Source organism: Phyllostomus discolor, chromosome 14 (genome assembly GCF_004126475.2).
Source record: "Phyllostomus discolor isolate MPI-MPIP mPhyDis1 chromosome 14, mPhyDis1.pri.v3, whole genome shotgun sequence".
Classification (NCBI taxonomy): domain Eukaryota; kingdom Metazoa; phylum Chordata; class Mammalia; order Chiroptera; family Phyllostomidae; genus Phyllostomus; species Phyllostomus discolor.
Window position 1 is genome coordinate 3,210,326 of NC_040916.2, and position 143,451 is coordinate 3,353,776.

Sequence of the window (143,451 nt, forward strand, 5' to 3'; positions counted from 1 at the left end):
ATAACACTTTCTACTGTGGTTATTTATGCTATGAATATATCTTATTCCTCTACTAAATCATAAGCTTTATTATCTCTGTACACCTCACGTGAGCCCAGTACATGTTGAAACAGTAGACAAGGAATGTATCCTGAGCCTGTCTGGTGTGGCTCAGCAGATTGAGTGGTGACCTGTGAACTAAGGGCTGTCGGTTCAATTCCCAGTCAGGGCACATGCCTGTATGGTAGGCCAGGTCCCCAGTGGGGGGTGTGCAAGAGGCCACCACACATTGATGTTTCTCTCCCTCTCTTCTCCCGCCCTTCCCCTCTCTTTAAAAATAAATAAATAAATAAAGTCTTTCAAAAAAGAAATGTATAATGAATTGAATAGTAGGTATTCGGTAAGGAATAAAATTCACTGAAATGAGTGCACCTAAATGGTAGCACTAGCTCAAAGGATTCCTATATTCCTATCTATATCACATTTCTATATTATTTGGTACAAATTACAAAAAAAAACCCACTTTAATCATGCATAATGAGTTACGTAACTAACACATTGTAGGAACAGCAAGGGTACAGTAGGATATGGGATATAGTTGACTAAAATGTTGCTGGCACTCCTTCTTTGCCTCATTCTTCTCAGCCTCTCTCCACGTGTAAGCTTTACTCTTTTTCACTGGCAGGTTTCTTCCATATGGCAGGAAACGTGACCCTTGATATTTCCAGAGCCTTACTCCTCACAGTGTCCACTGTCCACTGCTGGAAGGACACTCTTTGGTCTTAAGTTTAAAAATCCCAGGAAAGTGTGTAATTGACTCAGTTTAGATAGATAGGGGTGGGACCTCTAATAAAATGACAGCCCCATCTTAACAGTGAGGAGAAAAACCACCTTAAAGAAGCACTGGGTCTGAGCGCAGGGAGATAGTTGTTGCTCTAGACAAACTATAGGTATGCACAATGGGAAGAGATGCAGTTTGCATTCAGGGGAGGTGGGGAAAAATGGCAAGGATGTGTTGGGCATCTCAAGCCAGCGCTCTCAAGAGGTTGGAGGAATGTATCCTGTTAAACATCTAAGGGAGAGACAAGGCTGACTACATTTTCCTCAAGTGAGAGACAGGGTAAGGACAGGGTCCACAGCGATGAAAGCCATGTAAAGAGTCACCTGCTCTGGAGAGGCTATGACACCCAGCTAAGAGCCAGGCTAAAACTAAAGAAGAAGGGAAACTGAAGTCAAGGAGATGGCAAGGATAAGAAAGAAAGGAGGCTATTAAGGGGCTAGGGCAGCCAGCAATGCACAATAGCCCAACCAGGAACTTTGGATGGTGGAGTCAGTCCCCTCTCTCTTGCCATGGTGTGGCGAAGGGACACAAATTCACTTTCCCGCATTCAGCATTTACTTTTATAGACAGATTTATTTTTACCCATTGAAACCTCAAGCCTGCTGCTGGAAGAAGCAAGGCACCAAGGCTTCAGAGTTTTCAGAAAACACAGGCTTCAGCTATAAAGATGAGGCTGCGGCTGTCCCTGGAGTCACTTTGACCCACCTCTCACATCCTTCTCTCCTGTCTACATAGAGGCTGGGGGTTGGAATGAGGTGGGGAGTGCCTCTTCTCTCATCCCACAATCCCCCAAAGGGGGATTGCCCTGGGCTCTTTGAGAAGGTAGGACCTACCTGCCAGCCACCAGAGAATTCATTCTCCTAGCCTGCCCTGCATCCCAGACACAATCAGAGGTGGGGCAGACATCAGAGCTTCTTTTGGCAGCATCTCCTCTTCAGAGCCTGCCTCCCTGGAACCCAAGGAATTTGAGGAAAGAATCTTGCCTTTAAAATACTAACCAGACATCATTTTCAGCTCCACATACCAGGCAGCCAAAGCAGACTTCTCCTTTAATGGGGCCACACAGCTGGCCTAACCTGTTACTCCCCCAAGACAAGTTTACTAAACAGTTGGGAACTGCCTCCCCACACAGCCGCTGTAAACAAGCTCAAAATATAATTTAATATCACTAAAGCACCATGTCAGAGACTGGCTTTCTCATGATGCAACTGATACTCATTGGACGCTAAAATGTCAAATTGTTGCAATCCAGCAGGGAGCCTGACCTGCCATTAAATCTGAACCTTGTCTATTTGATTTCTTTCCACTCATTCCCTATCTTTTGCAGCAATTGATCTGAGCTCCTGAAGCTGACATTTTGGTAGGAACTTCCAAACTCTGACCTGCCATCAGTTCTACTTCTGAAACACCCTGGAGAGTGGGGTGGAAGGGGTCAGAGATGTTTGGAGAGGGGCAGGGAGAGAATGAGAAGAAATACTGCCCGTCATATTCTCCTAGTACAAGGAAGGTGAGACCTTCAACCCCTAGAAGACTGCCTGGAAAATTATCCATAGGTGGCTTCCATCGAGGGTGGCCCCTGAACTGCCCTCTCCACCCCTGCAACCTTCCATCAGCTGGGCTGGGCTGGAGGAGAGGCACAAGGACAGGCAGGGGCTTCTTTTGGACTTGGTTCCCAAGACAGATGGCAGCAGGAAATCATTAGCACCACAGTGGGGAACTCCAAGTTCTGAGCCCAGCACATCAATCTTAAAAAGTTTCTTTAAGTGATTCCCTGAGACCCCCATCCAACCCAACTTTCAGGCCTCCTGAGCTTGTTTGCAGCAGCTTTGTCATAAAATAGCCTGTCTTAGTTCATGCTGCACACTTTCCTAAAATCTCTCAAAGGTGCCCTGACCAGTGCAGCTCTGTTGGTTGGGCGTCATTCCACAAACCGAAAGGTCACCAATTCAAGTTCCCATAAGGGCACATACCTTGGTTTTGGGTTCCATCCCCAGTTGGGGTGTGTGTGACAAGCAACCAATCAATGTTTCTCTCTCATATAGGTGTTTCTCTCCCTCTCTTTCTCTCTCCTTTCCCCTCCCTCTAAAAATAAATAAATAAAATCTTTAAAAAAAAAAGATTATAAAATCTCTCAAAGGCTCATAAACCTCAAACAAGCAGCATCTGGTCTTGGTGTGACCTGTGCCTCTTGCTAAGTGGCCCCAGGCCCAGCACTAGTGGCAACTGGCCTTGGTTTGCAGATTGGCCTCTCCAGGTCACCTCCAAGCCCAGCACAATTAGCAGCTACTTGCAAATTGCTTTGTAGCTCATACCAGGTGGTACTGGGCAGGGCACAGGCAGCAGCTGACCTTGGCCTGTACCTGCTGGGAGTCCCCAGAGCCAGCACTCCCTGTGGATAGCTTCAGGTCATGAAATAGCACCATCCAAGCACTTCCAGGAAAGACACACTTAAAGGGTAGATTTATCAGGCACCAGAAGCCTCTGAAGTCAGTCCTGCTTCGTGGAATCTGCCCCTGCACAGCAGGACCTTCGCTGTAGTTTTGCCTCCAATCAGCCTGGAAACAAATCCCTCTCACTGATGTGCCAGCAGCAATCCAGGCTGAACTACAAGAGGAGGGTAAACACAGCCCAAACGAGAGGGTGCACCTGGAGTGCCTAGCTTGGGTTACCAGGCCTTACAGGGCACATACTACAGAAGGCCATTCTACTAAGATCAGGAGACATAGCAACTCCACCTAATACATAGAAACAAGCACATGGAAGCAACCAAAATGAAATGAAAAAACATGTCCCAAACAAAAGAACAATAAAAACTCCAGAAAAAGAACTAAACAAGATGGACACAAGCAATCTATTAGATGCAGCATTCAAAATATTGGTTATAAGGATGCTCAATGAACTTAGGGAAAGAGTGGATGAACTTAGTGAGAATGTCAACATAAAGATAGGAAACACAAAAATGAAGACAGAAAACATAAAGAAGAACCAGTCAGAAGTGAAGAATATAATAACCGAAGCAGAGTAGATGAAGTAGAGGATCAAATCAGTGATATAGACAATAAGGAAGTAGAAAACATCCAATGAAAACAGCAAAAGGAAAAAAGGAATCCCCCAAAACAAGACTAGTTTAAGGAGCCTCTGGGACAATTTCAAGCATCCCAACATTCATATCATGGGGGTGCCAGAAGGAGAAGAGAGAGGACAAGGAACTGAAAACCTATTTTAAAAAATAATAATGGAAAACTTCCATAATGTGGTATAAGTCCAGGAAGTGCAGAGGGTCCCACACAAGATGAACTCAAAGAAGCTCACACCAAGAAACATCATAATTAAAAATGCCAAAGGTTAAAGACAAAGAACTTTAAAGGCAGCAAGAAAAAAAAGCAGTTAGTGCAGATTGGTGAAACTGCTGTAGAGAGCAACATGGAGTTACCTCAAAAAATTAAATATGTAACTGCCTTATGACCCAGCAGTGTTACTTCTGGGAATTTATCTGAAGAAACCTGAAACACTAATTCAAAAGAATATATGCACCTCTGTGTGCATTGCAGAGTATTTACAACAGCCAAGATTTGGAAGCAGCCCAGGCGTCCATCAGTAGAGGAGTGGATAAAAAAGCTGAGGTACTGCTGGCCAAAATGGCAACATAGGTAAACATGGCTCACCTCCTTGCACAACCACATCAAATTGCAACTAATATATAGAATAATTACCACCCAGAGCTGTCAGAAATTGAGTTGATGAAAGTCCAACAACTACAGAATTAAAGAAACCACATCCATCCAGATTGGTAGGAGGGACAGAAATGCAGAACAGTTGATCCCACATCCACATGTGGTAGATAAAAATTCAGGAGGGATATCTTGAGAGTAAGGACTCACAGCTCCACACCAGGCATCCATCCCAGGGTTACAGTGCCAGGAAGATAAGTCCCCATAACTCCTGGCTACAAAAACCAGCAGTGGTTGAGTTGGTTGGAGACACTTCTAGAGTCCTAAGCAGTTCCTCTTAAAGAACCCACCCACACATGAACTCACCTAATCAGACTCCCTCCCTCCGAGCTCCAGCACCAGGGTAGCAGCTTGAAAGGCACCAATGGCATACAGCGAGGAACTGAAGTGTCTTGCATCAAAGTGAGCAGAGGTTATTGTTTCTTTTCTAAAGCCTCCCACTACAGAACTACAAAGCTGGCAAGCTGGTGCCATACCTGAGACCCATCAACCTAGCTGATACTGTTTGATGCACCATGGAGATCCGCAGAGACTCTGCCTCACCCACCTTACTGGCCCACCCAAACTGCTTTTCCATATGAATGGCTGGTCTTGGCTGAAGCTGCACAACTTGCTGAATCCTCTCAAACAAATAACAGCTGACCTCAGTGAGCCCCAGGCCCAACACTAGCAGCAACCAGCTTAGATTCACAGCTTGGCTTTGCCTGGGAATCTTCAAGCCAAGGCAGAGTAGCAGCCATCTCAGATTGGTTTGTAGCTCAAGCAGGGTGGCCCCAGACAAAACACAGGTGGAAGCTGACCTAGGCCTGTACCACCCAGGAAACTGCAGGGCCAGTGTGCCCAGTGGACAGCAACAGACCACACTGCAGCACTACCACCCTGTCCCTGCACAGCTGATCCTCCACAGAGGGCAGAGGTTGGTGGTCAGTGGTCATAGCCAATCCTTGCAGATGGCAGGCCTGAGTAAACCCCTCCCAAGATCTGCTAACAGCAACCAAGGCTCGACTACAAGATGAGGGTATTCTCAACCCACATGAAAGGCATACCTCAAGTACCCAGCTTGGGTGAAAGGGGAGGCTATGCCACTGGACTCTGTAGGACACCTACTAATTAGGCCACACTACCAAGCCACAAAGTCAAAGCAGCTCTACCTAATACATAGAAACAAACACAGTGAGGCTGCCAAAACAAGGATACAAAGAAACGTGGCCCAAATGAAATAGATTAAAACTCCAGAAAAAGAGCCAACAAAATGGAGATAAGTAATCTATCAGATGCAGAGTTCAAAACAGTGGTTATAAGGATGCTCATGGAATTTAGTGAGGACCTCAGCAGCATAATAAATCAGAGACAGAAACAAAGGATACACTAATTGAAATAAAGAACAATTTACAGGGAAACAACTGTAGAATTGATGAAGCTGAAAATCAAATCAATGATTTGGAACATAAGGAAGCAAAAAACAACCAATCAGAACAACAAAAAGAAAAAAGAATCCAAAAAAAAATAAGGATAATATCTCTCTCTCCACACCATGCCCCTTTCCTTTCTGGGAGAGTGAATAAAAGCTTTATTCTCTTAAAAAAAAATAAGGATAGTGTAAGCAGCCTCTGGGACAACTTGAAGTGCTACAACATTTGCATGATAGGGGTGCCAGAAGGAGAATAGAAAGAGCAAGAAATTGAAAATCTATTTGAAAAAATAGTGAAAGAAAATTTCCCTATTTTGGTGAGGAAAATAAACACACAAGTCCAGGAAGCACAGACAATCCCCAAACAAGATGTCTGCAAAGAGGCCCACTCCAAGACACATCATAATTAAAATGGCAAAGGTTAAAGATAGAGAGAGAATCTTACCCTGCCAATGGGGCTCAGAGGATTGCGCACTGGCCTACAAAACAGAGGGTGGCAGGTTTGATCCCCAGTCAGGGCACAAGCCTGGGTTGCAGGCCAGTTCCCCAGTAGAGGCCTCATAAGTGCAACCACACACTGATGTTTTTCTCCCTCTCTTTCTCCCTCCCTTTCCCTTTCCCTCCCTTCCCCTCTGTCTAAAAATAAATAAATAGAATCTTTTGAAAACAGAATTACACTCAAGAATTTATTTAAAAAATAGAGAGAGAATCTTAAAAATAGCAAGAGAAAAGCAGTTAGTTACCTACAGGGAAGTTTCTTTTTAAAAATATTTTATTTATTTGTTTATTTATTTATTTATTTATTTATTTTTAGACAGAGGGGAAGGAAGAGAGTAAGAGAGGTAGAGAAACATCAATGTGTGGTTGCCTCTTGTGTGCTCCCTACTGAGGACCTGGTCTGCAACCCAGGCATGTGCCTTGACTGGGAATCAAACCTGCCACCCTCTGGTTTGCAGGCCAGTGCTCAAACCACTGAGCCACACCAGCCAGGGCAGGGAAGTTTCCATAAGACTGTCAGCTGATTTCTCAAAAGAAACCTTGCAGACCAGAAGGGAGTGGCAAGAAATATTCAAAGTAATGAAAAGCAAGGACCCACAACTAAAATTACTCTACCTAGCAAAGCTATCATTTAGAATGGAAGGGCAGATAAAGAGCTTCCAAGAAAAGAGAAAAATAAAGGAGTTCATCATCACCAAACCATTATTATATGAAATGTTAAAGGGACTTATTTAAGAAAAAGATAAAAGCTATGAACAATAAAATGGCAATAAATATATATCTATCAACAATTGAATCTAAAAAACTAAGTAAACAAGAAGAACACAGACTGAATCATGGATATGGAAGGCATATTGATGATTGCCAGATAGGAGGGGGTAGGGGGAGAATGAGTGAGGAGGTGAGAGGATTAAGAAGCACAAATAGGTAGTCACAGAATAGCCATGGGGATGTAAAGTACAGTATAAGAAATGGAGTAGCCAAAGAACTTATAAGCATGACCCATGGACATGAACAATGATGTGGCGATTGCCTGGGGGAGTTGGGAGGGAGCTGGGTGGAGGGGGGCAAAGAAGGTAAAATTGGGACAACTGTAATAGCATAATTGATAAAATATAATAGCCACAGCAATTTTGAGAAAGAAAAACAAAGTAGGAGGGATCACCATACCTCACATCAAACTATATTACAAGGCCACAGTAATCAAAACAGCCTGGTACTGGCATAAGAACAGACACATAAATCAATGGTACAGAATAGAAAGCCCAAGTCTCTATTATCAATTCATATTTGACAAAGGAGGCAGAAGCATAAAATGAAGTAAAAATAGCCTCTTCAACAAATGGTGTTGGGACATCTGGACAGCTACATGGAAAAAAATGAAACTTGGCCACCAATTTACACCATACACAAAACTAAGCTCCAGATGGATAAAAGACTTAAATGTAAGTCATGATACAATAAAAGTCCTAGAGGAGAACATAGGCATAGAACAAATATCTGATATCTGAAAATATCAGATATTTCACGCAGCAATATTTTCACCAATATGTCCCCTAGAGCAAGGGACATGAAGGAAAGAATAAACAAATGGGACTTCATCAAAATAAAAAGCTTTCACATGGCTAAAAAAAATTTAACAAAATAAAAAGGGAAACAACTGTACAGGAAAATATATTTGCCAATGATATCTCCAAAAAAGGTTTAACCTCCAAAATATATAAAGAACTCACGCACAACTCCACACCAGGAAGACAAACTGTGGGAGAGCTTCACCCACTGAGCCCCCCTTTCTGCCTCCCCCCCATCTGACACAGATGAGAATAAGTCTACCAAGACATGATCTGCTTGGGGAGGAAAAGTGGCCAGTCTCTCAAAGGAGAAGGGCCTTGAGTCTGTTCCTCAATGGGCTTATATTGGGTTTAATTTGCATAGGAATACAGGGCATATACATAAAGCTCATCAATCATTGTCAGACAGTAATGATCACACAACAGATAACATTCAAAGAACTATGAGGGCTTATTCTGAATCAGGTCAGGTGGCCAAAGGTCCAGGAAAATTTGGGAAACAAATTCATTTTACACTTGGACCCTTATCATTTAATTGAGGACATTCTTAGCAAAACAGGTTTCACAGGATTTTATGCATTCTATTCTTAGGCCTGATCACCCCGGGAAAATGCCCATTCCAGCACAGGGCCGCTCCTGCCTCCAGCATTGTTTTAGGCTTAAGTCAGGTGGGGGATTCTGAGAGCCAGGAGATTAGGAGACTTCTTACAGATAGAATGAAGACTCAGGCTATGTCAAAGCCAAGGGGAGAGGGTCCATCACCCCTTTTTGTATAGCCCCCTAAGTCCTCCCCTGATGGCCCCTTTACAACCAGGCCTGTCTTAGGTCATCCCTCCCTTGAGGAATCTTACCCATCATTGGCTAACCAGTCATCTGCCCCAGGCCATGCAAGGTGAAGTAAAGAGGGCAGAGTTGGAGCACCTGCCAGGAAGATAAGCTTTGTCTCCTTAGTGGCTTATGGTCCCAAGGTCTTTTTACTCAGCCTTAGCCATGGGGGGGTTACAGCTTCTGAAACCAGGCAGGGCGGTTCCCAATAACAAACAATTCAATTTAAAAATGCGCAAAGGACCTGAACAGGCACTTCTCCAAGGAGGACATACAGAAGCCCCAGAGACATATGAAAGGAATGCTCAGTATCACTGGCCATCAGCAAAAAGCAAATTAAAACCACAATGAGATACCACTTCACACCAGTCAGAATGGCCGTCATAAACAAATCAACAAACAAGTGCTGGCAAGGTTGTGGATAAAAGGGAACCCTAGTACACTGATGGTGGGAATGCAGACTGGTGCAGCCACTGTGGAAACAGTGTGGAATTTCCTCAGAAAACTAAAAATGGAACTGCCTTTTGACCCAGCAATTCCACTGCTGGGATTATGCACTAAGAATCCTGAAATACTAATTTAAAGAACCTATGCACCCCAATGTTCATGGCAGCACAATTTACAGTAGCCAAGTACTGGAAGCAACCTAGGTGCCCATGAATAAATGAGTGGATTAAAAAAACTGTGGTACATTTACACAATGGAATACTACTCTGCGGAAAGAAAGAAGGAGCTCCTACGTTTTGCGACAGCTTGGATGGAACTTGAGAGCATTATGCTAAGTCAAGTAAGCTAGGTGGTGAAAGACAAATGCCATATGATCTCACATATAAGTGGAACCTAATTAACAAAACAAATAAGCAGGCAAAATATAGGCAGAGACATTGAAATTAAGAACAAACTGACAGTAACCAAAGTGGGAGGGAGGGAAATAATGGGAGAAAGAAGGGAAAGTGCCATCAAAGATGATATGTAAAGAACCCATGGACAAAGACAAGGGGGGGTAGGATTGAGGGTGGGAGGTGGGGTAGTAGGGCAGGGGAAAGTGGTGGTGGGAAAATGGAGACAACTGTATTTGAATATTAATTTTAAATGATTTAAAAAATCATATAACCATTAAAAAACATATTTTATACTTTCACCAGTCTTTATTAAAGAAATATATTTTCCTTTGCATTAATTCTTAGATGAGCTAAAAGCATTAGACCTTACTGTATGAAAGCTACTATATTAAAGTCCTGTGAATTTTTTGTTTATAGTAGAAAAATAGATATTGTTTGTCTGTGAGAAGAAAAAAGTATTTGTAAATTATCTATATAATAGTTCTTATGCCTAGAACATAAAATAATTAATTAATTAATTAAAAACTGTAAAACATTTATTTACACAATGGAGAACTACTTGGTCATGAAAAAGGAGGAAATCTTACCCTCTGTGACAGCATAATGGACCTGGAGAGTATTATGCTAAGTGAAATAAGCCAGTCAGGGAAAAATAAGTACCATATGATTTCACTCATATGTAGACTCTAATTAACAAAATGAACTAGTATGCAAAATAAAAACAGATTCAGATAGAGAGCAGGCTAACAGCTGTCTGGGGTGGGGGTAAGAGGGACTGGTAGGGGAAGGAATTTAGCAAAACAGAGAAAAAACTCATGGACACTGACAACAGTGTGGTGATTGCCAGGGGACGGAGAGTGGGGAGGTGGAGAAAGTTGCAGAAGCATAGAGGGGGATAAATGGTGGTGGACAGAGACTTGACTTGGGGTGGTGAATGTACTATACAGTGTATAGGTAATATGTTGTACAATTGTGCACCTGAAATCTACATGACTTTGTTAAACAGTGTCACCCCAATACATTCATTAAAAAGGAAAAATAAACAGTTAGTTACCTACAAGGAGGCTCCCACAAGACTGTCAGCTGATTTCTCAACTGAAGGAACTGCCACAAAATATTCAAAGTGATGAAAAGCATGGACCTACAACCAAGATGATTCTATTCAGCAAAACTATCATTTAGAATCAAAGGACATATAAAGAGCTTTCCAGACAAGAATATGCTAAGGAGTTCATCACCACCAAACCACTATTACAAAAAATGTTAAGGACTTCTTTAAGATGAAGAAAAGATTAAAAATATGAATAAAATGACAATAAGTATATATCTATCAACAATTATTATAAATGTAAATAGTTTAAATGATCCATTCAAAAGACATATGGTGGCTGAATGGAAAACAAAACATAACCCTACATGTGTTGTCTACAAGAGACTTACTTCAGATAGAAAGATACACATAGACTGAAAGGTATAGAAAAGATATTTCATGAAAATGGAAACACACACACAAAAGCTGGAGTAGCAACTCTTATACCGTACATAAAAGGATTCTTAAATAATGACTATAACGAGAGACAAAGAGGGACCTAGCAATTCCATTTCTGGGTCTTTATCTGAAGAAACCCAAAACACTAAATTGAAAAGATGTATATTGCATTGGCCAGAAAGTCTGTTTAGTGTTTTCTGTAAAATAAAAGACACATTTTTCATTTTCACCAATAACTTTATTGATTTGGATATTTTGAGTAAGCCAACTATCTCTCATGTGGTATAACATTGATTGTCCTCAATTAATGTCTCAATTTGATCGCTATCAACTTCAGCTGGACTACTAGACAATGGAGCATTGTCCAGCAAGAAATCTCCAGCATAAAACTTCACAAATTACTTTGACATGTTTGATTAGTCATAGCACCTTCTTTATACACTGCATAAATCATTTTTTGAGTTTCAGTCACACTTTTACCCTCCTTGAAATAATAAAGCATAATATGCTAAAAATGTTCAGTATCTTCTTCCATCTTCAATATTAAAATGGCTGCACAAAAATTCACCAATTTGATAAGTTTTTTAAAAATGCATGCTGATATGAGAGCTGCTACAATACAATCTAACAAAATTGCTTCAAATGAAGTTAAAGACAACTAAGCATTACTAGAGCCACCTTACAGAAAAAAAAACAAACAAACTTTTTGGCCAACCCAGTACATTCATAAGTTCATTGCAGCATTATCTACAATAACCAAGATATGGAAGTTACCTAGGTGTCCATCAAGAGATGAATGAGTAAAGAAGTGATGAATATATACACTGAATAATGACAGCCTTAAAAAAAATGAAATCTTGCCATCTGCAACAACATGGATGGACTTAGAGGGTATTGTGCTGAGTGAAATAAGTCAGATAGAGAAAACCAAATGGCATATGAATTCACTTACAGGTGGAATCTAAAAAAACAGAATAAACAAATAAGTAGACCAGAAGCAGACTCCTAGATACAGAGAACACTTTCCGGGGTCCCAGATGGCAGAGGGTTTGGGGGGATGAATAAAAAGATGAAGGGATTGTGAAGTACAAATTGGTATTTACAGAATAGTAATGGTACAGCATAGGAAATAGAGTACAGCTCAGGAAATACAGTCAATAATGTCGTAATAACTATGTATGGTGTCATATGGGTACTAGATTTATTGGGGTGATCACTTTGTAAATTATATAAATGTATAATCACTGGGTTATACACCTGAAACTAAATAATATTGTATCTCAGCTGTAATTTAAAAATAAGAATTTTTTAAAGTATTTAAGTCCAGTCAGAAAAATCTACCCTACTTCAGGAAACAATATTTTTCAAAAAGTTCATTCACTTTTTAAAAAAAGTCTTATTTATTTATTTTTAAAAAGAGAGGCAGGGAGGGAGAAAGAGAAGGAGAGAAACATCAGTTGGTTGCCTCTTGCACAGGGGGTCCCCCCGAAGAGGGACCTGGCTCACAACCCATACCATGACCTGCCCTGACCTGAATTTAGGTGGCAACCTTTTGGCTTGTGGGATGGCACCCAACCCACTGAGCCACACCAGTCAGGGCAAAAGTTCCTTTACTTTTCATTTTCCCTAGCTCAGAAATAGGATGTGGCCGTATTGTTGAGAAATGGCAGGATTGGAAAGTAAAGAGAGGAAAGAAAAGACCCAAATGTTAGGAAATTGGGAAGGATGCTAATAGGTAGAGGGAAACCAGTGCCCAGGGCCTAATTCACAACTTTGTTTCTCAATGTGCATGTGGTTCTTTGACTTGGGACGGGAATGACAAGCCCCAAAGGAAGGCCCTAGTGGTGTGAAAAGTTGGGTTAGGGTGGGAGGATCAATGAGGAGTCTTCTCAAACCCCTGAAGTTGTGGTGAGTCACCTTCTTCACAGCAGTTTGCAGCTTTAACCTGCCTTCCATAAACATACGTATATGAGTGAGTATGTATGCTGAGGTAGGTGTGGGAACAGCTCATTCAATGAAGACATGGCGTGTGAACCAGTTATGGTGCATGCTTACATTTAAAAGCCATAAGATTCTAGGTGAAGTCTGTGGGTGGCATTGTTGTGCAAAGCCAGTAGGTGTGTGGCTGTGGGGGTGTGATTAACATTTTGTAGGCTGTGTATAAGTGTGCATGATGTCTAACTCTACAAATTAAAATGGAAATGTGTGCTGGAGTATGATAAATACAGAAAAATACAGGAAGCCTTGGAGTCCATCTGACTTGGTCTTGCATCCTAGATCATCCAGTGTGTAACCTTAGGCCAGTCACTGATTCTCAATTTTCTCAGCTCTGAAATAAAGATAATAATACAAAGATTTTTGTGCCATAGCCCACACATAGTAGGTCTGAAAAATAGGCAGCTGTTATCACACGCTGTGGATGTGCCTCTTGCAGGTAGAGGCAAGAGGGAGCAAAATGTGACCCAGAATTGTGTGTATGAAATCTGGACAAGGACCAGAAATCTGTACTACGACGTGTGTACAAGTGACGCGTGTTCACGTGTGTGCATCCCAAACGATTCCTTCTCCACTGAGTCCTCTATTCAGAGGGTGAAAATAATTGGTACAAGTTTCCACAGACACCTCGGTTTCTGGTTCCTGTGTCTGAGTGAGTAAGAGGTTGAGAGGCCCTTAAGAGCTGCAGGAAGCCAACCGCCTGCAGAAGCTTCCTTTTTTCCCTCCACCCATCAACGGTTGAAGGCTGCTACCCACATCCACTCCCCACCTCCACCCCCCACCTTACTTTCCTTTCAACAAGTGAGAGGGCGAAGGCGAAGAGGAAACCCGAGAGGAGAAATGATTCCTCCCCTTTCTTTCCCCCATTCCCCCTTAAGAGGATCAGGACGCAGCCGCAGCTCACATTGGGCCACCTTAAAGGAGGAGTGCCGCTCTGGCCTCGCGCCAAGTCCCACCCCCTTCCAGCTCTCGCTCCACCCCGCACTGCTGGGGAGAGCTGGCGAGCTGGAGTCTGTCCGAGTTGGCTGTAGCTGTTGCCATGACAAGCATTTTCTTAAGAGAGCTCTGCTGTTGAGACCATCCAAAACTGGGGATTGAGGGGGGAGGCACGAACTTCCTGGGGAACCATCCTTCCGAGGAAAGCGAGACCAGAGACACCCGCCCAGACCCCCTGCATTATTTTCATCCCGGAACCTGAGAGGTCCTTCCCATTGGGAGGGCCGGGGGAGGAGACCCGGCCCACTCCCCGGTCGTAGCAGGGGGAAAAAAAAAAGGCAAGAAAGCAAAGCCAGCATCTCTCGCGTGCTGCTACTTTGGGGAGACCAGTGGGTGGTCACCCCCACCCTACCCTGTCCATGGAAACCCGGAGGGAGATTCCTGCTTGGAGAAGCCTGGATCTTTGCTAGAAAGAGAGGTAGGCTTGCAAAGAGAATGAACTGATGCGCGATTTGCAAACTTTGTTTTTTCTTTCCTCTCAATGGGTTCTGAAAGTCCATGAATTTTCTCTTCCTGGCGTATTTCTTGCTGTTGGATTGGGCGAGGGGTTTGCACAGATTTGTCAAATACTGTATTTCTTTCTTAGACTCAGTTCTGAGAAATCATATAATCAAACAAGTGACTTGTTTTTCTTTTCCTAGTTTGTCATTCCTGGGCCGTGGGGGTAGGGAAATGGGGGGACTGTCTTTGGACACTCAAATTGAGCTTTTGGAACAAGCATTTCATTGCCCCCATCCGCTCCTGCCCTCCCTCTTGGCTTGGGAATGAGACGATGAATGGAAAACTTGCAAAAATATTTTCCGCGTCTGTTCCCTTTCTCGAAAGCCCCAAAGAGAGATGGGGGGAAAAAAAAGAAAGAAAAAGAAAGAACCGAATAAGAAACCTTAAAGAAGGAGGGTCTGTTGTGGGGACTGGGAGATGGGCTCACTGTGGGGTGGGAGGGTGGAAGTAGAAGTTGAGAGTGAAGAAGGGGAGTGCACAACTTAAATTTCTTTGGCTTTGTAGAGAAACCTCAGCAGTTTCTCTCTGCCACTTGCAAAACATCCTCAGATTTTCACGTCTATAATTAGCCGTGGAAAAAGCTGAGAGTTCCTTGTGCCGCTGTTGTTTGAGCGTGTGCGAAGTGTCCAGAACCAACTGTGTGAGTGTCTGTGGTAGCACCACCCCATGTAGCTCTGGTCCCAAAGGAAAGAAGGGGTGAAGGTGGAAAGTTTGCAATTTGAAGGCTGGTGACAGTGGGGCTTGTGAGTGCTTTAGCCCTTGGGGTTGGTCGCAGGCAACCGTGGGAGGAGTGTCTCTGAGTGTCTCGGGGCTGAAGAGGGAGAAATTAAGGCTGGATTGTTCCTCCCGCACCCGCCGCCCCCCTCCACACACGTTCACTCCCATTCTTGGCTCGCTTTTGAGGTAGAGGAGGCCGGCTGGCATCCTCCCCAAGCGAGTCCGGGCTCACTCCTCCATCTCAGTGACGGACTCGCGGCTCTTAGCTGGGTGTGGAGGACGCCGGAGGGGCCAGCCGCATCCTGGGAGCTAGTGGGCACTCTGGTGGCCGGAGGCAACTCTCCAGGGCATTCCTGCCGGACTTAACAATAACTTGCAGACGCGTGGTCGGCGCCGGCTGGCTTAGGGAGGAGGGATGTCAGAAGAAGAAATTCGCGGGCCCTCCTCTAAAGCCGCAGGGGGGAGGGGAAGTGAAATCCCATTCTACAGCGCCACCTCCTCCTCTGGGTGGAGATCCTCGGCTCTTAAGATCCTTCCCTCCCTCGTTGAGCCCCTCCCAGAGCTGCCCCTTATGCTCTTCCTGGGTGGAGGTGCTCCTCCAGCCCCCTCAGCCCCAGGCCCTCTTTACGTGGAAGAAGGGAAGAGAGCAGGGTCTTCTTTGGCTAGGCCAGGCCGTGCAGAGGGACCCAGCGGTCAGGAGGGACTGACTGGATGCGGGGAGGTATATGTGTAGGCGGAGGTCTGGAAGAGGTGGTGGCTCTGATGGCTAGTGAGCTATAGGATCCCACGTTCGCTCGGGGTGGTGGCATGGGGAGCTAGCTCTGGGAGGGGGTCCTGGACCTTGAAGCCGACACGTTTGTAGGGGTCAGGCCAGGGGGAGAGGAAGCACCTGCCCCCTGCCCCAGCTGGTTTGGTTGGAGGAGTGGTAAAGCGAGGGCTTAGAAACTGGAAAGAAGGAAGCAAATGACTTGGAAGAGGGCTTAATTGGGGGCCTCGGTCTTCATTTTGAGGTGTTGAATGGTTGACCTGATTGCACCCCTAAGCTCTTCCCTCCTTCCCTCTCTCCCTGTATTCTGATCTAGAAGGGAATGAGGACCTTTCTAGGTGGGCGGGGGACCCAAGATAAGATCGAGTCCTTGTTCTCCAGGAGGGGGGTGGGGATCCATTTCTTTACTCCAGCTCTGGAGCCCCATCCTTCCTGCCACCATCTTGCCGAGGTACACCACTTCTCGTCCGCAACGTGTCCCCCCCCCCCCCCCCGCAACACACACGCACCCTTCCTTCTAGGCGCATTATCCCACCCTTCCTGCAGCCCACCTTCCTATTTTCAGTGCTCTGACTAGAAATAGAGTCTGGTAGGTTTGGGGAGGGTTTTCTATTTATCGTGCACTGAGGCGCCAGCTCCGCGGCCTCCAGCCATCCCTCGGTCTGGGGACTGCGAAGCTGGACCCGGTGGCTGCGAACCCGCGGCCCCTCCCGCGTGCGCTCTGCGCCAGCGCCGCCGACGCTCCCCGCGCGCCTCTGCTGCTCTGAGCTGACTAAGGAGCCTCAGTTTCTCCCCTTCCAGTGTCCACCTCCCAGGCTAAATTCAAGGTCAAGTCGAAGGAGCACAGCTCGTTTAGTCTCCAGGACTCCCCGCACCTATCACAGTGCCCAAGACGTAAAAAGCGCTTGGTCAGTGTTTGCTGGAAGAAGGAAGTGGCATTCGGGGGGAGCCTGGGATTCACGTCATCCAGGCTAATGCTTCCACAGTAATAGTGGGAGGGAGTGGCTGAGTCAGACTTGTCAGATCTCTATGGTACCAAAAGAAAGTCAAAACGGGAGGGTCCAGTGAGGGGCAGAAGTAAAACAGTTAAGAGTTTGCCCTAGTTGTGAGTGCTGGAAGGAGATGGGAGTGTGAAGTCCCTGAGCAAGGGTATTGGGGAGCCTTCGTTTTCCGCACCCTCACAGCCTGAAGGATCTTGAGAGGAAGAGAGGACTGGCCAACCCAGCACTGACCCAGCTGCCACCTGTCAGCAATTGAAATATTCCATAGGGAACTGCCTTGTATTCAAGAATTTAGCTTCTCTCAATCACGCCCATGGGCCTTTTTCTCTTTTATTCTATGCTCCTGGTCTTGGGCCCAGCACCCAAAGACATGGATGGATAAGCTGTGTTCATCTAGGGCATTCTAGTCCACCAAGCTTTGGAGGAAGGAAAGGAAGGTGTTCATTCTTGGTCTCCAGAACGTTCATTAAAAAGGATGTTTGGCTAAGGATGACCCAGGTGTTTGATTTGACCTTGAAGAGGAATGAATGCCTTACCCTGCACCTCACTGCCTTCCCTGGAGGAACTCTTCAGTTCCCTGCTCCTCAGACATGCATTGATCCCTGTCGTTCCCACTTGGTATTTGGTGGGCAGGGGTGAGGAGAAGAGAGGGTTGAGAAAGGCAGGGCCTCTGGGTCATGAGGAAGCAGAACACCTGGTCCTCCTCAAACTGGGACAGCATCCTTTCCCCACTCGTTTCTCCTTTCTGTAGAACCCGTCATAGCAATAAAGCAGGCACTGGGACTGGCGTCCAAGAGACTTGTGTGGAATGTTTTGTACTCTGCTTCCTCTCCCAGCATCTCTCTTTGTCTCCTTTTTCCTCTTTTCCTTGTATGAGCCATTTTTGTTCCACTGACTTAATTTCCTCTGCACATGTTAAAACAGAAATCACAGGGACTTTGGACTTCTGCCTCCACTCTACACCCGTCCCATGTGTTCAGCCCACATGAAGGTGGGTTGAGAAGGGAAGCCAGGCAGGATCTAGTTAGAACCAGAGCCCTGGTCGGGAGAGGAGCTGTTGGGGGGATAGTGAAGAGGCCAAAGGAGAGAAAAGAGGTAAGAAGATCGGTGCCATGTGGCAAGATTCCCCTGCCCTCTTTTGCCTTTCCTCACTCTAGTTCCTGTCTGGCTAAAGTCTTCAGCCTCATCACTTCTCTGTGCTCTGGTTTTGCAAGTGAAGTAAAGAAATTCAGGGAGATGAACTGGAATGGAATCAAGAGACCTTCACTCTTGCCTTCTTGCCAGATCTCTAGGGCAGAGGGCTTGGGATAATGTCTTATTGGTGAGGAGGCAAAGACTCTCAGGTTGGCTCAGAGAAACTCTCAGAGCACCTCACAGCAAGATCCACCTAGATTGTGAAATCAATGCCAGGAGTGCAAACCAGTACAGTCCCTAAGGAGAGGAGATTCTAGCAAAACAGCATATGCATTCACCAAGCAGTGGTGTGGCTCAACTTCTAAGAAATTATCCAGAAAAATGCACAATTGCAAACACAAAAAGACATATGCACGAGGTGATTGATTCCCTGAGGCATATTTATAACAGGAAAGGGGATAATTGGACACTACCCAATGCCCATTCTTAATCGACTGGTTGAGTGAACATCCATACATCCGTACAGCCATATAATGAGTGCTATGAGGCCCAAAATAATGAATAGGAGCCCTATGAACTTATGACATCATTTCTAGGATATGTTATTAAATGGAAAATGCAAGATTCAAAAGACTGCATGTAACATACTACCTTTGGGTGGAGAAAGCAGGAGAAATAATACTGTTTACAGACATGTGCATGTGTGTGTGCACTGCACACACAGGTGGGATAAACCAAAAATTAATTAAAATGGTTACCTATAGAGGGTGGGCAGGAACAGGGTAGAGGAGGTAGGAATGGGAGTAAAACTTTACTGATTATATCTTTTCAGGCAGTTTTGATTTTTGAAGCAGGTAAATATTTTACATAATCACTAGTGAAATTAGATGCAAAAGAAAGAGAAAAAAAAAGCAAACCCTAAAGTGAACCATAGCAGAGGCAATGAACCTAACTGTATCAATTTGATTATTCTACAAGAAAAGAATTAATTCAAGTAATTTTTGAGTTTAATGTCCTGACTCTGTATTCTTAGTGGAATATATTGGGTTGGCTAAAATGTCCATTTAGTTTTCTCTGTAAAATACACATTTTTCATTTTTACCAATAACTTTATTGATTTGTGTATTTTGAGTATGTCAGCTCTCTGCCACTATTGGCTTCCAATGAGTGGAGGCCAGGGGTGCTGCTAAATATCTTCCAGTGCATAAGACAGCTTCACAGCAAAGAATTATTTGGCCAAAATGTCGATAGGATCAAGAAACTTCACAAACCACTTTTGACATGTTCGATCAGTCACGGCACCTTCTCCATACACTGAACAAATCTGTTTTTGTGTTTCAGTCACATTTTTACCTTTCCAGAAATAATTGTAATATGCCAAAAACACGTATATTCTTCCATCTTCAATATTAAAATGGCTGCACAAAAATTCACCAATTTTGATAAGACTTTTTTTAATGCACATTGATATGACCACTGTCACAATACAATTAACAAAATTATTTCAAATGAAGTTAAGGACAACTAAGCACTACTAGAGCCATTGTAAGGAAAAAACTAAATGAACTTTTCGGCCAACCCAATATATTCAAAGAATTACAAGAACTGAAAAAAAATCTTGAACTTTCCTTGTAGGTCTGTTACTGGTCATGGTATTGGTGTCATAAATTGTAAACTTTTATTTCTTATAGGGATAGATCAAATGAGTAACTATGTTGATATTACTGGAAATCTGGGTTTCACTATGGAAGAAGAGAGACAAAAATATGAAATGGGGAAAGGTAAAGAAGAACCCTGCATTTCTTTATGTTTCTCCTAAAACACTGTTCACTGGAAGGGTCTGGAGGCAGTGCTACATAGTAGCATTGAACACACCTCATGCCCAAGTTTTCATTTCCAAGCACCCATTTCCCACTACAAGAAAGGAGTGCTCTTTGGATAAATGGCTGATTCCTTGTCTAGGACTGGGAAACTACAAATGAGTCATGTTATGCCAGAAAGCTAGAGCATGCTTGTGACAAAAGGACATAGGCATTGGCTTAAAGGGGCTGTCTCTTACTGCGTAAATTTGGGACACATTCAGCATCTAAAAGAACAGTAACAGATTGTAAGACACTGAATAAAAGATTTCATGAGTCCATTCTGACAGTTAAAATAGATCAGAGAGGAAAAACTCTTAAAAATAAGTGTGAGCTAATGAAATGTAGAAGTAATGACAGAATTTTAAATTTACCTGTTTGCAACCCCCAATATAATAGCTGATTCAGGTTACGCTTACTAATGGTTGCTAAGACCATTGGGTGAAAGGTTGGTCTCTGTATCAGCTCGTGGATTACTTACTCCTTACAAAAGGAAAAACCTGTCCTTATACCATGAAAAGTCAGCACTGTCCACCTTCACCAAGTAACCAGACATCATTGTAACAGGGTGCAGCCAAGAGGGGGGCCCCAAATAAAGATTTGGAATGGGGTCCAGAACTCAAGGTGTCCAGGAAATATTAGAAAAAATATATAGGATGTCCTCCCCCCTCCCCCCCTACAGGTATGAGTTGGGGGAAGGGACACACGGAGCAGGAACATGCAGAGCTATTATGTTACAACAACAGCTTTGCAGCTAACCTCTGGCATGGTCATTTAGCATATCTATAACCTTTAATTGGTTTCATAGATATGTTAAGTAGCTGTGAGCATGCTTTGAGCCAGGGAGATGAAAGTGACTTCCACCCAAGATGTAACTGGGGAGCAGCTCCCCCTGGTTACAGCACCTGCACCTGCTCAAGAGCTTGGAGAAGACTGGCTCCATGACATGAGGCCACACCTGCCCAGACTTATGATGGCAGCCCAGTAAACCTGGAATAATACAGGAATGCTGGCAGTTGTAACTGGTTGTAGGAGGAGTCGAAAATGGGGGTGTGGAGGAAGGCTGGCGTGGGGATTTAAATCCAGACTCAGCAGTCATGTGAGGGGAGAACCACGAGGCTTTGGCGAGAGTGAGGACCACATGGCTTTTGGGGTGCTCCCTTTTGCCACATGGCTTAGGAAGCAGGAGAAACTTTGCCTGGAAGAAAAGGGGTGAAAGGACTCTTGCTGGTGGGCCATGAGAAGGTGCCACATGGCTTTGGATTAACTGGAGATTCTGGCGGAGACACAGCTGATGGTGCTGGGAGCCCAAATCACAGACTTCTACTTTTTTTCCTGAGATACGGTACCCTAGACTAGGGCAGAGGGAGAAGGAAGGACTCTATGTGCATCTGTGGGTATTCTAAAAGACTTTAATATTTTAATGAAGACATTGGGTCACTACTTTAAGTCTGTATAGCTTTAAATAAACATTTCCTTTTCTTTTTACAAGTCTCTGGTATTAAGAGACGTCTTTCCTCTGGCGCTGGGCATAGCGAATGTAGTGGGGGGTCCTTTCAGTAATAATATATAGTACCCCTCCTTGACCCTTTTCTGTAACAGCATTAGTGAGACCACCTGGTGTTAGTTCCTCTTGATTTGCTCTAAGAATTTCAGCCACATCACCCATGTTCTTGTCAAAAAAAATTTATCCTGAATTTCATTATAAGAAGACAAAAGACAAATCTAGAATGTGAGCCATTCTACATGACACCTGACTGAGACTTCAGAAAAGTGGACGTCATAAAAACATATTAAAATTGTGTTCTGAGGAGAAGGGTGAGGAGGCAAAAACCAGTCTAGATTTATGAAACTTCCCCTGCCTGGTGTTGCTCAGTGGATTGAGCACTGGCCTACAAACCAAAGGGTCACTGGTTCTGTTCCCAGTCAGGCACATGCCTGGATTGCAGGCCAGGTGTCCAGTAAGCGGTGCACGAGAGCCAACCACACATTGATGTGTCTCTCCCTCCCTTCCCCTCTGTCTACAAATAAATAAATAAAATCTTTAAAATAAAAAAATAATAAACTAAAGAGACAAATACATTGTCTCTTTGTATAATGCATTGTATTATAGTCAAATACAATGCATAAACCTTAATTGAATCCTGGGTCACACACACATAAAGACATCCTGGGGGACAACTGGGAAATTTTTCACGTAGATAATAGGTGATATGTAATTATTGTTAAATTTTTAAGGTATGATAGTGGTGATGATGATGGTTTTGTAGGAGAATGTCTTTATTCTTGGAGATTATGCAGAAGTATTAGGGACAAAGTGTCTGCAAGTGATTTTCAAATGGTTCAGCAAAAGAAGTGTGTGTGTGTGTGTGTGTGTGTGTGTGTACACATCAAGAGAGGGCATACAAAAGGTTAACAATTGGTGAATCTGTGTGAAGGATCCGAGTTGCTTATTGTACTGTTTTTTCAGTGTTTCAGGTTTGAAACTTTTCCTAATACTAAGTTGGAAGAGAAGTCAATAGAGGGAGGATTCCCAGTTTCCTGGACTCCTCCTACTCACCTTCCAAACTCCTGGCCAACTAAGCTCCTGAGTCACCACCGAGCGCACACAAGGGATCTGACAGTGTACTTCCCTCAGGGAGCCTTCCTTCTCACCCTCAGATGGGAAGCAGTGGGGCACACTGGGTGGGCCACACTGGGTGGGCCAGCTGCGACCCTGGGCAGCTGGTGGGAGCAGGCATTCCCCTGGTGAGGAAGCCTAGGGATAGAGGGCTTCCAGGATCACTCACCTACCTTTTGAGTAGGTATCTCACAAGGAATCCACCAGTATCCTGGAGACATCTTTTTTGAATCCTATAATTGGGTGATTCTGAGAGAACCTGGCTCTGCTTGCCCTGAGCTTTCAAGCCTGGGCTAAGCCAGGCCTAAAGCTGCCTAGAAAAGGCAACCCCTCACCCCAACTTCACCCGCTTCCCAGCAGGGACAGCATACCAGCTATACTGTCAGTGACCCAGATCACCATGAGTCGCCCACTGCCACCCCCAGCCTAGGTCTGGAGAGAGATCAGGTTTCCAGTACTGATCCTTGATCCTCCTCTCTCTCTCTCTCTCTCTCTCTCTCTCTCTCTCTCTCTCCCTCTCCCCCCCCTCTCTCCCTCTCCCCTCTCCCTCCTCCCCCCACCACCCCTCCCCCGGAAACCCTGGAGCCAGGCCTAGCGTGACTCAGGCTCTTTTCTTGTAGGAGAGGGCTATTGATCCTTCAGTCAATTCTCCTTCTGTCTTGCTAGGGAGCCTGAAAACATGGGAGTCAGGAAGTTGGGAGGGGGCAGACAGGGAGGAGTTTGTTCTCCTGTTGCTGCCAGGCCTGCCGGAAGAGCATGGGACTGGGAGTCAGAAAACTGGTGATCTGGGCTGTTACATGACCTTGACAAGCCAGTGATGTCCATGGGCCTTCATCTCCCCCCTGTACAATGAAGAGGAGATTAGACAAACAGGCATTTCTGATTCGAGACTCTCCTTTTCTACAAAGAGGCTAAACTCTCAATGCTCAAACCAAACCCGTTTTATCACAGACTCTACCACAATCTAACAGCCTGTAGCGAAGTTCCATCTTTCTAGCCAGGATGACCAAGGAGACCTGAAAGTTTCTGCCTTATTGGTAGCTGCCTTTGAGTTTTGCGGGTAGGACATGTTATAAGATTCCCCATCTCACCTTGCTGGAATTTCAGTTAAGAATTACCTACTTGCCCTGGCCAATGTGGCTCAGTTGGTTGGTGCGTCCTCCCATACACCAAAAGGTTGTGGGTTTGATTCCCAGTTGGGGCACATATGGGAAGGTAACCAATAGATGTTTTCTCTCGCTCTCTCCTTGCCCCTTCCTTTCTCTAAAAGCAATAAACATATTATTTTTAAAGTGCCTACTCAACACCTTCCAAGACCACAGCTCTGTAATGTTCTAAGCCAGAAGCTAAGAAAGATTGGATAGAAATACAGAAATCCAAGCCTTCAGGGTGTTTACTATCTTCTATGGAACATGATCCCCAGATAGTTACTAGGTCCAACCATACGAAATTGCCAATATGCAACTACTTTTGACCTACATTATGATTAGACACTAGAAATCACGGACCACAGTCAATACTATGGGATGGAGAGATGAGGTTCTCATCTGAAATGTGGGTTGGGTTTGGAGACGTTTGGGTAAGCTGCCAGCTGCTAGGCCAGGCTGCCTTCCCTCTCAATCCAGACTTTTGGCTCTGGAGGTAGACATTGGCTGAGCCTTTGTCCAGACTCTGGTTGAGATTCTAGCATTAGCCTTTCTGGTGACTGGCCAAGGCTGCTGCCCCTGGGTAGAGAGGAGAGTGCTGTCCATTTGTAGTCCACTGTTCCTATGCCCTGAATGTCCTGTTTCATATCTTGGGAAGTGAGGATGGAGGAATGTAAGAAAGGAGGAAATAGAAAATATTCATCCTCTTCCCCCTGTCTAGTGGCAGACAAGAACAGGGATACATCCTTGAAGCCTCATCTGGCACAGGGACACATGATGCTGGGAGCTGAAGGAGTGTTAGTGGGAATGTGGAGACCAGAATTTGGCAGGGCTTACCTGGAAATTATCCTTGGAGGAGATGCTTGCCAAACAGGATATGAATGAGGAGAGAGGACAGATTTGATGGAGGATGGAAGAGAGGACGGGGGAGAGGAGGTGGGTTGGGAGGAAGGGCTGTGCTACTGCATCTGGTTGAGGACACTGAGCATCATGGAGAGTCAGATACTCTGGCAGGTGAGGGAGGCTGTCATCCCCCAACCCCCACCTCCACCCTCACCCCAACCCCCCACTGGACCTCTTCCAGTCTTTATCTGAGCAGGATGGCATCTGGTCTCAGCAGCAGCCTGCTTCCTGCCTGTTCTCCTGGTGGTGGTCAACTGTTAGGATGATTTCTCAATGTTTCTTCCCTGCTGTCTGTACTATACCTTTCTTTGTGGGAAGTACTCGCAGGACATTGTTAGGATGCTAGAATAGGTGCAGCTGGCATCCAAACTTCCAGGGGATTTCTGACCTTGGTACCGAGAAGGTCAGTCCCCAGACTTTGGGGTGGGTAAGGGGAGGGGGCAGCTCATTTTATTGAGCCAGAGCATTTGAGATGGATAGAGTTGGAGAAATGGCCCAATTTTCCTCTTTTGCAAGTGAGAGAACTGAAACCTAGAAAGTTGCACAAGGATACCAGACTAGTTTATTAAGCCCAAGACAGAGCGCTAGAGCCCCAATCTCCCCACTCCATGTCTGTGAGTGGGTCCCTGACCCCATCAGTGTATCACTATGACCCAGATCAAGGACAGAGCTCCTCAGCCCCCAGTTTCTCAACCTGTATAATGGGGAAAACCATTCCAGCCCCTGCAAGGATGTGTGGCATGCTGAGGTCATGTGCTAGAAGCACTTCAGAAGAAAGATGCTAGAAACCATAAAAGCTCTGCACCAGGATTGTTGCTGCTATTATTACCAGTTAATGTCATTAGCACTAGAGAAAATGCAAAGGAGAAACACTCTTGGCACCACCCTCATTACTGTGAAGCTCCTAATGGAACTGCATTTCTTCTCTTGGTCCTTCTGCAGCCCCTCCCAGACAGGGGCCCTGAGCTGGGACAACCAGAGTAATTGAGAGGGAGCAGAAGTCCTGGAAAGGGATGGCAGAGCATTCCTCCTGCCTGGGCATACCTGCCCCTGCCCTTTTCTCCAGGTGTGGCCATTCTGAAAGGTCAGAGGAAGTGTGGAAGGGAAGCATTCTGACCAACTTCTTCCTCAGCAGCTGACTGAACCTGAGTGACTATGGAGCTCTGATTTGGGGGCTAAGAGTCAGGGGAGTGGGGTCACTGTAATGCGACAACACAGGCTGATTTTATTGCCAAGCCAATCTGTCATTCATTCACTCTTTCATTTGCTCATTCAACAAACAGTGAAGTGGGCACAAACTGAATGCCAGGTATTATGTTAGGATTTGGGGAGAAGCAGGGTCCAGGAGGTAGGGAGTGGCTAAGAACCGCCTACTTAACAGCTCAAGGAGGTGTATCCTGAGCCTAGGGGTGCACAGCAAACCCTGATTGCATCAGTGTTCTAGAGAGCTTGCATTTGTGTCCCTGGAGGCCACTTTAACCCCTGACTTCAGGAATATAAAGCCCTGACTCCGGGCATAATTGGGCTGGGAGGGACCTTGCAGACCATTACAGGGTGCCAGTGGGTTACCAAAGAACTGCGGCCTGATGGTGAGGGACTTGCCCTTGTCCTTTGCCAGAGCAAGCCTTCTCTTGGGCCAGAGCTTGGTGCTGAAGCTGAGTGTTCATCCAGCCTGCTATATCCTGTCCTTGGGGTGGCATCCCAGTGTTAACCTGACTTTGCCACCCCCCTGCTTGTGTTCTAGGGCCCCTGAGTCTGTTGAATGCCCAGAAGGCATCTGAATAGAAACCTTGGGGTGAACAGATAAATTTATGGAGACACCGTCCAGTTTCTCTTTTAATCCTTACTTCTCATTTTAGCCCCTTCACCCTACTTTCCAGAGGCCATGTAGTATTACAGGATAAAAGGGTGAATTTAGTTTTGGTTGGTACATATTACACATACTTTTATTGAGCCTCAATTTTCCCATCTATAAAATCTATGTAATAGCACCTATCATTATCTACCCTGTAGAGTGTCATGATGGACAAATTAGACATGGGAGGTGACAGCATTGAATGAACACTAAAATGTTAGATCTATGTGCTAGCCTTCTCATTTCAGTCCCTTCTCTTCACTGCCCAGCCTCAGGGCCTCACTCTCTACTCCAGATCCTACTCTTACTATGTCTTCCCTCCTCACCTAGACCAAGACCTAAAATAATGCTTGTTGTATCTTATATAATAATAACTATAAGTGATAGTCTAAGCTAACTAACATTCATTAATTATGTTCTAGGTAGTAAACTTGGATTTCTCATTTAATATTCTCAGCAAGTAATAAAGCCTATATTAGTATTGTCTTCATTTTGCAAATTCATAAAGGTATTCATAAAACGTAGGGCTGAGGCCCTACCCTCCTCCAGCCTATATGTGGATTTCCTCTTTGCATTGCTAAGTGACTGACTGGTTAACAAGAACAGGGAGAGATTCAAGCATTTATTGAATGTCGACTAAATGCCAGCTGCTTTCAAATTATGTCACAACAACCACCTTCTGAAATAGGTACAGGATTTGCCTTAGAGATAATCTGGTTGTAAGAACAGAAACCCACTCAAAGAAGCAAAAGTAAAAGGGGCTTTACTGGAAGGCTACAGAGAAATATCGTGGAACTTAGTGGTGGGAAGCACAGCCCCTGTGTGGACTGTGCCTTCTCTCTGGAGCCACAGCACTGTCTTCATTGCTTCCTTGTCCACACGTGCACTGCCTGTGGTGGGTAACCAAGCAGCAGGTTCAGTCTCCAAGTCTATATGACCTTCCCATTTACCTCTCCAGAGTAAATTAACTCAGTCTCTCAGCCCAAATGCCAGGAAATGCTGATTCCAGCTAGGTCCAGTGTGCACCCCTGCTAATTGTCTATGGCCTGCTGGAGGGGGTGGGGACTAATCAAACACAACCACCTCAGCCTATCCCTTCCTTGACCTTAGATGGATTCCAATCCAAGTATGCTCCTTATCCCACCTGACTGTCATTAGGACAGCACAGAGATGATGCGCTGGTGGCAGCCCAGAAATAAGAGGCCATGTGAATTGTCCCGGAATATGTGGGTTTGGGTGGATCTGGAAAAATAGATTACCATTTGGAACCCTGCTGCATGCCAAGCATTTTATATACATTATCTTTAATGCTTACAATATCCTGCAATATGTTATTGTCTCTGTTTTGTAGATAAGAAAGCTAACACTCAGGGAGTTAAGTAGCTTGCCCAGAGGTCATCTGGCTGCTTAGAGTTGGTGATTTGACCCAGGCCTTCTCTGACACTAAGATCAATGCCCTTTCTTTAAATAAAAATAAAAGGTATTTTGCTTTGATTCTGCTGGAATATATGTTCCATGAAGGCAAGGATCTTAGTCTTTTTGTTCACCGATATAGTCCAGGCACCTGTAACAGTACCTGACACCTGACACATAGTAAGTACTCAATGAAACATTTCTGAGTGGGTTTTGCTTTGGTATCTTCTGCATTCCTGTGCTTCCCATGGTAAAAGGAAAAAAAGTAATAGTCCAGGTCTTGGGAAAAGAGCCGTTGAAATATGCTAGGATAACCCTCTGGGTGTGTCTCCTATCCTACTCAACTCACACAGTCAACATTGATGGGGGACATGAGTAACAGTCCCTCAATATAGATGAGTCTAAAGGAAGTATGGCCCTAGATCCCTGTCTGCATATCAGACATTCAGCCCTGTGAGGTGAGCCAGTGAAAGGGGAGATCCCTAACACTGAATCATCCACTTACTAAGATGGAAATAGGATGCCAAGGTCCTCCGTTGCTGGAAAAAAGAACACTAATTGCCACTGGATTTTCAGCCCCAGGGTCAGTTTATCAAGTCCTGAATTTCTTCTGGTGCCTTTTCCTATAGCAATTCCCTGTGTCCTCAGTCACCCAGGCAGCCTTCCCAATCCCAGCAGCATGGTACTATATAAGAGCATACACTTGGGAGAATCAGTAGAATTGGGTTCAAGTATGCCTGGCCAGCTCTGTGACCCTTGACAAATCATTTACCTTGTAGACTCAATTTTCTCTGGAAAATGAGGATAATACATGGATATCAAGGGTGATACATGTTCCAAGGGCATGGCCCATAGTAGGTGTTCGTTGAATTTTAATTTTTCCTCTTCTATCCCTTCACTTCTCTTTTCCTTCTCCATGGACCTTGGCATGATCCTGCCCACTTACTCGGTGCTAACCTTTGGCTCACTGCATTTATAAAAGAGTTATATTCCATTATTCTCCTGTAACAGAAAGGCCCAGAAGCCCCAGCCTGCAGCAACTTTCCACCAAAGGGCCTGCAGAGGCCAGCTGGGGGCTTCATCATTTCCACATGTTGGGTTATCCTCCCAGTTCCAGTTCTGGAATTGTGCTTAATATTTGTGCAACAGGAATTCTGGCAAAATAAGGCAGAGTGGCAGGTGCAGAGCTACAGTCACCTCACCTTGTCTGCTCTTGCCCTGCATTCCTTCCACAGGCGTAGATGTTGTAAGAGCCACTGCTGGGAAGTTTCTCATTGATGGAGGAAACCAGAGTGGGTGATTGTGCTCTACTTGCTTATAGAAGCTGTGGCCCGAGGATGTGATCGCAATTTGGTCCGCCAGAGAAGCCACCAGCTGCAAGTGTAATTGAACAGGCCACTTGATAAACAGGACAGTCCTAGCCTAGAACCTCCTCTCTCCCCAGCACACACCCACACAGAAATTTTAGGGACAGCTTGGCTGATGGAATGCATGCACCGGAACTTGCCTTTCCTGAGATAGAAGGGGCTTGGCATTGAGTGGCTGGGTTGGGTCCCTGTTCTTTCTCCTACTTCTGACCCAGCACCTAAGTGCTCAAGGCTCTCTTGGCATGGGGGAAATTCTCCAGCCCCCTCTGAGTTTCTCAGGGATGGCATCCAGTGATGAAAGGTGCTTTCAGAGGAAGTGAGGATATGACCATTAGCTGAGAGCTCATGTGAGCAGCATGATTGCCTAAGGCAGCATGGTTGATAAGGATGCGTCAGCTAGTGAATTGTGACTCTAGCATTAGCTGAGCCTATTCGCAGCATGTGAGCTACTGGAAAGAAGTGGTCAGTCTTTGTCATCTCTGCATACCCAGTGTTTAGCACAGTCTTTGGTTCTTAGAGTGGTCATCCATAAATGTTGGATGGATAGAGGAATAACTGAATAAACAGAGAAATTTTTCTTTAGAGTCAAGAGCACAGCAAAGTTTACCTTCTTTCCCAGGGTCACCATCCCTGTTTGTCACTCCATCACCTCATGCCTGAATACTTTCAAAGGCACCCTAATGACAAGCAGAGAGGAATGAGCTTTAGATTAGAAGGCAGTAGACCTGGAATTTGAACCATTTATCACTTTTGGGAAATCACTGAACCTTCCTGAGCTTCAATTTGTTCGTATTCAAAGTGAATACTTTGGCCTAAATGTAATTCAAGGACATTTCAACTCTCAACTTCTCTGCCTCCTCCTACCCAAACAACCCTGCAGATTAATTATTGTTGGTTTCCAAAATTTAAAAGTAAGATTTCACATAGAAATCCGAATTTCTTGCTTCTTCTCCAAAACCAGAAGCCCTGACAATAGTAGCCTGCCCTGTTTTCCATGGCAGTGGTTAGCAGGAACCGAGTAACTGCTGCTCCACGCAAATAAGTGTGTACTTTTAGTTTGCCACAGTTTCCTCTTCTCCCTGTCACATAATGCTCAGCCTGCTTTGCTTGTTTTTGTGCCTGCTTGGTCTCAGTAGGCATTTGAATTTGCAAACCAAGAATGGAAGAGATAAAACTTACAAGGATGAAGGCAAGGGCACTTCAGACGAGGTGACAGCCCTGGGAAGTAGCTCTCTTCTCTACTGGGCTTAGGTGGCAGAGGCTTGGGGATCTTCCTGGGAAGCTGGTAACTGGGTTGTAAAAAGACACAGTGGCCAGTGCCCCAAGAGACTTTGCTTAGGGGCTTGGCTTCCCAAAACTGTTGAGCCCCTTGACTGAGGCAGCTGTGTCCCCTTCACCTATCTCCTCCTCCTTGGACCATTCTGGTAGCTTGGGAGACACCCTGGGCCCTCCTCTGTATAACTTTATGGCCACCGCTGGGAGGTGGGGAGGAGGGCTAGGGCTCCATTGTAGAACTTTGGCAATGGTGGCTATTCTCCTTTCACTTCTTTCTTTTGTCCAACCTCCACTAGTGTCCTTGGCACAAAACAGGTCAGGCTGTTCGAAGGGCAAATTGCTTCAGCACAGGGTGAGTTGACCCAAGATCCCAGCTCTATTCAGATGGGTGAGATGCACATTCTCCTGCTAACTTACTTGGCTCATCTCATGGCACCTGTTGATATAAACAGCTATACTTTGAAGCTCCCCAGGGCTGGCCATCCCAAAACCTCTTGTCTCACTGGGAACTAACTGTGCCCAGTTTGAGTCAGGGCTGTTTCCCACTCAGCTCCTCAGTCATCCTCTCTGAGCCCTGGTGCAATTCTGCCTCTCTGTTGCCCTCACTAGGTGAAACATCCCCTGCTTACCCCTTCACAGAATATTTTCCTGTACTTTCTGGTTTGTATACTTTCTTAAGCTTGTTTTTTATAGTTTTATCAATTACTCTGAGGTCTGATATAGTCCTGTGTTTTTTTCTTTTAAAAGCTTCTATATTTTCTTTCATCAGCCTTTCATTACTCACAGATGCCTCTCCTCACTTGACACCCTTCCCTTGTAATAGTTCCCTTTTCATATAGACATTGACATCTGAACTCCAGTTTACATTGTGTTGATTCAGTTTTTTAATCTTTTTTAATTTTAAAAAAATTTGTTCAATTACAGTTTACATTCAATATTATTTTGTATTAGTTTCAGGTGTACAACACAGTGGTTTGACATCATGTACTTTACAAAGCATTCCCCCTGATATTTTCATGACCTACCTGGAACCATACATAGTTATTACACTATTATTGACGATATTTACTATGCTCTACTTTACATCCCCATGACTATTTTGTAACTGCCCATCTCAAGCCCTTCACCTTTTTCACCCAGTCCTCCAATACCCTTCCCCCCTGCCAGTCATCAGTCTGTTCCCTGTATCAATGAGTCTGTTTCTGTTTTATTTGTTCATTTATTTTGTTCTTTAGATTCCACATATAAGTGAAATTATATGGTATTTGTCTTTCTCTGACTTATGTCACTTAGCATAATATCCTCTAGGTCCATCTATGTTGTCACAATTCATTATGATGATTCTTGTCCTGGTCACTTTCAGACATGACATGGCTTTTGGTGTTTTCCCAGTGTTCCGTAATCCAAATGGTGGATTTTGAGCAAAACAGGTCTTCAGTTTTTTTAAGGATATTTACTTTCTTTTTTTCCAGAATATAAAGCAATAATAAAGATACTTAACATTTATTGAGCACTTATTATATATCAGGCACCATGCCAAATGCTGAAATTCCCTGACCTCATTTCCTCCTCAGGGCAACTCTATAAAGAAAGTGCCATTCCTCATCTTTTCCAGAGAAGAAACTGAGGTTCAGAGAGATAACATATTTTATCCAAGGTTCCACAGCTACTAAGTGGGGTGTGTGGAATTCAAACCAAGTCTTTCAAATTCCAGAGTCTGAACTCTGTATTGCTGTCATACAAAATCATTCTAGAAAGTTTGGAAAATTCAGAAAAGCATAAAGGAAAAAATAAGATTTCTACAATTCCAGGATAACTGTCAACATTTTGGTGTATTCTGTTATTCTTTTATATGTGTGGGTGAGTATATACATTTTTTTAACAAAATTGGGAACACATTGAATGTTGAATTTTTTATTCAAATTTTTTCCTACCCAATACTATATCATGAGTATTTTCTTACAAGTCAGCCCAAACATGGTCATGGAATCTAATAATGGCAGGCACCCAGGGGTGAAAGGTCTCTGTGATTTTAGAAGGGAAATAATGATACTGATGCCTGCAGCCTTTGCCTTGAAAGGAGACAGTCTGGAGCTCGCCTGGGTGGAGCACCAGCATCTGCATGTGGAGTGAGGAGATCAGAGAAGGGAAAGTGCTTGGAGCTCTTGAATTGCCTTTGAGAAGTTCCTTCCCTTCCTTTGTGTGCCTGGATCCCACATGTAGGTGCAGGCCAACTTGTGTTTGAAGTGAGAGTTAAAAATGCAAAGCAGCTTTTACACAGGCTCATTTAAGGACCAGGCTCTCTGGAAGAAGTGAACACTCCAAATTCATCCTCCTATAAACCTATGAGTAGAATTACTCATGAAGGTCAGAGAGACTGGCTCCTCTTGCTGCGTCTGTACTCTTACACTGGCTTCTGGTTGGAGAGAAGAAACAGGAAGCTTTCCTGCCTTTGTTCTCTGAAATGTGTATGTGTGAAAGAGGCTCAATATATGTTATCTGTGTATATTTTGTAAGAGAAGATACTTTTTAAAAATCATCTAAGAATAAAGCAGGGAGGGGAAGAGAGAAGGAATTAGAAAGACCAGCAAGCAGGCTGTCACCACTCATTAGATAATCAGCAAATGTAGGACTCAGGGCAAAGACAGAGTCTAGTGTATATGACAGGGACAGAGAGTCCCTGTGCTTGTGGTAGATGACTGACACCCTTAGGATGTTTTGGAATGATACCCTGAGGTGCCAGCCTCTTAGAGGTTGTACCAATCAGTTCTTATCAATTGAGAGTGAGTCCTGGTGGCCTCCATGGCCAATACAGGTTTGTCCAAAGAATGTTGGTACATCTTCAATGCAGGCTCAACGGCTGGGACACAAAGTCTTGGGTTTATTCATGAGCTGGACCACCTCTCTGTGTGACATGGGGAAGACTGCCACCACTCTGTCCCCGTAGCCTGTCCCCTGACCCACAGAAAGGTTTCACCCCTGCACTTTCATCCTTCGTAGGGAGGTTTCACCCCTCTACCTTCCTCTTTCCTAAGCTATCTTAGGGAGATAGTTGAGAAAAATGCTTTGGGTTCTTTTATGAATATAGAGGATTCTTCATTATTACACTGGTTACTGTAGAAGCTCCTGAGACAATACAAAGAAGAGAACAGTGTTGTTGCACATGTCATTGAATGTTCAACTTCAGCATTGTCAGTTTTTAAAATGCCAGATAATATAATCTTGACTACCTTTGTGGGTATTTACAAGAATCACATGGGGTAATGGATATGAAAGTGCTTTGTATACCCTAGGGTACCTACAAATATATAGATTATGATATGTGAAGATTCTTGAATGGGGAAAGCCCCTGTTGACTCTGCTGACTCCTCTGAGGTTTGGAAAGCTATTTCTCCAGCTCATGTAAAATTTTAGCCCTCTTTGTTGTGTGGGATGGGTTCCTTCCATACTGTAAATGGGAGGGTAAGTTCCAGGAAGTACGAATGACTTTCTCAAAGTGGGTAAAGGATTTGGGAGTCTCAAGGCATTGGTAGGAGCCCATTAATTGAGTTCTTCACCATGCTACTAGCTAACACTGTGACCTTGTGCACGCCCCTTAGCCTCTGAGCCTCATATTCCTCATTTGTTTCGAGCCACAAAGGATTGATTATTCTCAGGGGAGCATATGGAATCTAAATGGAAGTATTTTGAGAAATTAAAACATATATGAAAGGACATTATTAGAACTCAGAGGTGTTCCTAAGGATGTTGAGATGAGCCAATTTTTGATGACAACTGGAAGCCCTAGAATCTCATTTTTTCAGAATTGGGAGGAGCCATATTTAACACCTTCAATTTACAGACCAAAAGAAAAAATGAGGCCAAGGAAACTGTATCATTTCTCACATGCTACCCTGACTAGGTCACATCTTCTACTCTAGGGGTCAAGTTCCCCAAGGTGCAAGTGAGGTACCCTCCAGTTGACTTACTCATCCCAGTGCTGCTGAGTGAGGACTAATGAGATCATTCAGTCTGTGCATGTTGTAACATACTGTAATAAATAATCTCAGATCCACCAGGTGTAAACAGTGTCTTTCATGGTAACATCCCAGAATCACCCCAATTTTCGTCCGTCTCCAATCATCCACATTTATGAAGTATGCTTGCCCAGCAAAGTGTGAGGCAACTCCTTGTTCCCAGTGGCAGCTTAGGGACTGAGCACTCCGAAGGAAACTGTGGAGATGTGGCGTAGCCTCTGAAACCCCAGGATTTTTTTGCTCTTGGAGTGTTTAGGGAGGCCAGGTGAAGGACGAGTGTGAGAACTGGGCGGGCTCCCTGCTACCCCCCACCCCCTGAGGCTAAAAAGTGATGGTTTCTCCCCGGGGTGTGGCACGGAGAAGGACTAGGGTCCTGGGGGAGGGAGAGGCTGCTGGGCTGGCTGAGTCACTGACTCCTGGTGAGCCAACACTGAGTGGCCGGTTGGAGCCACCACCTTTTTTGGCTTCAGTGTGGAGCCAGCCTTCGGAAGGACTGAAGATTTGTTGCCCCAGCTTCTCCGGGGCTGTGGGCTAAGGGTTGGGTGTAGGGACTAATTGAGGGCAAGAGGCTACCTCTCCTGGCCCCCCTCCTTGTGAGCCCAGAGCTCCCTGTGTCAGTGGGCTGGTGTGGGCTTTAGAACTCAGGAAGTATCGCTGGAAAGAGGTTTGGGTTCTCCACAAGGTGTTGTACTTGGTCTGGATCCTAGAGGAGAGGGGCACTCACGCCTGTGCCCCCCCCCCCCCCCCCCCCCCCCCGTTGCTAATGCTCAGAGTCTCCCTTAATAGTGAAATGCGATGCCACTCTTCTGCCTCCTTCCACCCCCAAAGCTTTCTCTTCCCACCTTCTTTGTGTGCCCCTCCCGGCTTATGGCTCGCAGGTTCCTAGAGGAATTATGCACACTGGCCCACCCGCCCCGCTTCCTTTTACTCCCACTACTTCCACCTCACCCTCGAAAATGAGAATTTCTAAATAGCCCTGGCTGGTAGTTGAGTTGGTTATAGAGTGTCTGTTGTCTCCGTATATGCCAAGGTTGCCATGTTCGATCCTGGATCAGGACACGTACAAAAATCAACAGATGAATGAATAAATAGAACAACAAATTGATGTGGAACAACAAATTGATGTGGAACAACAAATTGATGTTTCTCTTCCTTCCTCTCTAAAAATTTAAAAAATTAATTCTAGCCCTGGCCGCCCATGTGGTTCAGTTAGTTGGAGCATGGTCCCTTAGAAGGGAAGGTCGCTGGTTCCGTTCCCAGACACAGCACATACCCAGGTTGCTGTTCCATTCCCGTGGGTGTGGGCAGAAGGCAACCAGTCGGTGTTTCTCTCTCTCTCTCTCTCTCTCCCTTTCTCTCTCTCTCTCTCTCTCTCAAAAGCAATGAAGAAAAAAAAAGCCTCAGGTGAGGATAATAATAATTTCTAAATAGAAGACATATTCTTATTAGACTGATGTGGTCAATACAGTTTATTGACTATGTTGTTAAGTGACAATTTTGGACCCTGAAGTTGCTAGCTTGGCAGATCTGTGGCTCTCTTTGATCATGTAGGTTAAAAAGTGTTGCAGCAGAAATAGTGGAAACCTTTCTTTCTGTTCCCGCCTCTCTCATCTCTAGCTTTATCTCTTTCTTCCCTTTTCTTTATTTCTCAAGTGCACAATTTATATATTTAATAACCCAATGAAGACAGCTGAACCCACTACCCAAGCCAAAAACGAGATCGCTACTATAACTTATATCCACCTATGTGCCCTGTCTATCCTGTCTTCCACCCCATCACCTATCCCAACCATTATCCTGAATTTTGTGATTATCATTCTTTTGATAAACATATATCTAAACAAATATTTTATTTAGTTTTGCTTTATATTCTGTATTAAAAATATATACTAAAGTTTTCTGGGACTTGCTTATTTTCACGCAATATTATAATACTAGGATTTATTCCTCTTGAGTGTAGCTGTAGTTCATTCATTTTCACTGCTATATAATATTTCATTGGTGAAGCTAGCACCATTTTTCACCATTTTGAAGAGCATTCCTGTTCATGTCTCCTGATGCACATGTGCAAATGTTTCCTGGGTATAGGGCTCAGAAGGGAATTAGTAGGTCTTAGTATATGAATATTCAAATTTATACAATAATGACCAATTCTTTCCCAACACATTTGTAGTAGCTTTCCCCTACAAGTGAAGTATAAGAGATACTGCTGATCCATGTCCTCTCAAGTACTAGGTATTGACAGACTTCTTCATTTTTACCACTTAAATGGTGTAGTATCTCTTAGTGATCTTGATTTGCATTTCTCTGGTTACCAATGAAGTCGAGCAGCAAAAATAACATTCCACAGATCAGACACACAAAAATAGCACATATTAGAGTGGTTGTGCCATGGCTGGTGTGGCTCAGTGGATTGAGTGCCTGCCAGTGCAAACCAAGGGGTTGACGATTCCATTCCCAGTCAGGGCACATGCCTGGGTTGCATACCAGGTCCCCAGTAGGGGGTGTGTGAAAGGCAACCACACATGGATGTTTCTCTCCCTTTCTCCCTCCTTTCACCTCTCTCTAAAAATAAATAAAATCTTTTTAAAAATAAGGTGGTTGTGTATGGAAAAATCTTAAATATATTCAATATGTTAAAAGAAATAAGGGTATTAAAAGAATTATGAAGGGAAACAAACCTCAGTTGATGAGATTACTTTCTCTTTGGATATCTCTCAGATGTCTCAGATATCCAAATGTCTCAGATATCCAAAGAGAATGTCTAGAAATGAAAAAAAAATTACAGAGAATGTCTAGAAATGAAAAAAAACCACAGGAGGAAATTGAAATTTCAATAAAAAGGTTAAAATTGTATAATTACAGATGAAAAATTAGCAAATTGAAAGCTATTTCTGGAGAAATTATATAGAACATGGAAGAGATGAAGACAGAAAATATGGAAGAGGAATAGAAAATAGAGGAGTTGGCAAATGTGTTGCCAGAAAAGGCCAGATAGTAAATATTTTAAGTTTCTGGCCCCTTTAGTCTCTGTCATTACCACTCAACTCTCCTGTTGTAGTGGGAAAGCAGCCATAGCAACATGTAAATAAATGGGTGTGGCTGGGTGCTAATAAAACTGTATTTAGAAAACCAGACAGCATGCTGTCCAGACTTGGCCCATGTGCTATACAGTTTGCCCACTTTGGGAACAGAGTAAAAAAAATCCTAATATATTTAGGATCTTTTTTAATTAATGTTATAGAAGAAGATAATACAGGGAATAGGAATATGACAATATTGAAGAAGCAATGGTCAAGAATTGATTAAGTACAATTATTATATTTATGAGACCTAATGAATCCCACTCGGGAGAAATAAACTTCACCTCTAGACATATCATAATGAAACTACAGAACACCAAGGACAAATAATTTCAAAGTAAACCCAACAAGTAAATAGCATTCAAGAGAATTACAATTAGTTTGACAACTGATTTCTCAACCTCAACGATAAAAGCCAGAAGATTGTGGACTGAGACGATCATCAAAGGGCCGAGACAATAACTGCTAACACTGAATTCTACTGTCAGTGAAAATCTTTCAAGAATGAGGGAAAAATTAAGGCCCTTTGCAAACCAACAAAGAGGTTTCCACTAAAACAGCTTCTAAAAAAAGTAGTTCAAGAAGAAACATTACCTAAAGGAAAGGCCTAAGATTCAAGAAGGAATGATAAGCAAAGGAAATTTGTAAACACGATGCTAAATCTAACTAATAATAGCAAAGAAAATGGTAACAATGTCTAATATAGGGGTAAAATAAATCTATAATTAAAACCCATAGAAACAATAGCATATAAATGAGAAAGTGAATAATTGGAGTTTAAGTGTTCTATGGTCCTAGTATTGTTTGGGAAGAAGTTAAAGATACTGATTATCAGAAATTTTGATGTTAAATATACATGTTAAGTTTCTAGGCTAATACTAAAAAACTAGGAAGAATATGGAAAGAGAAGCAAAGGAATATGAATGAAGACAATAGGAAATGTAGCAGTTAAAAGAATTAAGGCTGTGATATAGAAGAAAATAATAAATATTACCATTTACTGAGTAGCTACCATGTTATTTTGAATCATTAATGTTCATAATTTCATGTAACGTAGGTAAGGGTGTCAGGACGCAGTAGGCATAAAATTAGAGTTTCATTATTCCTGGACTGTTGCGCATAGAAGAAGGTCTGGAACTGGAGTTCTTAGAAACAGCATGGTGAAAAGAAAAGCATCAGACAGCAAAAGTATGAAACTCACCTCTCTACTTAGAAACTTTGTGTGGTATTGAGTACAATTTGCCCCTCAGTTTTCTCATCTGTAAAAGTAAGTCGGAGTGCTCAATATTTAATAATGTTCATTAAATGCCAGATGCTCGCTAAATGGTAGATGTTATTGGTAGAGAACTTTTTCAAAGTCATAGAGCTTAGATTCCAATTCAGGTGATTGAAATTGAACCAAAGTTACTTGCTCTTCTATGTCATGGTATATTTGTCCTCTGTTCTCTAAGGCAGAAGTGTCATGTAATAGCTGAAAATGTAAGTTCTAGAATCAGGCAGACCTGCGTTCATGGCTCAGCTTGACTACCAGCTAACCCTACGACTTTGGGCCTCAGTTTCTTCAATTGTTGAAAGGGGACAAAAGTAGCTGTCACAAAAGGTAGTTGTAAGATTGCAAGAATGCATGCCAATCACTTTGGTGGTGGAAATCACAAATTAGGTCCCAGCTTAATACAGCCATGCCTCAGGGACATTGTGGGTCCAGTTCCAGACCACCATGAAAAAAAGCGAGTCAATCTTTTTGCTGGTGGAGGGTCTTGCCTTCAACTTGTAAAAAATGTAGCATCAGTGAGGCACAATAAAATGAGGTATGCCTATATAAGAAAGAATAAGAGCTAATGAGTAGGCTCTTAGGCAACCGTTAGAAGAAATGGTTTGTATCATTGGAAAAGAGATTAGTCTAGATGACCTTCATTCTCTTCTAACCTTGAGATGACCTTTTCTTCCTTAAATAAGAGCAAGGGAAATTTAGCTATAATTCCTCACTCACATTCTGACTGATGAGCAGGTCACCAGTGGCTCCAGACCCTACAGGTGAAATGGGCTGGTTGACAGCATTAAATAATAAGCACAATAATAATATTTGAATGTTTTACAATGTGGCAGTACTGTGTGCATTTACATGGATTAATTATTTCAGAATCTCCTGAAATATTTTAAATGGGGATGCTATGGTTATTCCCTGTTATCATTGCCAAAACTAAAGAGCAGAGACATTGACCAACTTTCCCAAGGTCAAACAGGTAGTGATAGTGGATCTGGGACTTGGGTCCATCTACCCACAGGGCCTGTGCTCTGCACTTTAAGAGGTAAGCTGGTCCCTGAGAAAAAGCTTCTTGTTTCTGGAAAGCACCTTCAAGCCAATCTTATGGAACAAGTGTGACCTTTGTCAAACTCAGGTTTGGATTCTGGTTCTACTTTTTACTGTGTGGCTCAAGAAGAGGTATTTAATCAGTTTTCTTGTCTACAAAATGGGGACAGTATTATCCATTTCCCATTATATGGATATACTGCATTTTTTGGACTATAAGATACATTTCCCCCGCCCCCAATTTGGGCAGAAAAGGGGTGTGTCTTATATTCTGAATGTAGCTTACCTGGCTGGAGGTGGGCAGTGGTTTATATGCTATTTATGTTATTAAATATTTTACCACATTTTTTTGCTTCAAAAATTTTTTTCTCTATTTTCCTCCTCTAAAACCTGGGTGCATCTTATGGTCCAGTGCATCTTATGGTTCGAAAAATTCGGTACCACATTTTGTTTATCAATTTCCCAAGTTTGTTGGGAGAACCAAATGAAATAATATGAGGTATTCAAAGAGACTGGAGACACTGTATTTCCATTGTGAATCAGGAGGACCTCAGCTGCACCAGCTCTAAGCAGATGCCTCTGTGCTCTGAGCTGCTGATGGGTGACCTTCAGAGAGTGAGTAACAGAAAGCTGACTTTTCCCCTGCTCCTTAAAAAGAGGATTGGTCCATTACCCTCCATGCCCTTCCAACTCCTGTCACAGAGCATGGTTGTTAGGAGCCCCACCTGTTTCCCCTCTCCTTGGCTTTTCCAAGTCCTGGGCATGTCAGAGATCACTGTGCCTCCACCTCCAATACCAACATGGTCCTGAGCTCCTGGTGACAGTGGTGGCTATGCCCACAGTTCTGAATTTAGTCTGCTGTTCCCTTCACCTTTTTATCTGTACCAGCACAATTCTATTCACTTTCCTGTTTTCTTCTGTTTAAAAATATTTTTATGGTGGTAAATGGCATTAATTACATTCACATCATTGTGCTACCATCACTACTGTCCATTTACAAAATTTTTTCATCTTCCCAAATAGAAACTCTGTACCCATTAAACAATAACCCCACCCAAGCCCCTTTCCCCCCAGTCCCTGACAACCTCCACTCTATTTCCAGTCCTTATGAATGGGTGCCTAGAATAGGCACTTCATATAAATAGAATCATACAATATTGATCCTTTTGTTTCTGACTTGCTTTATTTAGTATAATGTTTTATTTTTTAATTAAATTTTTCTTTCTTAATTTTTATTGAATTTATTGGGATGACATTGGTTAATAATTGCATAATGTTTTTAAGTTTCACCCAAGTTGTAGCATGTATCAGAATCTCATTCCTTTTTAAGGCTGAATATTATTTTATTGTATGGATGTGCCACATTTTGTCTATCAACTCATCTGTTGATGGATGCTCTCTTTTCTTTAATGAAACTTTGAGCTATCAATATTTATAGTGATATGGAGAGAACAGCCTACTTTTTAAAAAGATTTTATTTATTTATCTTTAGAGAGGGGAGAAAGTGGGAGAGAAACATCTATATGAGAGAAACATTGATCGGGTGCCTCTCGCATGCCCCCCACCAGGGACCTAGCCAGCCACCCAGGCATGTGCCCTGACAGAAAATCAAACCTGAGACCTTTTGGTTTTCCGGACAACGCCCAACCAACTGAGCCACACCTGTCAGGGACAGCCTACTCTTTCCTTGAAGCAGGAAATAGGAGAGTCACCTTTCTAGGTGGTGGGGACTTGCTCTCATTGTGTGGTTTACAAAGTCTGCTCTGAAGCCTCTTCTAGGATGTCACCATTCCAAAGGTCTCTCTTTCAGTAGGTGACACCACCTGGACCTGGAAGTGCTAGTTGGAAAGGAGAGAAGGGATTGTTTGGGCCTCCAATCTCTCCTTTGCCTGCCTTCCTGAGGACAGAGCCTACTATTGACTGCCAGGAGTGCTCTGTTTTCAGTACTGTAGGCAAAAGGTCTAGAGACTAGAGCAGCTTTTGTTTTACCTATTTATAGTTCTGAGTGTTTTCTTGTTTTGTTTTATGTATTCCCTCTTGTCAACTCTGTCATTTCTGGTCTGCTTGGCTTCGACACCCTTCAGTATTTCTGTATCTACTCCACTATAATCACAGGGCTTCCTAATTCAGGCATGTCCTGTGTACTTTATTTAGACTCTGTGTCTGGGAGTTCCCGGAGGGGAAGGGCCCCCTTCCTTCCTTCCTTTCTCTGAATCTTCCTACATCCTTTTTTGTTCTCCTTTCTCTGTTTGTTTTGTACCCCTCAAAGCCAGGAATTGCATAGCCTCTATCTCGGCTACAGTCTGTACCCTCAAGGAGTCCAGGGCCTGTAAGGATGACACACACTGCATTATACACACCCTCAGAGTGTGTCACCGTTGCCTCTGAGAGGAAGTAGGAAAACCCATGTCAATAGTCTGAGCTCATCAGGACAGGAATCCTTCAGCTCCAAAGTCCTGGGTTGGGCCTAAAATTCTCTGACTATTTTATGCAGGCTGCTCTCTTGCTCTCTTATTCCTGTTTCTCTTGACTTTCTTTGTAGGACCTTGGAGCATGTAGTATATCTTAGCTTTTTTTAGGCTCTTTATGCAGTTGCATGGCCTTAACTGAGTCATGTCACCTTAAGACCATGTGTTATAAAATCTGCGGGTGGAATAATGTCATCAGTTCTGTCTGTCTTAAAATTCTGTCCCAAAGATAACACACCAGAGTGCTTTGAAACTGTGACGCATTGCCCGGATGTGAGTTCTTACCACAACCTTCTTCTTCTTTTTTTTTTTTTAATTTTATTTACTTATTTATTTAGAGAGAGGAGAAGATAGGAAGAAAGAATGGGAGAGAAAGAGAGAAACATCAATCAGTTGTCTCTTGCTCATGACCCAACTGGGGGCCAGGCCCACAACCCAGGCATGTGCCTTGGCTAGGAATCAGACCAGTAAACTTTTGCTTTGCAGAATGACACCCAACCATCTGAGCCACGCCGGCCAGGGCCACGACTTTCTTTGATGCTCATGAACTTTTCTGCTTTTCTTTCTTTCCAATTCCACTTAAGAGGGAACCTCAGGACAGGTTCCCCAGATATAGATGCAAAAGGTAGAGATGCTGGAGAAGTCCGTGAATGGTAGTACCAACGTCTACCTGGTACATAGAGCCCAGGATGCAGACGCAGGCCCAGAAAGCATAGGAACAAGGGGGCCAGAGGCACTGGGAGCACTGACAAAGGGTAGCCTCCCTTTGTTTCCATTGTTCAATTGCTTTTTAATGCAGTTAATCTTCATCTAAGGTCCCTGGGCCTTTATACCCAAAAGACATAATAATCCTTTCAACTTCTGTGTGAGGTAGGTTACTCTCCTTATCTCTATTTTTCTTTTTTCTTTTTTTTTAAGATTTTATTTATTTATTTTAGAGAGATGGGGAAGGGAGAGAGAAAGAGAAAGAGTGAAACATCAATGTATGTTTGCCTCTAGCACACCCCATACCGGGGATATGGCCTGTAGCCCAGGCATGTGCCCTGACTGGGAATCAAACCAGCGATACTTTGGTTCTCAGGCCTGCGCTCAATCCACTAAGCTACACCAGCCAGGCTTGTGTCTATTTTTCAGATAATGGAATTAAGGTCCAGGAAGAATAGATTTAGAGGGTGTTGTGCTGAGGGGAAGGCGAGTGTAGTGCTACTTGGGAAAAGCTGTGGTAGAAGAGCCTGTAAGCTGTGAGGAGCAAGAGCTTGGCCAACACTGGGCAATCTGACCCCCAGACAGAGCTCCAAGCTGCCTGGGCCCACAAGTCTGGCATCTTCAGCCTTTCTGGTGCATCCCCTAGCCAAACTGGATTCATTTTTGGTTTTCTTCTTAGAGATTTCTCAGGGTCTGTGACCACCCAAGGCAGTGTGCCACATTGACAGTTAATTGCACCTGCTAACCCATAAGGCAGCATATAAAGACAGTAGAAAGATGTCCCCTTCAGATGAATACAGCCTAATGGTTCACAGCCTATCCATCAACACTTAGGGTGTTTCATCTTCCAGCAACCTCCTCACTTAGTGCCCATGTTCAGGACACACTCTACACGTGTGTAGAGCAGCTCTGGGAAGCCCTAAGAAAGTTCTCCTTGACTCAGGGTATGGGCCTGAGCCCATTCTGGGGAGGCTCAGGCTATGAGTGAGTTCTCTCGCAGCAGCTTGATGGCTACAACTGGCCCTGGTGGTGTAGTATCAGATGCACACAGGTGATCGTGTTCTTCATTTGATACCTAATACAGATTACTTTGCATCATCGACATCTGCCTATATCCAGCTTTCCAGTCTATATTCTACATCTTTTTGTCCCAGTGCCCAGCATAGTGTTTGACTCATAGATGCTTCACTGTAGAATATAATACAATGTAAAATTTTATTAGACTTTCCCCAAAGTTCCCTGAATGGCTATGATTCTGGGATGCAGTTGGCAGGAGAAGTGGGGTATCTGATTCCTGAAAAAGCCAGGAACTTACTAGCTAGTGTGATTACTAGTGATGAACTGGTGATTAGGTCTGGCCTGCCTTTTAGCTTGTGGTCATTTGACCCCTGGTCCCCTCTGCTTTGAAAAAGATAGCAGGGCATACATGGTACTGACCCTACAATGGTGCCACAGTCGCTGCTTCTGGGAGCCAAGTTGGCACCAGCTCTGGAGGAGGAGGAGGCATTGTACAATGCAGAAGGCTGCCCAGGAGTATGAAAGGGAACTCCTTAGCCAGGTGGCTCTGCTCAGCTAACAGCTCCTGCTGGGAGAACATGGTAGCATTTTGGCTCCTGACACTGTTCCGCCCATCTGGCTCCTTTAGAACTAGAATTGAAGACTCCTGACCAGAGGACCTGGGAAGGTGGTACGCTGCTGCCAGTTTAGGGAGTGGACAGTGGTGTGGGTCTCAGTTCTGGGCAACAGCACCTATACACATCACTTCTGAGGATAGTTATCTCACCAGTTTTCTTGCAGGCAGAATTCAAAGCCTTTGGAGGACCTTGCCTTTCTCAAAGCAGCTCATTTAGCCTCCGGTTTCCCTGCCTCCTACGTTAGCTCAGTTGAGCTATCTGATATAGGGAAGTGCTCATTTTCCTATTTACTTCCTAGGTTTATCTCACCCCGTACTAGTGCCGTTTCATTCTATAAATGGGATCTTCCACCCTGGCCTCTCCAGGAAGAATGGGAACTGTCAGGAGTGCCCATTTTCTTTCCTCTGTAACCTTCTGTGACCCTCTCATTTTACCATATTCCCCTCCTGTCTTGGCTCTTGAAACTATTCCCATAGGAAGAAGAAGGTAGTTCATCCTCCCACCCCTTTTCAGGGCCAAACCTCTATTTGTTATCTTGGAAACCATGGCAACACAGCCTAAGAGGCCACTTCTACCATCTTGGAAGTTAATGTTGCAAAGCCTTGTGCTCCTCGCTACGAGCTCTCTAGAACTTTTTTCCAAAGGGGCACAGGAGCCTCTGATTTTTCAGATCTGCTATAAGCAGGATGTTTTAAACTAACCAACCCCTAGATAATTCTTTTACGAGTGGGTTAGGAATGGGAGCAATGTTCTCTGTAGGACCTGAAGTATGAATATAGTAACATTAGCTGGAAGTCTGGAAGAGTATTCTGGAATGTGGTCTACACTTGTGTGTGTGTGTGTGTGTGTGCTTTTCATCTTTCCCCTTCTCACACTCAATTACTCAGAAGACTGGTGTTGGAGGTGGTTATCTTACAGCTTACACCAACTTTTTTCTGCTTTTTCTTCCCCTTGACATGTTTGTCCTTCTTGCTTGGGTGCTACCTTTTAAAGCCGCAAGCTGGGAATCCAGGCAGATGGGATGATTAACTGCAGGAGCCCAGTAGACAAATTCCACAGCCTTAGACGGCAAAGTTTCCATAGCCTCACTGCTGTGGGACTTCCCCCACAAAGGAGTTCTCTTTCTTGAGCTGGCTGTTGGAGGAGGGAGAGGGGAGAGCAGGCTGGTGTGTCCTTGGCTACTCTGGATTTGACTGCTTGCAGATGGGAGAGTTCAGTGTCTGAAACCCTGAAGGGAGGGCACTGCCCCCGTCCCCCCTCTCAGAAAAGGTGTGTTCTCTGGGTGATGGAGATCTTACTGATTTCCACCAGCTGGCCAGGGTGTGTGAGACTGGAGAAGCTGGGAAGAGTGCTCCTGCAGACTTTTGTATATAAAAGCAAATGTGAGACAAATAGTGTGAGATGCCTACTAAGGTCTTGCTCTGCTGGGTTAGGGTGCCTTTTGCTGCTATTCCTCCTTGTCCCTTCTTTGAGTCCTTAAATTTTTGCATAGCAGTGGGGAGACCTGAAAGAAGGCAGCTGTGTCACCAGGGTGTTCAAGTTAGCCTCCCTATGCCTTCTTCCTACCCAAGCTTTACCGGCTCATAGTAGAATTGAGGTGTGACAGTAGTACCATCTTGTAGCTTGTAGTTAGGAAGGGTTAGCTTATCATGCTCAGTTCTTGAATTTCCAATTTGTATGGGAGCATTTAAAGGAGCCAGAGTACTTATCAAATATCCCAGCCCCTTCCTATTCATCGGACCACTTCCCTATTTATGATGGATTGGAAACTTTGTTGAGCATACTAAATCCTGACTTTAGTTTTTAATTCATAGGAATATTGTCATATCCTTCCTTTTCCTCCATCTCTGTTAGGGCCCCTCATTTCTGAGTCCATTAGCAATTTGCCTCTGCTTCCAGCATAGTTAGATGCTACATATTTGACTTAGCCAGGCAAGCTTCAGGTAGATTTGGGAAAGTTCAGATTGCCTCATAGAGTTTGTCTTGTGTGCCTTTGGCCCATTATCCAAGACCCCTAACCATGGCAGCCCCACAAGTGCCTGATGGCACTTACTTCTTAACATATTTATATTCCTTCCACTATTTGAGCCAGTGTGGACTAGACAGGGCTGACTGGTTTCAGAAATTACCCAGGTAAGGAGAATGGAATTCCATTCAAGTATACTATCTCTGGAGAGGTGTAAAAGAGAGAATAAGAGAGATTTGGAGATTGAGGTAGGTAGTGGGGGAGAGATAGAGAGATAGACGTTTAGACAGATAGAGAATAGAAGGAGAGAGGAAGACAGGGAGAGATAGGGAAAAGGATATACATAGGTCTGAAAAACAAAGTGAGAAGTTTGGGAATGAGGTATACAGAGAAAAATGAGGAGGTGGAAAGAGTTTGGTACTAGGTATTTTTCCCATGATTTCTGGCAGCTCAGTGCTTCAGAAATAATCTAGAAAACATCCTTTCTTGCCACTTCCTACAGAACTCCCCACCACCACCATCACCATAGTCCTCCTCCCCTGTCTTTTCTCAGAGGCTTTGCAGTGGTGTTTAAAATGCTGTATGTGGGAGTTTAGAATCAAATAGGTGTTGAGAGAACTTCAAGTCTTTATGTTTCCTTTTGCATCTCCATAGAGAGTGGACGATTTGCACAGTGATAGCTGGTCTCCCTTCTGCCTATACCAGAAAAGCCCTGTGCTATGTCCTGGAGAATAAGCAAAATATGCCTTCAGTCCATTCAGTCTACCAACTCCAGGGCCCAAAGAGAGAGGGGGTGGAGAGGGGGCAAGTGCTGAAAGAGTGTTTCCGGGGACTTACAGATAACTGATTCTCTCTGGAGATGGCCAGAGAAAGATGGCTCATTCATTAACGCCGCATGTTAGGTCAGGCACTGGGGCAGAGATTGGGATAGAGAGGTAATACAACCTTTCTGTTCACTTAGAATAATACACAGTACCTTCCACTTTCTCTTCCCTGTGACTTCCATAAATGATGGCCAGCTGAGGTTGAGTCACCTTTATCTTCTGCCCTTTGTCTCTTTCAACAATGGGCCCTGTGCCCATCACCATGGATCCTGAACCCTTGAGTAAATAGATATTCTTTCTAGCCCATGATTTTTGGAAATTTACTCTACTTTGGTGGCTCTGAAGCATGTCTTTGTCTTTTTATATATTCCCAAGTAATGGCCACTCAGCTTGAGTTAATACCCTAAGACTCACTGACACACCGACAAACAGACACACTGGTGTCTGGGGCACTGGCTCACCTGTGGTGCCTTCCTACTGGTTTCCTTCCAGCTGTCCAGGATGGTGCCCATACTGAACCCTTTCCTCATCCTCTCCCATCTCCTTTCCTGCCCTGCAGAACAGTGGGATGCTGGCGACAGTTGGTTTGACAGGCTTAGAAACCATGCCTGCTTTGCTCTTTTGACCTCCAGGTGCTGCCAAGACTGATTTCTTTCCCAAGTTCTGATTTTCCCATCAAGACTTTGTCAGCTAACCATTGCTGTCAGCTAGGACTTTGACTGCTCCAAGGGCAGTAGAGGGTGCTTCCCTGATGGAAGCGGCAGCAGCCACCCCATACCCCTGCTTTCTTTCCTCCCCGTGGGGTTTGTTCTCAGTGATACCCTATCAGAGCTGTGGTGGCATCTAACAGGCATTTGGTTAAAATCTCAGATGGAAGGAGTCAGAACAGTCTGTGGGATTTTCTCTTCTTACCCCTGCCCTAACTTTACTTTTATTTGATTAATGTGCCCATCTACAGTTGGGATGGGGGGTGGAGTTCTCCTCCTAAAGGCCTACCAATTCAAAGGAACTGGAATAAAGTGAAGAAAGAGGGATGGTAAAATCCTGCATCATCTTTTGTATTCCAACTGACTGTTTCTGGAAGGTGATTCTTTTTCTCTTACTTAGATGTCAGTTAGTGATCGACAGCCTATAGCATATTTATCAAAGTCAGTATACACTTCCAGCTTAGTTGTGTGTGTGACTCCAATGGCAATTTCTGACCACTCTCTACCCCCTCTGCCAAAAACTTTTCCCCGGTGCCTGGGGCCCTGGAGACATATGTGTCCCAGGAGGAATCAGCCTCACTTTAGATCATTCTTCAGAATCTGAATCTTGAATGCTGACTCCTTGGTGCTGGCTAAAATTGTAAATCTTGTTGTGCAGGACCTCACTAAGGAGTGACAACAGGATGAGAGTTCTCTGTACAGGTGGAGGAAAAACATGGTCCTGTCACAGGCACCACTGGAGGTCATTCCCTTCAGCCCTCCAGCAGGGAGTGGCCAGGCTCCACGCTGGGCAGCACTGCACGCATGGGACTGGGGAACTCTGCTTTGAGGCTCTCTTCCCATGACCCCTGGTGGAATCCTCAGTATCTTCATCCTGATGACACTGGCAGCCAGTGGGGGATGGTGGAGAGGGGTAGGGGTGTGAAGAATGCTGCTGGCTGGAGCCTGGCTTTGACAGGAAGAATACCCAGTGGTTTTGTCTTCTGTCAATAATGTAAGTGGTGTAGAGATAAGAAGACCCTGAGTTTTGGCTTTTCTGCATGATGAGCTGAGACAGAGGTACGTGTGCACCAGAAGCTCTACCTTCCCTTCTCTGGAGGAACTCACCCTCTCAGCCGTGCTCCTCACTTCAGGCTTCTCCTTGCTGGCTCAAGTCCTGAGCTGTATTTTCTGGCTCTATTCTTTTTGTTCCTGAGAAAATTGTGATGGCTCTTTTTTATTTTTATTTTTTAAGCTCTTTTAGGGGGCTGGGAAAGGAAAACTTTAAAATAATAAAAAACAGACCACTCTGCCATTACAGGCACATAAATAGCTGCACCGTGGCCAGGCTGCACACTCACTTTGCCATAGCAACCTAAACCGAGTGTTTACAGCAGCTTGTCACCAACTGCAAAACAGCAGCTGCTGCTGCCCGCCAGCTGCGTCCTTGCACTGCCTTGCGCCCCCTCAGAGCAGTGGGCAGATGCCCCCCACATAGAGGTTTTATAGGAGGTCATGAGCCAGCCCTTCTAGAGGGCCTTGGGGGTGGCAGGGAAAAGGCAGCCTGGGTCTGGATGTGCCGTGGAGCAGTAAGGCCTGGGGAGCCTGAAGTGAGTGGTGGGTGTCTTTTGTTCTCTCATTTTCCTCCTCCAGCTCTCATCTCCTGCAGGCCGGGGAAACAGGAGTGCAGGGGGTGCTTAATGCCACCTGAGTCAGAAGGGGGTCTGGGTGTTTCTCTGACCCTGGTGAGGGAACTCGTTTTAACTTTCTGAATAAATCTTGGCTTCTGCTACAGCCTGCCAAGGGAACACTGTTTTCTCACAGGAGAGGGGCTTCCCTTGGGAAGGTCAGGGGTCTCTCTGGGGAAGGGAACTGCCCTGAGATAAAGGGAAGCAGAGCATCCTGGGAGGGCCAGAAGAGGGAGAGGGAAAAGCAGGAGATAGAAGACAAGACCCTCCTGTACCTCGCCTGTCGGCCTAGCTGTGGGGCAGTGTTTGGACTGGACCCCATTCAAAGCCTTAAAGTGAGTTAGCCTTATCTTGTTGGAAGTTGTCATGGCATTGTTTGCAGAGATGCTTCATAACTTCTGCAGTGTTAGACAGTGTCACCCTCAGACCAGCAGTGTCAGCATCTTCTTGTTAGGGAACTTGTTAGAACTTGTAGGGCCCCACCCTAGGACTCCTAATGCAGAAACTCTGGGAGTTGGCCCAGCAATAGGCTTTAACCAGCCCTCCTGGGATCATAGTGCACACTCAAGTTTGAAAGCCACTGCTCTGAAGCACCATACAAGTGCAAGGGAATGTGATCGGTCTACTTTCTCAAGCCCCAGGCTGACTTGTGGCTCCTGTCTGTGCAGTGAGTGAACCAGCAAGAGTGGAACTAGGGCAGCGAGGTGACCGGTTACTAGGGAGTGCTCCCAGCTCTCTTTCCTGGTAAATACCCTCTTCTCAGCATGGAGTTCTTGCCCATTTGCCTGAAACTTCCTGAAAACAGCTGGGCTGAGAAAAGACTGGGATAGGCAAAGTGTGTGGTTCTCTGTACTCTGTACAGGTGAACAATCACAGAGGGGAGGAAGGTAATGGTGCTGGCCAGATGTGATGTCTAGTGTGTGGCACTCCAACTAGCGTCTGGGCCACACAGGAATGTTATTTTGCTTCCTCTCTTTCTGAGTCCCTAGAGAAAGAGCAGCTGCCCACAGTAATCCCTTTTGGTGGATGAGATGTGGCCTCCTCAGTCTGTGGCCAGGCAGCTTTCTCCTTACTCCTGAGAGCTCCAACAGAACCTAAGCCCTGGGAGCAAAAAGATCCTGACCCAGTAGCCAAGGGAGACTGACCTCCCTCTCCCTCTCCATGAGCATGGCATGATTTTGCTGAAATTTGTTTCCAAAAATAACTCAGGATCCAATCCAGCTCCTAAAAAGCCCTTTGTTCCCTTGGAACCAAAATGTGGAACAACCACAGCAGCCCCAAGAAAGGCAATCTGTGTTGCCCAAGAGTGAACATACTAGATATTTGAATGTTACTGCTCAAGGCCTGCCTCCTGTCTGCTAGCCTAGTAGCTTCCTGTCCCAGGTCCAAGGAGCTGCACCTTACTTAGCGTGAAAGACAAAACTTGGCTAACTCATATCCTGAGCATTTCCCACAATAAGAGGGGAGGGATCAAGAGAAGCTGCCAGCACCACTTTAATCAAACAACAGACCTTCTTGATGGCACTGTCACTGCCACCTGAAATCAGCTCTGTCCTCCTTAACTGAAGGAAATGGTCGGTATTTCTGTTTCATCCTCTACAGGTTTTTTCTTTTAAACTCTAGCTTGCTGTGAACACCCCCACACTCCTGAGTCACAGGAGGCCATAGAGGTGACCTGGGACAGTATGACTCAGATTAGTATTTGGAAAAGGGTACATTCCCCATGGCTTTGGGGCTGAGAGACTGCCCTTTCTCATCTTGATATATTGATGCTATTTTGGGAATGGAGGGGGAGGGAAGGAGGCATTGCCCTCTCAAGCATATTCCTGGTTTGGTTTCCTGATCGATGCCATGCAGCTCCTTGTCTTCATCTTGATCAACAGGCTAAGTGATCAGGAACGGACTGGCAACCTTGGTTCAATTCTTGGTATCACTTTTTTGAGAATGTTTATGCTATCTATGGGCCCTACCTTCTCCCTGCCCCCTGAAGCCATCTGGCTAGAACTGATAAGTTTTGTCTTCATTGTCATAACATACCTTAGACCATACAACTCTTCCGGGTCTAAAAGTTTCAGCCTCATGGTATGTTTTATTTTTATTCTTTTAGACCTCAGGTGTAGAGTGAGTGCTGAGTTGAGCAGCAATGGACTCATGGCCCATTATTATTAGCTTATGCCCGTTCCTGTATGCTCAGTGTTTCCCCATACTCCATGTCCATTCCCTTTCTTGCTTTTGAGCAGCATTCTAATATATCTTTTTGTTTAAATATGTCCCTTAAAATGTATAGAATTACTTTATCCCTGGCTGGTGTACCTCAGTGGATTGAACGTGGGCCTGTGAACCAAAGGGTCACTGGTTCTATTCCCAGTCATGGCACATGCTTGGGTTGCGGGCCAGGTCCCCAGTTTGGGGTACTCGAGAGGCAACCACATGTTGATGTTTCTCTCCCTCCCTTTCTCCTCCCCTCCCCCTCTCTCTAAAAATAAATTAGTTAAATCTTTTTAAAAATGTATAGAATTACTTTACATGCCTGTGTTTTTAATTTGTGTAAAAGCTGTTACAGCACCTTTCCCCTGCCCCCCACTAAGCACTGTTTTTAAGATCACCAATATTGTCTTGCATATCTCTAATCTGTGTTTCTAACTGTTGTGTAATATCCCCTGTTATCTAGTTTATTCATCACTGGGAGAGGAGATCCCAGGTTGCCTTCAGTTCTCTGTCATCACAAACAATGTTCCACAGAACATCCTTGCACACGTCCCCTTCTGGACCTGCGTCAGAATTTCTCTGGAAGATGCACCCTGGAGTAGATGACTGGGTCCAGGGTGTGCATTGGCTTAGCTTGCCCAAGAAGTACCAGGTGGCTCTGGGGAAAAGGGATAAATTCTGGGTCCCTGAGACCCAGAGGTTGAAAGTGACACATTTTTTCCAGACAGATGCTTCAGTTTTGGTACTACATTTCTGACGCTGAATTAAAAACACTGTCAGGGTAGCAGACTTAGGGAGGGGCAGGGTAAGTGCCACATGTGCATGTGTGTTTGCTGTGCTCAAGCCCCACCTCCTAATCAGGAAGTGGTGTTCTCTCTTTAGGAAGGGCTGAGAATTAGCGTAAGGTTCCAGGCCCACAGGCCCCAGTGTGATGTCCTGTGATCAGTGCAGAGGCCTGGTTTTGGTGCCGCACCCCTCATTGGGCTTCCTGGCATGGGCCTGGTAGCTGCTGATGGTAACAGGTGGTGCTGCCCAGCACCTGAACTTTAGCCAATGTGTTCTGTCTCTGACCTTCTTCCCACATGCTTCTGTATAACCTCAGTAGATTGAAGGGGAGGGTACATGCTCAAGTCTGCTTCTGCAAGCCAGCAGGCATTAGAGGAACAACGAGGGCAGGCCGGCATGGGGAAGCAAGGCAGACCTGGGACCACAGTGAAGATGGCTACCAGTCCTGAGTGGTGGGAATTAGCAAGGGTGGGCTAGAATCTGGGTCATGGAAGTAAGGGCTGTAATGAGGAGGGAGCAGAGCAGCCTCTGTGTGGAGTTTGGACCTTCTGAGAAAAGGGCCAGCTAGGGCGGGGTGGAGATGGGGTTATTTCAGACTCTGCAGCCTGCTCATTGAGAAACTTGCAGCTTTCTTGACAGGGTGTGGCCCTGAAAAGCACAGGAGTACCTGAGAGAAGGAGTAAAGCTTAAGACCCTGGAGGTGCTGGCACAGGAAATGCCCCTCCTGGAGAAAGGAGAGAATCTAGAGCAGGATCCCTCTGAGCTTCTTCCAAGTCACTACGGGTTGCAAGGCCCAGGGTATGAGATGATAAGAGTGGGAGAACCCCTGAACCCCACTCCTGGGATCTCCAAGTGCGAATTGGATATGCTTGGAGTCATGCCAGTCAGAGCCAACTATATTCTGGCTGGGGAGATACTATATGTGTTGGATTGGGGATGAGCCAGGGAGTTTGTCCCTGATAAGCCCTGGATCTACCCCTGCACCTTCCCGGCAAGTACAAAGAAGTTAAGGAAGTGCTTCCCTGACCTGTTACAGGGGCAAGGGGCAGATAGGTTTATGTGGATCTTCTCATCAAGCTCTAGGAAGTGAATCCATAGCTTTGTTCCCATTTCCCTAGTGTCCTTGTACTTGAGGCAGGGAGGCTTTGAATCCAGACAAGGGCACACATCCTAGCTTTCTGGATCTGTGTTCCCCTATTTCCCTGCTATGAAACTGGGTGCCCTCCTTAAAGGGTTGTTGGTGAGGATCCAGTGAAACAATGGATGTCATAATGATAATATGTACTGTGTATGGACCAGCCACTACATAGCCACTATGCTAAGCACTATATAATAGTACGTGTGTGTATTTGTGTGTGTATGTGCATATATATACATATATGATTTTTCTCTAATTTTCACGTAAAGCCTAATGCATGGTACCTGGCTCATTGCAGGTGCTCAATGGATATTATTTCCTTCCCTTCCCAACCCCACCTGGGATGAGGAAGGGAGCATCTGGATCAAAGAAAAGAGAACAGGTTTTGCTTTGGAGGGCTGGGGGTGTGGCCCTGAAGCAGATTTCATATTTCAGTCTGGTGCAGTCTAACGGGGTCGGGGGACAGCAGTGAGGACAGCCTGCCTTCCCATCGCTCTCCACTGCACCCCCAGTCTTCCCATCTTCATCCTCAGGACCCGCATAGTAGTGATGCTGGCACTCCAAGCATCTCTAATGCCACCGCTGCCTTGCTCCTGAGCATAAGCTCTCAGCCCAGTGAGGAGAGCAGGGGAGGGCAGGGAACAACAGTCTGCTCTATTGAGCAGCCCTGCCTGCAGCCCAGAGGCCAGAGCTGAGTGTAGGTGCTTATTATTATTCCAAACAGGTCTGGCTGCAGTGCTGCCCTAGCCAGAAGCCCTAGCCCCTGGCCCCTCCTGTTTCCTTTTTCCCACCTCCATTCATACTGCATTTCTCAGGCACTCATACTGCATTTGATAGGTGCCTTTGGCAGGGGAAACTCGGGGGTGGGTTCCTTTCAGAACCTGGTAATACCCTACTCTATGCCCTACAGAGGATTTACCTTTCTTCCTCGCATCCTGGAGATCTCTCTCTTCTTTAGCACCCTGGGAAATTTTCCTATAGTAAGGGAGGACAAAATTGGACAAAATTGGAGGAAACAGAGCGTCCAACTATTGCTTATGATTGGTGGCTTAAGCCATGGCGTTCTTGTCCCAAGCAGGTCCTCTTTTCTGTAACTTGCTAATGAGCCTAGCTGTGGACTGACTTATCAGGAAGTATGGGGTGTTTACTTCTCAGGAATGTATGGGAACAGGAGGTAGGTTCTATTTTACCCTCACTGCCTGGGATATCATGGAGGTGATTCTGAAAGAGAAGAGCAAGGATAAGAGTGAGCATTACCTTTAAATGAAAATGGGTATTTTCTGTGCCCAAGAATTTCTAAGTATATTTGTTACTCTATTCCCCACACCCTTTTTGCCACACAACTAATTGGCGATAAAGCAAATTTGCCATAAAAGATAAAATAATGAAAAATAAAAGAAGGACATTAAAAAGGATATAATGAAACATGAAAAATTAAGAACAAAATTTAAAAGACTTTATTGAGAAAAATGGAAATACGTGTCTTTCATTCATAGGAATATACTTTGTTGTTGTCGTTGTTGTTGTTATTGTTGATTTGTCTCCTTGTTAGGCATGGCACTTTTTCTGCTAAAATTGCAGCCCAGAGGCCACCCTTAATAAAGAGGCTCTCTTTATTAAGAGAGGTACCCATTTGCACAGCCTGGTAAACTTTTGGTTTCGGTGAGTGGAAGGGCTGACTGTGCTCACTGAAGGCTTTGCAAACTGATCTGTGATCATTTTCTGGTAGAGTGTACAATCTGGTGCTACATGGAGCTTCATAATGTGCTTTACAGGTAGTTACTATCATCTATTATTTTAAGACTGCCATGTCTACTCATCACTGTACATTGTGAGGGCTGAGGTTTATGTAATATAAGAATTGGCATAACTACAAGAACTTCATCCATGGAGAAATGAAACCAAACTGACAACTCACTTAAATGCATGAAGTCTGCCAAACATAAACCAAACTGTCTTCTAGTGATTTGATCTTTTATGGCAAAATTGCCTTATGGCTAATTTTTTTAGTTGTGTGTCAAAAATTCTTGCACCAAAGATGTACACAGGGAAGCTACCAGCACAACCCCAGAAATGCCTGCATTTTAAAGGACCTTTTATGTGCTTGTCAGAAAATGAGGAGGTTCAGACTCAGGAAAGGAATAAAGTATAACAAACAAAAACACCAGGCAGTCAAGGTCACTGACTTGCCAAAGACCAAATCCTTTTTTATCTCCTTGGACATCAGTGTCTTCATCTATAAGAGGGAGAGGAGGACACACAGCTGCCCTACCTAGAATTGATATGACAGTGCTTTCATGTGTCATTACAAATTATAGAACACATTACAGGACTTTAGGAGGAAAACAAATTAAAATGATTTTATGATCATGTATGATTTCTTGGCCCTGCAGGAAGGGATGAGAGACTTCACTCATCCACCCTGTCATCCCTTAAGCTGGCAAAATGCTAGAAACAGGGAATGAGAACATACCTTACCCAGAATGCTCGGAGCCAAATGATTAATTCTGACGTGACAAGAGGTGTTACCTCCCAGGCGTCTGAGCGCGCTGCATCTTGAGGTGGAGGTAGCATGAACACTTACAGATTATTCTTTGCCAGTTGCCTAATAAGGTTAGGGGCTAGACAAGCTCAGCAATTGCAGTGAGCTCATATTCTAAGAGCTCAGAAAGAAATATGGGCACCTGCTACACCTCTGAATCCTGGACGAACTTCCATGGAGAAATAAACTGGGCTCCCAGCTAAGCACTGCCCCTTTGACTCTGTGCCAGCAACTTAGTGTTTGACCTCTTGAGTATGTGTCTCTAGAGCAACTTGAAGCAGACAACAAACCTCATTTTTCCCCACATGCCCCATGTGTTCTAATCTTAAGTGACTTTTTCTCATTGGTTGCCTATGTTAAGGCACAAAAAGAAAGAAGCTCTCCTCTTTGATATCTTGAGGAGAGATTCAAAGTAAGGAATTTCTGACTTAGGCTGTTCCTTCTTCTCTAGACATCCAAGGATATATAGCCTAATGGCTATTGCTAGTGAAGCATTGTTGGAATTTTCCAGTCTCCCTCTGGACAGGAAAGATGGAGAGACACATGGAATTTATTGCCCTTCTGCTTAAATGACTAGATAACAAAGTTCATTAAGATCAAATTCAGCTTTCTTCTACTACTTGAGTATCCTATACTAGATATTAGGCATCTTTCATTTAAGATTCCCAAGCACAGTTTCTATCTATAATCCCATTCCTTCATCACTTTTTTAGGATGGTGTGAAAAGGTATGGATGATTCTTCCCCCAGGTTAAGATGGAAGAAGGAACTGAGCCATAAGAAGGCTAAGTGAGTTGCCCAAAGGGTACCTGGGAAGATGGTAAATCTGGTTCTAAGGCTGCTACTGATTATTCAATAAAAAAATTTAGCTGAATGCCCACCCTGTGCAGGCTCTCCTGTAGGCACTGGGGTAAAGTAGTGAACAAGATGAGTAAAATCCTTGCCTTCATGGAACAAACATTGTAGTGGGTGGAGACAACGAAAATAAAATGGGATTTTCAGTTTATCACTCTATCGGCGCTATTCTCAACATCCCCTTGAAAGCTTGAGTTCCTCATAAAAATCAACAAGGGCTTCTTGCTACTATAGCCCTTCCCACTGCTTCAGAACAAGTTCCAAGGAGAGGCTGAACTGGAGGGAAAATTCTGTGGTACTGTTACCTCTGCGCCAGTCTGAATGAAAGGAACTGGACACAGGGCCTCAGGTTCTTTCCAGACCTCCTTGTTCCCCAGGATTCTCTGATGACATCTAAAGAGAAAAGGGGTATGATATTTAAAAAATAATAACAACAAAAAACCTGCTTGCTTAACCCTTTGTAGGTCAAAGTAACTCTAAAAATCTGACAGAAGGAGGCAGCAAAAGGCCCACTGGGAGAGGGGGGTCTGTTATCACCTCTATCCCAAGGGATCCTGCTGAGAACAGAATCGATTGGAATCAGCAGGATTTTTGGCCACCTGGGATTTTTGAAAAAGTAATTGATGAAAGAGTCAAGTCCCTATCTGATAGTTCTTACACTTCTTTCTTCACCTTCTAGAAGTGACGGTGTCCTCTATTTATTAGAGAGAGGCTGACTAGAGCTCCTTCTTGCTACCCTCTGGTAACTGAACTGAAATCAATAGGGACTGTTTAACCAAGGCTGGGCCTCCGGGGTTCCGGTTCAGGAAGAGCCTCAGCAGGTCCTTCATGACACACAGAAGCCACTCTCTGAAGCTGAAGCGGAGAACAGGGCTCATGATAAGCCCTCTTTCCGCCTTCAGCCTCCGTATCCTCACCTACACATAGCTCTGCTCCTCCTCCCAGGCATCATGTGTGAGAGCTAACACATGCCTTTCTGAGGGGCATGATGATTGGAGAACCTCTGGGGCCCACTCATGCAGAGGCAAACTTTGCTTTCCTGCTAACCAACTATGTTCCACTAGGGCTTTTTTGGCCCTAGGCTCTATCTGAATCAAAAGCTGCCCTATCCCTGCCACGCCAGAGAAACTTTAACTCTCTTGGGCTTCAAACTCACTCTTTCCTCCTCAGACGTCCTTCTGCCTCCCTATGTAAAAAGGTTCCACCCTGTTTCACCAACTGCCAGAATATTTTCCTCTCCTTTTCTCAAATGCGTTTTGGAGGAGGGTGGGGCTTAGCTCCAACACCTGAACTTCCATGCCTAATCTGTTGACAACTGCAGCGAGCTGCAGAATTTCCATACAGCTGGAGGCTGAGTTGTCTGTGGGGCCTCAGAGGATTTGGGCATCTTGCATCAGGTTGTCCTCCCACTTTGTAAATGTATGTGTTGGGAGTAGGGAAGGGTTTGGAGCATGGGGGAGAGTGGCAGACTAGCAGGCCATCCTCTGGAGCACTCGTGTCTGGACTCCTTTTCTGACCTCTTCTCACCTATTAGAAGTGAGATCAAAATGAAAGGATTCTGTAGTGGGACCCCCAAATAGACAGGGAGAATATCAGAGCCATGAATGGTCATAACCTTGTATTTCCAAGTTTCTGAAGTTGTGGGCTTTGTGTTGCTTGGTCTGGGAGAGATAAGATATGAAGGCCAGGGTGTATCTGAAATTACATCCTTGCATTGGACTCTACAGGCTCCTGGGGCCTCTGAGAGAAGAAAGGGACTCTCTGGAATTAGTTTACTCAGCTCAGGATTCCACTATCAGTTCAGGTCAGGCACCAACTGTCACCTCTACCCTTGTGCTAGAAGGAGTATCTCTTGCCTTTGCAGGTTCTGGTTCACCATGGCTACTCTAATTGTTTCTTTTTGTCTGTCTTTGAATCTTTATTTCAGAGATCCAGTTGTCACTGGTATCCAGAGAGCCCTCCTCATCCTCCTGCTGCTTCTCTACCACTGCAGTTGCTGTTTGTTGCTAAGGTTGCCTCCATGGTAACGTGCACATCCTGTTTACACCTCCATCTGGGCAAGTTGGTCTAAGCTAGGAACCTACCTACCCTGGACAACCACTGCCATCACCACCTGGGGACACCAATCATCGTGACACGTGGTCCGGCTTCCACTCAGTTCCCCCATCCTCTTCCTTTTCTTGCTACCAAGCTTCATAAGGAAACAGGATCTGGGCTAAGGCTCTGAAGCTTATTGCACAAGATATAGTCAATCTGTTTTCTAACTGGGTTCCCACAGAAGTAAGAAGTAGGAAGAAGGCAGAGAAGCAAGACACCCTGGTCAGTTGAAGGGAAACTTCACATTTTCTCTAACTGAGGGCCTTGGGAACAGCAGGCAAAATGACAAGCCAAACAGAACATGCCTCGCCGGCCAACTCAATGGTTGAGAGCCATGAAGGGGACTTTGGCTGCTCAGTAATGGACCTAAGGAAGCTCATGGAGCTGCGTTCAACTGATGCAGTGAACCAGATCAACGTCCACTATGGAGGTGTACTGAATCTCTGTCGAAGGCTGAAAACCAACCCTGTGGAAGGTAAAGGCCATGTCAGGAGTGGGGAATTGGGGGAAGGTGGCTAGTGTTAAAAACTGTTTTTCCAGCTTCTAAAGGATATTGGTGTATCTGTGCCTAGTGGGGAAAGTATGATATATGAAGCACTAAAAGGAGGTGAGGCCATAGGGAGCCATTTTCCCCCCCAGACATGGTGTCTGGGGAATGTGGTATTCTCTGGAAATCATTCTTTCCTCCTTTCCCTGTATCCATGCACAGAAACGAGGGTATTTATCTCTATTTTGGAAATAGTTATGTTAGAGATGCTTTCATCATTAAATAATTACCAAGTCTCTTATTCTGTGTCTGCCTTTGATAGCAGCAGTTTAACATAATTCTTCCCCGTGCTGATCTTACAGTGTGATTGGGGAGGATAGGCACAACAAAAAAAATGAGTAAGTCTTTCTACCTAATGTAGCATTTCTCTAACATGTACACTTTGTACCCACCAAATTTTTTAATTACTCCCGATTCCTATTATGGAATTATTGATGATTTTTTCAAGCCCGCCCGATGCACTTTTAATATAGGTCTTCTTAATCTATACTTAAAAAAGATTGAAAAAATACAGCTTTATGCTTACATGGCTCAGCCCAGTTGCCCAGTGAGCCATGGTAATATGAAATTTTGCCCCATCAGCATGGAGAGAGGACAAAAATGAACCATGCTTTCTTTATTTTTGCCTGGTGTCAGCATCTGTGTTACAGGTTCTTGTTAATCCTAATGGTCAGTCAGGCCATGGTTATATAGAATGAGATGGAGCAAAGATCTTATCTTTAGAAGCCTTCAGCCTCTCGAGGTACACTATTTATTGATGAGCCATCCATGGAAGCTGCATCATATTTCTTAACAGTTCTAAGGGTTCTTTGGGGTTTCTATTTTATTTTTTATTTATTTATTTTTAGAGAGAGGGGAAAGGAGGTAGAAAGAGAGAGAAATATCGATGTGTGAGAGAAACATCAATCTATTGTGCCCCAACTGGGGTGACTGAACCCACAACCCACGCATATACCCCGACTGGGAATCAAATCATGACCTTTTGCTTTGCAGAATGATGTCCAACCAACTGAGCCACGCTAATGAGGGCCTTTAAGGTTTTTTTGAAAAGTGAGGGGGAGAGATTTTTATCTAGATAACTGTTCATTGCCCGAGCCTTGCTTTCTTTGCAGTCTGAGAGAGCTGCTGTACATGTTTTCTTTACTTCTAGAATTCAGTTTCCTGTCTTACAGGCTTTGATTCAATTATTAGCTCTACTATTTACTAGTTGAATATCATTAAACAGTTTACTCGGCCTCTCTGAGTCTGTTTCTTTGAGAGTTATTGGGATTAAATACTATAATGTATGTACTGTAATCAAGTATAAATGGGGATTCAATACATTAGTTGCCTTGGATTAAAATGGAGCCCACGAGTCTGAAGATATTTGCAGCCACTGTCTACTTCCCCCATTCACCTCTTAAGGTCAAAAAGAGATCTGGTCGAGATGGCAGAGCTTAGTTACTTTCATGTGGCTCAGTCTTTGCCTTCTGGCTGGTCCCTAATAACAGCTCTTTGGCACTGCCTATTTCTTGTCAGCTAAATTTCTTTATTTGGCCACTCTTGTGGTAATATTGACCTTAAAGAGAGACTGTTCCTATTAGGTTTTTACTGATATAATGCACCCATTAGAATTGAGACAGGATATTTCTTTTTCCCTTTCTATCCTGTTCTTGATCCCTTTGGTCAGTTGTTTCTCTCAGAAAGTGAAACTCAGGAGTTCAAATAAGCTCCTAATAAGAGGATTCAAGCCCTGGCTGGCGTAGGTCAGTGGATTGAGTGTGGGCTGCAAACCAAAGTGTTGCAGGTTCAATTTCCAGTCAGGGTACGTGTTTGGGTTGCAGGCCATGACCCCCAGCAACTGCACATTGATGTTTCTCTCTCTCTCTCTCTCTCTCTCTCTCTCTCTCTCTCTCTCTCTCTCTCTCTCTCCCTCCCTTCCTTCTCTAAAAAATAAATAAATAAAATCTTTAAAAAAAAAAAGAATCCTGAATTCCTTAGTCCCTGGCTGGCGTAGCTCAGTGGATTGAGTGTGGGCTGCGAACCAAAGTGTCGCAGGTTCGATTCCCAACCAGGGTACATGCCTGGGTTGCAGGCCATAACCCCCAGCAACCGCACATTGATGTTTCTCTCTCTCTATCTCCCTCCTTTCCCTCTCTAAAAATAAATAAATAAAATCTTTTAAAAAAAAGAGGATTCAGATTTCTTCCCAAATTTCCAAATCCTTTGTCATAACTGCTGCTGTTTACTTTCTGGTTCCTAGAGAGTTTCCGTTCCCGAAGGCCAACATATGTTCTACCTTAATCTGAACTTTAGATATCGCATGTTACAGATGTGGTTAATGCTCTTAGATTCTCCCCCAGTCCGATTTCAGACTGAGAGTTGAAAGCCTCCCTTTTGGATAGTAGGTGCCTCTGTTGCCACAGACCCTGGTCATGCCTAGATCACCGCACCTCCACTGTTGGCACAGTTGTCCACTGCCATTCTCCTGCTTCTTAGATCACAAATATGTATCTTGATTTGTTTCAGTGTAAGACTTATCATGATGCTGGTCCTTCAGCTGGGTAGTTAGGGTATCAGAAAACAACTCTTCCATGAGTAATTTTTAGCTCCCCAACGCCAACAATGACCTCCTCATGTGCGAGGGGTAGGACAAGACACCAGCTATGACACAGGAGTCTCTCCTTAGACAAGGATGATGCTGAGCTGTTTAGTTGGGCAGGCCAAGAGAAGAACATCAGCATCAGGTGCCCCACTGAGCTGATGCTAGAAAAAGCCAGCCTATTCACAGAAGACCACACTGAGGTGCCTGATAGCCTAGCATAGTTTTGTCACCTGTGGGAGGTTCCTGTGGGCTAATAATAAGAATAAAGAAATTTACTTGGTGCTTGAATTCTGTTGGTTGGAAACCAAGATGAGATAAGATTGGAAAGATTAATTGCTAGAGTATGACCCTTCTCCTTTATTTTTCGTTAGTTGACAGCACTTAAGTATAGATGGACAGTATTTTTAAAACCATGTCTATTAACATGAGACCTTACAGAACTTGGAGTTTATAACATTTCTGTCAAAAACATGTTTTTATTTTTTTAATCTTCTTTCTAGTTTACATTCCATGTTATTTTGTGTTAGTTTCATGTGTATAGCATAGTGGTTATATAGTCCAATACTTTACAAACTGTTCCTCCTGATATTTTCAGTACCCATCTGGCACCATATATATTATTGCAATATTATTGACTATATTCCCTATGCTGTACTTTACATCCTCAGGACTATTTTGTAACTACCCATTAGTACTTTTTAAGCCCTTCACCCAGTCCCCCAGCCTATCCCCTACTCTGGCAACCAACTGGTTCTCTGTATCTATGAATCTGTTTCAGTTTTATTCATTTATTTCACACTTTGGATTCCACCTGAGTAAAATCATGATATTTGTGTTTCTCTGACTGATTTATTTCACTTAGCATAATACCTTCCACATCACTGCAAACAGTAACATTTCATCCTTTTTTCTGGCTGAGTAATATTCTATTGTATATATGTACCACAGCTTTTTTGTTCACTCATCTGTTGATGGACACTTGGATTGCTTCTCTATCTTGACTAAGGTAAATAACACTGCATTGAACATAGGGGTCATGTGTTCTTTCACATTACTGTTTTGGGTTTCTTGGGATATATGCCCAGAAGAAGAATCCCTAGGTCATAAGGCAATTCCATTTTTAATTTTTTGAGGAATCTCCATACTGTTTTCCATAGTGGCTGCACCAGTCTGCATTCCCACCAACATTGCACTAGGGTTCCCTTTTGTTTTCTCCGCGTCTTCACCAACACTTGTTTTTTGTTGATTTAGTAATGATAGCCACTCTGACACATGCAAGAGGATATAGCATTGTGGTTTTCATTTGTGTTTCTCTGATGATTAGTGACACTGAGTATCTTTTCTTCTGTCTATTGGCAATCTCTATGCCCTCTTTGGAGAAGTGTCTATTCAGGTCCTCTGCTCATTTTTTAATTGGATTATTTGTTTTTTTGGTGTTGAGTTGTGTGACTTCTTTACAAACTTTGGATATTAACCCCTTATTGGATGTATCACTGGGGGAATGTCTTCTCATTCCGTAGGTTGTCTTTTCACCTTGCTGATGGTTTCCTTTGCTGTGCAAAAACTTTAGTTTGATATAGCCCCATTCGTTTATTTTTTTTATTTTGTTTCCCTTGCTTGAGGTGACATATCAGAAAAATATCACTAAGAGAAATGTCAGAGATTCTACTGCCTATGTTTTCTTCTAATATGTATGCTTTCTTTTTTTATGGTTTCAGGTCTTACATTTAAGTCTTTAATTCATTTTGAATTTATTGTACATGATGTAAAAAGATGGTCTAGTTTCACTTTTTGCATTTATCTGTCCAGTTTTCCCAACACCATTTATTGAATAGGCTGTCTTTTCCCCACTGTATGTTCTTGCCTCCCCCTGTCAAATATAAATTGACCATTACAAGAGTGAGTTTATGTCTGGGCTGTCTATTCTGTTTCATTGATCTGTATGTCTGTTTTTATGCTGGTACCATGATGTTTTTTCATTACTGTAGCCTTATAGTATAGTTTGATATCAGGTAGTATAATACCTCCAACTTGGTTCTTCTTTCTCAAGATTTCTGCGGCTATTTGGGGTCTTTTGTTGTTTCATATAATTTTATATGAAACATAAATTCGTAAATTATGTTGTTTCATAATTTTTGGATTATTTGTTCTAGTTCTGTGTAAACGCCATTGGTATTTTGATAGGAATTGTGTTGAATCTGTAAGTTTCTTTGAGTAATATGGACATCTTAATGTTAATTCTTCCTATCCATGAGCATGGTATATGCTTCCATTTATTTGTATCTTCTTCAATTCCTTTCTTCAGTGTCTTATCATTTTCAGAGTATAGATCTTTACCTCATTGATTAAATTTATTCATAAGGTTTTTTTTTTGAGACAGTTGTAACTGACATCGTTTTCTTAGTTTCTGTTTCTAATAGTTTATTATTGATGTATAAAGATGCAATTGATATCTGAATATTTACTTTGTATCCTTCTACTCTACTGAATTCATTTACCAGCCTGTTAGTTTTTTGGTGGAATATTTAGGGTTCTCCATATACAGTATTATGTCATCTGCAAATAATGACAGTTTTACTTCTTTCCCAGTTTGGATTCCTTTTATTTCTTCTTCTTGTCTGATTGCTGTGGCTAGGACTTTCAGTACTGTGTTGAATAAGAGTGGTGAAAGTAAACATCCTTCAGGGGAGAGTAGAGGGAATTTCAGGGGACATTGGGAAGGGTTCACGGGAACAAACTTAAAGGACACATGGTCAAAAACTAGGGGGAGGGTGGTAATGGGAGGGAAGTGGGGACGGGTAGGAGGGGGGCTGGACTGGTAGTAAAAAGGAGAAAACTGTATTTGAACAATGATTAAAATAAAATTTAAAAAAAAGAAAGTAAACATCCTTGTCTTTTTCCTGATCTTAAGGAAAATCCATTTGTTTTTCCCCATTGAATATGACACTCACTGTAGATTTTTCATATGTGGCCTTTATGATGTTGAGGTTTGTTCCTTCTTTTCCCCATTTGGTGAGAGTTTTTTTTATCATAAATGGGTACTGGATTTTGTCAGATGCTTTTTCTGCATCTGTTGATATGATATATGATTTTTTATTCTTCATTTTGTTTATGTGGTATATCATGTTAATTGATTTTCAGATATTATACCAACCTTGTATCTCAGGAATAAATACCATTTGATCATGATGTATGATCTTTCTAATGTATTGCTGAATTTAGTTTGCTAATGTTTTATTGAGGTTTTTGCATCTATGTTCAGGCATATTGGCGTATAATTTTTTTCTTTGTAGTGTCTTTATCTGGTTTTGAAGTTAAGATAATGCTGACCATATAAAATGAACTTGGGAGTCTTCCTTACTCTTGAATTTTTGGAATAATTTCGGAAGGATTGATGTTAGTTCATCTTTGAATGTTTGGCAAAATTCACCTGTAAAGCCATCCAGGCCAGGACTTTTGTTCTTTGAGAGTTTTTTGATTACTACTTCTATTTTTACTTTGATTTCATAATCAGTCTGTTCAGATTTTTGTGTTTCTTCTTGATTTGGTTTTGAAAGATTGTATATTTCTAGGAATTTATCCTTTCTTCCAGATTTTCCAAGTTGTTGGCATGTAATTGTTCATAATATTTTCTTATAATCTTTTGTATTTCTGTGGTATCAGTTGTTACTTCTTTTTCCTAACATGGCTTTATTATTGCAGACTTACACCATTCCAGAGGCAGATGAGACTTAATTTTAATTCTTTTTCTCCCTTTGTCTCTCTCCCTTTGTGTTTTAACAGGCCAAAAGGTTTAAATTATTTGCCTAAACCCTTACCACAGTGTAGAACACAATGGACTATTTCATGTTTTCTGACTCATAGTCCTTTACTGCTCTGCTGCTCCATGCTAGACCAGCAACAGGGAATCTCAAAGCATGGATAATTTAAGCTTGTTTGTATTTGTTAACATAAGAACATCCAAACCTGTAGAGAATTTTTAGTAGAGTTTACTTGAGCCAAACTGATGATGTGCCTAGAAGCAAGACCTCAGACGCTCTTGACAGAGAATGGCAGCTTTGCAGCTTCTTTTATATATTTGGAATTAAGGAGGGAACATAGGAAGATTGCATGAAGGTGAAAGAAAGCAAGGCAGGGAAATTTCTGGGAATGGATTACAGAATGTATCAATTCTTCTTTCCCCATAGAACTTTTGCATATTGGTCCTCAGCTGTGCTGCCCTTTTTAGGAGAAAAAAAAAGATGTTTTATAAGGAGCAGCCAACAATAAGGAGAAGGTCTATGCCCTGACCTGAAAGGGCAGAGAAGGGAAGCCTTAAGTAAGGAATAAATCATTTATCGGTGGGCTTTGTTCAGAAATGTAAACGCTATTCCTGTTAAATTTGGATCTAGGAGAATGTTGGTGGGGATTCTATTTCATATTGCCTCTGTACTCTGCTCCTTCTTATCTCCTCTGCAGAGCTGTGAGTGTGACAGTCAGATACAGAGGGCTTTCAATGCCCTTACAACCACATTCAACAACAATTTAATATCTAGCAGGTGCTCGACACAATGGTGAGCACAACAGGCACAGTTCTTCCTTCCATAGAGCTTAGACTACAAGAAAATACACAGAAATTAATGCAATTTCTGAAATGTTGTCATAGTGCTATGGTGGATGTTGTGGGAGCACCAAGTATGGGGACCTAGGCCGAAGGGATTGCGGTGGATGGGAGGACGCCTGGGAGTTGGAGATAAGAATCCTGTTCCATCTGCTTGCCTAGGGAATCTCTTGCCTGGCTATACTCTATAATTGTGGGGGGAGAATGAACTTTCCTCTACCCTCATAGTTCTTCTGTCTGGTCTGATAATCAAATAGAGATAAGAAAGATTAGCAAGAGAAAACAGCCAAATCTAATACATACATATGTATGGAAACCCCACATGCATACTGTGTCTGGGTACCCCGCATACATGAGAGAGTCAGAGACCCCACATACAGGAGAGGTTCAGAGATAGAAAGGAGGATTGAGGTATGTGAGAGCTGGGGATCAGGAAAGGTGCCTTGGGGGCTTCAAAGGGTTGTTACAGGATAATAAGAAGAACAAATGTTTAGTAAATAAAAGTTTGTTCTGCATATGAGTAGGTCAAAATGTTATCTCCCATAAGCTCTTATTTATGAGGGAGGCTCCTAGCTCAAGTTATTCTAGCAGTTAGAATAACTTTCTCTTGAGCCTGAAGCTAAAACTGCCTTTAGCTCAGAAAAATCCACATACTACAGAAGCACATCTTTGGGTGGCTTGTTCTGAACCCCATATAATTGCTACCACTTACTGAATGTTCCTGGCAGAGGGTGTGAGCATCTTTGCCTTGCAGAGTCACTGAGCATCTACTAGGTTTAGGGAGCTGAGATTCTCTTGGGGAATAAATGCCAGGAGGGAAAGAATCTGCTTCAAGACAGTCAGCCCAACCCTGGCTGGTATAGCTTAGTGGGTTGAGTGCAGGCTACAAATCAAAGCATCGCAGGTTCGATTCCCAGTCAGGGCACATGCCTGGGTCGCAGGCCATGGCCCCCAGCAACTGCACATTGATGTTTCTCTCTCTCTCTCTTTCTCCCTCCCTTCCCTCTCTAAAAATAAATAAATAAAATCTTTTTTTAAAAAAGTAAGCAAAATGAGCAAATTTGTTTTCAAAAAAAAGACAGCCCAAGTTACAATTTTGGTTCATTAACTGCAGGATTTAGGTTAATATCTCCTCCATCTTAAGATTTTTGAGGTTTAACTGTTACCATGTTTTCTGAGGTCAGCAGCCCATTCTACCAAGAATTGTTCATTTTTCCACAAACTGGGACATACCAGGATTGGGCTATTTATCACTGTGGCAGATTGAAATTTCTAATAGAATTGTCTAGTACATTGAACACATAGTCCCAATAAATGTTCACCTACAACACTACTGTATTAGTACTTCTAACACTAATATTACTTACCTAATAAGATATGCAAGAAATAAAAATGTATGAAGTAATAGAAAAAGTCCTAGTATTTTTCCATGCATCAACAGATGGATGCACACCCCCTACTTAGAGATCACTGCTTTAGAGAATGTTAGTGTTAATGGGGAATGTACAGGAACTGGACGAATGAATATGGGATGGAACGGGTATGAGAAGATAGGCAGCTGGCTTCTTTGAGATGTTCCTCCCTGTCTCTGGTTTAGAATATCCATCTTATGAGCTCATCAAATTTAGGATAGAAGCACAGCAGAACTTCCTCTCTTTCCTCATGCCTACTGCCCCATAGCCATCACCTTGAACCCTTGTCCCAGTTATACTAAGATGCCAAATAAATTATCCTAAAAACAATTTATGTGGGCATGACTGCAGAGATTGACAATCTGCAGAGGTCACACTTTGGGCAGATATGTTAGCCCTGGTTCAAGATATCAGAGAGTCCTGACCCGTGTGGCTCACAGCTGGGCAGCGGGTTTGATCCTGATCGATGTTTCTCTCTCATATCAATTTTTCTCTCCCTCTTTTCCTCCCTCCCTTTCCCTCTCTCTAAAAAATAAATAAATAAAAAATTTTTTAAAAAGATGTGAGAGAGACTCAAAAGAATATCTCGGAAAGAGGGGTCGGGGTGGAAGTGGACAGACCAGCTCAAACAGCCAGAAAGCAGCTATGCCATGATATGAGTAGTTCAGGCCAAGTCCAGTAGCTTCATAAAAGAAATATTTAGTACTTGGTAGAGGAGTAGGAAAGGTTTTCACAAAACCTAGGGGAAGCAGCATCCACAGCCATATGGTAGATGATTGAGAAAAACAGGAGAGTAAAAGTGCCCTCCCCTTTGTTCCTCCTCCCACGGCTGGGAGTGCTCTGCCTGGTTCGAGTTACTACTGCCTAGGAAGGAATTAGGCCAACAGTGCATGACAGCTGTGGGCCTTCTCTTGCTAGCCCAACCCCACGCTCTGTGAATTCTTTTCTACCCAGCCCCTCCTTGCCCACAGCTGGACTTCTGAGTTAGCTGGCATAATGCTACCAGGCAGGGGACAGAGAAATCTTGATGGGGACAGTGGTTAAATCATCCTGAACCTGAGCACCCACCCTGATTTCTCCTCGTCCACCAGGCCTGGAAGCCTCTGTGCTGCATTCCTTTGGCAGCTCTGCAGAAACTGTTGCAACCTTTGTTTTGATTTGAACCTTCTTGTTGCTGTCTTACACTGAACCATCAGCTGCGGGTGGGAAAAAAGATGGCATTCATTCCCTCTTTTACCCAGGCACTGCTGTAGGCCCTGGAAGTGGGGCTTTCACTTGTTTTATTGAGCTTTGAGGCATGAGCACTGGGGAGTGTGACCCGGATGGAAGCAAGAGCACACAGAATGGGAGTAGAGGGCTGAGGAGGGCCCTTGGGGAGCTCGTTCTTCTCTGTCACAGGGTTGGAGTGCTCAAAACAGGCATAGAGCAGGGGACCAGATAAGCGGGGTGTTTCCTAAGGAAGTGCCCACCTCAGTGGGTGTTTTGGAAGACAATGAGGGCACTCTTCTCTTAAGCCTGCCATCCTTTTGCTATGACCCGGAGGGGATTGCTCTGTCTCTAGGGGCTGGAAGTCCAGAGGATAGAGAACACATCCCCACCCTGTGGGTGTGTTAATTGGAGAAGCTGAAAGTATGGAAACTTCTGGTTAGCCACAGGAGAGGCTGGCTAAAGCCTCTAGGATTCTATATAAATTTGAAGCTATCTCCCATAGTCCCCTAATCCAGAGCTTTTAAGGAAGGGCTTGAAAGGTATTCTGATGTCTATTCTTTTCATGTATCAGAGAGGACTGCTTTCAGATCGACCCAGAGGAACCTGTCCCTTGTACTTTCTGTGTGGGAGAAGATTCGGCTGTCTCTTTGGCAAGGTGTCATAACTCAGACAGCTGGGAAGTCCCTCCTGAGGCCCAGCCTAGCCCCACCCTTTCTGAGGCTGAGCTGGTTCTGATAAGGGTGCCTCTGCGAACAGTCCTGGGCCTCCGGGGGAGACTGGCCCTGGCCCTTCCCTCCTGGAGCCCGGCCACTGAGGGCTGGGCTGCAGCTTCCCCTCCCTAGCCCCAGGTCCCAGCACAGGCTCACAGCATACACAGATTTTCCACTGCTGCTCGTTCCATCTCCCGCCAGCCTGGGCAGGGACAATGTCACTCCCCAGCGTGGGGTGGGGGCGATGACTTCACAGACTGACATTCTTGTCTCCTCTCCCAACTCATGTGTTCAGTCTGACTCTTAGGGCCAGAAGCACTCCTGTTTGGGTGGAGCTTTCTCATGTTCTTGGGAACAAGGTTTCTTTTTCTTGATGTTATTTGTAGGAGAAACCCTTTTCCTATGTTTGTAGGGTTCCCTTCCCCTCTCCAAGAAGCTGTGTATTTGAGAAACAACTGCTGAGATCAGGGACTAAAACCCTTTCTGGGCTGGACAAGTACGAATATGCAATTACAGCTGCTGAAATCAGGCCCTGGGAGCTTCTCAGGGGCAGGAAGAATTGGAATGGAAAGCCCAGAATCAGGGATTGGCCCAGCTCCCAGTCCCACATGGCTTTCTATGCCATGCCACATGCCCGAGAGAGGATTCCCAAGGCTACTGTGCTAACAGCGCAGCCTGCCCCTCCCTGCCATGGGGCATGCTGGGAACTGGGACAGCCACATGGCTTCTTAAGGTAGCTATTGAAGAACTTAAAATGACTTAAGGTGGAACAGACAGATAAGAGAAAATGGCAAAAAGGAAGTAAGTGTGTGACTTTGAGGGCATCTAGGTAAGAGCAAGGCCTGACGTGGGTTTGGTTTTTTTTCCATAATGTGTGTTGTTTCATTTGCTTAGGTTCAAAAAAGGCCAGAATGAACCTTTTATTGAATACAAAATGTATAGGTTGGACTCTGACAAACCTGGTGTCACCATCCCTGAGTACGGAACTAATTCACCCCAATTGTAACAGCGGGAACAGGGCTGATTTGCTTAGAGGTGCAGAGGAAAGCACCACATTGCCCTGCGGTAAAGAAAGTAGGGTGCCAACCCTCCCTGTTTGCCTGGGACTGAGGGGGCGTTCTTGGGGGCATGCTCAGGAGGCAGGAGTTTCATTGCTAAAACCTGGAAAGTCCCAGGCAAACCGAGACAGGTTAGTCACACTAGAAGGAAGCCTCAGCTGTGTGCAGTTGCCTCTGTCCTCCAGCCCCACCACGCACAGGTTGGCATCCAGCCTCTTCCCGTGGAGTGATATAGCCTGTGTCACACACTAGGCTTGAGTGGTTACATAACCTCTCCAGGACTTAGTTTGCTTATACCTAAAATGAGGTTAATCATAGCTACCACATGGGGTTTATAATGTTTGCATGAGAAGACACAAACGTGGCCTAGTGAAGCGTCTGGCACAAAATAATCAATTAAATGTTAGCAAACTTATTTACTACTCATTGATTCAGCTCATTTAACAAATTTGTATGCGTACCATGTGCCAGGCACTGCTGTAGACCTAAAAAACAAAGACAAAAATTCTGCCCTGGTGAAGGGGGATAGACAAACAATCAATGAATACATTCTATTATATATAAGGAGATAAGACCCTTGGAGGGAACAATTAAGCACGGTGAGGGAGATGGGGAGTGCTGGGGCAGAGAAGGCATAATGTTAAATGCAATGGGCAGGGTAGGCTTCACTAAGAAGGTGACTTTTGTACAATAAAGATTAAAGAAAAAATAAATTTTAGAGATTAGAACATTCATAAATCAAACACACACACACACACACACACACACACACACAAGAAGGTGACTTTTATACAGAGACCTGAAGGAGATGAGAGAATGAATGCTACCTAGTGAAAACAAATCTGAGCGAAGAGAACAGGCACCCCAAAATAGACGCATGTCTAGTGCATTCAGAGACTGGTAGGAAGGCTAGCTTGGTTGGGACTTCAGTGACCAAGGGAAAAATTGTAGGAGTTAAGGACTGGGGCGACTGGGAACTCCTAAGGGGCCTTTGTAGTGATCATAAAGGCTTCAGTGTCCAGTTTCACTCCAAGTAAAAGCCACCAGAGGATTCTTGGTGGATAAGAGTCATGACTTGGGTTTGAAGGATATCATTCCAGCTACTCTGTTGAAGACAGTGAAAACAGGAAAGCAAGGAGACCAGTTAGAAGACAGTTGTAACAATCCAGGCAAGAGATGATAGACCAGGATGGTAGCAGCGGAAAAGGAGAAATGAGTCCTCACTAAATGGATATAGTGGATGAGAGAGAGAGAGAAAGGAGTCGTAAAGATGATTACAAGGGGTTAATATGAGAACCGAGAAGGGCAGGGCTACCTCAGATGGGGTGCTTTCAGCTACACTTTTTTTGTGGTAATAGTTGCTGTTGTGGTGGTGGTTGACCTTTATTAAGCTATTGTGATGTTCCTTGTGATGATCTCTAATACCAGATGTCAGGGTTTGCCTTCACAGTCATGTACTCTGCCTCTTGATAAGGAGGAAATCGCCTCTTCTCCCCTTTGGACTGTGAATCCTGCTTCTTTGAGGAGCATCCCAAGTACATTGGCAAGTTCTCAGAACTGCTGTTCCCTCCAGCAAACCTGGCCCTGCAGCACAGAAGTCCCCACTTGGCACAGCCTTACTGTCTAGGGTCCCTGGGGAGAAAGAACCAGCAAGGCCCTGCCCCCTGGCAACTCTGCCTCTGCCTGCCCGGGGATCAAGATGCCCTGCCCGTGAGCCAGGAACACTCCTTTCCCAGACCCTTGCTCTCCTCTCCTGCTGGGAAGCTGACTTCTTCTCAGAGCGATGGAGGCAGAAGCCTCCAGGAAGCTGCCTGACTTGCTTCTTTTCTTTCCTTTTTTGTTTTCTTTTTCAAAGATTTCATTTATTTATTTTTAGAGGGGAGGGGAGGGAGAAAGAGAGGGAGAGAAACATCGATGGGAAACATCAGTGTGTGGTTGTCTCTTGCACATACCCCCTGCTGGGGACCTGGCCCGCAACCCAGGCATATACCCTGACTAGGAATTGAACCAGCAACCCTTTGGGTCACAGGCCAGAACTCAATCCACTTAGCCACACCAGCCAGGGAATTTATTTTTAATAAAGAGAGACCATTATTTTTATTTTTAAGATTATATTAGTTTTTACAGAGACAGGAAGGGAGGGACAGAGAGAGGGAAAGAAACATTGATGTATGAAAGACACTGATCATTGATCAGTTGCCTCTCACATGCTGCCAACTGGGGACCTAGCCTACAACTCAGGCATGTGCCCTGACCGGTAGTCAAACTGGCAACCTTTCAGTTTGCAGGCACACTCAGTTCACCGAGCCAGTCAGTCCACTGAGCCACACCACCCAGGTCTCAACTTGCTGCTAATGCTTTGGCCAAACCCTGCCCCCCTGAGAAGCTCAGCTGTGCCACTCAGCTGGGGGCCAGGGTAGTGCAGATGGGTACTAGGGGGTAGGAGGCTGGGGATATGAACATCAGGCACGACTTCCCCCACCAGCTCTGTTTTACTCTCCTGTACACTACCAAATGGAATGTTCACCAATCCCAGACACTCCTCACTTTACCTCACTTTATGTCCACACAGGATCCCAGACACATGAGTATACATACTCTTATGTACCTCTCCTGGTGGTTTTGTTTTTAGGGTAGGGAAGTGGAGGCTTCCCAGACCCTGTAAACACTCCCTTGCATACTTATTTTCCCATTTTCAAAATCTGTTTGTTTTTTTTTTGTCTGAATGCCTTCCTTAAATCTAACCCACATCTTGCCTGTTGCTATTTAAGATAACACTTTTGGGTCCTATTCAGTGGAGGTGGAGAATAGGTATCTGCCCTCATGCTGCACCCCCAGCCTCCTGCAGTGGAATACCCTGCATGTTGACTGAAGTCTAAAGGAGTCAGTCCTCTGGCATAAGTGTCCCCATTTTCTTCTTGCAGCATCCTGTCATCTCCTTTTCTTTGCACTCTTTGAAGCTCCAGTGTCTGATTCTAACCCTCCTCATCTGCTGACCTTTTTTCATGAAGAAAAGGTTGTCCTACCCTGCCTGTGGGGAAACTATCAAACAGTGCAGCCAATAACTTCAAGTGCCGAGAAGGGGCTAATTTGCTGTTGTGTATAAACAACTTGAAAAAAAGCATGCCCTGGCTGGTGTGGCTCAGTGGATTGAGTGCCGGCCTGTGAACCAAAGGATCATTGGTTCGATTCCCAGTCAGGGCACATACCTGGGGCCACCCGTTAGTGTCTCTCTCCCTCTCTTTCTCCCACCCTTCCCCTCTCTCTAAAAATAAACAAATAAAATCTTTTTTTTAAAATGACAGCAATTAAATTTTAGAATTTCCCTACTTCCCTTAAAGTGTAAACCCCTGGAACCCAGAACTGTTCCCGGAAAGGTACTGGGAATATTCCTGTTTTGCCTCTGGGAACATGGCTAGGACATGTGTGCACATTTACAGGTATGTAAGCATATGTGTGTTAGTGGAAGCATGCTAGTAATCAAGGACAGTGTACCATCCAACTTTGCGGCTCCATCCTTATTTTGTTCTCTTTTTATTCAACCTGAATAGTAGCACTTCTCTGAATACCTAGCATTTCTCTAAGTACATAGTAATTAATAAAATAGTAGCATCTCTTAGTAGTGTATGTTTGTTCCTGTGTGTGTGTGTGACAGAAAGTGAGAGCTATGTATACTCAAAGCGGGTGCCCAGAGTTGGAGCCTCAGAGTCCCTTTTCTGTTGATCTCCTAAAACCGCTGGAACTTGGAATCAGGACAACTGGTGGGGCTGTGTCTCCTCACCTTCTAGCATGACCTTGAGCAGAGAGCTTGTTCTTTCTGGCTGTTGAGTGCGAGTCAGTGGGCAGACTCTCATTTTAAATCATCACCAGCATTTCCATGTTAATGCGAGAGAAAAGGACTGTGAGTCCCAGGAAACATCTCAATGTTTGTGTTCTTATAACTGGAGCCTGGTGCATACCCAATGATCAAGAGATGAAGTTTTAGGTCTAGGTTAGCTTTTCCTGGACACTAAGAAGAGTGAGTGGCCTCTGTGCCCAACTTGTCTCAGTTTGCCCATTTTTAGACTAAAAGTTTCATACCCTCTGAGTCCTAGGCCAACTGGGGTAGTAGGTCACCCTACTGGATCTCATACTTGGGCAGAGCAGAAAGCAAGGGGTCTTTTTTTTAAGGGGTCTTTTCACTGCCTTCCTCTATCATTCTCTTCCCCATTTTTCTCACTCGTTCTTCCCACTCCTCTCTCCTTTTCAGGTCTCTCTGGGAACCCAGAAGATCTGGGAAAACGTAAACAAATGTTTGGAATGAACTTAATCCCCCCTAAAAAGCCCAAGACCTTCTTAGAATTAGTGTGGGAAGCCCTTCAAGATGTCACGCTCATCATCCTGGAGATCGCAGCCATCATCTCCCTGGTTCTGTCCTTTTATCGGCCTCCTGGTGAAGATAATGAACGTGAGTATCTTGAATAGCCCAGCAGGACTCTGATCTGGTTCTTTCCACCAGCACCAAAAAGCACATTGTGGTGGAGGTTGACTTTATAGCAGGAAACTTTTCCCCCATTACTCAGGGTGGGTCTCTAAAGGAAACCAACAAGTAGGTAAGAATGGATTCTTTTAATCCATTCTGATTCCAGGACCTTTTTCCCTTTCTCCCATCAAATCCTTACTCAGAATGTCACAAACTTTTACCCTCCCCCAACCAACAAAACCCAGCTTCTCAAGGTGCCCAACACCAATATTAATGGCATTTGTGGATGTTGAGAATGATAAATTCTGTACATGTGGCTTGCCTACAGTTTGCATTGACATGTTTTGTGCTGTTTGGTCATTTGCTTCTTTTGGGTTAACATAAATAATTACATGGTGATGAGATGATGCCCAATCCTGCTGTCCTCCAGTATCCTCAGAGGGTAGCTCTTTTACCCAAAAGTTTTATTTTTTACTATTCTTTTTCTCTGACTTGCCATTTTGGGGGATTGCAGAAGCACTACCCCCAATTTCATTGTCAGCAAAAGTCCCTTTCTTCCCTTTCCCTGGGCTAGAGTGTGGTCTGCCTGTAAGTAGCCCAGAAGATGAAGGGGAGTCAGAAGCCGGCTGGATTGAGGGGGCAGCCATTCTGTTCTCGGTGATCATCGTGGTGCTCGTGACGGCCTTCAATGATTGGAGCAAAGAAAAGCAGTTCCGAGGGCTGCAGAACCGGATTGAAAAGGAACAGAAATTCTCCGTTATTCGAAATGGTCACATCATCCAGCTCCCTGTGGCTGAAATCGTGGTTGGTGATATCGCCCAAATAAAATATGGTGAGAGCTCTGGGTTTCTCTTACACTTGTCACCCTCCCTACTTAAGGGCCAGGTCCTTTGGCTTAAGGGGGCTAAGAATTGCTAAGGACCCAAAAAGATATGACTGCAAATTGTGTTAGCCTCTAAGTTAGTGTTTAAAGAGGTTGTGTGAAGAAATTCAAAGAAAGAAAGAACTGAAACTCTCCCGAAAGATTTTCAGACTTGTGAGTCTTCAGGTTAAAAGTATATACTCTTCGGGCTATGGGATGCTGTTTGGGGGATCAATAATTGCCTGAAATTATTGATCCCCCTAGAAAGTAGTCTTGTTCCAGGTAGTCAGAGCTGAAGTTGCCTTTCAAAGGCTCTCTAGCTATTGCCTGTAGCTGTGTGTGCAGATGGGGTTCTGAGATGGGATTACATGGTTCCCCCCTCCTCCAGGATCTTACCTCCCCTCTTTCCCTGTTGCCCCTTCCCCTCTGTGCACTAGGTGACCTGCTGCCTGCAGATGGGATCCTGATCCAGGGGAATGATCTCAAGATTGACGAGAGCTCTCTGACTGGGGAATCGGACCACGTCAAGAAGTCCCTGGAGAGAGACCCCATGTTGCTCTCAGGTATGGCTTTCAGCCACCTCCATTTCCATTCTGCCTCCTCCCACACAGCCAGGTCACAGAGACCTGATCCAGACCTGCTGTCTCTTCCGGCCCTGCTGCATCTCCTTCCCCTGGGTTCAGCTGGAGCAATGGCATATTAGTAGGTTAAGTACAAGGATGTAAGATAACCTAAAAGAAGTTCTTTATGAAGCAAGTGCTGTAGGGGCCTTGGAAGGGCTCTGCTGGAAGGGGGTGGGTGGTGGGAGTAGGAGCCATGCCCTAAAGTAGACACATTTATCTCCTTTTCCTCCAATTTACTTGTTCTATTTTAGATGGTCCTAGCTGTTGACCTTTTTCTTCTATTTGCTGAGTGTATCATTATCCATAGGGGTGGAAGGAAGCCTCTGTTTTACATCAGAGCATGGCAAGGTGTGAAAACAACACTCCTCTCATCCTCTCCTTTCTCATACAGGGACCCATGTCATGGAAGGTTCTGGCCGGATGCTGGTGACTGCTGTGGGTGTCAACTCCCAGACTGGGATCATCTTTACTCTTTTGGGGGCCGGTGAGGGAGAAGAGGAGGAGAAGAAGAAGAAAGGTAAGGCGTATTTGGAGTGAGATTCTCTTCCCACCTGTCCCCATGGACACACTGGGAAACCAGGGAGAGGATCTGGATGAAAGACTGCTGGATGAAGTGTGCACATATCCACACCCCTTGCCGAGATAAAGATGTCACCCTGGGTCTCCAGCATTCTCTGATGAAAACCAGATTCTGGCTCTAGACTCCCAAATCAGGTTGCATTTGAGCCTCCATCCCTGTGCCTGCTGGTGGGTTGTAAAGAGGTGAGTTATAAAGTGAGCTGGCTAGACGCTCAGGCCACAGATGCCCTCTGTGCAGTCCTCCGATCCCATCCCTTTCTTCCTCAAACATGTTGGGGGGTGGGGCTGGGCCAAATGAACCACGAAGGTCAAGGGAAAACTGGCCAGGAGATGAAACTGGATTCCTGCTGGAACCACGGGCTGTCAGTGGAAGAGAGACCAGCAAGGAGAATGAGCAAAACAGATGAAGTCTACTGTGGAGTTAGTCCTGTCTTGGCCGTTCACTTGTTCCTAAAGGAAGAAAAAAACAGAAGGTAAATGAGAAAAAGACAGTAAAGCCAAATGTACAACTTTTGGTAAGCATTCCTTCTTTCTTTGAAGGAAAGAAGGACTCTATCACTTGGATGGAGGACTATCTTGGGCTGTTTAGTGCAGGGCAGTTTTTGAAAAGGAAACAGAACACACTCCCTCGGGAACTAGACTGTTTGTCTCTGCAGCTACCTGCAGCTGAATGAGGAGGAGGCTGGCCTGGTGCTGGCGAATTGACATGGAGACACCCTGCAGGACCTTTGCAGTTAGGCAGAAATGGTTCAAACCTCTTGCTCCCTAACCCCTACCCCGTTCCTCCAGGTGAGGTAACTCAGGTCAGTAGCAGCCATGTTCTAGGAGAAGGCAGCTCAGGTGCAGATGTGCACTTACCTGCATGAGCACCTGCTCCACGTCCCATGGCTTCATAAGACCCCCTAGTGAGTGAGGAGGGATATAAGCAGAGATGTGAGCTTGCTTCACATTCCCTTCCCTGCAGCTCAGCCCCTTTGCTGTTGCCCTTTTGGGCTCTGAGCAGGACCAACAAACTGGATATCGGATCTCTTAATAGTCACTTTGGGTCTCCACCCCACTTTTTTCTTTCTTGTTCAAACAGGTAAAAAACAAGGAGTCCCTGAAAATCGCAACAAAGGTAACCTGTCCACCCACTCATTTACCATCTCTACCTGACTACACTCTAACCAGACTTTTCCAGGCCATCTGCCTTCTCCCTTTTCCTCACCATAAATCTGTTACCTGCTGTTGTGGCCCAGATGCCTCATCCTGAGGAAGGTGCAGAGATTTGGGGGTGGTCTCAAGGTTCCAGTCCAAATCTAAGACAGGACAACAGCACCCTCTGCTGTTGGCTCAAGGTTCCTCTCATGTCAGGATTTTTCAGGCGAGTGTGGGATTGGTCTCTTCTTCCCAGGGTGCTGACCTCTTTCGCCTCATTGCCCTAGGCCAGATTTAAACACCAATGGTCATCAGCTTCTGGGTTGGAAGACTTCAGGATCCCCTGGTGGAGGTCATTGGGGTAGGCAGTCCCTGCACCCTCCTCTTGCTAGCTTCCTCATCGGTGTTCTCTTCTGGTCTGGAATCCTTCTCTGCTAGTCTTGGGTGCTCGGAGAGAGCCTTTTATCTGTGCCTCTCTTCCTACCTCTTCCTTTGTTCTCTCCACAGTCTGTTCTTTTCCCCCGATCTGATGTGTGTTTCTTTTTCGGTGGCTGTGCTGACATCCCGTCCCTGTCTTGTTTGTGAGTCTGACAGCAGACACAGTACCTCAGGAAGGGCATCCTAAGCAAAGGGGCCAAGCTCTGCAGCAATGAGGTTGGCGAGGGGAGGGAACCAGAGAGAACCGCTGTCCTCAGACAGCTCCTGGAAATTTGTTTCCTCTGTCACCCACATCATAGTAGTCTTGAAAAATAAAGTCATCACATCAGAGAACCAGGGCTGCACAGAAATAATTCTTTAATTTTAGGTCTCTTTAACTTCTTTTAAAAAGAGAAATGGATTTATATGTCTGTCTTTGTCCATTTTTCTCCTATTCCCGGGATCCCTCACAGCAGCTTCTTCCCTCTCCCCCAGAAGACTAACTCCAGGTCCCACTCTGTACCGCCCTACCTTTGTCACAGATTTCCATCCCCCGTTGTTCAACTGATATAAGAAGGAACTGGAAAACACCCTGTGTTTGGGGTCTGTGTTTCTTCCCTGGCAGTCTATACATAGAGAGAGATGAACCTTTGAACAGAGTAGACTAGGACCATTTTGCTCTAGAAATATCTGCCAGCCTTCTCCTTCAGCCCTTTTCTGTAATAAAGGTTCACTATTGTAAGTACTAAATTCCAGGAAGGATAGTTGTTGGTAATAGTGATTATGGCATGACTAATCCTCTTTAGAATAAACCTGTCTTGGGGCTCTGAGCTGGTGCCAGGAAGCTGTACCATCTGAGGAAATCCATACCTAGAAGCACCCTCGTTTTATCTCCAGTTGATAGAATATCATCCCATGGGCCCTAATAGAGGGTCGAAGGCAAGCACCCTATCTGGCATGGGGTGAGAGTGGTCAGGACTGATGTCAGGGGTCCAAGGTGAATCCAGGAAGAAGATAGAATGGTGTTTTGGTTTCCTCCTGTCCACTGCTCAGTGCTACTACCTGGCCTGCTCACCCATCCTATTTGTGTGTACACCCTAGCAAAGACTCAGGATGGAGTGGCGCTGGAAATCCAGCCACTCAACAGCCAGGAGGGGATCGACAATGAGGAAAAGGAGAAAAAGGTGGCCAAGCTACCCAAGAAGGAGAAGTCGGTGCTACAGGGGAAGCTGACGCGCTTGGCTGTTCAGATTGGGAAAGCTGGTGAGTAGGGTGGAACCTTCTGGTTGTTGTGGTTATCAAGGCTGTCCCAGATTCCTTTCTCCACACCATCCAGGTCTGACGGAGGAAGCTCAGACTTCTTAGTGGCTAGTTCAGTCTAGGAAGCCAGTTCTGCCTCTGCCACCTGTTGGCTACTCCCTAGACTTTCAGAGAGAAGTGTTTTCCTGTGTGTAAGAGTTAAAGGCCTTGAGGTCTCTTTCTTCCAAACAAATGGGAAGTTAAGAACTTATATCACAACTTGGGAAATTTACATTGCCAAAAAAGGAGACCTTACCTATCACATGTATGGGCTTGTAAATTCCTTAAGGGCAGAGAAGGCTGCTATTTTTCGGAGGTAGTTCCCTAGCAGAGTAGTAGCATCAGTCCAGGCACAGAGCTGTAAATTCAAAATAAGGACTGGAGAGAAAAGGGAGACAGTGACTACAGATGCTGTTTTCAAAAAAGAGGTCATTAAAGGCACTGGTGTATCATGGGAGGAAGTGGCTTCTCCATCACTTGCTGCCACATCCTCTGTTGTCTACATTCTTTCAGTAGTGGTGTGGGGTGAGGGTTAGGAGGAGGGAACAAAAGGAAGATTGCTGAAGGCAGCAAACATATCCATCTAGATACGTTCTTGTGCCACTATTTAATTATTGGGTTGGCAAAAAAGTTCTTTTGTTTTTTTCTAAAAGTGGCTCTAGTAACGCTTACGACAGGTAAGCACTTTAACTTCATTCGAGACAATTTTGTTAGATTGTATTGTGACAGCTGTCATATCAGAGTGCATTTAAAAACACTTATCAAAATTGCTGAATTTTTATGTAGCCATTTTAATATTAAAGATGGAAGGAAATACGCAATATTTTTGGCATATTATGCTTTATTAATTCAAGAAAGGTAAAAAAGCACAACTGGAACACAAAGATTTCTGCAGTGTATGGAGAAGGTGCTGTGACTGATCGAATGTGCCAAAAGCGGTTTGCGAAGTTTTGTGCCAGAGATTCATCTGTGGACAAGTGCTCCATGCTCCGGTAGTCAGTTGAAGTTGATAGCGATCAAATCAAGACATTAATTGAGGACAGGCAATGTTATACCATACAGGAGATAGCCGACACACTCAAAATATCCAAATCAATAAAATTGGTAAAATGAAAAGTGTTTTTTATTTTACGGAAAAAATTATACAGGCTTCTTGGCTAACCCAATACTTCCTGGCTCCACCCTTCTGTTCACTACAATCCTAGTCTAGCCCAGTACATCTCTGTATAGAGTTCACCAACTGTAGAACTCTTGTTAAAGCACAGTGTCTGATTCAGGAGTTCTGGGGCAGGGCCTGAAAGCCTGCACTTCTAACAAGCCCCAGGTGAGGCCAGAGTCGCTGACCCACTAAGCACCCACTGAGGAGCCAGAATTTGTGCTATCCACTACCATAGCCCCTAACTATGTTTAGCTGTTTCTATTTAAATTAAAATTAAATACAATTAAACATTCAGTTCTTCAGTTCACATTAGCCTTATTTTGAGTAGTCAATAATGACATGTGGCTAGTGGCTACCATACTAGACAGTGTAAATAGAGACCATGTTAAGCATCATAGGGAGTTGTTAAGACAACGTTTGTCTAGCCTATTCATTTGGTTCCTTTACCCAGCTAATTTTGATGACTGTGAAATCTCTTGAATATAAACTATACATGGATAAGATGAACTGCAGGTGTAGGATCAAGTTATTGAGCCTGGCACACAGGTTTGAAACATTAAATAGATTCCACCTAGTCCCTCCTATTGTCCTCCTAATCCTGCGTTGTTCTGTAAGAAGTACTAGCCTCCTGATAGCTTGTCTCCTCTGTTGTTTTATTTTACATTTCAAGCTAGGCCAGGACTAAGGTGAGGCAAATAAGGTGCCTTGTGCCTCCCTGACAGTGATGCTTCTTTCAGTTATGTACCCCAGGGACCTTGTTTGCCTCACCTTAGCCCTGAGCCTGATGAAGCAAAGTGCAAACGAATCCTCTCTTATGATTCTCATTGGTCACCGCTCACCTTGCTCCTGAGAAAAGAGAAGACCCAAACCAGACTGTGGTTTAAGGCAGAGCTCTTCCCTGATATTGTGCCACAGATATAGGTACCTCTGCTCAGGTACTGATCCCAGGGCAATTGGAGCCCCTAGACCAGTTGTTTACAGACCTTGAGGAGAGTCTTCCATTTACCTTAGTGTATAGGTTGACCAGCTGGCCCAGTTTGCTAGGGACTTTATTGATTTTACAACTGAAACTTTTAAGGGGGGTTCTCTTCCTCCTGAGTTCTTCCACATGCCAGGAAACTGCTCAGTCTGCAAACCAGGATGGTTGATCCCCCTACCAGTGTGCCATACGAAAAACTTCTCTGTGCCTTCAGTTCCTCAGAAAAGGGGCTAATAATAACTACTCTTACAGGGTTCTTGTGAGGATTATTAAATAATTAGTTTTTGTAAAGTACTTGCCTGGCCCAGGAAGCACTATATAAATATGTGCCATTATTGTTACCTTTTGTCTATGGAATGTCAGAAGAAAGGGTAAGAGGCACTATCCTGGGCATTTGTCTTATAGGTGCTATGCTAACACCATAAGGCCATTGCTATGCATAAGCTGCAAGTTGCCTGGCATTCATTCACAGGCTTCTATAGGAGAAGTCCACATTGATAAACTACTAGGAAACAGGCAAATATGGTCATTGCATTGTGAACTATGGAAAGAGGATAGATCTGAAATACAATCATAGAATACTATTGCAGAACACTAGACCAGCCAGCCTCCTTATTTATGCATGAGGAAACAGGCCTGGAGAGGGTCAAAAATTAGTAAGTAGTCCAAAGCCACAAGTCAACTTAGTGCAGTGCTAAAACTAGAACCTGTGTCTTTTCCCCAACACTATCATGTGCAAGCAACAAAGAATGGGTAGGGGATATTAGCATGACTTCCTGGAGGTAGTGGTTTTAAAAGTTGGTGGCAAAGGTGGCAACGTACGCTGATCCATCTCTGGCTGGGGATATAGGAGTACCCTAGAACCAGGGTTCATGTGACTTGTTTCCTGTTCAGGCCTGATCATGTCTGCTATCACCGTTCTCATCCTGATTCTGTACTTTGTGATTGACAACTTCGTGATAAGGCGTAAACCATGGCTAGCTGAGTGCACCCCCATCTACATCCAGTACTTTGTCAAGTTCTTCATCATCGGTGTCACTGTACTGGTGGTGGCTGTGCCAGAGGGGCTGCCACTGGCTGTCACCATTTCACTGGCCTACTCTGTGAAGGTGAGACTAGAACAATACTTTCTCCTCCCTTAGGACAGAGGTGGGATGGGGGAGTGCCATGAAGCTTTTAATGAAAGGACAGGCTGTCTATCCTCGGTGGACTGGGGACAATACTTTCTCCTCCTTTAGGACAGAGGTGGGATGGGGGAGTGCTATGAAGCTTTTAATAAAAGGACAGGCTGTCTACCCTCTGTGGACTCTGGATGGCACCTCATAAGAGCACAGATCCCTGGCCCTATGGAAGGACCATTGTGATAGTTACATCAGGGTTTAAATGACCCAGTAGAAGAATGTAAAGAGGATTCACAAGAACAGTATCCTGCATTTTTGTGTGGGACAAGAGATTGAAATGTGGAGAGAGGTTGGCTAGGAAATGGTCTTTGACCTATATTGGGGGAACTCATTTGGCCCCCTCTCAAGTTTTTTATCTTGTCCTCTATAGAAAATGATGAAAGACAATAACCTGGTACGGCACCTGGACGCTTGTGAGACAATGGGCAATGCCACAGCCATTTGCTCTGACAAGACAGGCACATTGACCATGAACCGCATGACTGTGGTACAAGCTTATATTGGAGATACCCATTACCATCAGCTCCCAAGTCCCGATGCCCTCGTGCCCGCAGTCCTGGACCTTATTGTCAATGGCATTTCTATCAACAGTGCCTATACCTCCAAGATCCTGGTAAGCTCTTCCTTTGCCTGGACACTTAGAATGGGCAGTTAGAGGGAACATTAATGCTCTCTGAGACAGTGCATCTTTTTTTGTTCATTCTGCTTGAACTGCCATTCCACATTACATTTCCCACTCTTAAGTGAACATGTTTAGGCTGAAACTAGGTAATAATCTAAGGGAGGGGTCTGGGGGGTGACAGTAGGAACCTATGGCTGTGAAACTACCCTCCAACTACCACATAAAGGCAGCTATCTCCAGGGAGAGAACTCATGCTGATAGCACCATTGGGCTTACTAGGAGTAAAAAAGAACTCACTTTCCAGAAACTGGAGAGGGTATTAGAATAAGATCTGCTTAGGGTGAGACACCAGCACCAATCCCAGGGCAAACTAAAAACCCTGAAAGCCCTGGATGGCTCAGGGACCACCATTGACCACTGTCTGCCTACCCTGAAAAAAAAAACAAATGCCACCCTCCCTGTGCATCCCCACCCCAGGCTCTGTGTATGTATGTGAAAGTTTTAAGGGGAATTCTTTCCTTCCTGAGTTCGCTCCCTAGGAAAAACATCTTATTCAATATTGTCTTGTCTGTTTTTCTCTCAGCCTCCAGAGAGAGAGGGAGGCCTGCCACGGCAGGTGGGCAACAAGACAGAGTGTGCCCTGTTGGGCCTTGTCACAGACCTGAAGCAGGACTACCATGCAGTGCGCAGTGAGGTGCCGGAGGAGAAGCTCTATAAGGTGTACACCTTCAACTCGGTGCGCAAGTCCATGAGCACGGTCATCCAGAAGCCCGGTGGTGGCTACCGCATGTACAGCAAGGGTGCCTCTGAGATCATTTTGCGCAAGTGAGCACTCCTTTCACCCTTCTTCCCTTCAAGATCCTCCCTCTGGAAAGTCTAGATCATACGCTCTATGCTGGACTCAACTGATGCACGAGCCTCCTGGTATCTGAGTGTTTACTTAGGCCAAGCATTGCTTTTAAGTGCATTAGGTGGCTCATTTTATTTAATTCTCAGAGTTCAGTGAGATAGATGCTATTACCATCTCTTTTTTTACAAATGATTTAAAAAGAATACAGTGAGTTAACTTGCTCAAGGTGATACAGCTAATAGTGGCACAGCCAGAATTCAGACCTAGGCCATGCAAACTCCCACTTCCTAATCTGAAAACAGATAGTAACACCCACCCATCCCACAGGGTTACTATAATTAAATGAGTCAATGTATGCAAACACCTTGTACATACCAAGTACTAGGAATGTGAGTTCTCTGTTCCCTTTTCCTTCTTATTCTCAATTCTAATCACAGGGAAGTTGCATAACCTAATCAAAGTGGCTAGACTACCCATGGGTCATTAACAGTTCTATAGATCTGTATGTGTATAGGGCCAGTAACTGAATTAACCAGTACCCCAGCTTGACTCTAGCCATCTTCTATCAATAAACACATTCTTGTTGAGCACACCGTATCCACTAAGCACTATGCCAGATACTGGGGACACAATCTACCTACCTGCCACTTGACCTTGGAAAATTGGACCCAGCAGGGTGATGGCTAGAGATTTCTGACCATGGAACAGTATTTTTAGAAGTAGTGCAGAGCTGCCGGAATGTCTACAAAAGACTGTAGGGGGTGGAAGGGAATGCTGCTTTCTGACTGTGCACCTCCCCAGGTGTAATCGAATCCTGGACAAGGAAGGAGAAGCAGTGCCATTCAAGAGTAAGGACCGAGATGAGATGGTGCGCACTGTCATTGAGCCCATGGCCTGTGAGGGACTCCGGACTATCTGCTTAGCCTATCGTGATTTCAATGATGTAGAGCCCCGGTGGGACAATGAGAATGAAATCCTCACTGAACTGACCTGTATCGCAGTGGTGGGCATTGAGGACCCTGTGCGCCCAGAGGTGAGGCTTTGGCTTGGATAAAGGGTAAGAACACATCAGTGGAAGTCTTCCAGCAGCCCCTGACCCACATGCAGGCCCAGTAGGACCTACTAGGAAACCTCCAGGAGTCATAGGAACCAGGATATTGGTTCTCCTTCTAGTTGTGACCCACACAAGTTACCTAACTGCTTCTCACAAGGATAGCTGTTTCTGTGCTTCCAGCTTCACAGAACTGCTGCAGATTGCTGCACTGATAGAAGGTACCATTCCCACGTTAATGCTGTGTACAGTGAGAAGCATACATTCTACTGGGCTTATCATCTGGCTCTTAAGAATAGTCAGGAGGCTGACATAATCACGGCACCAGCTTTGCTTCTAGCTGCCTTCTTTCAATTAACACATTTTTGTGGATTCCCCCACTCCCAGAATAGCCAAACACTCTTCTGGACACTAGAGCATTAAAAAAGTCTCTGCTTCTAAGAAGTTCAGACAGATGGACTGTTAACTGTCAAGGCCCAAAAGCAAGAAAGGGTGTCAAGTGTTTGGCGAAACTACAAAGGACTGATATGGTTGGAACGTGGGCCAAGGAGGGTGGAGAGTGGTAAAAACTTCTGTTAGAAAAGAAGGCAGTGGCCAAATCTCAAAAGTTCACATGCGTCCTGCTAAGGAGTCTAGACTATAAGTAGCAAAGTAAGCTTCACACCTGGCTCCTGAAGCCCATTTCCCCTTCAACTCAGGCTACAATGAGGCAAATTCCAATGTGAGTATTGTAGGTATAACAGAAGTGAGGTGGCACCGAGCAATGTAAAAATGACCTGTACCCCATGGCACTCTGCTAGGGTGCCTCTCCCACAGCAAAGGCACCACTGACCAGGTGCTACTTACCAGTGTCACCACCCCAGCTCCTCCTCTCCTCTTGCCTCACCCTCCACAGGTACCAGATGCTATCGCCAAATGCAAAAGAGCTGGCATTACTGTTAGAATGGTGACAGGAGACAACATCAACACAGCCCGGGCCATTGCCACCAAGTGTGGCATTGTGACACCTGGGGATGACTTCCTGTGCTTGGAAGGCAAAGAATTCAACCGACTCATCCGCAATGAGAAGGGCGAGGTGGGTCCTGGGTGAGAGGACCAGGGCCTCACTTGACAAAGGAAGGGCTGGGTCCAGTGTAAGTCATCTGAGACAAATGGGGAAAAGGGAGTGGTTTTTAAACTAAAATCTACTCATAGTGAAACATCCCTTCCACCAATGCTGCTCAGGTGGTAAAATTGAGAACTTTCTTAGCATGATCTTCATTCACAAGCTAGCCTTTGAGACAGTGTCACTAACTTTTCACATCTTTCTGGTTTTTTTTTTTTTTTTCCAGTCATGGGATGGTTTTGTACTGACTTCCCTTGGCCTCATTTCTCCTGTGTCACTGCCCTGTGACTAAAGGTGGCACAGGTTTGTAAGAGGATGTGGTCTACCTGTAGAGCAGACCAAAGCTTCCTGGTCTATCTAGAAATCAAACCTAAGACCGCAGAAGCATTGCTTTATCACCTGAGCTAACAGCTAACCCTGGCTTACCTCCTGGCAAGGGTCTAAGAAATAGGGGATCGGCTCCCAGGTAGGGAACTGGGAGGAGAGAGAACACAAGCAGGGCCTGAATGGTCACCATCAGTGAATCTGCCCTTGAAGACTGAGTCAGCTGCTGCCTCTGCACTGGAGACCAGGCTCACACTCCCCCTGGACCATGGAGTATCAGGTCTTCCAGCAGCTTGGAGTGTATGGAAAAGGAAGGTTTTCCTGGATGGCTGTTCTGAGCTTGACTGACCCGGGTATGGTCTGGTATTGGCAGGTAGAGCAAGAAAAGCTGGACAAGATTTGGCCTAAGCTTCGAGTCCTGGCACGATCTTCCCCTACTGACAAGCATACACTGGTGAAAGGTGAGGTCAGTTCCTGATTAGGTGACTGTGGTAGAGGAAGGCAGGCTGTGGCAGGGACAGATAAAAAATTTCAGCCAAAGCAACTTTCCTATCCTGAATAGGGAGGTTCTAGGAGAACTCTCTGGCTCATGGGGAGAATATGCAGTTGAGCAGACAGCTGAGCCCCTGGGGAAGTTGTATAGTAAAGTTGTTTTTAAACATTATCATACAGGTTGGGGCAAAAATAGGTTTACAGTCATTCATATAGAAAACAATACAATAATTAATAAATAATAATACAAAAATAAACTGTTTTGTCTACTCACAGTTGTGAACCTACTTTTGCTCCACCCTGTATCTTGTTTGCCAGTGATACTATGAACTATACAGGGCAGGTTAAACTATTTTCATTTTGCAAATGAGGACATCTGAGGCTGAAAAGACAAGTGACATGTCCAAATTGCCCACCTGGTAAGTGGAAGTGGTATAGTTTAACCCCAGATCTCTGCCTTCGAGTCATTTGGTGCTTTTGTACCACATAATAGCTGTCTCCGGGCACCAGGCAGACTTTCTTTACTCAGAGTACTACCCATAAAACAAGGCACTGCCCTTGGAGGATAGTATAGAACTTCCAGATAGGGGGAAAGAAGGCAATAGGAAGGCAGGTGATGACAGGGATCAGGGAAGAAGACCGGGGTTTGCCAAATAGCCTCAAGTGGCATGTATGGACTGACTGATGTGTGTCTGTTTGTCCCAGGCATCATTGATAGCACTGTTGGGGAGCAGCGCCAGGTGGTGGCTGTCACTGGTGATGGCACAAATGATGGGCCGGCCCTGAAGAAAGCGGATGTCGGTTTTGCCATGGTAAGCCTCTCGGCACAGTGTCTCTGTCCAACTGGAAGCTGCCTTCTCCATCAGGAAGCCAGACTGGCTTCCTGAACCTTCACATCCCATGTTGTACTCTTTTCTCTGACTCCATTTCTCCTACCTACCTAGTCAGTGCTAATGTGTATAAATGGGGAACCATCCAGTATGAAAAACAGACAGCACAGGCAGGGGAATCAGGAAGTATCATTACCCAGGAAAGCAAGACCAACTTAAATTTGCCCATGAACATGGTAATGTTATCTGCCTAGGTACACTGTAGACAATTCATGTTCCATTGGGAATATGTACTCTGTGGCCAGCACTGTTCATCACTCTGCTTCTTGTTTTCAAGGCTTGGAACATCAGAATCACTTGGAAAGTTCACTTAAAGTCACATATTCCAAGGTTCCACAGTTGGCTACCTTGATTCAGTGATGTCTGGGGTGGGTCCCAGAAATATTTGGGTCTTAACAGGCACACTTGTTGATTTTGATGTTCAGGGACATGTAGAAATCCCCAGATTACAAAGTACATCTTTACCCTCAAGTAGCTTATGACTATAAACCTCCCCAACATATTGAACTGTTCGTGATTTTTAAGCAGTGGAGATTCAAGAAGTAATCTGTCTTTAGGGTGCTCTGTTTAACAACCAAAAAATAAAAACACCCAGTGTTTATGCTAGGAAATTTCAAGAATATAGAAAAGTAGAAAGAAGTTTAATCAATCCATATGTACCTGTCACCCAGCATCAGCTATCAACATTTGGCTACTCTCGTTTCACTGCCCCTTCACTCCCTCCGCCCCCACCACTGCTGCATTTCCTCCATCTCAGGCTGAATTATTCTGAAACAAATCATGTCACTTCATCCAAAAAAAATGTCTGTATGTGTCTCGGAAAGTTAAATATGTATCAATAAAATATATTTAAAAGAATTCTCATACTTCATGTCATAAAAAATTGCTTTCTTAGTATCATCAAACATCGAATCAGTTCACATTTCCTCACTTGCTTCATAAATGTGGTTTTTAATAATTTGTCCAAATAAGATCCATACAGTACAATTATTTAATATGTTTCTTAAATATCTTTACAGCAGTAATTCTTAAAGTATACTCTTCCTTCCAGCTATACTTGGAAACCTATAGAAATACAGACTCTCGGGCCCCACCTCAGATCTAGTGAATCAGAAAGCTTAGAGTTGGGCCCAGCAGTCTGTTTCAATAGGACTTCTGTGATTCTGATATGTTTGAGAACCTCTGATCCTCAACTCTGTGTTGAGTCCCCAAGACCACCCTCGACATTTGTGGGCTCAGTAGAAGGACTCATGGGACCCATAGAGTATAGGTGTACTCATGGCTAAAGTTGAGTACATTGGTACAGTAAGGGTATAATAAGGGGGAAATTTACCGGCACAGTTTGGAGGGATCCACATGCAGGCCTCTTTATGTTCTCTCCCATGGTAAGGGGTCACACAGAGCATGCTCTCCCCCAGCAACCAAAATGCGGCAACACAGCCCATCAGAGATTTGTTACCCAAGGTATTTACTGGGGTTGCCCGTACAGGTCCTTCCTGCCTGGCACATACTGTGATTTTAGACTCCCAGAAGGAAAGCAGGTGTTCAGAAACCATATTGTTTGGGCACCGTCTAGGCACAGTGAACCACGAAAATTATATTTCAGTCAAGTTTTGACTGGGAGCATTCTGTGAACCAAGTTTCCAGATGCCAACTGAACAAACAGACCTTTCTAAGGATAGCAGTCTCGGGCCTGCTACATTAACTGTTTTCTGCACAGTCCCCTCCCATCTTTTTTTCCTAGCTATTTCGTTTTGAAGGAACCAGATTGTTTGTCTACATAGACTACCTCACAGCATGGGTTTTGTTGATTATAGCTCTGTAGTGTCCTTTAACATGTCCTTTTGTTCCTTGAATTTCCTATACACTAGTAATTAGTTGTACAAGCAGTCAGCTTCTAGCTCTGTAGGGGCTACGAAATGATGTTCTGGATTTTGTTTTTGTTTTTGTTTTTGTTTTTTTACTTATTAACTTGAATATTCTCTAAAAAGAAATGTCCTCTCCCCTCATCAATTCTTTGGTTACTCTGCAGTTCAGTTTCTACATGAAAGGTCAGGTTAAATGCTTGATTCTTTTCCTTTATTCACCAGTTTTCAAAATATTGAGTTGAAAACTCAAAAGGTGACCGATGAATTTTAGATCCCCCAAAGGTGACCGATGAATTTTTTTCTAAATATTATTATGAACTCTGAATTTAAGCATATAAAATATGCTTCAATCCACTGCCCATATTATTGTTTTGATGTTCACATTGGGCCATAATGAGCCTCCTCAACCCTGCTGAGTTCTTTTTTTTAAAACTATATTTTATTGATTGTGCTATTACCATTGTCCCATTTTTTTCTCCCCTTTATTTCCCTCCGCCCTGCATCTCCCCTCCCACCAACATTCTTCTTAGTTCATGTCCATGGGTCATACATATAAGTTCTTTGGCTTCTCCATTTCCAGTACTATTCTTAACCTCCCCCTGTCTATTTTCTACCTACCATTTATGCTTCTTATTCCCTGTACCTTTTCCCTCATCCTCTCCCCTCCCCCTCCCCAATGATAACCCTCCATGTGATCTCTATATCTGTGATTCTGTTCCTATTCTAGTTGTTTGCTTAGTTTGTTTTTTGTTTTTGTCCTTTAGATTCAGTTGTTGATAGTTGTGCTTTGTCATTTTACTGTTCATAGTTTTGATGTTCTTTTTTCTTAGATTAAATCCCTTTAACTTTTCATATAATAAGGGCTTAGTGATTATGAACTTTTTTAACTTGACCTTATCTGAGAAGCACTTTATCTGCCTTTCCATTCTAAATGATAGCTTTGCTGGATAGAGTCATCTTGAATGTCGGTCCTTGCCTTTCATGACTTGGAATACATCTTTCTAGCCCCTTCAGGCCTGTAAAGTTTCTTTTGAGAAATCAGCTGATAGTCTAATGGGCACTCCTTTATAGGTAACTCTCTCCTTTTGTCTTGCTGCTTTTAAGATTCTCTCCTTATCTTTCATCTTGGGTACTATAATTATGATGTGCCTTGGTGTGTGCTTCCTTGGGTCCAACTCCTTTGGGACTCTCTGAACTTCCTGGACTTCCTGGAAGTCTATTTCTTTTGCCAGATTGGGGAATTTCTCCTTCATTATTTGTTCAGATAAGTTTTACATTTCTTGCTCTTCCTCTTCTTCTTCTGGCACCCCTGTGATTCACATGTTGGAACATTTGAAGTTGTCCCAGAGGTTGCTAAGCCTCTCCCCATTTTTTTGAATTTTTGTTTCTACGTTATGTTCTGGTTGTATGTTTATTTCTTCTGCTCAAAATTGTTGATTTGAGTCCCAGTTTCTTTCCCTTCACTATTGGTTGTCTGTATATTTTTCTTCATTTCACTTTGCATAGCCTTTACTTTTTCCTCTATTTTTTTTGACCATACTAAACCATTTCTGTGAGCATCCTGATTACCAGTGTTTTTGAACTCTGCATCTGATAGGTTGGCTATCTCTTCATCACTTAGTTCTTTTTCTGGAGTTTTGATCTGTTCTCTTATTTGGGCCATTTTTCTTTGTCTCAGCACACCTGTCACATAATAAGGGGTGGAGGCTTAGATGTTCACCAGGACAGGAAAACCAAGGTTGATGCACTATGGCACTTTATGCGAGGAGGAGTCCAGCCGGCTTTCAGTCACTTCCCCCCTACCTACAAGCAAATTGGGCCCTTCTGGTGCTGATTCCTAGGTGGGTGGTTTTGTGTACATTCTAGGACCTTGTGAGCCTCTCCAATGAACTCTATTGTGAGGCTGGGAGTTTCTCCTATCACTGCAACCCATACAGGTTTTTACAGTCAGAGGTTTTGAGGCTTTATTTCCCCACATTGGAACCCTGAGTTGTGCAGTCTGTCTCGCTCCCCAGTTGCTCCTGTCAGTTTATCTGCACACGAATATGGGACCACCGGCCAGCAGCCTTGCCCACCCCGCTCCTCCACCTTGTGGTGCATCCTGCCCACTCGGCTGCCTGTCTCTGCCCTTCCTATGGGTCTGAATGAATGTTTCTTCTTTAACTCCTTGGTTGTTGGACTTCCATACGGTTTGATTTTCTGGCAGTGCTGGTACTTTTTGTTTTTAAATTTATTGTTGTCCTTTTTTTGGTTGTGCGAGGAGGCAAAATTTACCTACCTACACCTCCATCTTGGCTGGACCAGAGCCCTGCTGAATTCATTTGATACAAACTCAGCTGTCTCTAATAAGCTTCCTTGGTTTCCTATATGATAAGTTATTCCAGAATCATCATGTATATTTCTTGACCTAGACCTGGAATCATCCATTTCTCAAAGGAGTCTTGGTTCATTTTTGTGAGAAATGGTATTTAGAGATCACAATCTGAATATTGGGATGATCCATTCTACTGAGTAAATCATTGTTCCTAGACCTTATCACTGGTCAAAGCTAGGAAATATGTCTCACGTGTTTCTTTTGTGTTTCTGTTTTTAAAATAAAATACTTTGCCCTGACCAGTGTGGCTCATTTGGTTGGGCATCATCCCGTAAAGTGAAAGGTTGCCAGTTCAACTCCCGATCAGGGCACATGTCTTGGTTGTGGGTTTGGTCCCCAGTCGGGGTGCATGCAGGAGACAGCTGATCAGAGTTTCTCTCTCACATGGATGTTTCTCTCCCTCTCTTTCTTCCTCCCTTCCTCTCTCAGAAAAAAAAAAAAACCTTGAATAAATCTTTAAAAATAAAATAAAATTCTTCATGAATTCATATTGGTATTTGCAATTCAAATTTAGAGTTCTAGAACTTTAACTTCCTAATTTTAACTTTCCTTATTTAATATTTATATCTCTTAGGCTGAAAATTTTGATTCCTAAGGACATTAACATAATTATTTGCTTCATTTGCTAAAACATATATAATAGTCTCAAAAGAGCAACAATAATACTATTATTCTACTAAAAACAGTTAAAAGGTTTTTTTGTAGGTTTTTTTTTTTTGCCCCATAGGTATATCCTACTAAGGATGTGCCATCAACTTACTGTGTTTTTAAAAAGTCATTTGGGACTTTTCTTTGTGTGTTTGTGCTACCAACTGGTTATACCAGTTCACTTATGTCATGTTGCTTTCCAATTTAGAGATTGCTTTTTAAAATGAATTTTTTTTTTTTTTACTTTTTTTTTTTTTTATTTCAATCATTGTTCAAGTACAGTTTTCTGCCCCCTACTCCCGTTTCAGCCCCTCCACCCAACCCTCCCCCCTTCCCCCCATTACCCCCCACCCTTAGTTTTTGTCCATGTGTCCTCCAAATTTGTTCCTGTAATCCCTACCCATTCCCCCCTGAAATTCCCTCTTCTCTCCCCTCTGGCCACTGTCAGACTATCCCCTATTTCAGTGTCTTTGGTTATATTTTGCTAGTTTTTTGTTTTGTTTTGTTTTGTTGTTTAGATTCCTGTTAAAGGTGATATCATGTGGTATTTGTCTTTCACTGCCTGGCTTGTTTCACTTAGCATAATGCTTTCCAGCTCCATCCATGCTGTTGCAAAGGGTATGAGCTCCTTCTTTCTTTCTGCTGTATAGAATTCCATTGTGTAAATGTACCATAGTTTTTTGATCCATTCATTTACTGATGGGCATCTAGGTTGCTTCCAGCACCTAGCTATTGTAAATTGTGCTGCTATGAACATCGGGGTGCAAAGGTTCTTTTGTATTGGTGTTTTAGTGTTCTTAGGATAGAGTCCCAGCAATGGAATTGCTGGGTCAAAAGGCAGATCCATTTTTAGTTTTCTGAGGAAGTTCCAAACTGCTTTCCATAATGGTTGTACCAGTCTGCAGTCCCACCAACAGTGCACTAGGGACCCCGTTTCTCCACATCCTCTCCAACACTTGTTATTTGTTGCTTTGTTTATGATGGCCATTCTGACTGGTGTGAAGTGGTATCTCATTGTGGTTTTAATTTGCATCTCTCTGATGGCTAGCGATATTGAACATCGCTTCATGTGTCTTTGGATTTTCTGTATGTCCTCCTTGGAGAATTGTCTGTTCAAGTCCTTTGCCCATTTTTTAATTGGGTTACTTGTCTTCTTAGAGTGGAGTCGTGTAAGTTCTTTATATATTTTGGAGATTAAACCCTTGTCTGAGGTATCATTAGCAAATATGTTTTCCCATACAGTTGGCTCTCTTTTTATTTTGATACTGTTTTCCTTAGCTGTGCAAAAGCTTTTAATTTTGATGAGGTCCCATTTGTTTATTCTTTCCTTTATGTCCCTTGCTCTAGGAGACAAGTCAGTAAAAAAGTTTCTGCGTGAAATATCTGAGATTTTCCTACCTACGTTCTCTTCTAGGACTTTAATGGTGTCACGCTTTATATTTAAGTCTTTTATCCACCTTGAATCTATTTTTGTATAAGGTGTAAGTTGGTGCTCGAGTTTCATTTTTTTGCACGTAGCTGTCCAGTTCTCCCAACACCATTTGTTGAAGAGGCTATTTTTATTCCATTTTATGTTGCTGCTTCCTTTGTCAAATATTAATTGACCGTAGAGGCTTGGGTTTATTTCTGGGCTCTCTGTTCTGTTCCATTGGTCCATGTGCCTGTTTTTATGCCAGTACCAGGCTGTTTTGATTACAGTGGCCTTGTAGTATAGTTTAATGTCAGGTATTGTGATTCCTCCTACCTTACTCTTCTTTCTCAAAATTGCAGCAGCTATTCGGGGTCGTTTATGGTTCCATATAAATTGTTGAAGTGTTTGTTCTATGTCTGTGAAATATGCCATTGGTACTTTAATCGGTATTGCATTGAATGTGTAGATTGCTTTTGGTAGTATGGACATTTTAATGATATTAATTCTTCCAATCCATGAACACGGTATATGTTTCCATTTGTTTGTGTCCTCCTTGATTTCTCTCCTCAGTGTTATGTAGTTTTCTGAATACAGGTCTTTTACCTCTTTGGTTAGGTTTATTCCTAGGTATTTTATTTTCCTTTTTGCTATTTCAAATGGGATTTTTTTCTTGATTTCTGCTTCTGCTGTTTCATTGTTGGTGTACAGAAATGCCTTTGATTTCTGGATATTGACTTTGTATCCCGCTGTTTTACCAAATTCATTTATTAGGTCAAGCAGTTTTTTGGTGGAGTCTATAGGATTTTCTATGTACACTATCATGTCATCTGCAAACAGTGACAGTTTTGTTTCCTCCTTTCCGATTTGGATTCCTTTTATTTCTTTTTCTTGTCTGATTGCTGTGGCTAGAACCTCCAGTACTATATTGAATAGAAGTGGTGAAAGTGGACATCCTTGTCTTGTTCCTGTTCTTAGTGGAAAAGATTTTAATTTTTGCCCATTGAGTATAATGTTGGCTGTAGGTTTCTCATATATGGCCTTTATTATGTTGAGGAATGCTCCCTCTATTCCCACTTTACTGAGTATTTTTATCATAAATGGGTGCTGTACCTTATCAAATGCTTTTTCTGCATCTATCGATATGATCATGTGGTTTTTGTCTTTGCTTTTGTTTATGTGATGTATTACATTTACTGATTTGCGTATATTGTACCATCCTTGCATACCTGGAATGAATCCAACTTGGTCATGGTGTATGATCTTCTTAGTGTACTGTTGGATGCGGTTTGCCAGTATCTTGTTGAGGATTTTAGCGTCAATGTTCATCAGCGATATTGGCCTGTAGTTTTCTTTCTTTGTTGTGTCTTTATCTGGTTTTGGGATTAAGATGATGTTGGCCTCATAAAAAGAGTTTGGTAGTCTTCCATCTTTTTGGATTTTTTGAAATAGTCTGTGAAGGATAGGTGTTAGTTCTTCCTTAAATGCTTTGTAGAATTCTCCTGTGAAACCATCTGGTCCAGGGCTTTTGTGTGTTGGGAGTTTTTGGATTACTGCTTCGATTTCTTTGCTGTTATTGGTTTGTTGAGGCTTTCTGCTTCCATTTTATTGAGTTTTGGAAGGTTATATTTTTCTAGAAATTTGTCCATTTCATCTAGGTTTTCAAATTTCTTGGCATACAGCTCTTTGTAGTAATTTGTTACAATCCTTTGTATTTCTGTGGTATCTGTTGTAATCTCTCCTCTTTCATTTCTGATTGTGTTTATTTGGGTTTTCTCTCTTTTTTTCTTGATGAGTCTGCTTAAAGGCTTGTCGATTTTGTTTATCTTTTCAAAGAACCAACTCTTGGATTCATTGATTAAAATGAATTTTTATACTTGTATAAAGTAGTTATTTAGCTCTAAAGCCAAATATAGAAAACAAGATCCATTCATAGAAATCTAGCTTCTGTTTCCATCACCTCCACCCTATTGCCTCCCTTATAACCCCACAGGTAACTTATTTCTTTACTTTTTAGTTTACCCTTCTGTTTGCTCCTATAAAATAAATTAAATAAGTAATATATTTATATCTCACCCTCTTAGATAAGTGATACTTATCTATAGTCTGTCTGTTCTTACCTATACACATACTACGCACTCTTTTTTCCATCTTGTTTTCTTCACTTTACATAACTTGGAAATTATTTCATGGTAGTAGTGTACAGAGATATTCCTCCTTTCTTTTCCTCCTCTTTTTACAGTGCACAATACAGCATATGTGAATGTATTAGAGAACTTTTTGATGGGGCAACTGAATCATATAGTCTAACAAATATTAGTGCTATCTGGATAGGAAAGTAGTACTAGGAGGTAAAGAGAAACAGTACTATACTAATGCAAGCCAAATTAACAAATAAGCTCCCTTGTGGGTTACAGAAGCCCAAGACATGGAATAGAAATATGGGCTGAGGATGTTAGGGACAGCTTTGCAAAGTGAGTAGAGCTTAATTGAATAGAACATTACAGATAGGTAGGATTTAAGTAGACGGGTAAACAGGATGTTCCAGACTTGGGAAATGGTGTTAGTAGAAATCTGGGCTCTAGAAGTGAATGAGAGATTCGGGGAATTGTGAATAAACCAATGGGTATTGAGCAGAAAGCTATATGAGAGCGGGTTGGAAAATGAATCGAGGTACACTTATTGAGGGCTCTGACTGCCGGACCAGCAAGTTCACTGTTTCCAAAGCACGGATTTCAACCCCTGACATGTGTATTCAGAATCCTTCAGTAGTTTCCCAGTGGCAAGATTTTTGACAAGGATCATACTTCCGAGATGTGCACCAGGCTACTTCTCCTACTTAAAGTTGGGGGAAATGAGGACTTAAATGAGATACTGGCAGTGGCAAACAAAGTTTTAAAATTTGGAGGTAGAATCCCTGGCTGGTGTAGCTCAGTGGATTGAGCACGGGCTGTGAACCAAAGTGTCGCAGGTTCAATTCCCAGTCAGGGCACATGCCTGGGTTGCAGGCTATACCCCCAGCAATTCCACATTGATGTTTCTCTCTCTCTCTCTCTCTCTCTCTTTCTCCCTCCCTTCCCTCTCTAAAAATAAATAAAATTAAATCTTTTAAAAAAATTTGGAGGTAGAATAGATAGGACTTATTCCCTATCTTTTCATTTGTTTCTAAGGCTGGGGTATAGGAGGGAAGAGAGAAAGGAGTATCAAACATAACTGTAATTTGCAGTCTGGGTTCAAGGGTAAGGTGGTAGCATGAAGCCACAGCCCTCTTTTCTGTAAAATGACAGGGATACATTTTCCCTTCATTTTCTTTGGGAAAGAAAATAACTTAAAATACATGGTTTAGTCTTCAGTATTTGTGTGGTTAGTGAGCCCTCTAGTGTTCAGCCTAGTTTGGAAGCTCCTTGGAGGTCAACAGATGGCGTCTCAGTTCAGAATGCTGGGAAACTCTACTTTATCCAGTTCCTCAGTTTCCTTCCCCTTCTTACCTCAGGGTATTGCAGGCACAGATGTGGCCAAGGAGGCATCAGACATCATCCTAACAGATGACAACTTTACCAGCATTGTGAAGGCAGTGATGTGGGGACGAAATGTCTATGACAGCATCTCCAAGTTCCTGCAATTCCAGCTCACAGTCAATGTGGTGGCAGTGATCGTGGCCTTCACCGGAGCCTGCATCACTCAGGTGAAGGGATTGTGCATGGAGAGGGGCTGAAATGGAAGAGATAAGGCAAGGGCTAAGAAATGCGGAGAATGGGCAATAGTATGTCTACTGAGGAGTAAGGACAGTTTCCCAGTGCTGTTGGGGCAGGAGTTAGCTCTACTAGATCCACTCTCTTTATACGTTTAATTTAGCACTCACATCTCCACCACTGTGATGAGCACTTCACATATATTACCTCTGTTCCTCAAAAGCAACCTTGCAGCATATGTATTATCCTCACTTTACAAGTGAGGAACCTAAGGTTCAAAGAAATTAAGTATCTTTCTCAAGGTCACTCAGCTAATAAGTGTCCAGTCCCAAAATCTAGATGGATAACAGAAGCTATGCCATCTTGAGGACAAGGGTGAGGCTAATGAGTGAGGTGAGGTGGTTTCCAAGGAAAGCTGAAAAGACTGGTTCTTCTTCCCACCAGGACTCCCCATTGAAAGCTGTGCAGATGCTGTGGGTTAACCTAATCATGGACACGTTTGCCTCATTGGCCTTGGCCACAGAGCCTCCCACAGAGTCTCTATTAAAGCGTCGTCCCTATGGCCGAAATAAGCCTCTGATCTCACGGACTATGATGAAGAACATCTTGGGCCATGCGGTCTATCAGCTCATAGTCATCTTTTTCCTTGTCTTTGCCGGTGAGCTGAGGGTGGGGACTGGGTCAGGTGGTGGCTGGGGTGCTGAATGGTGATGGGACAGAGAATGGCCAAAGGACAGAAGTCAGGAAGGGAGCAAGCTAAGCACAGGACTAGTAGGAACAGCAGCTTCGCTCCCTGACTATGCCCTCTATTCTCACTGCAGGGCCTGTTATGCTAGGTTATATACTTCTGTTAAGAACTTCAGTTCTTATTGATTATAAAATGAAAGCTGGGGTGATGTAATAGTGACACTGAGATTCAAACCTATGTCTGCCTGACTCTGGTGCACGTAGTTTTACCACCATGCTGCACTACAGGAAAGCACATAGCAATGGAGCAAACTGAGAGGGTCAGATATGTTGAGCTCGGGGCTAACATTTAAAATATGTAATAATTAGCATAGCTCAGGTACTGACCAATTCGAATGGACACCAACCATCAGCAGCCAGTGTGGCCACACCAATGTGTTCTGACTCAACCTGAGTGCTCCTTGAGATCACACTTACCTTCCGGTGCTTCCCCTTTCTCCACCAGGTGAGAAATTCTTTGACATTGATAGTGGGAGGAATGCACCTCTACATTCCCCACCCAGCCAGCACTACACCATTATTTTCAACACTTTTGTGCTGATGCAGCTCTTCAATGAAATCAACTCACGCAAGATCCACGGAGAGAGGAATGTCTTTTCAGGCATCTTCCGCAACCTCATCTTTTGTTCTGTGGTTTTGGGCACATTCATCTGCCAGGTGAGATTCTAGCTTGAGCTGGGGTAGGAAGTCTGGTGTGATACAGGTCGGAAACTGGCAGCCAGGGTTTCCTAAGTACTAGGAAAAGGAGTGAGGAAGTCATGGGGAATCAGGCAGTGGAACTTCTGGGTCAAGTGCTCCAGTACAAGGCACATGTCAGTAGTGAATAAAATGAGACTTGTGGAATCCTCTCATTATCTTTCTAAACACAGAAATCTCTCAAAGTGACCACGAGGAGGGTCACTGTCTTCAGTCCCCTTTCCACACCTCCTGTGAGCAGGCATTATGTGTGCACGCACGTGCTATATGGTCTGTCTTGGGAGAAAATGCTGTGCAGTTCTGAGAGAAAGAGAAGAGATGGGAGGGTCCGCATGTGCTTGACAGATGAACCTGGCTTGGGCTCCATAGGGACTGGTGTCAAGAGAGTTGCTGCCCTGGTGGTAAGAGGATTGGGCCCTTCTTTCCTGCCCTGGTCAGAGGTACACTTAAACCTGTGTAGATACAAGAGATTGTGAGCTCACCCTATAACAAATGAGCTCCTGCCTCACTCCTCAGCTGATATCCCTCTTATTGCCCCCACCCTCAGTTCCTCTTCTCCATCACTGTGCCTAATCTTTGTCCCCACTGGCTTTATTCACAAGAAGCCTCTAGCTCCCCCTGCTCCTCCAGCTCTTACATTAATACACTGATTTTCATAGTAACTGTCTGTCTCCCTGTCAGAGTGCTTAAAGACTGTTTGTGTCTGTCTCCCCTTTTCTCCTTCCGGATTTTTTCTTTCTCCTTTCCCAACAAGCACGTCAGGACTTAGACCACAAGGATCCTTGGGTAAGGGGTTATGTGGCTCTGATGGCCTTGGCTGGAGGGCTACCTACCTATTACTCACCTTCCTAATGGCAGGCTACCCCTTCTCTGTTCTAGATTTTCATCGTGGAATTTGGGGGTAAACCCTTCAGTTGTACGAAGCTCACCGTGTCCCAGTGGTTTTGGTGTCTCTTCATTGGTATTGGAGAACTGCTGTGGGGGCAGGTGAGTAACCACTCTGGGGGAAGGTGTGGCCCACCCTCCACCTGCATTCGCACTGCCTGTAGACCTCTTCTCCTTTCCTCCCCACCCCTCGGGTTTTTAAGAGTTTTCCATCATGTAGGATCCCGGGGTAGAATGATCAATGCCCACCATTTTAGAGGCTTCAGATTTCTTCTCTAATCAGGCCTGGAGGCAAGCAAACACCTTAGCTTCTCTGAGATGGGAATGGAAATTTTCAATGAAATTTTGCTTAAAATAATATAATAATAATAATAAAGATCTTAGAGGTAGAAGAGTTTACAAAGCGTATGGTATGTCTTCATTCTAAAGAAACTGCATTCTGGGCCCTGGCTACTCTGCTGATACAGCTGAGGACTTCCCTGCCTCTTCTGTTTCTCACCACGGCCTTCCCTGGGTTGAATGCCTGACTCTCACCTTAATCCAGGGTCACAAGATCTCTAGAAAAGCAGTATAGCATATGGCTCAGAGCATGGGTGTTGGATTGCCTGCCTGAGTTTGAATTCCAGCTCTCCTTTTTACAAGGTGAACCTCAAACAAGTTTCTTAACCACTCTGTGCCTTAGTCTCCTCAACTTAGGATAACTGGATGATTGTTAATTGTTGTCAATCAGCAAATCAGTTACTATACAGAAATGACTTAGAACAATATCTACTACCAGTAAGTACTCAATAAATGTTAGCTGTTAATATTATAGTAATATCCCAGGTCTGGTAAGAGTTTCACTCCTTTCCCAATACCACTTTGCAAGTCCCCTGCTTTGCTCTAAGTGACCCTGAAGGTTCCTCCCCAGGGCTACAGACATTCCCCCAGAGACCTGCTAGTTGTTTCTTTTGTACCTCCCTAATTAAGTACTGTCCTACTTACTAACCCAAGTCCCTCCCGCCTGTTCTGCTTGCTGAAGTTTGTTTACCAGTGGGTCCCTAAACCAGCTTACCGTAGGGTGATGCTTGGTTGTTTCATCTACTGTTTGAAACTCTCATCTGAGCCTAGTCTCACATGTGACTATGTAGCCTTGATGAGAGGTGACAGACAGCCTTCCTTCTACATCACAGTAGCTCCTTCCAACATGTGAAAGCAGAACTTTGACATTCTTCCTATTTCAAAACACTTGGGTCCATGTTGGACCACCCGCACAGCCCCTTTCCCATCTGAGCCCTGTCTGCTCCTCCTTGTATGTAAAGCAGAACTGATTAACAAGTGATGAGCTCACCAAGTAATTTATTTTGAATTGCAAGCCTACCCTACTGCTCCATGGCTTCTGGTAATACTCATATGTCCTTTCTTCCATGGCCTGTCCCACTTACTTCCTCACCACAAGCCCAAAAAGACTTTTAATATCCTTTCAATACAGTTTTATAACACAGGAACTGCCTTGCATGTAGTAACTAAAAAGAGGCTCATTCTTTCCCAACACCATTTCTTCCCCTTACTCAAACACATGTAATGTGACCATCCTATCCCCAGATGTGCTTTCCCCCTCAACCTTGTCTCTACCCCTTCCTACTATGTACCATGCATCAGAGTTCTTCTCTGAAAGGACATATGGCAAAACGGGAAGGAAGAGAATGAAGCATAACTAGGCAGATGACTGGTCGAATACTAGAATACAAGTCCTCTTTGGATGTCCACACATACAGAAAACCTTCTTGGGGTCCTGGCCCTTGGTGAATGATGCTTGAATGGACTCCTGCTTCTCCTGCTATTCCTCCAGTGGGATGGGTCACAGGCCAAAGATCCTGACCCGTGTAAGTTGAATGACAGCTCTTCTCACCCTCATTCTGGTGTTTCCCCTTTTGTTGTACCTGTTCTCAGATAATCTCCACAATACCTACCCAATCCCTGAAGTTCCTGAAGGAGGCTGGGCATGGCATTACCAAAGAGGAGATGACCAAGGATGCAGAAGGGCTAGACGAGATTGACCATGCAGAGATGGAGCTACGCCGAGGCCAGATCCTCTGGTTCCGGGGCCTGAACCGTATCCAGACTCAGGTACTCAGATAGTAGCCCAGCCTTATTGTGGGAGAAGAAATCTCCCCATTTTGGGAAGTTTGGGGAGGGCAGCAGCTCTTGGTGGCCAACATCTCTTCCCTCCAAGGCCCGCTACTAATGGGCAGCCCCAGTTCCCTAGCTTGAGGACATACGGGGCAGAGGCAGTTGCATGAGCATAGTTATAGGGTCTAGAGCATAGTCGTTTAGCTTTGGGTTGGTACTAAAGCCCATTGCAAGCTCTCTGCGTGAGGTGTCTTATAAGCACTAAACCTAACCCAGAGTAGGAAAAGTGAATTCAGAGTCTTTCCCTACCCTCCAGAAAGAAGGAGTTAGATAATATCACTATGCCAGTTGCCCAGCAGACACTTAATGTACAACCTCAAGCTGCTGTTAGGATAATGTAGATGTTAGCTGGGAGTATCTTTGTAAAAGAAACTTAACCTTTTACATCTTCCCCACTTGAAATTTAAGATCATGGTGGGGAATCCGATGGCTAAGGGTGTATAAATGACAATAGTCTCTCAATGCTTGAGTGTCTTTTGCAGGATTCAGACTTGCTTCCCAAAAAGGAAGCTCTAATTTCTTCAAACTTTTTTTTTCTTGCAATTTCTGAAATGGGAGAGAAGCTGCTCCTGATGCTCTTACATCCCCTACCTGTAGTTTCCCCTCTTTCCGTGCAACTGTATCTACCATCTCCTGGGTGAATGGGCTGCTCTAGCCATTGAGAATCCTATCCCTCTCCCTGTTTTTGCCCCATATACCTCTATCATGTTAGTCATGAAATTCTCCACCTGAAGAAACTTTAATTCCCAAGATCTGAAGGGTGCTGTCCAGAGAACAGGCCTCTGTACTGACTGGCTAAAGATCCGGAAATAAGTTTCACTCTCAAATTAGCCTTGCAGATATTTAGAAAGTTCGCTAGTCAAGCCCATCTCCTCTCCTTAGTGCAAAGAGAAGAGAGATGCATTGGATATTCTAAACTAAATGCCTGCTGAGCCCTTGCTTCCCATAGTCCAGACAACAGATGGAAGTGGGAAAGAGGGGCCAGGTAGGAAAACACCGGAACTCCTTTCCCCTCTCTCATGTTCCTCCTGCCAGAGAGGAAGCTCCCTAGGACCTGTAAATACTGCCTCAGGACATCCAGAGCCAACCCTCCAACCTGCCCCCCTACAATTCCTCTAATACCTCCCCGCCTCCCCCTACTCTGCAGCCTGCTGAGCCCATCCAGCAATGGCCTTACGTGCCCAGAGAACCTGGCACCTTTGGCTCCTGTCACTAAGGTCCCAGTGCTTTCCTTCAGGTCTGCTGTTTTCAAAATAACCTGTCTGCTTTTCTTCCCTTTAGGATCCTCTGCCCCCTCTTCTACTACATGATTTCTTTCCCAGCCAGGACTCCCTCATGCCAGTGTCTCCTAGCTCCCAGCCAATCTTCTATCCTGGGGGCTTGAGATTCCTGGATCTTCCTTCTCCTCCACTACCAATTTTCACTCCCTCGACTATGTAGTTTCATTGCCAACATAGCTTTAAAAGTACTACCTTTCCTTCTTGGAAGATGAGGTATTTGGGCCAGAATGACCTTAAAGCCCTGAGCTTAGGCCACAAAGGCAACCTGTTAAAGATGCCACAATAACTAAATCCGTGCCATTGCAGAATGCACCTGACTCTGTAAGCAGACCAGGCTGACTGCCAACCTGCACCCAGACACCTGAAGCTCTCTCCTGGCAAAACTCTTTAGCCTCAGCAGTGTCCTAACAAAATCCCCTGCTATCTGATTCCTGATCTTTATTGTCATTCTCATTGCAACACTTAGGATGGGAGGTGTTGCCAAGCAATCGTCCAGTCCTGGTCTCTTTAGTTGGGAAGAGCTAAAAGAAAGCACTAGAAAGCAGAAGTTTGGGAAACAAGTGCTAGAATCTTGGGAAGGTGAGCCCGGGATCCAGTTTCATTGTGGAAGTTGAGACCTCATAACCCTAATAAGCACTGAGGAAGATATCTCTACAGCTCTTTCTTCCATGTGGCTGAACCCACCCGACATACAAACCCTTTCCTCCCACAGGATTAGTTTCCTCTGTCCCCTGGACCTGAAAACTGTATAATGTGATGAGGGGTGGTGTTTTAGCTCAGAATCCAGAAACTATCCCTAAACGTTTCATGGCTTCTCGGGAAGCTTTATAAGTAAGAATAAGTGGCTCACAAGGTGCCTGCTTTCCCACCTTCTCTCCTGGGGAAATGAAGTCAGATGAGTGGAATTAGCACCTTCCCTGCATTCCTGGGAGATTGCCCATTGCTATTAAGCATGTGGGCATTTTAAAGATGATTCGATCAGATTCTGAAGGATAAAGGAATTCCTTGACTCCCTCCTTGTTACTTAAGGGTCAGGGATCAAGGTGGTAGGTTTGACTGAGGAGCCCCCGCACCCAGACCATTTTTGGAAGACAAATGGCATGAATGACCTCAGGCTCAGAGGAGGAGGGCCCTGGAGACCAGAGACTACTGTGTAGGGCTAGAATGGATGCTGGTCACCACCCACCAACTATCAACTCTTTCTGCCCTTCCTCAGTCTGACTGCTGAGCTATTGTCAGCATTTCTGCCAGACATTTCCAGATCTCCAATGCATTAATGCAGCTAGTGGCATTCTCTCTTAGGAGCCTGGCCATTGGATTCCTGAGCTCCATTCTAGGTCCCTGTCCATCTCATCCCAAGGAGAGGATGTCTCAGAGAAGGAACCCAGAAGAGAGTGAGCCCAGCAATTTGTGGTTAGGGACCTTTCCACTGTGGTCACCTATGTATGGGCTACTACATGCCTCTGTTTTTGCTTTAAACACATGAGTTATTTTCCTGAAAAAAAAAAATGTAAAAATCAGGTAGCCAATTTAATTAGTGTTAGAGGTTCCTGGGCCTCAAAACTTAGTAATATATACTTTACCTTCTATCCTAAGTTGCATGCACTATCTGTGAGGCATCATAGGATGTGGAAGTCCTATTAAAGTTTAGATAGTTTGGGGCACTAGCACGCCTCAAATGACCTCCATCCACTGAAAGGATAGAGCAGACTGGATTCTAGCTGGGTATTTGGACTCCGTGGCCAATTGTTTCTTAAATGAAGTGTGATGTACAATGGACACCTTTCCCCCTGCTCCTTACCAGTGCTTTGTGTGTGAGGGAATCTCTCTGGCTTTCCATCTCCTGTCCCCCTTTCCCAGCTCCTTCCTTTCCCCTTTCCAAATCCCCTAGGACTTTCCCTTCCTCTTTCTTCACCTCTTTCTGACTGTGGAACAAAGCTATTTCACTCTCTGATTCTTTGCAGATCGACGTAATTAACAAATTCCAGACTGGAGCCTCTTTTCAGGGAGTCCTAAAGCGACAGACCATGGGTCAACACCTTGATGTAAAACATGTTCCTAGGTCATCCTATGTAACAGTTGCACCAGTCAAATCTTCCCCCACCACTTCTGTTGCTGCTGCTGTTCCATCTCCTACTCTGGGCAGTGAGTGATGGTCTATTACGATGCATGATTTGCTATAATGACCACAAGAAAGCATGTGGCATCCACTGTACTCAACCATGGTTATCTTTTCCTTTCGGTTTTCCCTTTGATCTTTGACGTCAGGGAAGAAAAATGGGACAAAAAGCCCACTCCAAAGTCAGGCTACGTGCCATTTTATTTTGTTTTATTTTATTTATTTATTTATGTATTTATAATGTTGAAAAGCTATTAAATCATACTATTTTAAAGACCTGTTTTCTAATTGTTCCGTTGCATTACTTGTTTCTTCCTTGAGTTTTTGTTTTGTTCTACTTTTTTTTTTTGTTTGTTTTTTGCTTTGTTTGGATATGTTGTTGTTTCTCTCCTCTCCTGCTCCTTAAGCTAGATATAAGGTTAAGCCAAATGGAAATACAGAAACTCTCTTCATTTGGGGGCAAGATTGAGATCTCCCAAGAAAGGTATGAAGGAAGCTATTGTTCCCATGTTTTTTGTTTTTTTACCAGTTGACCTTTCATAATTGAGCCAGTATCAAACTTGACCACTAATAATAGTCCTTTTGGTGACTGCTCTATTTTTAGCTGGCAGTATTGGCATAATAGTTATAGCTGAATATGAAGAAACAAAAGTATTCAACTCAAATGCACAGGGCTGTGTAGCCCTGTTGTTTTATTTTTCAGGGACTTTAAACAAAATTCTAGTTTAAGAGTCAATTAATTCACATCTGGGTAGAAGAAATATATGAAAAGACCACAGTAACTTATTTTTCACCCTGGCTGGTGTGGCTTAGTGGGTTGACCAGCCTTAGCCTGTGGACCAAAAGGTTGCTAGTTCAATTCCCAGTCAGAGCACAACCCTGGGTTGCAGGCCAGGTCCCTAGTTGGCAACGTGCAAGAGGCAACTGATTGATGTTTCTCTCCCTCTCTTTCTCCCTCCCTTCCCTTCTCTCTAAAAAATAAGTTAATTCTTTTTTTAAAAAAACTTATTTTTCTTAACCTGTTAAACCTTTTTTTTTTTTTAAGAAATTCCTAAAGAGCAACCTTTTTTCTTGCTTCTCCTTTCCTTTAGGAATAAAATAGAAAAATAGAAGCAGGAAGTTTGAAAACCATTGCCTCACCAGTAGCAAACCCTTCATATCTTATTTTGCACACAAAGTTCTAGGAACCCCTTTTTCAGCCAGCCTGTCCATTGGAACTCTGTCTACACTCAGCCTGAGATCTGGTGTCCCCATTAGTGGATTACATTAGTAGGTTATTGGATTCTTGTTAATGCTTATGGCTTCCTCCTATTCCTGGTCATTTTACCTTTCCCAAATGGGATACAGAGAGGAGAGAGAAGTCTGTTTGCTGATAGTGCCATTACAGTATTTGGTGGGAAAGGAATCTCTCTGTATTAAGTATACTGTTGGCTTAAATTTCTGAGTGTTTGTCTCTGTCTCCCTCCCAAGCCCCTCTTCCAGCCCAGGGATGGGGGGGTGAAGAAAGAACAGTTGCACTGTCAGGAGTTCACATGGCTGTGAGCTGCATTAGTTGACCAGGCCAAGATTATTTGTTGTCTTTTTAACTAACTGCAAGTGTTCTCATGTGAGGTATTGAGGGTATTTATATAGATATGTATTAGTTTAGGCGCAAAGGCAGTCAAAGAACTAAATGTCTTACCCTGCAAATATCTAAGAGCCTTTAGCTCTAATGCTCCCATATTTCTCTCTTATTTCCATTTTCTTCAACTTTTGCCATGTTCTCCTAACTAATTTGCGTTCTTTTTTTTAATCCTGCCTTTACGTTAGGAAGGGTTAGTGTCAGATATCTCAGTGATTTGCAGGTGGAAGGCACTAAGCAGAAGACAGCCCACTGAGCTCTTGCAGAGTTGTTGGTAGAGGGTGTGCTGCACACCCTCAAGACTGAAAATTGGTCAGGGGAGACAGACCATACCTGCTCATTCTCCAGCTCCTTCTTCCTTGGAGGTCCTAGAAGTTAATATCCATACATTTTAAAACCTTCTTTCTCATTTCAGATCTCCAAATGAATTCAATTATTTATCTAACCTTCAGTAGGTAAATCTCTAACATTTTCCTCTATAGGAAAGCCCTTATCTCTTTTCTTCCCCTGGTTTCTGAAAAGCAAGCAGAAAACTACAGAATACCAGCTGAGGAAATGGAGTCTTCATCTGCCCACTCATTAAGCTACAGAGAGTGGCCCTTTGCACTCATGCCTAACCCAAGGTCTAGCCTGATGGGGATCCTGAGTCATGAGGAAGATTTGCCCTTTAATCAGCCGCTTCACCAGTAGACCTGGGGCCACAGAAGAGACATTCTCCAGAGTCGTCATTCAGAGATGATGAGCAGGGAAGGAAGGGCGGATTAGCTGAGTGGAGAGAAACTAAAGCTTTCACAGCACCCACCTCACTAGCTGTGTCTTGTTTCCCGTGCACTGCTCATGTACCACGCAGCATGCATCAGGAAGGGAAGAGAACCTGGGCTGGACTGGTGATGGCGTGTTTGTGCTTGTTTATCGGCATGTGTCATATACTCTCTGAGGCCAGTGTTGAACTTGAGGAGCGTTCTGGCACAACCCCATGCCCTCTATCCCCTCACCTTTCTTTCCACCTGCCAAGCCACCAGATGGTACTCCCTAGCTTTCTGACTCCACTTCACTTGAACTTCCCTTGCAGGTAACTGGTTTCCCTTTAGATTCCAGAAGTCCTGCAGTCAAGCCAGATAGCCGTTGCTTGCTCCCCTAAAGAAGAAATTTTCCCTATTTTTTCCATCGACCCACCACCAATTCACTTTTATCTCCCTTACTGTTTACCTGTAACAGTGTTATGATCACCCCAACTTTTCCTCTAGGTTAGAGGAAAAGCCAGTGAACAGGGCTCCAGACCCCCACTGCAACCCCAGTTTTTAAAAATCTGTTTTCTATATTGAACTTCATATCATTGTTTTTATAAAGCATTCAATGCTTAAAACAATAGAAGCAGGAACTTTTAAAAATCATTGATATCAAAGATGATCAACTGGTGTTATAAATGTACCTGTTCACCTGCAGCACTTGTTAGAAATTTTGAGATCTCAAAAGCAGGTGAAAAAGTATAAGCTATGTTGTCACTCCTGCTGGGGATGGTATGGCTTTGAACCCATCTCTTGACCAGGGCCAAGAGAGAAGGCATTGAATTTGGGTTTACTTAAACCAAGTTGCCTTGCTCTAAGTTTGGTGTAGATGAGTTAAAACTTAGGACTTCCTGAAGACCAGATGAAGCCTCTATTCCATGTAACCTCACCTAGATAGGGATCAAAGGAACATGATCAGGAAAATTCGCCTAGATGGTCAATAAGAATCACAGAAGGAGGGAAAAGTAGGTCCTTACTTTCTGTTCAGCATGGTGAATATGTGCCAAAGTTCCTTGATTCTTCGTGGCTGAGGTGTTGAACTGATTCTATTAAGTGGCAAAGAGTCCTTACCCTCTGGGCTCTGAGCACCCTTGGTCCTGGGTGGGTCTGCCAGGTTGTCACAGAGTAAGAAAAGATAAGGAAAGCCTAGCCAGCAGAGACACAACTTCAATGAACCTTCCTTGCACATTACTTTTGAAAGTTCTCTACAATGATAGGAAGTACTGGAAGAAATGATCCAACCAAGTGATTTGCCTCTTCATATGTTCTGCTGTCTCCACATTCTTCTCCAGGAACATATTCTTTGGTTAAACAGCAGAGGGATGTAAAAGGTGCCCTACCCCAACACTTATCATTCCTCTATCCCACTCCCCACCTCAACAGTTCTTCCTATATTACTCCCATCTCTTTTCCAATGGAAGAATTTTTGACCAAGACCAGAATCAGCCACCTCCCAACAACGAAAATCTCACAACTGCTTTCTTTTCCCCTGTCCTCACTCTCCAACCTCCTGGGATACAATTTTCTCCACCAACCTCAATTCTACTCAACCATGTTCTAAACCATCCCTCAGAGAGACCTGCAGCTCAGAAAAGCAGGCTGCCAAACCAGGTGCCTATGGGTAAGGCAAAGGCTGGTCACAGGGATTGTGGTCCATTTTTTCCCTTTCTCTGAATTGCCTGAACCCTCTATTTTTGTGCAGTAAAACAAAGACTAACATGGGACACTGCATGTCCCTTTCCTTGTCCAATAAAACTACAAATTGCTGCCTTTCCTTCATCTTCATACACCCCATCAGAAAAGCCACTTGTTTGTAGCACTGTCCTCTGGATTGGGTGTTTTTTGTCCTGGTCCCATCCTTTTCCTTCTCCACGTAAGATCATGCTTCTCTCAATGATTTAGAAACAGCCGGAGGAAGCTGTGAGACTGGGCAGAGTTGCCATGTATCAGAGACATGGACATGCATTTGCGTATGAAAGCCAGGTCTTCTCTCAGTAGTCAGGAGGAAGGCGTCTTTTGATATCTTCGATACTTGTATTTCATCCACATCTTCCAGGGGAGGGACAGAAGGAAGGGGGCAGGATGGAGGTTGTGGGATATAAATATATGCATGTCTCCTGATGAAAGAGCAATTATTCAATTGGAGAATATGAGATTTAATTTCTTGCATGCTGCTGACACAAATGAAGATTGGTTTGTCTGCCTTGCTGCATTATATTTATGGCCACTTATCACCCAGAGTGTATTGTGTCCAGATTGGTACGTGTTTGGCTATTTGAGGGTTTTAAACAGATAACTAAACTTCAATATATAATTTTTCCATTCTACATTCACAGAATGTTTGGCTTCTACACAAAAATCCACATGTCTAAACAATCTTTTAAATGTGGCTGTTCGTTTGCACCTAGTTCCAATATCTGTGCCCTCTGTTCAAAAGAACTAATGAATCTTTTTGTTTTCTGTTTTGTTTTGAGTGGATTGTTTGGGAATGCTAACTTTGCTTTGGGTTTTCTATTTTTTTAAAGCAGCTTTTGAAACATCTTAGTTGTTTGTCATTACTCACCTCACCCCACCCAATGCTTGAAATTTGAGCCACATAAATGTTTTTAGTGTTCCACGATCTGTTTCATGTATGGTTTTTGTTGTTGATCAGTAATGTTTTGTAGTTTGGGTTTGGTTTCTCTCCTCAAACCACCAGTTTCTTGTTCTACTGGCCAATTCTCATCTCTATTTTCTCATCCTTCTTTTCCTTCCCCTGGTATAGATCAAAGTGGTCAAAGCATTCCATAGTTCCCTCCATGAAAGCATCCAGAAATCTAGCAACCAACACTCCATCCACAACTTCATGACCCACCCTGAATTCACCATAGATGAGGAGGTGCCACGAACACCACTCCTGGATGAGCAAGAGGAGAAAAGTCTTGAAAACGTTTCCAAGCCTGGGACTAGGGTGCTCCTGTTGGATGGGGAGGTCACTCCGTACGCCAACAAAAACAACAATGCAGTGGATTGCAGCCAGGTGCAAATTGTTGCCTCCCACTCGGACAGCCCTCTGCACAGCCTGGAGACATCAGTTTGAACTTTATTCTCTGACTCCCATTCCTGCTTTTCCTATTTCCTGTTCATCTCTCCCATCTATAAGATGATCGTAGGACTTTTCACTGTCATGTCAGTTGCTCTCAAGTATGTGTGAGCCCCACCTGTCCATGAAGAAGAGAACAGACCTACAAGGATTTCAACTTACACTTGAGTTGGGGTTTGTAGCAGGACCCTGTCAAATCCCAGGCAGTTAGTGAAGTAGAACTTACTCCTTGGCTATATCAGTTGTCATTTTTAAAGAAGTGATATGATCCTCTTGGCATCCACCCCAACCTGAATTCTCCCCCAGCATTCATACATGTGTTGCCATCCCCTGACTTCTGGATTCTACCCTATGAGTCTGTACCATTTATAACCTCATTTGAGGGTTCAGAGAGACAAATACTCTCAAATGAAATGTGTGGGAAGCAGGAATGGAGTGTATGGAATTAGCCTATAGAGTGATTGTTTTTAAAATCATTTTCCCATTTTGAAAACTTATACCTAAAGCCCTCTAGCTCTTTCTACCCTTCCAGTCAAACTTCCCCAAGGTCTTTTGACTGTTGTCTTCTTTACTTTCACTTTTTTCTTTTTTTTTAAGTTGTGATGATTAAGAAAGTGGAAAAAACCTGGATGAATTGAGTCAGCTTTGACCATTCTCTCTTCTGGTCCCAACAGACCCCTTGATTTAGTTTTAGAGGCAGACAAGTTTTCTTTGCTAACAGGGTCTTTTGAAGCTATTGAGAACTGGTAAGAATGTACTCCTGCTGTTACCAGGTTATTTACTTCTAAACTTGTCAAGTATGTGTGGTTCCTAAGTACAAGAGAGATCAACCTTGACTATGAAGCTTGCGTATGTGTGATATGTCATTTTTACTATAACCCTGAGATTTCTCCTATTCCTAAAGTGGCAGCAAATGAAATCTACTGAGAATGACCGTGTCTCCTAACTGAACTTAGATATCAAGGACCAGAAGCTGGCAAGTCTAGGACAAGACAGACCAGCAAAGCCAACTCCTGTAGAGTCTTTGGAGTGACCACTACTGTTTTCAAAGCCATCTGGCAAGGCTCCTCCAGGGCAGGACCTAGTTGTTGGAAGAGTGAGTGTTGAAAAGCCTTGAGAGAAGCCAAAGGGCCATTCTAGCAGGATCTGAGAAACCAAAAACCTTGAGCTTAGATAGCTGGGTATCAGCTTTGACATTCCCTTCAGTTGTTTAATCCTACTCTTTGCTACATCTCCTAATTTGTCCAGTCTCTGAAAAGGTTCCAACCTTTCTCAAATATTCTGATTTTGAAAATATGGATCCAAAGTGGGAGGCTCCAGTGACATTTTGCTGACGTAAAGGAACAAAAGACACCCTAAAAAATCTCTCCATCCTCTCTTCCTTTCTCTCACATGCCCCACACAAGCCCCCCTACAGAACGTGCTCACCTGCTGCACAGTAAAGCTCTGTGCCTTCTTTCCCTGAACACTGCCCAAAGTATCCCTTTCACCTGCCTCTCAGGAGCTGGGGACTTCTCTAGGAGATTTTTTTAAGTGTACCTTAATGGGACAAGGTGGAGCCACATTTGCAGCAGCTCCATTTTTATCACTGCTGATGTTGGTTTATGCTCTTCTGTGCAGGGGTTTGCTCATGTCTGCCAATTTCCTCCTCCCACTGAAGCCTGCCCCTCTTTGCAGAGTGATGGGAGTAGGGAGAAGGGGCTTGTGGGTATGATGAAGTGCCAAATGTCCATTTGTGAGAGTTAGAGCACCCAAACCTGTCCTCTCCAACCTTCTCTTCTGGATGCCGCCTCCCTCAGCCTTTCACCTGAGCTGTCCAAGGTAGAAAGAGGGAAGAAAACAGTGCTCCCTAGACACCCCCACTACCACAGAATCCACCGCGTTGGGCCTTGGTTTCGTGAAGGTGACACATGTCAGTGATCTTTGCCCCGTCTGAAACACTCATGGGGGAGGACAAACAGCTCACACAAGGTGTTAGGTGTTCACATGTATATTTATTAAGTACATTGGAAGATTTCGTTCTGCCAAGTCTTTTATTACCTCAGATCAGTTTGAAAAACAAGCCAATAACAAACTGTGGAGGCTATTTTACCATTCCTGCTCCCAAAAGACTCTCATGGTGCCTGACAGGCTCCTCCTGAGAGTTTGTGTCTACTTTTAAAGTCAACGGTTTTTTATGTATTCTAGTTTCCATAGTAGGATAGAAATATTATGCAAAAATATATAGTTTTCTTTAGATCCGAAACTGGTATTTTTTTGAATCAGCCATATGCATTTTGTTTAAAGGATTTAAAAATAAAGTGCTGTCATGTAACCCTGTGGAGGGAGCCCATAACCAGCTGTTTAACATGACAGTTGACTTAGTGTATTTGTAATTGGTTCAAAACCAATGCACCATAATTCCTTTCTCCAAACAGCCATCTTTATACTTAGGGGAAAATTTTGTTGGGTTCTAGACTTTTTTAATATACATTTTGTTGATATGGAATTGAGTGAGTTTAAGTGTTTATGTGCCTATGTTTTTTTACATGTTTTTTTCTATTCGGTTTCAGCAATCCAGCTGGCAGTGAGTAAATATGGCATAAGTTAATAAAGCTTTCCCCCAAAATGGTGCTTTGGATTTGAAAAGGAACTGGTGGGGAGAAGGGGGAACTATTATCCTAGACTGCTCTCTTGATAAGTCTAGAAAAATGGATAGTATGCTGATGGGAAGGAAAGCATCCAGCAAGAAGGCAGAGCCAGCAGAAGTGAGTGTATGCCCCTGTCAAGGTGGGTGCCAGGCTCTCTAGTAACAGGTGACTAAGGTCAGGGGCCTTGGTTGGATTTTGTTTCTTGAGGAATAGCTGGCAGAGTGGTACCCAAGACATGAACATCTCTTGGGCTACAAGGATACTCTGATTCGGGGTTTGCATTTTTTTACCTCCAGCAGGAGGTTCTTTTACCTCCTGTTGCCTCTGGGGTTTTCCATTAGTGAGGTTTTATGCAAGGGTCTGAGTTGAGACATCTTCTCCTTCCCTAGAAAGGTGTTGTGCAATGTATAAAATGGAGAATAGAGTTCTAATTGAAATAAAAAAAAAACAGGCTGATTCTAGCCCCGGCTGATCATCTTAGGGCTAGATCCTTCCCATAGGTGCCCCCTGACCTCTGAAATGACTCACATCCCTGAAAGTTGTAGAGAGACCAACCTAGAAATTCCTCTGGCACTTGTGTGTGTTCTTTGGGTTTAGCTTTCTTTTGCCCCTTGAGCTTCAGAGGGGAGCATTTGCACTTAAATCTGAGTGATTACCTCACTGCCAAAACCCAGAGGGGCGTGACAAGCTCACATGTGCCCTGAAACCCCAGAGGCAGAGCTTCCTTTCTTTCTGGCTTCCTTGCCTATCAGTTGAAGCAGCCCATGATACCATCACAAAGTACACACTTCTCACTTTTCCTAACAAGGGACCACCCCACTGCAACGGTGGGGGTGAGGCATTTAGAAATGCCTGCTATTCTTAAGCCATTCCAGCCCCTTCCTCAGAATAGACCAGAGAGCCTTCCATTGAGCTCAGTGCCAGTCTTTTTTGCCTTCCCAGCCCTGCTATCAGGCCTGCTGTCCCATTTCCTCTTGCTTAAGAGGTGGAGGGAAGTGAGCTCCCCGTGGCTGAACTAGCCTTTGGTTCGTGTTTCCTCCCCATATGTATATATATGCCATATGTGACTATGCCATATATATGTGCCAACAAATCTAACTATGTTGTTCTTTTCAAATCAGCACGCAGATAGGAGATCTGAGTTTCTTTTATTTTTTTTCCAGTAACTAGTATAGTAAACACTGGTTTTTTGTATAAGAATAAAAACAAGACAAAAGATAGGCCACTGTGGTCTGCATGACATCAGTAAACAAACGGTGATATCAAATCAGTGTGCACCCCAGTGTGTGTTGCCATAATTTGCTGTTCAGCCTAACAGTGCACCCAATCTGTATTTGCATTTTGATATTATTTAAGCTCTCTGTACAATGTTTTGCATGTATTTATATGGTTCTTAGGAAAAAAATGCTATAAACTGACAAATCTGAAATTCAAATATGTTGTTCCACTGAGACAGGAAGAAGAGGAGTTTTAAAAGATGGAAAAAAGGGATAATTTTTTTGGAACCAATAAAGTTTGTTGCTAATGAGCAGAAATCAGTACTGCCGTGCACTGAGAATAAAAGCCCACGCCCACTGGTAATGGTGCTGTCCTCCGTGTGTCTCCACTTCTGGATGATGTCACTGGTTGTTGAGGTTGGGAAAGGGTCTGTGATGGCCATGTTGGGAACTCCACCAGTGCAAGCCCAGAACTTGCCTTATTCGTGGACCCTGACTCACTTCTCTGTCACCATTTCCCTCGGTGACTCGTGGCCCTGGTTGTCAGCTCTGTCCCCTTGTGGTACAAGTTTTGTTCTGCCCTCTTTGGTTAGAATCTACAACCAGGGAATTGTGAAGCTGACACTTTTGAAAAACGACCAACTTGGAAGGATAAGAAAGAGGTGGAGTCTTTCTTTTTATTTTCCATTGTAGGTTCCCTCCCAAATACCCTTGCCAAAAAGGGATGCAAAACACACACATACCCACCCGCCTCTAGAGTCCTTTCTAAAGTATGGCCCTATACGTCACCGTCGTCTTTGTTGGGCCCTAGGTCTGTGCCTCTCTGTGCCAGACAGGATCTTAAGGACCCACACCTCCTACCCCAGTGTGCAGTAAGGCACAGAGAAGAATGAACTTCAAAGTTGCTCTCTGGCAGGGACCAATGTCTCCTAAGATAATTGGTTTAATGGAGTACAAAAGCCAGCTCGGCTCCATGGGCCTGGGTTACTAATGGAAAAGCCCACACTCTTTTCTTTTTCCCTACCCCCAGTTCTAGGAATGAATTATTTCTTTGCCCCCAGCCTTTAATGGTTTGTGAGTCTCCCCTTTCTCAGCCACTATATATATCCTGTCCCTACGGTCACTGGGTCTGTTTGTCACTCTCTATCAAGACTGATTGGTTCCCTCCCAAACACACAACCAGGCCAACTCTGAATTACTCTGGTAAACCCAAAAATGACTGTGTGCCAGTGAGCTGGTTACCAGCTTCTGACCCAAGTCTGTTACGGCATGGTTTTCACGTCACTGCAAGCAGGAAGGAGAACGAAAATGGATGTCCTTCACCAGGAAATAATATGGAAACCTTGTAAGTAAAACATGCAAACATGTCACTCTTTCTGTGTGGCTCATGTCACCAACATGAACCTAAGCCATGAGAGGTAATTTCCTGCTAAGTTCACTGACTATAATACTTTTAGCTTTGAAAGGTAGTAGCTTCTGGGTTCTGGGCTTTCCCGTACCCTGATGTGGAACTAATCACAAGTCTCTATGTCTCTGAGCCTTGTTTGAGACACCTCCCTATCCTCAGAAGACACACACAGAACAGAGCAGTCTCTGAATGCCCCAACCCCCACGCTATCTCCAGAGAAGCTGGTGTTAAACCAGAATGCCATGTCATGCTTATTTACAAAGAGAACTTACATGATCCACGTATTAGAAAAGCCAAATTACAGCCAGAAGTTTGACTTTAGTTTATAAAATTTGAGCAAGAGGAAACACCTGGACTGTCTAAGTGGCCAGCACCATCACACTCAAAGCCAGATACACCCACTTCTGCTGAGGTAGCCCGGCCCCCGAGTTCAGGCTGAGACACCAGTGGGTTTCTCTGATGTCCCCTGTAGTGGAGGCCACATAGACCACCCTTCAAACAGCACAGCCAATTAGGTTAAGTTTCCTTGCTGTGCTAGACCCAGGAATGCTACGTTAAAACACTGATTTGGGTTTTATAGCTCCCAATCTTCCTGTGCTGGCCTTATTTAAAGCAAATGTGCGTGGAAACTTACTTGAAAGAGGAAGTGCGGCTGGGGAGGGAAGGGCTAGGAACTAGTGATTGCCCTCAGCCATCTGTCAAAGAGAGAATAAAACCCCAAGATAAGAATTCCCACATCTTCCTTGCCAAATCTTTGAGCTGCAACTGCTGCTGATGAGGGAGGAGAAAGGGCTTCGAATGGTTTTCTGCTCACCCTCTGGTGGAGGATCTAAAGAGAAAAATTAGAGAACTGGAGTACGACTGTGATGCGTGGCAGCCTAGGAGGCAGGAGGCACATGTCCTGAGCCCCACCCTATCTCTTGATTTTCCATCTCCACAAGGAGACGGTCACAAAACGTAGAAGATTTTCAGACTGCACTTTGAAGATCTGAAAGCTTTCCTCAGAGTTGCCTCAGAGCCCACAGGTGTTCAACAAAAATGGCTTTTTAAAAAATGTGTTTGGCTTTCAGGTTAGCTATAGCTTTATTTTTAAAATATTGCATCCACTGATAGACCTTGAACAATCTAACATTGTTCTTTTGGTTTGCACTAGGATGCAAAAGAAAAAAATCCCTGCACTTTCTGTCTTTGTGGCAGCCCAGATTGAATAGGGGACTACATCTGCGGCTAAATAAATAAAGAAATAAATAACAATAGGAATATTAAGAGCCCTGGCTGGTGTGGCTCAGTTGGTTGGAGTGTTGTCCCGTACACTGAAAGGTTATGATTTCAATCCTTAGGGCACATGCCTAGGTTGCTGGTTTGATCCCCTGTAGGGGCACTTATAAAAGGCAACACATCGGTGTTCTCACATTAATGTTTCTCCCCCTCTCCAAAATCAATAAGCAAGTCCTTGAATGAGGATTAAAAATAATACTAATAAGTCCTGGCTTGTGTCGCTCAGTGGATTGAGCACCGGCCTGCGGACCACGTTCCCAGTCAGGGCACAGGCCTGGGTTGTGGGCCAGGTCGGGCCCCCAGTAGGGGCACGTGAGAAGCAACCACACATTAATGTTTCTCTCCCTCTCTTTCTCCTTCCTTTCCCCCTCTCTAAAAATAAATAAAATATTTAAAATAATAATAACAATAGCACTGTGAACTAGTAATCTCTGAAATGCTATGATTCTAATGAAGAAATCGAATAATCAGTGCTGAAATGATACAACCTGGGGTGACAATGTAACAAAGTTGTGTGATTAAATACGCAAAGAAACTGAACTTGGATCCTATATCAATGTGTCTCATCATAATTCTCAATGTACGTACAAATAATATAGAGTACAATTTAGTAATTATAGGTCAGCCTGCTGAGATTATCATCGAGCTAACTCTGCTTTGGAACTTACTGCAGCAGTTTGGGAATGCAGAGATCTAAGCCACTGGAATGGCATAAAATTAGAGTAGAGAAGCAAGATACCTCACTCGAGCTATGGGAGAAAGAGCTGGCCTGGGAATTAGAAGTCCTATGCTGTAATCCTCCCCCGGCCGCTTAGCTGCTGTATGACCTAAGGTTTCTCCAACTCCTAGCACTTTCCATGCTTGCTCTAGTGTCTAAAGTTGCTGTACAAAGCTACAGTATATTTGTTCTGACATAAGACTGACATGGTCTCTTGTCCTATGATCTGTACAATTTTATTCATTAAGACTTTCTTCAGCCCTGGCTGGCATGGCTCAGTGGATTGAGCGCTGGCTGCAAACCAGGCATCGAGGGTTCGATTCCCAGTCAGGGCACATGCCTGGGTTGCAGGCCATGACCCCCAGCAACTGCACACTGATGTTTCTCTCTCTCTCTCTCTCTCCCTCTCTCTCTCTCTCTCTCTCTTTCTCTCTCCCTTCCCTCTCTAAAAATAAATAAATAAAATCTTTTTAAAAAGACATTCTTTGGTGATATTTTAAAAAACACACTTTCTTCAAAGAACTAAACTAACTTGATGTGGAAAGTACAGCTATATATAGTAGTGATGCTGCAATAAAGCTATCTTATTTTTTTAAGTAAAAAGTGTTGATCCTGGTTGGAAAAAAAAAAGCATCTCTAGGCTGGGCTTTGCCATGTTAGGCATATAGCATGACGAGATAAAGTGACTACCTATTCTAAAGTAAGGCATCCTTCAGCTTTTGTGTGTATTTTTTAAAGAATAAATATAATCATCCCTACAAAAAAAATAACTATCAGAGAATGTCTAAAAGCGTTTCTCTTTCATTGGTTACGCCCAGGGGGTGCAGCATTACTGTGTGTGCATTAGCACAATAGCATACAGCATACCGAGACATGTGCAGGCAGGCTTCACTTAAGCTCAGCCACTTAAACCTGCAACAAAGACAAATTGCTCCACAGCCCTGAAAGTACAAGAAATCTGTTTGTTTCTTTTCTAAATCAAATCAAATGTAGCACCAAACTGGCTAGCACTCACCGAGATCTGTGATATATTGCTTGCCACTGTAGCTTGTTAGGAACACTTAGTTAATGAAATGATTGAAATAATATTCTATTCACTCGCACGAGAAGAGAACACAGAAAGCCATCTTGACCTGTGTGTTCCCTGATCCAGTCTCATGGCTTGTCTGGTCCCGTTCCCAGGTCCTTTGCCCTGGGCACCTCTTCCTACACACACTGTGCCGGGACCACCCACCTTGCTCCCTCTGCTGGGAGTTCACCTCCCTTCTGCCAGAGCCCCCGGGTCAGAACCTCTGTGTGTGGGGGCTGGTGAGGGACCCCTGCAGACAGAAAGAAGCCTTGATTGAGTTGTACGCAGGCATTTGGTTATCAGCCCTGCCCCGGCTCTGCAGCTGCTGGGACTCCAGGAGAGCCTGCCAAACGCAGAACTCCAGAAGGCGGGAACAGGGCTGCTCTGCCCTGCTCCCAGACTTAAGGGGAGGATTCTCTCACCTCGCCAGCAATGCCAGGCCAACAGAGGCTTAGCCCGAGTGGGAAACAGAAACCATCCCCTGACTCCTGTCTTGTTTCCAGATTCTCTTCCCTCTGCCCAAGGCCCTTGGGTGAAGCAGGGACAGGGAGCAGAGAAGTGAGGAACATTTCTGTAGTTTCCAAACCTCTGTCCTAACCCTGCTTTCTCACAACTTTAACTTCAGAGAAAGGGATTTGCTGCCTTTGTTCTCTCAGACTTGTCTGGACTGGAGAAGGCCTCCAGGATGCCCAAATGCATGGGGAGGGCGGGGGTTTCCCTACCAGCAAGGCTCCTGCTGTAATTTTGCCGGTGGTTTCAGCTTCCAAACCTTCTAAAACCAAGCCTGGCTGGAGTTCTTTCACCTGGGGCAATTTGGGAATTTTTTTTTTTACTCAGAAATAAAAAAGCCATTGTTAACTCCTCCTGAGGGCAAAAGAAACCTAACACTGGAGCTCAGGGTGTCCGTCCTACAGAGGGTAAGGAGGATGGGCAAAGCTTGCCTTCTTCCTTTGGCTGATGAGTGCCTAGAGGAAGAAGACTAGACACGATTCCTTCCTCAATATTGTAACAGGATGCGGCCAAGAGGGGGGACCCCAAATAAGGATTTGAAATGGGGTCCAGTTACGGCAAGGTATCCAGGAAATATTAGGATGTCCTCACCCCCCTCCACACCTCCCCAGCAGGTGTGGGTTGGGGGAAGGGACAAATGGAGCAGGACCATTGAGAGCTGTTTTGCATAGCAACAGCTTTGCAGCTAACCTCTGGTGTGGTCATTTAACACTTCTATAACCTTTAACTGGTTACATAGATATGTTAAATAGCTGTGGCCAGGCTCTGAGCCAGGGGAATGGAAGTAACTTCCCCACCAAGATCTAACTGGGGAGCAGGTCCCCCAAGTTACAGCACCAGTATGAGAGCTTGGAGGGACTCAGCAGCCATAGGAGAGAGGACCATGTGGCTGGGACTCTGGCAAGGAGAGACCCACTCAGTCTTTAGCAGAGTGGGGACTCCCACAGCCCTGCGAGAGAGAAGAACCATGTGGCTTTAGCAAAGAACCACCACTCGGCTTTGGCAGAGTGGCAACGCCCCTCCTTGCAGCCATTGCAGAGGGAGAATCACGCGGCTTTGGCAGAGTGGAGACTCCCGAGGCCATTGTGCAGAGAAGATCACGCGGCTGTGGCAATAGAAGGGAGAACCTCGAGGCTTTGCCAGAGTGGGGACCCCCGCAGCTTTGGAAGGGGGAACCACCACCTGGCTTTAGCAGAGATCCCAGCGACACAGCTGATGGTTCCGGGAACCGAGGGAGGCCTACCAGCCGAGCACAGATTACTGGGAAGAACCAGAGGACTGCCTGAGCCACAGACTTCTATTTCTTTTCCTGAGATATGGTACCCCAGACTGGGCAAAGGGGGAAAGGAAGGACTGCGTGTGTTTGTGGGTGTTTTAAGGGACTTTGGGATTTTGATGAAGACATTAGTTCACTACTTTAAGTTTGTATAGCATTAAATAAACATTTCCTTTCCTTTTCACGAATCTCTGGCATTGAGAGACGTCTTTCCTCTGGCGGCGGACATAACAAACCCAGGGGGCTCCTTTCGGGTAATAGTATATTGCCCTCGGCTGCCTTTGGCCCCCCTCTTTGTTCGGTAACAATATCTCACCCTTTACACACTTGGGTCATAAATTCACAGCAGCAACAATCACCTCCAAGGGAACTTCTCAGAGGGCTCAGTTAACTCATTGTCAGGCACCATGCCAAATGCCAGAGCTACAGTAAACAAAACAGTTCTTGCCCAGAAGGGGTTCGAAATCTACTAGGGTAGACAGACATTTCAAAAATGAATCCTTGCAGCTGAGAATCCTTACTGTGTGTCCGACACAGTAAGGCAAGAACCCACTTCTCAGGGGGAGAAGGCTTCCCAGAGGTGGTGACACTAAGGGCACTTTTTAAAAAATAACAATTTTAGTTATTTTTAATAAAAACAACACTTGATCCTTGTAATAATTCAAGCAATAAGTGTCCAAAAAAAGTAACAAAATACCTGAAGCCCAAAACCCAGAAATAACCTGTATAAACTCTTAAAATGTGACTCTATTGGAATTTTACTAGCAAAAAAAGAGACTGCTATTATAATGAAGAAATTTGTCATTCAAAGGCCCCGAGTACAAAAGTGACAATGAGCTGGGTCTGCCTGGAATGCAGAGTCCTGCAAGAGGGTGGCCAGCCGAGGTTGACCCACTGCATGAGGACAGGGACCACGATGTCTGTTTTATGTGCAAAGCCAGTGTGCAATGTCATGTGATGGGAGACGTCCCATAAATGTGTGCTTAAAGAATAAAGTAGCAGCCTGGTGGGTGTGGTTCTGTTGGTGGGAACATCATCCTGTAGACCAAAAGCTAACTTGCAGGTTTGATTCCTGGTCAGGGAACATACCCAGGCTGTGGGTTCGATCCCTGGTCAGGACACCTACAAGAAGGCAACCAATCGAGTTTATTTATCACATTGATATTTCTCTCCCTCTCTCCCTCATCCCCCCTCTCTCCCTCCCTCTCTCTCTAAAAAGCAATGAAAAAATGTCCTCAGGTGAGGATTAAAACAAAGAAGAAAGAAGAAAGTAGCACACAGGAGGTAGGTAGGCTAAGAATCAAGAGAGGAAGGCAAAGGGGCCAGTCCATTAAATACTATATAAAGGAGTAACCCTAATGCATTTCGAGATAATAATATACTAGCAGCCCGCATTTAATGAGCTCTTGCATATGCCAAATGCAAGGCCAGGCATTTTTCATTGTAAGTCCAATTAACTCACAAGTTTTATCTAAGTACTATTATTATTGTCATTTTACACCCTAAAAATATGAGAGGACCTGCCTGAGATCATCCAAGTAGTAATTTAAGATCTTAATTCACGGTGATGCTCAACAAAGTGCTCTGTCTTTCCAAAGAGGATTCCGAGAGGTTTTTGGTGTTAGCTACCCATTAAGTTAATGTGTAGCCCCTCCCCCTCAAGAGGCTTTGCTCACTTGGGTGCATAAGCTTTATTTAAAACACGCCTTAATACTATTAGAGAACAAAATTCAACTGAGGCAATGTGAAGATCTAATTGGCTTTCTTAAGAGATTCATGCACCAGGCAGCATCCCCTCCAGCAGATGCAAGGGTGCTCTAAGGGGCTGTACAAAATGAAAGGGTTTTTTTTTTTTTTTAATAGGAAGGAGGGTGGGGCAAGGGAATTATTAGCCCAAAAAAGGATTACTTTTAAACCAGAACGTCTTCTTTTGGAAAGACAAGGGTCTTTCATCACGCACATTGTTTCTTTTCCTTTGGGGGTGGGGACAGAGATAGACCACGTGACAGGCTACCTTAGAGGTGCTTGGCCAGACAATTCCAGACTGGTTCATTAAGATATTTCTCGGAGAAGTTGAAACTACAATTCAATTAAATTAAGTCTAACTTTGATATCATGGGCTTTAGCTCATGCACTGTGGGGAGGGAAAGAAGAGCAGAGTAAAAGGGCGCAGCCAGACCTTGGGAATCTGAGCTGTGTCTTCGGCCTGGGAACCTCCTTTGAGGGGGCTGTTTCCCTTCGGTGTGAGGCAAGAGAGAATCAGAAGATCAGAGACAAGATTAGTCTGACTCAGGCAGCCTGAGTAGATAAGAGATAGTCACATGCAAGAGGAAGTTCTTCAAAAAAATGTGTTTTTCTTTAAGTAGTAGTCAGGGTTCTAAGGTTTGGTTCTATCTGCCGGTCCTGTGTCCTGTGTATCATCTTTCAACTTGCCGGTTTACAACGGTCCCCTCGGTGTCAGTAGCTCAGGACAGGCCTGGGGAGCCTCTCTTCCAATAGTCCCAGCCACAAACTGGACCCATGGATCTTTTTCTCGTGAGGAGTCCTCATTCTTACTAAGCCCTGATCCAAAGGAAAAGTGAACAGAGACCCAGATTCCAGCTCTAGAATCAGCTGCCTCTGAGCCATCTCTGCTTTTTGCCAGGTAAGGTTACTAGCGGGGAGGGGTGACAGTGAGGAGCTGGAATGGTGGGACTGGGGAGAGCCATAATGGGCCCCTCCCCTGGGGGCCTGTGAGAGCACCTATAGGACAGGGGCTGACAGCTCCAGAAGAGATGGGAGAGAGGCATGGTGAGGGGGCCCTGGCTGCCTTCCTTGCCATTTACCTGGGAATCTATTTCCTTGTGGAGAGTGAAGTCAGAGGCTCTTCTTCACACCTGCAAAATAGTCTCAGTGACCCCTTCTCTCTGGACTCTCCTAAGCTGCAAACAGAGTCTCGGGAAATTGGTAAGAGGAAGAGGGTAAGAGAGTTAGAAACACTTCTGGAACAATCCTCAAACTTTGGGACTCTTTAGGTAGGCAACTGAGATAAACGATTTGGTTTCTGAGACTGTTGTGCAGAAAGCAGGACTGGATCCATCTTCTCCAGAAGAGCCCCAGAGAGGAAAAGCACTGAGGGCAAGCCTTTAGCGGGTGGGAGAAGAGGGAGGGTAGAAATGGCCTCCAGGGTTCCAGCTAACCCAGCTTCAGCTCATTCTGGGGTAATACCCAGAACAGAGGTTCTCAAAATATTGAAACGTAGGTTAGCTCCATCAAAATCACATGGGCAACATTTATGACGACAACCTTTCTACCCTCTGTCCACGATTCAGCATCAGGTATCAGAGATCTGCATTTGTATCTAAAAAGCACCCTCCAGTACTCCTTAGACCTGCTTAAAAAGAAATCATAAACCTGGAGGCTTATAAAACACTAACGCCTCAGAAACCCAGGCTGAACAGTCACAAATGTCCTGCCACCTTGCCCCTCGTTAATGCCACTCCCCACAGAGCACAGCGCACCTGGCTGATCCAGGGAGCAGTGGTGCAGTCATGTTTTCTTCTATGTTATGAAGAGCGAGCAGCATTTCCTGTGCCCCGTGCTTCATTAGCACATTGGTGGTGCTGCTTCCTGTCATTGACTCTCTGTTTCCATTCTCTCTGCTTTGGGGGTTGGGGAAGACGAGCTTCCCACAGAGCCACTCTGGCCTCTTGGCAGTTTCCGCCTCTGGGCTCCTGACACTTCCACCAGAAGGCAGAGATATGGCTTCCACCTGAATCACCGCTTGGGAGCCCCACACCCAGGCGAGCTCTGCCCTCCTGCAGTGGGCATTGTAGCCACATCCAGGTAGAACCAAACCTATTGGTTTTGTACTTGGGGTCGACTCAGCCTGACATTTCAGGGGTAGATACAAAGTAAGGAGTTTGTTGGGGGAAAGAAAATTCTAGAAGGAAAGATTGGAAGTTTAAAAACCAACAGACGTTTTTGTCTCTGTGTTAGGGACTTTGGTGAATAAAGATTTAAGAAGAAGAAATTTTGAGAGTAAAATGTTCTGCATGAGGGAGTGTTTGCAAGACTTGGAGACCAGGAGGGTTTCTGTCATTCTTATCTACGAGAAAAAAATGGGGGGTGGTTCCTACCACAAAGGGTTATATGTAAAATACAAACTAGTTTTGCCTTTTCTCTTGGGAGTCAGCAGCTTAGGAAAATCCAGAAGAAGTGGCAGCCATGCTGGCTAGCTGACGGTGATTAGAGGCTTACGAGGAGAGGCCAAAGCCTGAGAAGTTCCTGTGTCAATGGATGTCATCACCCCAACTCTTTCTCAAATCAGAGGGAGGACTTCAGAGCCTGGCACTCTGCAGGTAACTCCCGGCAGGCTGGACAGGTGAGTGGCTCTGGGTGGTGACCTGCACCCTTCCCCAAATTACAGAGGGTCCTGGTGTACAGTGGAAGGTTGCCACCCCTCACAACCAGGCTCAGGTCCACTGAGACCACCAGACTCTAGGCCCAGAGATGTTTGCTCAGAACTGCTCAAAGGAAAGGAATAGATGTTGAGGAGAAAAAGGACAGGAAAAGCTGTGATAATACAGGATTTTCTTAGAGCTAGCTGCCTGGCCTGGTTGGATTTCTCACCTCTCTCTGGCCTTGATCTCTGTCCTCAATCTTTCCTATCTCAAGTGCCTCCACTTGCTCCTCAGAAAAGTACTAGGTCCCACAATGATGAAAACAAAAGGCCCACTTTTCCCAAAGATATGTTTTTAGGTCCTAAAAACTTGCTATGAATGAAAAATGTAATTGTGGATATGATAAAGGGATATCTTTAGGACATAAAAGCTCATAGAACTAATTGCCAGTATCAATAGCATGCTCTATCTTTACTTTCAACATCTTCCCAGCTAAATTAAAAGTCCATCAGCCGTCAAAATGTTAGGAACACTGGTAGTATACCTTTCAGTGCTATGATAACAGTACAACTCAACAATAATAATTTAAAATCAAAATCACTGTACTTTGGGAAATAAATGTTATTACCATGACAAGCACATGTCACTTGCTGGTGGACAGGGGCACTGATGGGGAATGAATTCATAAAGTCAGAATCCTGGATTTCCACTCCCTCCAAAGAAAACAGTTTTTGTATTTATTCATTTGTTTATGAATTCACTCATTCATTTAACAAATATTCATCAGACCCTTACTATTCCAGGTACTGGATGAACATAATAGACAAGTCCATGACTTCCTGGAGCTTATACTCAAATGGTGGAGTCAGATATAAACAGATAAACAAATGAATGTACAATATAATGTCAGTCATACACCCTATGAAGGAATCCCAGAGCAGAGTAAGGGAACTAAGAATAAGGTGTAGTCAGGGAGGACCTGTTTGAGGAGGTGACATTTCAGAAGAGTCCTGAGTTAGACAAAGAACTGAACCATGCAGATACCTGGGAGAGAGCAGAAGGTCTGAGATAAGACTGTGCTTTGCATTCTTTGCATAGCAAGGAATCCTGGCAGTCAAAGTCAGAGGGAAAGTGGTAGGAAAGGAAGTAGGAGGTAGGAAGAGGCCAGAACATAAGATGATGTGAGGTTCTGACTGGATTGGGACTATGGATGTTACCCCAGGTGTGATAAGTCATGGAGGGGCGCAATCTGATTTACTGTTTAGAGGATCATGCTGGCTCATGTGTGAAGACAGTATGTTGGGGATGAGAGTGAAAGCCAGAAGACCCATTAGGAAGGTTATTGCAAAGGCCAATGTAGAACATACGGTGACTTAGGCCAGGTGGTGTCAGTGGAAGGCTGAGAGGTAACTAGGTTTGGGATAGATGCCCAGCATTGAACAACAGAATTTGCTGGTTGAGTAGGAGTGGGACATGAAGGAAAGAGAGCAGTCAGGGATGATTTTAGATGGAACTACTAGGTGATGGGAAACACCAGAGGAGGAGCAGGCTTATGGGAGGAGAACAGGAGTTATTTCAGACAGATTTGGTTTGAGATAACTGTGGAAATCTTGTGGAAATGCCCAGTACAAAGTTGGATAAACAAGACGAGAACTCAGGAGAACAAAAACCTTCCCTGGTAGATGACCTGATTTCTAATATTTGGGGGTGTGCCAGGTGTGCTAGTAAGTCCTTCTGTAACCTCAAATGGCTGCTTGCTGTTAAAACAGGCAACAAAGAGCGCTAACCCCATCCCAGCCAGGAAACTACAACTGGCATGGAACTTGCTCACTGCATTTGTGTTGGTTAAATTCCATAGGACAGAGTGTTGCTCAGAGACCAGCTTCACAAGTTGGGGCTGTGAAGATCACTCAAGAGTACACAAGGTGGACTCTGTCACAGCTGCCACTCCCTAATTGTAAATTGGGTAATCCTTTCCTTTTTGAAAGACAGGGAGCCTAGGTCTGGAACAAGGGGAAGCAAGGGCAGATGAACTTGCTTTTCCAAGTTTGGAGGCCAATGCGATGCAGTGAAAAGAGCATGACCTTTGGGCCCAAACATTGCATCTTTGATCCTTCCCACCTGTGCAATGTTTGCTATGTTACTTTACCTGAGTCTAAATCTCAGGTTCTGGGGCCACAGAGAGAGAGACAGGATTGTTGTAAAGATTAAATAAGTTTCACTTTCAAAATCCTGGCATCCAATAAGCATTCACACAGGAGAGTTCCTTCCCCTGTATCCACTTTCCCTCTGTCCATGAAGAGATGACCCTCTCTTACCACACAGCCCACCCCAGCTCGGCCTTTCTTCACCAGGCTCCCATGGCAAATCCTCAGGCTCTAACTCCTGAGGGAAGCATCTTCTCCAGCCTCTCCAGCCTCCCTGGCTGGGGCATGACACTCAGTTTTCCTCACAGAGATAAAGACCAGAGCAGCAGCATCATTTCTGGGTTTGCGGGGCTCCTCACCATCCTCCTAGTCACCGCAGTTCTCTGCATCCTGTGGAACTGGAATAAACGGAAGAAGCGTGAGTCCCCTGTTTGTCAAAGTTCAGACAGGCTATGGCCAATAATCTAGCCTGGCATTTTAAGCCCAGTTTCTTCTCCAGGAATAAACTACTGCACCAAGGAGTCCTCCGTTCTTCTCTGACATACTGGTTCTTGTCTCCCTCAAGATCTTAAGCTGTGGCTCCAGAAGGCTGAGTGCTGATTGGAGTTCTGTTTTGAAAGTCTTTGTACATTGATCTAGTACCCCTGGGCCCTTGTTTTCTCTTTCTGCCGTTGAGTTCCCTGTTCTTAGAGCTGCAATGGAATTTGTCAAGTCTGAACTTTTTATGATGCAGGATGCAGGTGGGGAACACTTTCAGGGACTGTGCCATCCCCAAGAACCCCTACTCTCTCACTGCCACGCAGGGCGAGATCCTTACCTGCAAGTTACCAACATGTTCTTGCTGACTCTGCTTCGATCCAGACGACGAGCCAAAAATATTTATGACCTCTTGCCCCGGACTCAAGAAGAATTAGGTAGGTTCCTCTTTCTAATCAATAGAATCAAGATATATGGGACTTCTACCCCCAAAATGCAACTCTCGCCACCTGGAAGCAACTTTCTCTAAACTTCCAGAACTTTCTGCCCTTCAGTCAGGAAGCATGGTGAATAATGGGATAGATAAACTTTAAGATGCAAGTCCAGTGGGAAGCCTAGAAAGCTCTAAAAAGGGAGCAGGGGGTTGTCTGGGTTTGGGATTTGGTTTTTTTTCCTGATGTTAAGGTAAGAGAGGACAGATGGGTGTGTCCAGGGATGGAGAAGGCCTTCCCAAGGAGAACATGTCTGCCAGTATTACAGGCAGGAGGGGTTCATACCAGGAGCTTCCCTCCCGACCCCCTACCCGTGTGCTAGTGTTCTCTGGTATCACAGGGCTAAGGAGGCCTCCAGGTCTCAGGCTGCATCATCCTTATAGCTTTGACCCTCTCACCAGAGAACACCAGCCCCCACGCACCAGACACCCACTTCGCCCTCTATGCAGGGAGAGTGCAGGCTGAAGCTAGGGCTGGCTAACTCACATCAGAATTTGTTCTCTGTCCTTTCAGGGAGACATCGGTCAAGGAGTATCCGTATTTTCAGTATTGATAGCCTCCGCTCCAGAAACTCTGACAGCCCTCGTTCTGGGCATGTGGTAAGAGTCACACAAAATGACCAGCCCTTTGGGGGAAAATTACTTGTCTGTGGCAGGACTCAGGTGAAAGAGTTGTAGGTCCCAGATCTTGTGTCACTGCAAACAAACAGCATGTCTGTTGGCACTCATCCTTACAGCCCTGTTAATAAATCAGAAGACCAGCCTCAGGATCTCCCTACTAACCATGGGGAAATTTTAAATTAAGAAAGATATGAGCAAGTGCTTGGGATTTTAAGAAGGGCACCAGGGACCTGGCTGGTGTGGCTCAGTTGGTTAGAACATTCGACTCCAGGTCAGGGCACATACCTAGGTTGTAGGTCTGATATTCTGAGGATGCACAAGAGACAACCAATCAATGTTTCTCTCACATCAATGTTTCTCTCTCTTTTCTTCTCTCCCTCTTCTCTCTCTAAAATCAATGAAAAAAAATGTCCTTGGGTTGAGGTGAAAAAAAAATAAGAAGAAGATGAAGGGCACCAGGGCAGGAGTCCTCCAGGATAGTATGTTAGAATTGCAATGGGTTCTTTTAGCAAAGGACATGATGCTTATTCAAATCAGTATGGTCCTCTTCAAACAATTGCCTCCGGAGGGTCACAGATATTCCAGCATTGCTATTGGTGCTCAAAACAGACTTAAAACCCTGCTTTAGGAATTACTTCTGGGGCTTGTGTCAAATTATTTTAATTATACTCAACAGCAGAAATAGTCATAGGTCATTGAGCACTATAGCTGGAGTAGGAAGTGTTTGATCAGAAGGGGACTCCTTTGAGGTTACAGAGAGAGTATTACAACTGGTAACAATAGCCTCACATGCCTTCTGCTATGGCTCTGACGGTAGCCCCCACGAAGTCCCCCCCCAGCTGGGGCGGAGGCACGGGGACAACTGAGGGACTGCTTCACTTGTTAAAGAACCAGTCGCTTTGGTTTTATGGTCATCTTGAGTAAATGCAGTCCTGCTGCTGATGGTGATTCTGTTGTTACCCAGCCTCTCTTTACCATGCAGCAACCTCTGTGTTGCGACCTTTGCTACTTCCTCCTTGTGCATGTCCATCTTTGGACTCCACTGACGCATGGCAGGGAAAAGGAAAGTCCTCCGCCAAGTCTACTTGCAGGACTTGGTGGGTCCTGAGGGAGTTCTGCATATAGAGCTTGGATCCCAAACTGACTTCAGTCCACAAATAAAATACAGTTAGCTTAGACTCTGTAGTGTTTGAAGAATATTTGAGCCAGTTGCCAACATTTAAAAATCTAAAAGCTTTCACATTAAAGTCCAGGTGCCCCGCTTTTCTTGGAAATTCAGAAGTTCTGGAAATATTAGACAAACATCCCTAATGGCCATAATCAGCTGCCTCTTTAATAATAACAACAAACATTTTAGTGTTTTCTCTGTGCCAGGAGCAATTCTAAACACTTCACATGTAGTAACCCATTTACTCCTCACAGAAACTTTAAAATATAGGTATTATAATTATTCCCATTTTATAAGTTAGGAAACTAAAGCACAGAGAATTTAGGTAACTTGCCTAGACTCAAAACAGAGTGGTGAGGCCAGGATTTTTGCCCTGGGTCTGAGCCTGTCTTTACCTTTATGCTCAATGCTCTACTACCCTTCAGTGTGCTCGGAGGTGGCAGGCTCTCTCCAGTTTACAACATTTCCCTCCACTCCCCATTGAAACCCCACATCATAGCCAAAAAACACTTTCAATTTATCATCACATTTACACAGTTGCTTTCCCTAAATTCAGCCCCTTTTGTTCATACTTTCCTACCATCTAAAGCCCTGCATTGGGAGACCCCTGATTGAGAGCTATTCTCCACAATGGAGAACTGAGTGAAGAAACAATCAGTCAACAGTCCTGGGTGGGAGGAAGAAAGGCTTTGTCCATGTTTCTTCTTCTATCCTGTCACTGGCTTTCTGTTCTTGCTCATAGCCCTCCCAAGCAGGCAATGTCCTCCAGGAGCACAGAGCCCAGACTCACACTGTGCGAATCTATGACAATGCCAGCTGGCCCCAGATGTGTGGGAACCTCACTCCCTCAGCACACTACGTCAACGTCAGAGCACCTGGAGACCACCCAAGCATCTCTTCAGAGGACTCAAGAGATTATGTCAATGTTCCCACAGCAGAAGAGATTGCTGAAACTCTAGCTTCTCCCAGCAACCCCCCTGGGAACCTTCCAATTGCCCCAGAGCTGGAACTTACTGAGGAAGGAGACAAGGGCTGTGCCAATGTCAGCGACTGCACCAGTTTTTGGTCTCTGGGAACTGAGAATAATGATCCACTCAGTGATGAGGAAGGTTCTTCTCAGACCTCAAATGACTATGTCAACATGGCAGAGTTGGATCTTAGGACCATCCAGAGGAAGCAGTCCCAGGTGTCTTTTCAGTACTGCAGAGATTATGAAAATGTCCCACCAGCAGATCCCAATGGAAGCCAGTGTCAGGCAGAAGAAGTGACAACCTCAGACACAAACCATGAAGAGGGCAGGACAGACGGTGAAGGGACCCACGTCCAATTTGTCATGCAATCAAGGAGGTTCCTGGATTTAGGGGATTATGTGATTTATCAGCCATCTGCACAGACTGAGGACAGTCAGGTGAAACATGAAGAAGAGGTGTCAGATGAGGACTCTAATGACTATGAGACTGTGCTTGTTACCGAGTCGGGAGGCGGGGACTCTGGGCAGGAACCAGACACACAGACACATGGCTCCTTCCTGATTAATTAAGACCCACCCACCCACCCAGCTGGAAAGCCACACATAGTCTAGCCTGAGGGATCCAGGGGAAGATCCTTGACCATCCTCGTTTCCATGGATTCATTTGGTTAGGCTAAAAAGAGGCTGAGAAGAAGTAGGGAGCTAAGAGGCTCACAAAAGCAGAGGTTTGGGAAAGCCAGAAAAAAATTCTTTTCAAATAGGGTACCATTATCTCTCATACCAACCTAATAATGTTTCCTAAAACTGCCTTTTATGACTATTAACAGATGAGAAAGAAAGAAAGAAAGAGAGGGGGGGAACTTTAGTGCACAGTGGAAATATAAAGTAGTCTAAAATTATTATCTTCACTAATATCAGCAGGCTTCAAAGCAAAAATTCAGATTATTTTGTAATCCAGGCAGAGGCCAATAGGAAGAGAGAAGTCAGAGTAGGGGAGGGGGCCAGTTTCCACTTTAAAATGAGGATGGACAACTAAAGCTGGAGATGTGGAACAACAGGAACTCTCACTCACTGCTGATGGGACTGCAAAGCATAAGATTCAGTTTGGAAAACTATTTGGCAATTTCTCTAAATATACATTTATATTACCCAGCCATTTCACTATTAGGTATTTACACAAGTGAATTGAAAACTTGTCTTTACACACACAAACCATACATGACTATTTACAGTAGCTACAGTCACATTTGTCAAAACCTAAAAATAACTCAGATGTCTTTCAACAAGTGAATGGGTAAACTGCAGTATATACAATGACTATCTATACCCAACAGTAAAAAAGAAATGAACTGTCGATTCATGCAACAACATGGACAAATCTTAAATGCATTTTTCTAAGTGAAAGAAGCTAGACCTAAACCTCTACCTATTGTATGACTCCGTTTATATGACATCTGGAAAAGGCAAAACTATAGGGACAAAGAACAGATTAATGGTTGGCAAGTTTGAGGAAAGGGGACAGGAAGTTCACTACTAAGAAATGTTCGGGGTAATGGAGCTGTTCTGTATGGTACTGTGATGGTGCACACATACTCTATGCATATGTCCAAATGTAAAAAAAAAAACTGTATAGCATACAGAGTACTTTTATTACATGCAAATTAAAAATATTAACCAGGCTGTCAGGGGAACACATGCTGAAATGCAGATTGTGATACACGGGTCTAACTGTCTTACAACTATATGACATAACCTCAGTGAAGAGGGTGAGGAGAAAGAGCTGGCCTAATTAACTTTGGAAAATAATGTTTTTACTTGAAACTAAGATGAAGACACAAAGAACTCTAGGAAAACACTGCACTCTAGTTGGTAAATTTGTATTTCACAGGAGTGTAGGTTAGCTATTCTGAAACTACTTTAAGTGTATACTAAAGTTAAATAAGTAAATAAGCATATTACAGATGAGGAGCCACAGGTTTCTTACTGTCTGAGAAAGAAGTAACAAATAAGCAAGTAGCAAAGGCTCCAGTTAGCTTTGTGGTGCTGGATTAAAGTTGGCAGTACAGTTTGAACTCATGTTTATATATATGAATAGATACAGAAATCAATATAGATGTGTATATACATAAGTGAATATTCATACATTTCTTAGCTTTGCCACTAGAGGGCATAGATGGCATGACTCCCCAATAGCAATGAACACACTTAGTGCTCAGAACTTGGCTTCTAAATATCATCCTCCAGTAAACGGAACCAGAGCTCCTTGGAGAAAGGACTATTTCTAGGGCTGGGGCAAAGACAACTAAAGGAGAGTGGGAAGAAAAGATGAGAGCATGTTCAAAGGAGCCAACTGAAAGAGCTCCCTAATGCAATGCTAGAACAATTTGAGAAATAAAAATAAGTAATTATAAAATAAATTTATAACCCAAAGAATAAAAGAAATATCCATAATTGATATCCATACCAATAGTCAAATAGACAAAGTGAGGAAAAAGGATCAGTTTTCCTTACAGATAAATTACAAACAATAAATGTAGAAGAAATGATCGAAAAAGAAAACCACCATGAAGACCACAAAATAATCGCTGTGGGTAAGTCTGGATGAATGTTAAAATTAGTGGGTGACACTTTAACGAGAAATAAGATAGTTTCATAACCTCGAAGACTCTTCCCCAAAATACTGACTACTGTAATGATTTTAACACACATGTCCACAAATTATTTGATACTCCCCCTGGAACTTAATTCCCCTCTCTTTCAGTGTGGGCTGGATCTAGTGACTATTTTCTAACAAACAGAATCTAGAATGGGGGAAAAAGTAAATTGAGAGTGGAGAAACTTGGCAGACACCATCTGGACCACATGATCAAGAATAACTCACTGGTAATAAGTCATTTTGCTATATGATTGAGGAAAAGGATAATTCATTTCTGTGGTATTTTCTAAAATCTAAAACCCAGTCTTATCATGAGAAAAAATCAGAAAACCCAAATTGTATAACATCCTACAAATACCAGAGCAGAGCCGTGGCACTTTAAAGTGCCATGAAACACAAAACAGTTGAGAAACCGTCAGATGGAGGACACTGAGGATATCTGATGAGAAAGTAGAGCATGGCAACTGGATTTACATCCTGGGACAGAAAAAGAATAATAGCAGGGAAAAAATTATGAAATTCCAAAAAAGCTATATCTTAGTTACCAGTAGTATATTAATGTGAGTTTTTTTAATTTTGAAGAATATGCCATGGTATGGAAGATGTTAACATGGGGGGGAGGGGGGGAAGGGTATACAGGAACTCTACTGTCTTTGCAACTCTTCTATAAATGATTTCTAAATAATAATTTTAAAGCATGGATAAAACTGGGAGTAAAGGCAAAAGGATCATCCCACTTAAATAAGTGTGCCTTTGTTTCTTATTTGGCAAAATGGGTGTAACATAAAGCACATGCTGGTGTAATACTTCTGGGTGTTTGTTTTCTGAATTGTTTGGCTAGCATATACGCTCAGTCTCCCCTATCAATCTGCATCCTTTTGCTTGCTGCATCGTTAAGTCAAACATATTTTGACTTAAATAGAGTTAAGTCCTTTGCATTCACCTTGGCTCTCAGCACAGGGACCAAGATAAAGGTAGTTATTGATAATCGTTGATTGATGATGTGGGTTCAGGACACCTACTTATACCATAAAATATCAAGGAAAGTTTTTCTGTTGTTCAGGAATCAAGACTGAGGCCTAAAGCTGAGTAGTAAAGGTATGAAACAGCCCACATTCCGAGGTCAGAGTGCCACCAGCTGTCAGGAGTCAGCCAGTTCCCCTCAGGGCTTACTGAGGTTGGGAAAATTAGTTATACTAGATACTGCTCTCCCCTGTGCTTCACCCCTGCTCCATGGGAGAGGACTGAGAGTGACAGAGGCTAGCTGCTGAGAAGTGTCCTGGTCAGGAAGAGAGGTTATTTCCTCCTTCACTGCCCACATGTTCCCTGGGTTGTAACCTCCTTCTGCAGAGTGATTGATGCCCCAGAAAAAGGAGGAAGAAGAGAACATTGCCAGAACTGAGAGCAGTTCTGGAGCAGCAGCTGGCCACCCACTCCTGGGCGCGGCACAATGAGAGTGTCACCCTGGGATAGCGACGGCCTGGGCCATCTTGTTGACACCACCTCAACAAGGTATCAGGTATGGGCCTCAAGGACAAATCTAAGGAGGCCTTACAAGCACTTACATGGGTCCTATAAACTGAACATTTGTGTGCCCCCAAAATTCATTACACTGAAACCTAATCCCAATATGATGATATTTGGAGGTGGGGCTTTGAGAGGTGATTAGGTCATGAGTGTGGGACCTTCATGAATGTGGTTACTGACCTAATAAAGGTGGCCTCAGAGAGCCCCCTCACCTCCTACTGTGTGGACACAGCCAGAAGACAGCTGTCCATGAGTCAGGAAGTGGGCTCTCACCAGACACCAAACCTGCTGGCACCTTGAGGTTGGACTTCCCAGCTTCCAGAACTGTGAGAAATAAATTTTTGTTGTTTAAGTCACCCAGTCTGTGTTTTGTTTTGTTTTTTGTTACAGTAGGATGAATGGACTAAAACAGTGGGATAAAGACAAATTATTCCAGGAGCTACTTCTCCCACACCTCACAACTGTATTGTGGGTAGATTTCATCAGGACTCTCCAATTCACCCCATAAGTGGCCAGCATTTAAATTCCTACCAAATAGGGTACCGTGTCAATCTGGTATTGATGGCCAAGGAAGCAACAACAAGCACATAGAGAGGATGATAATCTCACCCGGTCAAGTAAGGAGGGATTTGTATCAGATGCAAGAAGAAAAATTTGAACAAAACTGAGTTTTTAAGTATTAGCATGCGAGAATTCTTATAACCAAAAGGGAATGAAAAATTATGGGATCAAAATAAGTTGTTAAGAAAGATATCACCCAATAGGAAAGAGAGGTTCAAACTACCACAGTGGGGGTGCAAGTCATATTTATACCTCAATAAGCCAGTTACACTTATATATATTCTCCCATTGAGAATGATTAGTAAATTATAATTGCCTCATATTAGTTAACTGTTCTGTTTATTTCTTGTTCTGAGACTTTTTACAAATGAGTGAATGAAAGACTTTCTATTAAATTATAATTCTTTCTTTCCCTTTCTAGTTTCATTTTCTCACATCAATTGACAGGAAATTTGGAGTTAAATTGAATGCCCAACTGCAGTAATGATCCGATCACATATGCCTGATAATGCTAAATATGAGAAAATTTGTTCAAAATTAGGATGAGAAAATAGATATAAAGATAACTAAGCAATTATGATTTCTTTAATTACTTAAATATAGTGAATTAAATACTCAAACTTACATTACATAGATTGTGACCTCTTTCAGAATACTATTCAGATTTTATTTGTTTGTTTTTAGAGAGAAAGGAAGGGAGGGAGAACGAGAGGGAGAGAAACATCAATGTGTGGCTGCCTCTTGCACACCCCCTAGTAGGAGGACCTGGCCTGCAACCCAAGCAGGTGCCCTAGACTGGGAATCAAACTGGAGACCCTTTGGTTCGCAGGCCAGCACTCAATCCACTGAGCCACACCAGCCAGGGCCCCATAGTTTCTTCTCCTTTCAGTCTTCCCTTACTCTCAATAGGTAGAAGGTGGAATGTGTCGGTAAAATGTACATGGATCAAGAAGTAGAGGTAAAAATTCTGATCACTAGTTGTAACATGGGGCATTCCCACATCACCAAGCAATTCTCCAGCACTGCTGGGTGTCCTACAACTCGATTCTGACATCATCTACCCAGAGAAAGCATCACATTACACAGGTTACATGCTCAGCCCCACAAGACTGCCCTCCATTTCAGATGCCACTTTCAAGTCCACATTGCCACTTGTGCTTCCGGCCAACCAGCTTGGTTCTCAGGACCCTATCCTTGGGTTTGATTAATTTGAAAGCAGCTCATATGACTCAGGAAACCAGTTTCCTCACTAAATTACTGATTCATTACAAAGGGTATTAAAGGATATGAATCAACAGCCAAATAAAGCTCCAAGTGAAGGAGCTTCTGTCCTAATGGTAAAAGCACTCTTGTTCACCAAACCAGAAGTTCTTTGGAGTCTATTCTTTTGGGTAGTAAGGGGACCCTATTACATAAGCATGATTGACTATTAAACCATTGGCTACTGCCAATAGATTGAACATCCAGCCCCTCTTCCCTCCCTGGAGGCCAGTGGGGTGGGACTAAAAGTTGCAACCCACTAGTCATTGGTTCTCTGGCAGTTGTTCCCCTCTTTAAGAGTGATCCAAAAGTCACCATTAACGTAACAAAAGGTACCTTTGTCAACCTTTGTCACTCTCATCACTTAGAAAATTCAGAGGGTTCTAGGAACTCTGTGCCAGAAATAGGGACAAAGACCAAATATATATTCCTGGCTGGTGTGGCTCAGTGGATTGAGTGCTGGCCTGTGAACCAAAGATTCAGCAGTTTGATTCTCAGTCTAGGGCACATGCCTGGGTTTCAGGCCAGGTCCCCAGTAGGGGGCGCACAAAGAGGCAACCACACATTGATGTTTCTCTCCCTCTCTTTCCCCCACCTTTTCCCTCTCTCTAAAAATAAATAAGTAAAATCTTTTAAAAGATACCAAATATATAGTATTTCTTCTTATAAATCACAATATCACAGGAGTAAAAACAATTGGGATATTTTGTGCAGTCTTTCCACTGTCCTGGTAAGAATGAAAGATAATTAACTCTTGTTATTCATAGTAGTTATAGTCTAGAAAGTCACCATAAATACTGAATTAGTGGATACTACTGAACCACACTGTTCCTAAGGGAAAGAAACAATTAGGTTTCTTCGAACTTTGGTCACAATATTTTCATTAACTGATCAATATATAACCTTGTGTGTGTTTTGGTTTAAAGACACCTTATTTAACATGTATTATTAATTCATTAACATTGGAACTCACAGCCAACTGCACTGTAACTCACATGTGAGTCAGGCTTATCTAGCACACATATTTTCTCCATAAAACATGTCTTACAGCCTTATTGCCCTTTGAACAGTAGACAGCACTTCAGCACTACATTTAGGGATCATTTGAAACAGTGAAATCACCAACAAAAACCACAAAAATAAAAGACAATGTGCCACTAAATAGACTGCAAGAAAAACACTTGTTCACAATTTGAGAGCTGAAATGAGAAGGCAGGATTTTGTCTTGTTCAACCCTATGTAGGGGAACGTGGGTGTTAGCTATTGAACTTTTTCTTGCTCTGCACATGTGCACATCCATGAATAACCGAAAGTGCTAAGAGTATTGATTTTGAGGTTACTAATAAATTTTAGCTATAAGTAGGTAAATTTACAAACACAGTACCACAAATAATGAAGATCAACTGTATAAATGTACCAGCTACAGAATAAAAATTGCAAATTTGGTGATTCCACATATGAGTTAAATGCTGATATATTTGCATTTAAACTAGCATTACACAATATAAATATAAATGGTAAAATTCATGTTAACAATTTAAAATTCTAACTTAGAATGGCACTAAATAGTAAGGAGCATCATAAGAAGTCAAGAGAACAGAAGAAAGGGAAAAGTTTTATATTTCAGAACTTCTAACAGTATATTTTACCTATTTTTTGAACAAGGGGTCCCACCCTTCACTTTCATTGGGTCCCACAAATTATGTAGCTGACGCTGTTTCCACAGGCACTCTTCCCTGTCCTCAGGGTCATGTGCTTACCAGAATCTCTTCACAGGAATATGGGACCTTTCATTTCCCCATTCCAGCTACAGAGAATGCATTCCTTCTCCTAAGAACTGTGGCTATTTCAGTGTTCACTCTCCCCCAACACACGATGCTCAAGGTCTCAGTTTTGCAGTCTTAAGTGTCAGCTGGATAGACAGTAAATGGCCATGTTCACTTATTAGCATGGGTGGACTCCTAGAGGGAAAGACAGACCCTAGTCCAAAGGTCAAAAGGACAAGGATACTTCCATCAGTATTTCCATTTTGCTGTTCTACCAATGCGAGATATGGGCCTCTAGTTGGTCCTTTCTATTACTCAACCTATTAAAATAATAAAATCTAAAACTATGGAAGTGTAACAGGGTGCAGCCTGGGGGGGGGGCAAAAAGGGATTTGAAATGGGGTCCAGAACTCAAGGTGTTCAGGAAATATTAGGATGTCCTTCCCTCACCCCCACAGGTGTAAGTTGGGGGAAGGGACAAATGGAGCAGGGCCATTGAGAGCTGTTTTGCATAGCAACAGCTTTGCAGCTAACCTCTGGTGTGGTCATTTAACACTTCTATAACCTTTAACTGGTTACATAGATATGTTAAATAGCTGTAGCCATGCTCTGAGCCAGGGGAATGGAAGTAACTTCCCCACCAAGACGTAACTGGGGACAGGTTCCCTGAGTTACAGTGCCTGTGTGGGAGCTTGAAGAAGATTGGTTCCATGACATGGGGCTACACCTGCCCAGACCCTTGATGGCAGCCCACTAAAGCTGGAAGGATATAGGAGTGCTGGCAAGTGTGGTCAGTTGTGGAAGGAGTCGGAAATGGGGCTGCAGAGGAAGATTGGCGCGGGGATTTAAATCCAGACTCGGCAGCCATTGGAGGAAGAACCACGCGGCTTTGCCAGAGTGGGCACCCCCCGCAGCTTTAGAAGAGGGAACCACCACCCGGCTTTAGCAGAGATCCCAGCAACACAGCTGATGGTTCCGGGAACTGAGAGAGGCCTACCACCAGAAATGGATTACTGGGAAGAACTGGGGGCTACCTGAGTTGCAGACTTCTATTTCTTTTCCTGAGATATGGTACCCCAGACTGGGCAAAGGGGGAAGGAAGGACTGTGTGTGTTTGTGGGTGTTTTAAGGGACTTTGGGATTTTGATGAAGACATTAGTTCACTACTTTAAGTTTGTATAGCATTAAATAAACATTTCCTTTCCTTTTCACGAATCTCTGGCATTGAGAGATCTCTTTCCTCTGGCGGCGGACATAACAAAGTTGGGGGGCTCCTTTCGGTAATAGTATATGGCCTTTGGCCCCCCAGTGTCCCCTTGTGTTAGGTAATAGAAGCTTCAAAAAGAGACAAGGGGGAAAGTTTTATAATCTCAGATTGGTAAGGGTCTTTCTAAACATGAACCCAAACCTCAAAAGCTATAAAGAAAAAAAAAGACTGATGAATTGAACTACTATATTAGTTATCTGTTGCCACAACAAACTTCATGGCTTAAAACAATATACATTTATGATCTTACAGTTCTACACAACAGAAGTTTGAAATAGGTCTCACAGGACTCAAATCCAGGTGTCATCAGGGATGCAATTCCTTTAGGAAGTTCCAGGGAAGAGCTGTTTCTTTTCCTTTTCTAACTTCTAGAGGCCAACTGCATCCCTTGGGTCCTCCAATCTGTCTTCAGAGCACCCACTCCACCCTCTGCTGCTGTCATCTGCCTCCTTTTCTGATTCTAACTTTCTTGTCTTCTTCTGATAAAGATACTTGTGATTAGGTTGGGCCCACCTAGATAATCCAGAATAATCTCCTTTTCTCAAAACCCTTAATCTCATCACACTGCAGAGCCCTTTTTACCATGAAAAGTAACACATTCATAGGTTCCAGGGATTACAACTTGAACACATTGGGGTGCGGCATTATTTTTTCTACCACAACTATTACTGTTTCTGATGATAGATGAACCTGATAATATCTCAAGCCTGTTATAACATTCAGAGAAGTAAAAAGATGTGCACACACAGGCACACACAAATATCTGGGTTTCAAAAGAAGA

General features: G+C 44.0%; 2 protein-coding genes, 1 long non-coding RNA gene and 1 other non-coding gene across 14 annotated transcripts; 3 read left to right on the forward strand and 1 right to left on the reverse strand.

Moving 5' to 3' along the window:
- Positions 1-14,150: 14,150 nt before the first annotated feature.
- On the forward strand, positions 14,151-117,478 carry ATP2B4 (ATPase plasma membrane Ca2+ transporting 4). Of its 7 annotated transcripts, none has more exons than XM_028530862.2 (22): positions 14,151-14,596; positions 59,571-60,215; positions 76,110-76,307; positions 76,897-77,154; positions 77,622-77,747; positions 78,199-78,324; positions 79,468-79,503; positions 81,042-81,203; positions 84,272-84,486; positions 84,929-85,171; positions 85,764-86,005; positions 86,832-87,063; positions 87,977-88,156; positions 88,884-88,971; positions 89,708-89,814; positions 99,684-99,875; positions 100,327-100,540; positions 101,075-101,286; positions 102,205-102,312; positions 104,143-104,319; positions 107,627-107,807; positions 112,955-117,478. In XM_028530862.2, the coding sequence occupies exons 2-22, from the start codon at positions 60,023-60,025 to the stop codon at positions 112,978-112,980; spliced, it is 3,516 nt and encodes a 1,171-aa protein (XP_028386663.1). In that variant the 5' UTR covers positions 14,151-14,596; positions 59,571-60,022; the 3' UTR covers positions 112,981-117,478. The 7 variants fall into 7 exon arrangements, with proteins under 7 accessions (XP_028386663.1, XP_035871163.1, XP_035871159.1 ...); XM_036015270.1 differs by having other exon boundaries at positions 107,627-107,734; XM_036015266.1 differs by lacking the exon at positions 107,627-107,807 and having other exon boundaries at positions 87,977-88,160; positions 88,888-88,971.
- Positions 78,648-79,966, reverse strand: LOC118498123. Its single transcript, XR_004900646.1, has 2 exons — positions 79,608-79,966; positions 78,648-78,836 (listed from the first exon to the last, which is right to left on the reverse strand). It is a non-coding gene; the product is annotated as an uncharacterized LOC118498123 (long non-coding RNA).
- Positions 117,479-119,624: 2,146 nt separating the features above from the next.
- Positions 119,625-119,750, forward strand: LOC114512212. The gene has a single exon (XR_003685788.1). It is a non-coding gene; the product is annotated as a small nucleolar RNA SNORA31 (small nucleolar RNA).
- Positions 119,751-125,519: 5,769 nt separating this feature from the next.
- On the forward strand, positions 125,520-136,611 carry LAX1 (lymphocyte transmembrane adaptor 1). 5 transcript variants are annotated; one of them, XM_028530994.2, is made up of 6 exons: positions 125,520-126,022; positions 127,612-127,741; positions 130,216-130,325; positions 130,711-130,821; positions 131,389-131,474; positions 133,406-136,611. In XM_028530994.2, exons 2-6 carry the CDS (start codon positions 127,653-127,655, stop codon positions 134,201-134,203), a joined length of 1,194 nt encoding a protein of 397 aa, XP_028386795.1. In that variant the 5' UTR covers positions 125,520-126,022; positions 127,612-127,652; the 3' UTR covers positions 134,204-136,611. The 5 variants fall into 5 exon arrangements, with proteins under 5 accessions (XP_028386795.1, XP_035871140.1, XP_035871139.1 ...); XM_036015247.1 differs by having other exon boundaries at positions 127,612-127,718; XM_036015246.1 differs by lacking the exon at positions 125,520-126,022 and having other exon boundaries at positions 127,553-127,718.
- Positions 136,612-143,451: the final 6,840 nt, after the last annotated feature.

What these genes read in the sequence shown, in the direction of transcription:
- ATP2B4 (XM_036015270.1), top strand. Translation starts at nt 60,023, where the DNA reads ATGACAAGCCAAACAGAACATGCCTCGCCGGCCAACTCAATGGTTGAG. An exon ending in TCCGCAATGAGAAGGGCGAG is followed by an intron (nt 88,157 to 88,883) that starts GTGGGTCCTGGG and finishes TGGTATTGGCAG; the next exon opens with GTAGAGCAAGAAAAGCTGGA. An exon ending in GAGAACTGCTGTGGGGGCAG is followed by an intron (nt 102,313 to 104,142) that starts GTGAGTAACCAC and finishes ACCTGTTCTCAG; the next exon opens with ATAATCTCCACAATACCTAC.
- LAX1 (XM_036015245.1), top strand. Translation starts at nt 130,064, where the DNA reads ATGACCCTCTCTTACCACACAGCCCACCCCAGCTCGGCCTTTCTTCAC. An exon ending in CTGGAATAAACGGAAGAAGC is followed by an intron (nt 130,326 to 130,710) that starts GTGAGTCCCCTG and finishes ACTGCCACGCAG; the next exon opens with GGCGAGATCCTTACCTGCAA. An exon ending in CCGGACTCAAGAAGAATTAG is followed by an intron (nt 130,822 to 131,388) that starts GTAGGTTCCTCT and finishes CTGTCCTTTCAG; the next exon opens with GGAGACATCGGTCAAGGAGT.